This window comes from Phoca vitulina, unplaced genomic scaffold, assembly GCF_004348235.1.
Source record: "Phoca vitulina isolate PV1807 unplaced genomic scaffold, GSC_HSeal_1.0 scaffold28, whole genome shotgun sequence".
NCBI classification, from domain to species: domain Eukaryota; kingdom Metazoa; phylum Chordata; class Mammalia; order Carnivora; family Phocidae; genus Phoca; species Phoca vitulina.
The window spans coordinates 2,843,877-2,984,784 of NW_022589731.1; the positions used below are offsets into that span (position 1 = coordinate 2,843,877).

The 140,908-nt window shown below is 39.0% G+C and overlaps 3 protein-coding genes and 2 pseudogenes across 7 annotated transcripts in view; 2 read left to right on the forward strand and 3 right to left on the reverse strand.

Moving 5' to 3' along the window:
* Positions 1-2,912: 2,912 nt before the first annotated feature.
* On the forward strand, positions 2,913-6,378 carry SFR1 (SWI5 dependent homologous recombination repair protein 1). Of its 5 annotated transcripts, none has more exons than XM_032423277.1 (5): positions 2,926-2,998; positions 3,258-3,357; positions 3,759-3,880; positions 4,490-4,900; positions 5,989-6,378. In XM_032423277.1, exons 3-5 carry the CDS (start codon positions 3,785-3,787, stop codon positions 6,178-6,180), a joined length of 699 nt encoding a protein of 232 aa, XP_032279168.1. In that variant the 5' UTR covers positions 2,926-2,998; positions 3,258-3,357; positions 3,759-3,784; the 3' UTR covers positions 6,181-6,378. The 5 variants fall into 5 exon arrangements, with proteins under 5 accessions (XP_032279166.1, XP_032279168.1, XP_032279167.1 ...); XM_032423276.1 differs by having other exon boundaries at positions 2,964-3,017; XM_032423278.1 differs by lacking the exon at positions 2,926-2,998 and adding an exon at positions 2,999-3,088.
* Positions 6,379-9,759: 3,381 nt separating this feature from the next.
* Positions 9,760-121,330, reverse strand: CFAP43 (cilia and flagella associated protein 43). Its single transcript, XM_032423404.1, has 38 exons — positions 121,157-121,330; positions 119,567-119,820; positions 114,515-114,611; positions 111,371-111,538; positions 100,665-100,815; positions 95,338-95,497; positions 92,642-92,709; positions 89,880-90,011; positions 79,248-79,364; positions 77,517-77,597; positions 74,179-74,327; positions 71,701-71,804; positions 68,539-68,679; positions 67,563-67,735; positions 66,135-66,284; positions 63,930-64,060; positions 61,829-61,976; positions 61,237-61,338; positions 60,408-60,485; positions 46,223-46,348; positions 42,397-42,501; positions 41,260-41,376; positions 40,127-40,351; positions 38,354-38,560; positions 36,414-36,503; positions 36,037-36,117; positions 35,293-35,418; positions 27,642-27,761; positions 25,018-25,125; positions 22,477-22,563; positions 21,142-21,230; positions 18,927-19,140; positions 17,691-17,803; positions 16,533-16,692; positions 13,009-13,173; positions 11,057-11,137; positions 10,241-10,394; positions 9,760-10,051 (listed from the first exon to the last, which is right to left on the reverse strand). Exons 1-38 carry the CDS (start codon positions 121,219-121,221, stop codon positions 9,885-9,887), a joined length of 5,004 nt encoding a protein of 1,667 aa, XP_032279295.1. The 5' UTR covers positions 121,222-121,330; the 3' UTR covers positions 9,760-9,884.
* LOC116644156 lies at positions 32,714-32,817 on the reverse strand (annotated as a pseudogene).
* Positions 116,696-117,673, reverse strand: LOC116644105 (annotated as a pseudogene).
* A 12,086-nt stretch (positions 121,331-133,416) lies between the features above and the next one.
* GSTO1 (glutathione S-transferase omega 1) overlaps positions 133,417-140,908 on the forward strand; it is a 12,123-nt gene continuing 4,631 nt past the window's right edge. The window contains exons 1-4 of the mRNA XM_032423193.1: positions 133,417-133,879; positions 134,104-134,212; positions 137,345-137,567; positions 140,386-140,484. Coding sequence (XP_032279084.1) covers positions 133,846-133,879; positions 134,104-134,212; positions 137,345-137,567; positions 140,386-140,484 — 465 coding nt within the window. The 5' untranslated portion in view covers positions 133,417-133,845. The remainder of the gene's footprint in view (positions 133,880-134,103; positions 134,213-137,344; positions 137,568-140,385; positions 140,485-140,908) is intronic.

The window sequence follows — 140,908 nt, forward strand, 5'->3', positions numbered from 1 at the left end:
GTAGAATAAGGAGTCCTTGCCTTCTGGCTCTCTAGGGCAGTATTTTTCCCACCCTGAAAAGTTTCAAGTAACATACAATGTCCTGTGTCACAAACAACAAACTACTTACAAGCCAATTGATTTCGGGCACCTAAAGTCATGGAAATGTTTGCTAGGCTTTATCTAAAGATACAATGAAAACTGTGCGGGGGCTGTATTCCAGATCCCTTACACCAAGTTGGAGTGAAAGCTATGTTTCCACTTGGGGATGTCACTGGAGTAAGTAAAATACAACCTTAAATGTGGGAAGATCATTCAGTTCTAACAACACATGGAAGTCAGAGATGTAGGTCAACAAATGCACATTTCTAAAATACAGGTTTTTCTGAATACTTATTCTGAAGTTCTTTGAAAATCTGGCCAAAACAATCCCATTTCATATAGCAGTTCACATAATAAGCAAGTCAGAACATTTGCAAGGCAAGATGTTGTTTTCCTTTATGCAGCCAGCAAAAATACAGCTCTATGCTTGGGCTGTCATGATAGAAGGATTTTGGAGCAGCTGATTTTAGAGAATCATAAAAACAACCCAACCTTATGCCCCAAGGTATAAGGAATATGCAGAGTCTGCATTGTGCTTCTGGTGTTAGGACAAATCATTCTGCTCTTTTCAGTGTGAGTAACTGATGCCAGTGGATGAGTAAAGGGAGAAATAAATGTACAGACAGACCTGTGGCTTGGTGAGGTGAATAACACTTGTATCAGAAAATCATGAGTTCTCTCTTTCATTTTGTAAATTCCTTGAGGTTAATTTATATAATTTTTAAAAAATTTAGAAGGGGAATATATATTATTAATTATATATGGAGGCACCAAGTTTTCTGCTACTTACGGCTTAAATTGTGTGGGGTTTTATGGATTACAGCATCTTTAAAAAATCTGGCCTTTTTTGGGAGATAAGTGGAAGGATTAAAGAATTATGACGCATACCTTTATATCAATTAGCAAATGGTGAATATAGTTGCATATATAAAATAACAACTATTGAGTGCTTCCTAAGTATCTCTTGCTGTTTTCCCTGCCTGTCATGAATTCTAATTTAATCCTCCAATCGCCAGGAGGTTGATACTATTATCCCTATTTTACAGATGAGCAAACCCAGACATAGAGACACTACTTTACAAAGCATATAAAATAATGGTGTCAGGATTTGAACCTAGGCAATTTGCCTCCAAGGTTTATGTCCTTAATCACTGCACTGGGTTGTCTTCAGGTTCTCTGTATCTGACTGCTTAGGACTCAGTTAATTCCTCAGGGTCCTGGCACTTCTAAGCTATTAGTTATTTGTAAAGAGACAGTATCAACGTTTACAATGGCCATTCATAAGGCTGAAAACACCAGCTCCTTAAAATTCCCAACTTCCGTGTGACTCAGAAATTACTGAATAATTGTCTTTCCCCAAACCCAGTGCTCCACCCAATTTATTTAACTTTACTGTTGCACAGCAACAGAACATCGCCACCAGGAAGTGAGGATTTTTAAAAATGTTTTATATATTTATTTTTAAAACTAATCTCTACAGGGACGCCTGGGTGGCTCAGTCGGTTAAGCGACTGCCTTCGGCTCAGGTCATGATCCTGGGGTCTTGGGATCGAGCCCCACGTCCAGCTCCCTGCTCAGCGGGGAGCCTGCTTCTCCCTCTCCCTGCCACTCTGTCTACTTGTGCTATCTCTCTGTCAAATAAATACATAAAATCTTAAAAAAACAAAAACAAACCCTAACCTCTACAGCTAAGGTGGGGCTCAAACTCCGGCCCCCCCATCAAGTCTCGGCTCTTCCGACTGAGCCAGCCAGCGCCCCCCCCCCCCCCAGGATTTTATTTTATTTTATTTTTAAAGATTTTATTTACTTGAGAGAGAGAACGGGAGAGAGAGCACATGAGACGGGGGAGGGTCAGAGGGAGAAGCAGACTCCCTGTTGAGCAGGGAGCCCGATGCGGGACTCGATCCTGGGACTCCAGGATCATGACCGGAGCCGAAGGCAGTCGCTTAACCAACTGAGCCACCCAGGCTCCCCCAGGATTATTTTAGACGAAGGCGCTGCCCAGTATTCAGCAAGGGCCCTTTCTGCCTCCAACATCTTAATTCTGGACCAACACAATCTTATTTAGTGATTGATCTGCTTCCTGTGTAGCCCAAAGGGGCTACATTCTCTCAAATTTGACCAGGAGATTTCAAGCCAAGCTACAGAATCTAAATTTGGGGGTAGATACAGTAGAAAACCTGTGAAAGAACCGCCGTTTGCGACATCAAAAACTGGAAATGAGTTCAACTCATCCGCCGGGCCTCTTGGAGAGATTTCTAACATGTTTGATTCCCAAAAGGCCACTTAACCCAGCGCTGCTCTTTTGGGGGCTCTGCCTTAGGAGAGTTTAGGGCCCTAAATTTAACCCACAGCCGGCTCTGCGGCTTCGGGTCCCGCCCGGTGTGGGGACGGACGTTTGCTGTGGTGAGCGACGACAGACACCAACGCGGGGGGGGGGGGGGGGGGGGGGGGCGCCCCCCGGGGACTTCACACACACAAAAACAAGGAAGTTGGAAGGGAAGGCAAGGCCAGGAAAGAGGAGGGGGGGAAGCCGCGAAAAGCAGAACGACTCCCTCAGAATTCGTCCGTCTGGCGTTCCGAAACAGCACAGCGCTCCCCTAACCCTGCAGAGGCTCGCGGCCACGCGCGCGCACAGCCCCCTAGAGCTCTGGCGTTGGGAGGAGCAGAACGGCGAGCGTCAGTCCACCGGACCAATCACGCGTCTCTGCGGACTCCGCGTAGCCCCGCTCAGCCACCGCCTCCTCGCGGGCGCTCGAGGCCGCGCGCGCGCAGTCCCGCCGCTCTAGGGCGCTGAGCCCCGCGGAGCTGCGCGCGTCGGTTAATCCGGCCAATCGCGCCTCTCTTCCGCCTCCCGTGCGGCCCCGCCCCGCCGCGGCCGCGCGCGTTGTCTGCACTCTGGGGATGGCGGAGGGAGGTAGAGTGTGGGGTAGCGAGTGAGTGACTATCCGAGAGTTGGGCTGCTTCGGGTGTCTGTTGTGGAGTCGAGTACAGCTCCCTTTTTGCGGTCAGGGGACCTCTCAAACCTTCCTCTGACCTGGGGTCTCTCGAGGGCTAGTGTGGGTTTTCTGCAGAGGTGGGAGGAAGGAACTGCCCCCCCCCCCCCCCCCCCCCCCCCCCCCTGCAGTTGATGCCTTTGTTTGAGGAAACAAACTTAAGCCAACTTTCCTTTCCAGGGTCTGTTCGCTAATTAAACGACACAGATGCACTTGTGTTCCTTGTTCCTCAGGCCGGAGTGGTCATTGGTTCTAGTCACACAGCTTTTTAGGGTTTAAGGTACTGTGACAGGTCTGATTATGTTTTTCCAGTCAAGATTTCAATTGTATTTCCTTTCATTATAAAGCTGGCGTAACGAAGTTAAAGAATTCCTGGAGAATTACGAAGTTGTTATTCTCCCCACCACCTACATGGCAGATTTGAGGATATTTTGATAGATAAAATGATGAGATGCTAGCTAATTTGTCCTGAAAAAACTAGTCACCATGTGGACCAACCCAGTCTTATTTAGGAAGGTAAATGGAAACTGCAAAAGAGCAAGAATGAACCACAATCAAGTGAAGTTGTTGCTGGCTTATTTGTGGAGATTACATGTACAACAGTAAAAAGTTCTGTTTACAAAAACAATATATAGACGTATGGGTTAATTTTATTTACATTCTGATTTTTTTTTTTTTTAGAGGTAAACCAAGATTTCATTTTCAAGATGGAAAACCCATCCGACTCAGCTGTGATTTTACCTAGCACTCCACGGGCCTGCGCCAATCCACCATCTCCCCGTACAAGTAGCACAAGAAAACAAGTATGAATATCTTAGTTCTTCCACTGGAGCTATTCTGTATTTCTAGGTATTGTGCCAGTAGTGGGTTTAATTCTACTGAAAATTGTCAATTAACATAATGTGTAGATCAATAAGTAGATATTGAACTATTAAATAATTTTAGGTCTTTATCCTAAGACAATGTGTGTGACACCCCCCTCCCCCCATTTTCATCTTGAATCCGTTATTTTCATTTAGTTTCAGATCAGGTTACTACAAAATTCCAAACTGAGGAAGTTTGAATCTGCAGTATTCTGAAGGTCTTTGGTGGCAGGGATCTAGGTCTTTTCCTTAATTTGTAACTGAAGCACTCAGTAGTGTCAGGAATGTGCTAGTTGCTGAACAAATATTTGTGATGATAGGGATAAGCATCTCAACACTGTTTTAGAAGGGTTCTGACTTTGCTGAAATAAAAAGAATAAAATTAATGGGGCTTGCAGGAATTAAAGACATTTTGTGATGGTTACTTTAGATACATGGAGATATAAAGCCGTCTAGTGGTGTCAACTAAAGAAATATAAGGTCTTTAATTCTAGTAGATTTATTTACACAGGAATGTTTTTCTTGATTAATGTTTTGTGCTTTTTTCAGCCTATGAGTGCAACACTTAGAGAACGATTGAGGAAAACTAGATCTTCATTTAATTCCTGTTACAGTGTGGTGAAACGTCTTAAAGTAGAGAATGAAGAAAACGATCAGAATTTTCCTGAGAAACCAGCATCTTCAACAGAAGAAAACTGTTTGGAACTTCAAGAAAGTTTTAAACACATAGATGGTGAATTCAAAGAAAGTACATATTTGAAAAATACCTTCAAGAATATCAGTGCATGTGAATCTAAATCCCTTGATACTGAGTCATGCAGTGATCTCCAAAGTGACTTTGTGAATGAGGATCTTCCCAAACAAGGATTAAGTGAAGAAAGAGCAAAATTGGTGAAGCAGATTGAGGAGAAAGAAGACTTTCTTCGGAGGCTAAAACTGGTCAAAATGTATAGATCAAAGGTGAGAATAATTTCAGAACCACTTAATTTTTTTTATTTTTAGATAAATGATAGGAAAGTAATTTCAAAGAGAAAATAAGTTTATTTAGACATAATAAGCAATAAGCCATTTATCGAGAAACCTGGCTTCCAACAACTGTAACTCAAATGTAAGTCATAGATTTAGAGTAGAAGAGGCCCCTAAACACCAGATACAATTTAGAAAGTCCCAGCTCTCATTTAATATGCAGTTGAAATTTTTCTCTCTAGTTTCCAGCCTGCAGCAATATTAGTATCAAATGATAGATGCCAAGTACAGTGAGAACAAAAGTGACAGCTGCCAGTGACTGATTAAAAAAGCTAAAAATGGGCCACAAAGTACAATAAAAAATATTTTTAGTAAGTCTTGTGTTCTTCCAACTTATTAAAATGTTCCAAGTATTTTGTTTGATAAAGCAACAAATATAAATTAGATTTTTAGATTTCAACCCAGATAGGTTGAATTAAGTAGAGGTTGGGCACTTGGAAGAAGATAACCTTTACTGACCTGGATCATTCATGTATATGTAGTGGCTCCTTCCCCAGAATGTGGTATAAATGGGGGAATAGTAGATCTTATTTGCTGTCTTGAATTTTTAGGACTTTTCTAAATATAACTACTTGGGTCTTAGGAGATAGTGAATGTTGAAAAATATTAAGTTGAATATTTTAATTTATATTTATTATATTTTATTTTTATTAAATTGAATATTTTCAGTTTTTAAAAGTACAGCTATAATAGAAAAAGCGTTTCGTTTTGTTTTGTTTTAACCTATTGTTGCTTCTCTACATAGTTTTGCCCTATTCCATGATGATTTGATTTGTCCCTGAGGATAAGGATGGTCCAGAGGTTGGACCAAACAAAATAGCCATAGAACTCAATTTGAGGGTCATTGTAACCATTCTCCTTAAAACCATCCTCCTTTTTCCTGGGTAGAAGTCCCAATCTTGACCCAAGTGTGTTACCCTTTAAACCTACTCATTTACTAATTTAACAACTTTCATTAAGTAAGTTAAAATAGGATGCCTAGCTAGTTATTGACCTATTTTTTTTTTTTTTTCCTATTTCAGAATGATCTGTCTCAGTTACAGGTGTTAATACAGAAGTGGAGAAGCTGTAGCCAGCTGTTGCTTTATGAGTTGCAGTCAGCTATGTCTGAGGAGAACAACAAACTCAGCCTTACTCAGTTGATAGACCACTGTGGGTTAGATGATAAATTGCTGCACTATAACAGAATTGAAGAAGAATTTATCGGTGTTTAATTCATAATTTTTTCTCCAGAATATTTTTGAGAATGACAACTTAAAAGATAATACATTTTAAAAGGAAGGTAGAAACCATTAGGGCCTAGAGAAAGGTATCTTGATGAACATCAATTTAGGGTACTCTGTTATATAAATATAAAATAAGTTCTAAAATGAAAATTTAGTATTTTGGATAAATTTGCCAAAGAAAACTTGACATTTAAAGAAATGTGAAAAAAAATTAAATCATGTTTAAAAAATAATTTGGTCATTTCTGGAAGTCAAATTTAATACATTGTTTTGTTTACTGTGGTAAAAAAGGTTCTATTTTTTTTTAAAGTTTTATTTTAAATGTTAAAAAATAGTTCAGTCTGGTTAATGTCTAAACCTAAAGTGGTCTAAAAATGCCTGCCTGTCTCCTAAGTTTAGGAACCATGTTTTTATCCATTTACCACATATTTCCTTCTGGATGGTGTAGCAGGTAATTAAAGTTGTTCATATGTCCAAAATTTTATTCTTCCCTGTCTTTTCAAATTTGTTTATTGTATTCTTCATCTCATTTACTGAAATCGCCATCTCCTAAAACAACATATGCTCATCCCCCACTTCAAGGTATACAAGGTCCTTCACATTTGTTTAGCTTTCTAGCTGCATCTGTTCAGTTCCTAGTGACTCCTCAGCCAGAAACCCAGCTTCATAGGGTTGTGTTTCTGGCTGCTATATTGTACAATGCTACCTGTCCTTGGGGCTTTATACAGAGAAATGACCCAAGCTGGCCCAGTCTGAGAGTTGGAATTGTGCTCAGGAAAAGAAAGCCCATTTCTTTTTGTGACTGAAGCTGTTGTAGGTAAATTTGGAAGCAGAAAAGCTGGTGTGCTAAGAAGGATAGTATGTGCCCTTACTAAGAAAGGCAAAGATGTTAGATGGAGAGAGAGCTTTGTGGATCATTGGCTTCCTGGTTCTATAATCCAGTCCTTCCTGAGGGCCTTCTGGATTTCTGCTTTTGGGTCCTTTTAAGGGCTAAAACAGCTTTACTTAGTTAAAAAAAAAAAAATCCTGAAACTACTTCCCTACTAGTAGATAAATAGCCACTACCCTGAGGCCCCTCCCTGTGTGCCCCATTTTTGGCCCAGTTCCGCCCCATGATCTAACAAACCATTAATATTTGGCATAGCAGGAGACCTTAGGACCCTGCTCTTGCATCCATTCTAATTGTTAGTGTCCATGCTGGTACTACCCTTCCCCCTTGCCACACACCCCCATCTTGCCACACACACAAATTCTACCTTCTAGACACTGCCATTGTCATTAGCTGCCATGACCCCAAGAGGACTGACCCAGGCTTCACATGGTCCTCCCTCACTTTGGAGATCACTGAGATTCCTAGATGGGTATCCCTAGGGACCTGTGCTGTTGTGAGCCTATCAGCCTCCATTGCTGCTTGCTACACAGCTAGAAAGCCTAAATGTGGCATGGGAAGTGGTTTCCCTAGTGATGGTGCTGGTATTTGACTGCAGCTACTTACTGTTGATTAGCATATCCCCTGGAGTCACCCTCGAATGTCCACTTGGAGGAACTATAGCATCAGTGGGACTCTAGTTCTGGGAGAGTTGGGGAGAGCAGATGGGGACATAGTAATGGGTATTTCCAAGGCACTAGCTGGGTGCTTAGGGCTCTAGCAGCACAATGGACACTCCTGCAACGGGAGGTGGGTCATGGAACATGGATCAGGCTTATGGGAGAGTTTGATGACCAAGATGCCCATGAGGTGGGACCCTTTTTTATAATTTCTGTTGAATTTCACCTCTATTTAATGGGATACATTTATTTTAAAAATCACTGAATACTATATTTTTATTCATAAAAATGAAAGCTACCACTCAGCATTGCTTTGTGCCAGTTTAAAAAGTATGTTAACTCATTTGAGTATTAAAATTATTGGCATCCCATTTTAAAGATGAGGAAATTTAAGATAAAGTAATTATTTAAAACTAAATAGTTATTTAAAGCTCAAGTGGCAGAGCCAAGATTTGAAACCAGGCAACTCAGCAAGAGAGCCCTACTAAGAACCATGCTATATTTGACTCAGTTAATTATATTACTACTTGATAATATAGATAATTTAAAGAACTATAAAAATATAATTGCTGTTAGTTCAGCAGAAGGTAAGAGGAATCAGTACCATGGACAGTATCTAGAGTGGGTTGGGGTAGATGACCCATGTGCCCTTCCAAAGCCAACCCCCAAAACCAGAAGATGTCTCCTGTTGAAAGGTGCTGCTAGTAGAATATAGCTTGCAGACAGGAGATTTCTGCTAACCTCCACTCTATCTATGTCTCAAAGCAAAAAGCTTGAATTATCAGAGTCACCCAGGGTAGCCACCAAGAAATAGAAATTAAATAGGGTGTTAAGATCTAGGAATCCATGGTGAAATTTGTGGCATTGACTATTAGCAAATGGAGCCTAATAAGGCAACTAACTAATCCTGGTCACCTAGAATTTGTATCACCAGAAAAAATGGAGAGGAAAAAAAGCCTAGTAGAACCATGATTGACTCAAACCAAGAGGACAAAGAACTTTGCCAATCTCATCATAAGTACAAAGTATTTGTACTCTTCACACACTTCACCCTTGGGTCCAGCCTCCCACCCCCACAATCACCTTCTCAGAGATAATTGTGAAGGATCCAAGATGTAGGAAATGTTACCAGTGGGCACTTGTCTGCTGAATCAGCCAAATAAACTACTTGAGGAGTCATTCTGGTACTAAGGAGGGCTATCAAAATTGATGTTGGGCCTATTATTTCTCTTACATTCCCCCCAGCATTGATCAGTATATGGGTGATCAATTATGGTACTACCCTAGCAGTCTGTAGAAGATTTTAAATATCTTAAAGATTTTTTTTTTTAGAAGGTTTTATGATAATAGCTCTCTTGCTTTACCTACACCTATGCACATTGGATATGCTGTTGCAGATTACATTTAACATTTAATTCACAAATTTCAGAAGAATGAGACCATGACATTACTTGGAGATTGTGGTCCAGGATCCCAATGGTATCATCTTGGAATGCAGCAGTCCACAGGCTACGGAAGGGGGAAGCAGTTTCCTGACCATTTAATCTTCTCATTATTTAGTTATCATCATCTATTACAATGAATATGCAATGTAGAAGACTAGGTTATGTTTATGCAGAAAAAAATACGTTGTACTTTTCAAATGACTTAAGGCTTGGTAAAAGGAAACAGTTCACTTTGTTCTCATTGCTAGAACTGGCAATAATCCTAAATGTTCTGAGACATTTTTTTCTGATTATAGAAGAAATGCTTGCTGAAGAAAACTTGGGAAATATAGAAAAATATAAAAATCATCCATTAACTCATAAGTTTTCTGGTAATTTTATAAAATTAGAAATGCCAGGAGTGGCTAAAAATTTTTTGTCTTTATGATAAAAGTTAAGATTAAATGAGTAAATGAGTAAAATACATCTTGAATATTTTCAGTTCATTCTTGAACAAAAACAATTCATGATATTTTACACATTCATGCAAGACAAACATTTTTATAATGATTAAGATAGAAATTAGATAATTTGCTATTAAAAATATATAACTAAGAAGAAGTTCTACTTAAATATCCTGATATGGGAGGAAAAAATCATTTTAATAAAGTGAAATTATTTTTTAAATGATTGATTGCCTTGTGTTTCCCACCAGCATTTTTACATTTGAACAAGAGCAGGAAATGTTTTCATCCTTAATCGTTCAACTTCAGCCTGCAGTATTGAAATCTGTTCAGCTTGTTGTTTTGCAATATTTGTTAACTTTTGTTGTTGCATCATGTTTTCATATCGTTCTTTGGCAATTTTTTCACAAGTCAGTTTAGACCCTACCCCAAAAATGAAGAAGAAAAGAATTAGTTGGATTATCATCTATACTTTCAAATATAGAAACAGCACTCGGAATCAATTAAACATGTAGAAGAAATGCTGGTAGCTTTGTAACTACTGACCAGATTTCAGGAATAGTGATTACTTTTAAAGAAACCTACAGTTGAGTAAAGAAAAAATATTCTTACCCATTGCATTACAGATGTCTTTTCTCTCTGAGACAGCCACCAACTCTTCTCGTAAATTGCAGCTTAGAGTATAATTTGCTACATCTTTTTGATTGCTGTACCTTCCCAGTTTTTTTAGTAGTTTTTTGCAGTTTTCCACATTCTTTTTGTGGGTCTGAAATTTTTGTTCCCATGACACCCCACAAAAATAATTTTGAAAAAAAGTACTTTACAAAGACATTATTTTTTAAATTTAAATTCATTATTATCGAGATATCATCTTATCACCATATCCCTATTGCCTAACATAATGCCTGAACATAGTAGTTAACTAACTGTTTAAAGATAGAATGGTATTTTAATGACATTTTAGAAAAAATCTTGTATATTCTTAAAAATGAGAGATTAAAAAAATACATAGCCTTGAGATTACTTTGTTTCCATCTTATATATGCTAGACAAGCTTAGCTTGTCTAGCATATATACAAAACAAAACAAAATTTGTTAAGCAGTAATGAAAAAACAAAGGCTTTACAAAGCCCAAGAAAGACTATCAACACTTGTTACATAAATCACAACTTAATGTGAAATTGGAAATTAATGTACACTCAGATATCTCCCAGGGGTTAATTCTAATATTAAAAGAAGTACTTCAGTCTACCACACTTGTTATGGTTGCAAAGACACTATTCAGGGGCCTCTAATTAGATCCTGAATGTCAGTAATGGACCACGATTTTATTAGGTTCTGTTTGAATTCATGACTTGGAACACTATGGCTTTGTTCAAATAATTCAAAACTGTTGGGATTATAATGATCAATACCTTTGAGACCTACCTTCTCTAAAACAGCAATGGTTTGCTCCATTATTCCAATTTGAATGGCAATCAGAGTCTCATAGTTTGGTTCATTTAGGTACTTGGAGAAGAAAAAACCCCACAAAATATGTAAGAATATTTTACTCTATTCTTTCAATAGATAACTTTATAAAACATTCTTAATTTTGAAAGTTACCATTTTCATAAAAATTATCTAAGATTGATTTGACTTTCATGCCATGATATTTAATTGTATTTAGCTATTGATACACTCACTTGTATATTAATAATTACAAATGCCTAGAGTTTATTTTCTCATTCATTTATTCAACTCACCAAATATTTATTAAGTGTCTCATTTGAGCCCTGTATTAATAGTGTTCCAGTTAAAGATACTAAGGGAGATACAAAGATAGATAACATGACTTTAGCTTTCAAAAAAAAGAGCATGTAGATATGATTAGTTGCCAGAAAATATGTAAAGTGACATGCAAATTCAAAGGTGGTCTGGGAAAGGATGTGGTTTTTCTGGACTGGGGAAATCCAGAGGCTTTTTGAGCAGGTGGCATTTAAATTAGACCTTGAAAAATAGATTTGGGATGTGAAAAATGTGAGGAAAGATATTTCAGGTTGAAGAACCAGTAATGAGAAAAGGCACAGAAGTAAAATCCTAGAAAATATCAATCAGTTTGTTTTGAGAATACTAATGTATAAGAGGAACAGTGGGAATGAATTTGAAAAGTTAGGTTGAAGGATGCAGATCCTCCACCTAAAGATTTCATAATTCATTTGCCAGGTAAGAAGTTGCAGTTTAAAATGTTTGAGCAGAGTAGTAAGGTTATTAGAGCTGAACAGCAATATTAATCTGACAGCAACATACAGTATAAATTAGATAAGAGAAGGCCCAAGGGTCAAGAGACCAGCTAGGAGATTTTTTAAAAAGTTTATTATTATTATGATTTTTTTAGTAATCTCTACACCCAACATGAGGCTTGAACTTACGACCCTGAGATCAAGAGTTGCATGCTATTCCAACTAAGCCTGCCAGGTGCCCCCAGTTGGATTATCATACAATAGTTTAAATCATGGAAAAGAAAAACTGAGCCAGGCTAACAGCAGTGGGGATAAAGAAGGAGGGAATAAGTAGATAAACTAGGCAAGACTTGGAAGACAGGAGAGGGGAATCAAAGATGACAACAACTAGAAGCCTGAGTAAGTGGTTGAAAAGAACAGAAATAAGCATATTAAGAAGGGTTGCTGTTGGGAGGTGGTAATGTAGAAATAGAGCTTGAGGGAGATCAGGAACTGAGAACTTGGATTGGTCTTTTAGAAGTGATCACTGAAGTTAGAAAAATCAAGATCAGCGAAGGAGAGGGCATGGAAGGAAACAGAGCAAAAGGCAGGATCATAAAGAATAGTTATATATAAGAGTTAGGGGACGCCTGGGTGGCACAGTCGGTTGAACATCTGACTCTTGGTTTCGGCTCAGGTCGTGATCTCTAGGTTGTGAGATTAAGCCCCGAGTGGGGCTCACCACTCAGTGCAGAGTCTGCTTCAGATTCTCTCTCCCTCTGCCCCTCCCACTGTGCTCTTTCTCTCTCTCTCAAATTAATAAATAAATCTTTAAAAAAAAAAAAGGGCTAGAAGCAAAAGAGAATTCAGTAAAAGAGGCAGAGTGGCCTGACATGTTGGAAGAAAAATAGCAGAAAACAGGGTTGAAAAAAGCCAGAGGAATGGGCAATTAAGATGGTCAAATGCTACTAACAGTTGCGTGATGGTGATGACTGGGGGACAGACCACTGGATTTGACAATTAGGAAATCATCAGAAGACAAAGAATTCATAGACACATCATGAAAAACTACTGGCTTAGAATGTGCTTGATATTACAGAGGTGTCTTATTAAATACTGTTTGAATGAATACATTAATGAATGAAATTAAAATTATATAGTGGGGCAGGGAGAACTTACCTTTTGACGATCTCTTGAAAAAAACAGCATCTGAATATCCCAAGCCTTCTGATTTAGATCTTCCATTTCCATCTCCATTTTCTTATGTTCCCACTCAATCTGAAATATTCCTTTGTGGACATCTTTACTTTCCATCATGCTAGCAACTTTCTTTTGTCCTTGAGTCTTGAAAAAAAAAAGTACGTTTTGATATTCATAGGACTCTACATACAGAATACAGAATATCTGAAGCTGAATGCTATTCTTAGAAAACACTTGGATCACAGAGGTAATTCTTTTTTTGGAAATTATTTTAATTAATTATTTTTTTGAGAGAGAAAGAGTGCATGCATGAGTGGTGTGAGGGGGCAGAGGGAGAGGGAGAGAGAGAATCTTAAGCAGGCTTCATGGCCAGTGTGGAGCCCCATGCAAAGCTGGATATCACGACCCTGAGCCGAAATCAAGAGTCAGACACTTAACCGACTGGCCACCCAGATGCCCCTCTATCTTCTTTTTAAAAATATAGCAGATATTAAAAAATTACCGATCACTAAAAAGCTGATAGGTACTAAACAGAAAGGATTAAAAAATATATATAAACAGCATAGCCAATTTACTTTATATGTCAGTAATTAGGCAGGAACACTTTTTGCCATCACCAGTCTATCAGGCTGTATGCATTTGTACCCCTACTCTCTACCCTGCTTCCTGACACTGTAGACAAAGGACTGTAGTTTAATGCAGCCAGGCACAACAGTATCTGATTGGTAGCTAGTGGATAAGCAAAAAAATAAAATAAAATAAAATAAAATTGAGTGGGTTAAATATATTTAAACATCGAGATATTTTGTACTTCACTTCAAATTGCGTAAATGAAGTTCAGGAATAATTTCATGAAGTTGTTCTCCCAGATTGCTAGTAGTGAAACTCTTATGTCTCTAAAATAAATTTATATGAGTTCCATCAGTTAACATTTTACATCTTTCTTCTTAAAAAACTTAGCTTTTTGAAGTCCATGCCATTATATTATACCATACCTTTTTTAAAGGTACTCTTTTTAAAAATTATTTTCCATCATGCTACTCTTTTTAAAAATTATTTTCATCTTCTGATCACTGCTTGGCCTCTCAATTCCTTGAATTTCTCACTTTCAATGATCTCTTCTCCATCTTACTCAGACACTCAAATCCCACAATTATACCCTTGATCTTGTTGTATGTAACAGCTCCAAAATCTTAAGTTCAAGCATTTCTCTAGGTTAGTGTTTCTCAAATGTTGGAGATATTGCCCTCCCATAGGAAATTAAGATTATGTTTGCAGAAATGTTTGGCTGATACACCTGGAGGGAGGTGTTGCTACTGGCATCTAGAGGGTAGATGCCAGGGATGCTACTAAACTTTATGCAATACACAGGACATAATCATCTGGCCCAGAATGTCAGTAGTGCCAAGGTTAAAAAACACTGCTGTAGAGCTACCACATCGCCTTTCTGTTCTCCTTTCGGTCAACTTTTTTTTCTAAGATTTATTTATAGTCACCATCTCTACAACCTCACTTCATATTATTTCTTCAACCACAGCCAATTGACCTTCTGCTCCAACTTCCCACTGAGACTGCTCTTGTCAAGTAACTGACAATAGCGCATGAGTCCCTTGTCCTTGGAGCCATTTCTCCATAATAGATCATATGTTAGGTCGTAAAATGAATCCTAATAAATTTTAGAAGATTGAAATCATACAATCATACATACATGTTCTGACCACTAGGTAATGAAACTAGAAATCAATAACAGAAGGAAAAGTGGAATATTCACAAATATGTAGAAATTAAATGACACATTTTAAAATAATAGGTCAAAGAAGAAATCACAAAGGATACTAGAAAATACTTTGAAATGAATGAAAGTGAAAACATAACATACCAAAACTTATGAGATGCATCTAAACCAGTATTCATAGGGAAACTTATAGCTATAAGCACCTAAAATCAAGGACATTACTACTAACCTTACAGAATTTAATAAGATTATAAGAGAATACTATAACAATTGTACTCCAACAAATTAGATAAACCTAGATGAAATAGAAAAAAATTCTATAAACACACAAACTACAAAAACTAACTCAAAGAGTAACAGAAAATCTGAATAAACCTATACTAACTAAAGATCGAATCAGAATAAAAAAACCTCCCAACAAAATAAAAAGCCCAAGACCAGAAGTCTTCACTGGTGAATTCTACCAAATATTCAAAGAAGAATTAATACCAATCCTTCTCAAACTCCTTAAAAAAATAGAAGAGGAGGGAACACTTCCCAACTCATTCTACAAGACCAGCATTACCCTGATACCAAAGCCAGACAAGGACACCCCAAGAAAAGAAAATTACAGGCCCATATCCCTGATGAAAATAGATGCATAAGTCCTCAATAAAATATTAGCAAACCAAATTAAACAGTGTGTTAAAAGGATTGTATACTCATACACACACTCCTAGCCATATGTTCAAACTTCTGAAAACCAAGATAAAGAGAAAAGCCCAAAGGCAGACATATTACATTAGAAGGAACAAAGATTTAAAAATACATAGTAGACTTCTTGTCAGAAGCTCTGTAAGTCAGAAGAAAATGAACACCTTTAAAGTGAAAAGGATGAGGAAAAGAGAGAAAAAAATCTTCCAATCCAGGGAACCTAGCAAACTATCAACAATGAAGGTGAATCAAAGACAATTTCAGACAAAACTTAGAGAATTCAATACAGGCAAACTTGCAATTCAGTTAAAAGAAGTTCTTTAAGTAGAAGATATATGGTATAAGACAGACACTTTAATCCCTACAAAGATGATTTCTTGAAATAGTGAAAATGAAAGGAAATAGAAAATGCTTTCTTCTTACTTTTCATCACTCTAAAAGATAATTATCTAAAGCAAAAATGATGGCAGTGTTTTGTGGGTTTAGAGTATTTGTAAAAGTAAAATGTATGGCAACATTAGCACATAATTCCCAAATAGTACAAAATCCCCAAATATTTGGAAATTAAATAACACTTCTAAATAGCCCATAAGTCAAAAAGGAAGTTACTTGGGAAATGAGAAAATATTTTAAATGGAAAGAAAATGAAAAGACAAAATATCAAAATTTGCATAATACTGCTAAAATCATGCTTAGAGACAAATTATAACATTAAATGCTTATATTAGAAAATAAGCAAGGTCTGAAATCAGTGATCTAATCTTATCTAAAATTATCATTAGGTGAGTAGACTGAGCTTAACAAAATGAAGGCATATTAGAATGAACATTTAACTTTGTAGTGCTGGACTTCTTATAACTTAGAATCATCTGGGAGGCTTTTAAAAAATACCATGCCTCGGGGTGGGGCCTGGACACATTTGTAAAGTTCTTCAGGTGATTCTAATGTACAGCCAGAGTTAGGAACCACTGATTTAACTGAATGAAAATGATTTATCATGGAAATGGGAGAAAAATGAACAAATTTGGTACAGCAGGTTATTCTGTTGGCTTTCTTCTTAAAAAATGATAATTACCCGAATCACAGAATTCAAGTCTTCAATTATGTTCTTGTTGATGAGAATTGCATCAGGATACTCCAGCAATAACTGAAAATTTTCCAGCTCCACTTGTCCTTGTTTAAGAAGAATTTGGATTGTCAAATTCAACTGGAATCTCACTTTCTCTTCCTGCAATCTATATTGAGAAGACTTCAAAGTAAGTAGTTGTAATATATTTATATTACAAATTTCATCTATTATCCGAGAACATAAAATTCAAACTTAATTTTCAACTTGAATTTCAAACTTAAGCTGAAGGAAAACCTGCTGAGATTAATGCAGAACATGTTTTCCTGATGATGAGCTTCCTTGGAGGTCTCTATGATACCTCCTCTTGTTGATATGGAATTACACTTGGGCTGCTCAAAGAATGGCATGGACAGAAATGCATTCACAAAGTTTTACTTTATGATTAAGAAAGGATTAATATAATTTTGGTTGTAAGTGGAAAAAAACTGAGATGCTACCAAATAACACATCTATTAAAGTTCTGACTTTATGTATTAACTTCTGATATTTTATTAACAATGTTTAATCTATATGCTACTTATATCTATTTCTGGCTAAGTCCCATTCCTCCTTAGAGCCTAGATCTGAGGATGATGTATCATGATGAATTTGGGAACACCAGAGAAGCATTTATCAAAGTGGCTGCAAATATGGAAAAAGTGAATCAAGGACTTAAAACAGTATCCCAACCACTCAGCAAAATACAATCTCTCTTAAAGAAAAAGATATTAGCTGGTTAGTTGTCTACATGTGAATTTCTTGGATATCTGCCTAATTTTCCAGAGTTTGCTTGTGTGGCTTGAGCCCAAAGGTGCTGACTAGCAGAAACAAATTCTTTGTACTGTATTTATGTGGAAGGAGCAGGTTAAAAAATAGAAAGGTTTTCCCAAAACTTGCCTATTTCTAATAAGAGCAATGGAACCTGTAGGTAAGTTCCATTCTGAAGTAAGGTCTTTGGTAACAAAATGCACTTTTTCAAGGAGAATTTATAAAGCCCAGCAAGAGAGACCAGTCTGTGCCGCCTGGAAACCAGCGAGTAAGCTTTCTCCCCCCATGACAACACAATCTAACTTAGCCCTAGCTTAGACTCTGTGTAAATGAACATGGATGAAAAGTTGAAATTACACCATGAGTTCATGGAACACTTTTTCAATTTCCTGTTGCAACTTATCATCATCCTCTGTTCTCCTCCGCAGAAAAGCCATCATTTCCATTAAGCCGGCCGCTTTCTGCTTTACCTGAAGGAACCAAACCACAAAATCTTAGAGCATGTGGGGCTTTAGAAATAAAAGCAAACTAATTTTAAAGAACTTTAGAAAACATAGATGTTTTACTTAGTTACAAAGCCTTATTAACAAGCCCATTTTTCTAGATTAATAAAAATTTAAAGCCCTGCCATGATGTTATGTAAGACACCTAAAACTTACATGTTACATTCCATGAATATTTTGAAAAATATTAAACTTGCTTCTCACTAAAAATCAAATATGCAAGAAACTGTAATTTTCCTTATATATATATCTTATTTTAAAATTTGTTCTCATCATCTCAGATAAAATGATAAAATCATAGATTCCTCAACAAAAATATGCCAGTCTGATGTTTGTGGCGCTGAATTTAGGGAATTTTGGGGAGGGGAGGCAGAGGGTGGTCAAGAAACAGCAAAATGAAGGAATCTTTTCTCAACTAATACATTCTCAAATTGTTACCTTTGCCACATTAAAAAAATAGTCTAGCAAATATAAAGTAGGTTCTAGTGAAATATAATTCTAATCTATGCAGAAAGGGATGAGGACAACTCAAGACCAGGGCAGAGAGAAAGGAAGTTGTGTCTATGACAGTGCTGCCCAAGAGAAATACAATGTGAGCCATAAATGAGAGCCACATATTTAATTTTCAATTTTGCAGGAGCCACATTATAAAATGTGAAATGAAACAGGTGAAATTAATTTCACTAATATATCTTATTTAATACAATATATCCCAAACATCATTTCAACTGTAATGAATATAAAAAAAATTGAGACATTTTCCATTCTTTTTTCATACTACTTACAACATGTCTCAATCAGGACTGGCCACATTATTTCAAGTAAACAATAACCACATGTGGCTAGGGGCCACCATTTTGGACAGCATGGGCTTAGAAGTATAGACCTATACTTAGCCCTCAATGCCATTAAGGTTAATATTATTTCATCATTATTATTACTAATGTTACTAACTACTACCTTAGCAGGAAAACCTAAATAATTAGCATTTCTGGAAGCACTGGTCACTATAAACTATATATTTGATATTAGTACACTAAGTGAAATGAAATGAAATTGAAATGGAATAAAATAAGATGTTATTATATACTTTCTGTTCATTTTCCACTTTCGCTCGTCTGGTCATGCAGAAATGATCCCAGACCGAGGGATCCAAGCCTTCTGGCATGTTACTAATATTGTCCAAGTCATCCATGGCTTTCATTAACTGGACAAAGGCATCCTTATTCAATTTCCCAGATTCTGGTCGCTCTCCAAAAGGCACAATACTGGCGGTATCTGAGTGCATTTTCTGTTTGTGAATCCTGGTATTGCCAATAAAAACCCATCAACCTTTCACATTCTCACACACAAGAAATCAATGTTAAATTATACAACCCTTAGCATCAGTATGACATTGCATGACACTTTCTTTTGGCAAGTGGACACTGGTGGGTGGATTATTCCAAAGAGAAAAGCACCCATTTTGACCTTCTTCCATACTCCCTGGATGCCCAGGCATGACCCTGGCTGGCCTACTGATGTCCCTAACTGTTGTCAGCACTGGCAGCTTTACCTGTACTAAAGAATTCTCCCTTCTGTGTATTTTAAGCAGGCAAGTAAATGCCCAAGAGGAGTATGGATATTCCCTAGTTATGTCCCACATATCCTCTGCCAGTATCCTTTTTACAGATGAGTAGCCTGGAATATTTCTGATATAAACTGAACGGGAGAAGCACCTTTTAAAATCTACATTAATGCATTAGTTTTGTTTCCCTGGGCTGTGGCTGGGAAGGGAAAAAGGTACAAAGATTTATACCAGACACTCACTATCTAGATGCTTTACAATATGCTGTGAAGTTACTATTGTTATCCTCTTTCTCTAGATGAAGAAAGTCTGAGAGAAGCTATTGGTCCAAGACCACAGGTCTGATAGATGGTAGAGTTAGGATTTAAAGCTAATTCTGTTTGGCATGAAGGCTTATGCTCTTTCCACTGCTGCCTCCCAATGTGTGGGAAGCGGTGCTTCTTTCTTCACAAGACTTATTATGACTCACTCCTTTAAAAATAGGGAAACCAAGATATGGTTGAATTTCCTGGGTTGTGTGTAACCTGTTAAAAGTGAGAGAATGAGTTTGTATCTCAAATATGCGCCTATACAGTTGTAACAAATTCCATGATTTCTAGCTTACCTTCGATTGAAAATTATGGAAATCTGAGTATGAAAAATTTAGAAATCTGTGAAATGAATTCTAATGCTACTCTCAGTATAAAACCCTGATTATTTTCGAACCCTTTTTGATAATGGTTATTTTCAATCATTTATACTGGCATTTTCCAAACTTTGTCTTGAACACAATCACATGAGATGCTCTGACTGGCCAAATAAGTTTGGAAAATACCGGTTACTCTATTTTTTTTTTTTTTTTTTTTTTTAGAGAGAGCATGCACATGCATACAAGTGGGGGGAGAGGAGAAGCAGAGGGAGAGGCAGAATCTTTTTTTTTTTTTTTATGATTTTACTTATTTGACAGAGAGAAAGACAGCTAGAGAGGGAACACAAGCAGGGGGAGTGGGAGAGGAAGAAGCAGGCTCCCCCTGAGCAGGGAGCCCGACGTGGGGTTCGATCCCAGGACCCTGGGATCATGACCTGAGCCGAAGGCAGACGCTTAACTACTGAGCCACCCAGGTGCTCCAAGAGAGGGAATCTTAAGCAGGCTCTACGCTCAGTGCTGAGCCTGACTTGGGGCTCAATCACACGACCCTGTGTGATCATGACCTGGGCCTAAATCAAGAGTCAGACGCTTAACCGACGGAGCCATCCAGGCACCCCTCTATTTTTTATACTTGGAGATCCAAGGCCAAAAACAGGTTCTGAGAAGTTCTTTAATAAACTGTTTAACTTTTTCTTTTAACCCAGGATTTTCCCCAAACATATTTTGTTCTGGAAGCCTTTTATGTGTAATTCCAATTCATACAACAAGGGCCTCATATTTGCTAGAACACATCTTGGGAAAAATTATAGATCTGTATACCACCAATATCTTAAGAGGAACTACTTTCATAGGCCTATGCTAGCACAGTGCTTACCTAGATACTTAACTTTTTGAATAATGAAATCATTTTTCTTCATTGCTTACCTTAAGATGTAAGAATAATCTAAAAAAACCCTGAGTTATGATAAAGACACTTGAACATTTTCGCATAAAAGATGTTACACTGAATATTTCTATCTAGTTGGGATTGAAAAAGCTGAACTCTAACAACACTCCTCTTCATTTATGAACTTTTTTTCTCAGAAAAATGATAGCAAAGGAGAAACAAACCTTGGTCGGCGTTTAAAAAGTTTGTAGAGTATATCCACCTGATGACTGGGAATTTCAGAAAATTCTTTTCTAAAGCTGCGATCCAGAACCTAAGGACAGAGATATTACTGCTTAATTGCAACTTTTTTCAGAAGCCCTTTCTTTGTTGACAATATTTTTCAAGATATAGGGTCGAATTACTTTGATTTTAAAAATCCATGAAAATTTGGTTTATAAAGTAGACTTATTGAGGGTGACACTTGCTATGCAAGAATTTCTCAAAGATTTATTTTGAATAGGAAGTACCTCTGTGAATTACAAATATTATTTCATATAAGGTTCTAGAAATCATTCAGAACTAAAATTTTCACAAAATAATATTTACCAGTAAAATATGCAAGGTATTCTATTCTATTCTATTTTATTCTGTTCTTTATGTTTTTTCTATCCTATTCTTTTCCTTTATAAAACTACTGGTCATACATATGATCCAATAATTCCACTACTGGGTATTTATCCAAAGAATATGAAAACACTAATTCAAAAAGATATATGCACCCCTATGTTTACTGCAGCATTATTTACAATAGCCAAATTTTGGAAGCAACACAAGAGCCCATCAATAGATGGATGGATAAATATTATATATATATGATGGAAGAATGAAATCTTGTCATTTGCAACAACATGGATAGACCTAGAGGGTATAATGTTAAGTGAAGGAGGTTAGTCAGAGAAAGACAAATACCACAAGAATTCACTTATAAATGGAATTTAAAAAACAAAACAGATGAACAAAGAGAAAAAGAGATACACAAAAAACCATCCTCTTAACTATAGAGAACAAACTGATGGTTACCACAGGCGAGGTGAGTGGGGGTATTAGGTGAAATAGGTGATAGGGATTAAGAATACACTTATCATGATCTATACATAATATATAGAACTGAGTAAGATATAGAATTGTTGAATCATTATATTGTACATCTGAAACTAATATAATACTATACATTAATTATACTGGAATTAAATTAAAAAAAAATTGTGGTCATAGCCTACTAAATTGATTTCATGACCAACTAGCGGGGACCGCAATTTAAAGTTTGAGAAGCCCTAAGATCTAGGTGATCTCTCTTTTTTTGTACAAGAGAAAATTTAAACCAGAGAAGTTACAAAAATTTATTTTACACAGTGGTTATCAGAAATATACAATGGCTCAGAATGAAGTTCACTGATAACTGAGAATTGTAGCAGGAGAAAATCTATGAGGAAATTAAATTATATCCTTTTTAATCTTCCCCAAATCTAAGCAGCAACTCAATTGCATTGGTGAGTGGGTAAGACAATAGCTCTCACTTTGTCTTCTGCCAACAAGTTGTCATAGTGTTCCTTGTACACGTCAAGGTCTTCTTGGGCTTTCTGGATGGCCTCTGAAGTCTGGTTCTATAATAACATCAAGAATAGGCAATTGAAACTGAGTTTTTTCAGGATAAACAAACATATTGGGGACACTAAAAATAAGAAATCTCCTAGTACAAGATAAATGTATCAGTGAAATATCCATTAGAGATAACATTTATAGCAGAAAGTAAACCAGTTGGAGACTTTGAAAGAAAAAACATCTAATCACCTGTTTCTTTTTTTTTTTTTAAAGATTTTATTTATTTATTTATTTGACAGAAAGAGACACATCGAGAGAGGGAACACAAGCAGGGGGAGTGGGAGAGGGAGAAGCAGGCTTCCCGTGGAGCAGAGAACCGGACACGGGGCTTGATCCCAGGACCCTGGGATCATGACCTGAGCTGAAGGCAGACGCTTAATGACTGAGCTACCCAGGCGCCCCTAATCACTTGTTTCTAAGTACAGCCAGCTGTGTGAGTGTGTAAGTGACTGTGGAACAGGGAAGTATGATGATGATGAAATTGCACAAGCTTGGGATTCACATGGGCTTGGCTTCTGAGAGACTGAATATATAAACAGACAATGCCAGACCATATATACAAATAGAACTCTGACCCACAACCCCTGTAGCAACTAGCCGGGAAACAAAACCATATCCTCGGCAACGATCAGTCCCAGACTGTCATGATTTGATCAGTAACTTTCAGCTTTCCTAATTTTTGCCACCATTTCCAGTTTAGGACCAAACAGAGAAAGCTGAATATGCTCCCCAAATTAATCACATAGGTTGCCTGTCTTCTAATTAACTTGCCCCTGGCTTCCCCATGCCAACAACTTTTTTTTTTTTGAGATTTTATTTATTTATTTCAGAGAGAGAGCAAGTGAGCATGAGCGGAGTGGGGTGGGGGGGGGGGGGGAAAGGCAGGGGAAGCAGAGGGAGGGGAAGAAGCAGACTCCCCGCTGAGCAGGGAGCCCCATGGGGCTTGATTCCAGGATCCGGGGATCACAACCTGAGCCAAAGGCAGACTGAGCCACCCAGGCACCCCCTTCCCCCATGCCAACAACTTCTAATCAGGGTACACCTGAAGCCCTCTCTTCTTTCCATTATAAAGCTTTCCCATCCCCCTGCCTGCCTTTGAGTGTCCACCAAACACAAGTGATGGTGGCTGATCTCTTACTATATCAAGTTCTGAATAAATAGTCTGCTTATTCTCATTTGGATGGTCTCCATTTATTTTCACAGTTCTAATTCCTGCTGTTTTACTTTCTTTTTTTTTCTTTTTTAAAGATTTTATTTATTTATTTGACAGAGAGAGACACAGCGAGAGAAGGAACACAAGCAAGGGGAGTGGGAGAGGGAGAAGCAGGCTTCCCGCGGAGCAGGGAGCCCGATGCGGGGCTCGATCCCAGGACGCTGGGATCACGACCTGAGCCGAAGGCAGACGCTTAACGACTGAGCCACCCAGGCGCCCCCTGCTGTTTTACTTTCTAATGGGTGACTTAGGCATGTTTACTAGTCTCTATGAGATGGTCTCCTCACCTGTGAAAGAAATCCAGTACCTTAAGAAAAAAAAAAAATTAAATGTGCTGATGGAAGAAAAAAAAAAAGAAATCCAGTACCTTGCAGCGTTGTTATGAGTAGGGCTGCATTCAGAAGGTGTGCATATGCTATTTAATGGACTTTTAGCAAAAACTAAGTTCATATGTCATATATATGATATATATATGATATTAAATCATTCATTCATAAATGTTATTAATACTACTAATAAAAACTGACATCTTTTGAAAATTATTCTGTGACAAGCATTTTGCATTCATTGTGTCTTTAATGAAACATATCTATTCACACTATCTATTATTAGAGTTTTCCAGATATGACAGGTTTTCATTCTATAAGCTACCACATTACTTACATGTTTAGTAATACTTAGGGTTCCAAATGATCCAGAGAGAACAATATTCCCAGAGAAGGGCTTGCAACTAGCTTAAAAGGTTATACGTCTTGTCCAAGGTCCCACAGTGTCACAGCCAGTCAGTGGTTAAAAGTGGGTCCTTTCAACCATGAAGCTATATTGTCTCATTTTATAAACTGTATGTCATATGAAAGTCACACGGTTCTTTTGACTAAATGATTGCAGATGCAGAATCCCATAACTTCATTAACAGATAAGAGCGGGTGCTTTCAACCTGACCCTGGAGCCAAGTCCCTGACGGGGAGCCAAGGAACACACACAGCTGAGAGGAATGTGAAAGGAGAGAGTGAGAGCATGAGCAGGGGGAGGGGGAAGGGAGAGGGACAAGCAGACCCTGTGCTGAGCTTGGCCCGATGTGAGGCTTGACACGGGGCTCAATCTCAGGACCCCGGGATCATGACCTGAGGCGAAGGCAGATGCTTAACCGACTGAGCCACCCAGATGCCCCTGAGAGCTTGTTAAACAAGGAGCATGTCTGTCAGAAAATCCTTTTACTCAAGATATCAGATATCATCCTTACTTTCTCCTCCTGCTTCCTTGTAAGGTAGTTGTTTAAGAATGCTTCTCTGGAGCTTATTTCTTCATCCAACAGTAGAGAAAAGACAAGATTATTTATTTTCAATTCCTCCTGTAGAAATATTTAAAAAGGTTGGGGAAATGATCACTACATCTATTTGAGAAAGGGTCATAGACTTGACACTCATCAAGCAGGTTTATGACATACAAATAAGAGAAATTCTTTTTAAGAGAAAGGGAATATAGACTGTGGCACTAACTACTCAGTTATTTTACCTTTTCATCTTTTCACTGTAAGATAAAACATATATAGAGAAAAATACACAAGACCATATATAGTTTAATGAGTTATTATAAAGGTAAAACACACTTGCGATCACCACACGGTTCAGGAAATAGAACTTTCCCATCCCAGAAGCCCCTTCCATGTGTCCCCTTCACAGTCTCAACCCTGGTAATAACTACTTTCCTGACATCCAGAGTAATCACTCTCTTGTGTTTCTTTATGGTTTTATCACCCAGTTATATCTCTCTAGGCACTATAGCATCACCTGTCCATTTAAAAAATTGTCACATTTTAAAAATCTCTTATAATCCACAGTTTCCCTTCCACCCCTTTCCTTTCTTCACATTTTCTTATAGTTTTACCTGGTCTGGGTTTTGCTATCTGCATACTTACAGTGAGTTCATCAGTATCCTTCATGTCATGTACTTCCTGAAAACTGGCAGCTGATCAGAGGCCTTATCAGACACATGTTTGATCCTTCTGGCAATACCGTAGGTGATACTATGTTCTTTGATCAGGACACACATAATATTAGGATATCTGCATTTTTGTGATGTTAGTAATGGTAGACACTCCATGCCCCAACCCGTTAATCTATGGGGAGTTGCAAGATGGTGATAGTCTATTTCTATCGTTCCTTTTTCACTTATTAATTAAAATTCTTTTATAAACAGATGCTTCTCCTTATCTGCAATGTAGTTACCTAGTGGTACAGTTCATATAGGAAGGTGGAATCAATACTCAGTGCTTTCTCTTTATCAGTTTCTACATAATGAATTGGTTGTTATTCTTTGAAGGTGAACAATAGGCATTTTTCTTTTTAAAATATCACAAATTCACAAATTTAAACAACTTTGGTGGGTTTCAGTTAATTGCAATGATTATCATTGTTGAATCTTAAATTATTCCCTTTAGGGGAGCTTTTAAATTTGGCCCCTGAGTCCTTTGGATATTAGCTGGTAGTCTTTGACAGTTTCCTCATTATCTTGTATGAAAAGATGTTCTGAGCTTATCTTTTTAAAATAACAGCTTTATTAAGATATATTTCATACAATTCATTAATTTCATACAAGTCAAGGTTCATCCATGTTGTACCATGTATTAGAACTTTCTATTGCCAAATAATATTCCATTATATGGATAAACCATATTTTATTTATCCATATGTAGTTGTTGGACATCTGGATTGTTTCCACTTTTTGGGCATTATGATTAATGCGGCTCTTATGACTAGTGCTGGGGCATTTATTCCCAGTGTCCCCCCACCCAGCTACCATATACACACTCCCTCCCTGCTGGGCCAGTGGTTATGTCCTGTCTATGGCCAAGACTCCCAAAGAGCAGCCTCTCTCTCAAGGCTACAGGTCTTGCTGGGTCCTGGTAGCAGCTCCCTTCCTTTGCCTCTTTAGCTCTAGTGATGTTACTGCCTTCCTGCTACTTCTAATCTCTTAGTTTTTCACCATTCCTTGCTGTTTCCCCTTAATCCTGACTATACCTCCATAAAGAGTCCTTGCATTAAACCTCTTAAATGTAACTCTTTCAGTGTACCATTCCTGTTGGGACCCTGAGGATAGAGACAACCTCCTAGAGGTTCCCTTATCTTCTCTCATCTTTTTTGGCTGACCCCCCTTGCTTTGGAAGATACATATAAATTTTTGAGATCTTGTATTTCTCAAAATATCATTATTTTCCCTTACACTCAACTGATAGTTTGATCAGGTATAGATTCCCATGCTAGGAATAATTTTCCCTCAGAATTTAAAGGCTTCACTGCTTGGTCTTCTTGTTTCTAGTTACTGTACACGTCATTTATATTCTTACTGCTGAGTAAAATTAAGCCAGATTTTTCATCAGATCTTTTGGGGCAAGTGGATTATTCATTCATTTAACACATAGTATGAGCCCGGCCCTTTGCTAGTTTCTGGAGATACAGGGATGAATCAGACAGACTTATAGTTTTGGGAGCATTAAAAAGTAATCTCATATAAATTAAAATTCAGTTGCAATAAGTTTGAGAAAGTAAAAGAACAGAGCATATACTAGGAGGCTCTAGCCTAGTCTGAGGAACTGGCTTGTAAGCTGGGACCTGACATATGTAGCTGAGTAGATAGGGGCCAGGAGGCAGAGCTGGGAGGAAGGGGCACCGAGGTGAGCTCAAGGCACCAGAGGAGGAAGCATGGCAGTGAGGGGGAGGGTGGCAGAGGTGAGGCTGGAGCAGGAACCAGGCCAGGACAAGCAGGACCATGGTGCCAGAAAGGGTGTTGGTCTTTTTTCCAAGAACAAAGAGAGGCCCCCGAGGCTCCTTAAAAAGAAAAGGCCTTGTAAGTAAAGCTTCTACTTACCTGGTTGACAACCATCTCTGCCTTCACTCTCCTTTCAAAGAGTCTTTTCAAATGTTCATCAAAATTCTGTGTGCTTTCTTGAATGGAGTTTTGAAGTTTCTTCATTTCTGCTTCTAATGACTGGAAGGAAGTCGATAACAAAGTTAACATCTAGGAACATCAAATGCTCCAAGGAAGGGGTGTTCACATTGTGCTGCAAGGGAGGGGTGCAGGGGGAGGACAGGCCTTGTGAAGTGTCCTGGGCCCTCCACCCTCTTCAACCAGAGATGTTCCACCTGGATCTGTTTAATATATTGTGAGTCTGAGATTTTTGCTTTAAAAAGATTACACTGGGGAAAAAAGAGGAAATAACTGATCATGGCTAATGGTGCAGGCAGAGATAGGCCTAGTAAAACAAATCTCAGCAAATCTTTCTGGGAAATTCTGACCCTCTCTCTATAAGACAGAAATTTCCAGGTATACAATCTGGCCCTAAAAAATCTTGATTTTTTTTTTTTAAAGCCATGATATATCTTCATGGAATTTTTTAGATTTTAAGGAAATAAAGACTGAGTATATAGATATAGAGGTAGATACAGAGATAGAAATATAGATAAATATAGACAGATGGAGATATAACATATATAATTATACTCTCTTTTGTTGTCTCTCCAAAACATCTACATCAGGGGGAAAAAGTCCCACCTATCCTCTCTCCCCCTACTTTTTTTAAATTCTACAAGGACTTAGAGCTAAAAACACAGTAGGTAAGTAGAAAGCTATAAATTTATATTTATTTTTTAAAAGATTCATTTGAGAGAGAGGGTGTGCGTGCACACAACCATGCACATGAGTGGGGAAAGGCAGAGGGAGAGAATTTCAAGCAGACCCCTTGCTGTTCAGAGGGCCTGATGTGGGGCTCAATCTCACAACCCATGAGATCATGACCTGAGCTGAAACCAAGAGTCGCATGCTTAACTGACTGAGCCGGAGCCCCTATAAATTTTTATTTTTAAAGAAATATGAGCAGATCAATCCTAGACATACCATTACAAATAATTTTTATCTTTAAAAGTTTTTGTAACTTTAAGATTTTGATTTAACTTTAAATTTACAGAAAAGTTATAAGAATAGTACAAAGAATTCCCATATACTTTTTTTTTTTTAAAGATTTTATTTATTTATTTGACAAAGAGAGACACAGCGAGAGAGGGAACACAGCAGGGAGAGTGGGAGAGGGAGAAGCAGGCTTCCCATGGAACAGGGAGCCCGATGCGGGGCTTGATCCCAGGACCCTGGGATCATGACCTGAGCCGAAGGCAGACGCTTAATGACGGAGCCACCCAGGCACCCCAGAATTCCCATATACTTTTTATCGTATTAATCAATTGCTAATATTCTGCCCCATTTGATTTATCACTTGCTCAATCTCTTCTCTTTCTCTCTCCCTAGCTCTTTTTCTTTTTTTTTTAAAGATTTTGATTTTATTTATTTATTCATGAGAGACAGAGAGAGAGAGAGAGGCAGAGGGAGAAGCAGGCTCCCTGCTGAGCAGGGAGCCCGATGCGGGACTCGATCCCAGGACCCTGGGATCATGACCTGAGCCGAAGGCAGACGTTTAACCATCTGAGCCACCCAGGCGCCCCCTAGCTCTATCTTTTTCTTGATCATTTGAGAACAAGCTGCAGACACTCAAATACAGGTGAGTCATTTTGTAGACTGTCACTGAGTTTAGCTCTGTCTGATGTTTTCTCATGCTTAAACCAGGTGGTACATTACTAACAGGAACACCACATGAATCATGTTGTACCCTTCTCAGTGTACCACATGAGGAGACATGATGTGGGTTTGTTTCATCATTGGTGATGTTAACTGTGATCACTTGGTTAAGTAGTGTCTGCCAGTTTCTCTATTGTACAGTTACTGTTTTTCCATTTGTAATTAATTAATTTGTGGGAAGATACTTAGAAACCATGTAAAAATCTTGTTCCTCATCAAACTTTTATCCACCAGTTTTAGCATCCATTGATAATCCTTACTTGAATAAATTATTATGGTGATGGTAATAATAGAATTATTATTTTAAATTTACTTTAAAAAGCTAAGTTCTGGGGTACCTGGGTGGCTCAGTTGGTTAAGTGTCCAGCTCCTTTTAAAAAAAATTTATTTCTATTTGTTTATTTCTATTGTTTTGTCCAATTAGACAACATTTGTACATCATTAAAGTGTCCAGCTCTTGATTTTGGCTCAGGTCATGATCTCAGGGTCATGAGACAGCCCTGCATCAGGCTCCGTGCTGGCTTTGGAGCCTGCTTAAGATTCTCTCTCTCCTTTTCCCTTTGCCCCTCCCCCACCCCTCTTGCACAGGAGTGCGTGCATGCATGCGTGTGTGCTCTCTCTCTCTCTCTTAAGTTAAAGAAAAAGCCAAGTTCTGTCTATGCTGGTTTAATGAAGAGAGAGACTAATTCTAGGAAGGTGATGGAGAGAGTTTAGCAAAATGTAGAGGCACTTGACACAAGGAGAAACACCACCCAAATAAAGCTAATTAAGCAATGACGAAATACTAAAATAAAACAAATACGGGAAAAGCACACTTCAGGGTCAGTTTGCTTGCCATAGTTTATGACACAATCTCATAGAAATGGAAAAAATCCCATGGACTGTGGGCCCAGCAGTTGTGTATCAAAGCCATGTGTTCCTGGACAGTGGAAACCATCACATGGCAAATGACCAAAGGCTCAGCCTGCTGAGACCAGATTGTCCAAGGGTCTGAAGCCCACCCTTCTCTCCAGTCTGAAAGGAACTCTTTTAGTGTTAGAACGGCCTTTTGCTCTGTGCTTCAAATGTCCCACATTCTTCTCACTGCAGGCCCTTCTCATGTGCTTTTCCATCTGTCTGATCTCCATTCCCTGCTCTTCAACCTGTCATTTTTCTCATTCTTCCAACTTGAGCATAAAAGCCACTTTCTCAAGTAAGCCTACCTTGGGTCCTGTCTTAGGCACTACCTTGAGTCTTAGAAGCAAAGCCTGGAACAGGATTCCAGTGTATGCAATTTTTGGAGGGAGTGCTTTTTCAGAGACACCTGTAAAATGGGGAAGGGAAGCAGGCAGGGAAGGGGCAGGAGCTGAGCAACAATGTGCTCTTAGGTGGCCCAGCCTTCGCCTGATTCCCAGGGGTACAAGGGTAATAGAGAGGCTCTGCTGAGCTGTCCCAATTTGGGCCAACTGGGCGGGACTTTTGTATCCCCATCTCATCAGTCAGTCACAGGCTTTTCTGGATAGGGGCAGTGATATAGCCTTGTATGCTATAACAAGAATGCCCCCTTGATGAGCCAAGGCACCAGAGGTCTCAGGTATGAGCCTTTAGCTGCAACATACACAGACATAAGGGAATGGGCACGCCAGCCTGAAAAGGCGACCTAGTGAATACCAGTGGCCTCAATCTACGTCAGTGCCTCTGTGTTTACTGTCATAGGTGGCACCTGAACTTGTCCATCCTGATTCATCACACTGCAGTTAAATAACTATTCTGTGAATGTTCAGTTAATGTGTAACTGCCCCCCTGCCCAAGGCAGTGAACACCGGGAGGGGCCAGGGCTGTGTCTGTCTATTCAGCAAGTGTCTCTTGGGACCCGACACAGTGACCAGCACATAGTGAGAATCAAAGGAATATTTGTTAAAGAATTGGGTGTCGCTTTTCCTCAAACATTCCTGGGAAAATCTAATTTTAACCAAAACTGTATCAGATGCTGCAAAATGAGAAGCAGGGGAGATGAAAGGTGGGAGACTAAATAGGAGGGTAAGGATGAACAATGCGGAATCCATCAGACCAAGAATTTCTCCCAGCCCTGGACAAACACATGGCCTGCAATTTAAGAAGGTATTGTTGTAGTTGACCAGACTAGGCTCTTAAGGGTGAAGGTGGTAGCCTTTCATCTGCAAATCACCAGGCCCTAGGAGAGTGCCTGGCACATAATAGCTGTCAATAAATTTATCTATTCATTCAGGAAATATTTATTGAGTGCTTATTATGGGTCAAGCACAGTTCTCAAAACTTGGAATATAGTAATGAACAAAGCAGACCAATTCTCTTCCCTCATGTTACATTCTAGTAGAGGATTCAGGTAACGTGTAAACAAGTACGGATGATGTAGGCCAGGTGGGGATGAGCACTCTGGAGAACAACAAAGCCGGGGGGGGGGGGGGGGGGGGGGGGGGGCTGGGCGGGGGGGGAGGGAGTTTGCCCTGTTATGTAGGAAGATGAGATGACAACTGAGTAGAGATCCAAAAGAGGTGAGGCAGCAAGCCGTATGGCTAAATGGGGTAAGAGTACCCCAGGTAACGGCCACAGCATGTCAAGGGCCCATGGCAAGAATGAGCTGTGGGTCCTGGCGTCAAGAGTGTGCTGGGTACCTTTGAGGAACACCAAGGAGTTTCCCGGAGAGTGGTGGGAGGTAAAATGGGAGGGGTACAGATCAGGGGACCAGGAAGGCAGAGAAACTAATGCCATAAATCGGGTAAGAGATGCTGGTGTTTGGAGTAGGGTAGGAGTTGTTGTGGTGCCCAAAGAGAAGCTCCTGGAAAATCATAACGAAGGGACTGGAGGTGCAGTCTCAGGCAGTGCTGCTTCTGGGGAGAGTGAGGCAGCGTGGAAGAGGGAGGGGCCTCTTGGAGACTTGGGTGAAAGGAAAGAAGAAAGGAAGAAGTGAAGATTAAGGGTCCTGCAGAAACAAAAGAAAATCATGAAATCAGAAGACGCACTGGTGGTCTCTTCCCCCTGAAATAAGAACAGCGCTGCATGAAGAACTTTATATCAAGTTGATAATGTTATCCACACAGAAGGGGAAAAAAGGATTAGTCCAAATAAATTCTGAATATAATGTGCAGGTGGTCTGCCCTCCATGAGATATATCCTACGAACAAAAAGAGGAGCAAGGAAATCTTAAAACCTACCAAGAAGTTTTGCTTTTGGTAGAGGCATTATACATATATTGTAGGACTGAGCAAATGAATAAATATACCTATATTTGGGGAACTAGAGCTTGCACTGAGAAAGGAGATCTACATGCTAAATTAGGGAAAGAGAGAAGAACCTTAGGGTATGTTGAATTGGAATTGGATAAATGACGTATCAGATATTAAACTGGTAAGAACAGATACTACACTTGATCTTAGCCAAAATTGGAATTGGAGGTAATAATATGGAGTTTTGATGTCATATATATATGTTATATATATAAAATTCAGGAGAAAAATACAAAATACAAAAAAAATGTGGCAATATGAAAAGCTGGTGGGTTAAGGTATATGGTGTAGGTATACCAGATATACAGAACATGGGTGCACTATTGACATAGGTATATGGTACAGAGATTGTACTTCTCACGCAACATATCTGTACATTTGAATAATTCTAAAATAAAAATTGGCAAAAAAATAATCTAATATTGGGAAAATTGGTAGAGATATACAATGAAATAAGATTTGCCATGACTTGATAATTGTTGAAGCTGGATGAGAGGGTCATTATACTATTCTCTCTACGTTTTTATATGTTTGACATTTTCCATAATATAAAGGTTTTTCCAATAGACTGAGAAAAGAGAAACTGGAGACAGTGAAGACAGATTTTTCTAGGGATTTTCTGAGGAGATACTGGGCAGTGGATTGAGAGGAAAGTTGGGTCCAGGGACTTTTTTTTCCCTTTTAACTTACTTTGAAATAAATTCAGACTAACTCAAAAGTCATAAGGATAGTAGAAAGAATTCCAGAATCCTCTTCAAAGGAGTCTCTTTTTCTTTCTCATTCTCTTTTCTATACAATGAGAGATGTATCCAATGTATAATATTACAACATATGTCTATGCTGGAGGGAAAAATTGATGTAGGAAAAAGGGGCAAATTGCCCGAATGGTAAGATGGGATGGGATCAGGTGCACAAGTGGAGGACCAGGCTTGGGCAGGTGCAAGGTCATTTCATCCCTAAGAAACAGAAAGGGAGAGTCTATGGATTCTGTGCAGGTGGGAGGTAGATGTGCGAGTGGAAGAGTAAGGAAAATCTCTTCTAGTTGCTTCTCCCCTCCCAGTGAAATAGAAAATGAGGTGAGTGAGCCAAGGGGGTCAGGTGTTGGAAGTTTGGAGACAGAGGAGAATGTGGGACGTCTTCCTCTAGGATCTTGCTACTTAAAGCGTTCTCCTCTGACCAGCAGCAAGCCACACCACCAGGCTGCTTGTTAGAAATCTCAGGATCCTTCCATTTCCTCAAAATGACAGAATCAAGTCAAATATTCTTGACAAGATCCCTCAGGTGGTATGGAGTCAGCTAGGGGTGGGGAAATGGAATAGCATCACCAAACAGCTCTGAAGACCCAATAAAGATTAAGGTCATTGGAGGGAAATCAGTTAGTATTTTTTTCTTTACCCACATCGTGGTGCGTGGTGCAGGTGCAGAGAAGGCTGAGTACTGGCTTCAGCCGTGGCTGGCTTTTACCCACTGAATTTGACCAAGGAGCAGGGAGGTGAGAGTGTCGGCAGCAGACTATTTCACAATATGAGATCATGGAATAAATGCTACCACCTTAGGCATCTATACTCCCTAACTGCTTGAAATTTTCACTGCATTCAAGACTGCTCATTTTGGCTTTTTGGGAAATACTATCTTAGGATGAAATGTGAGGGCACTGTTAGAGGACTGCAGTGAATAAAAATGGGAACAGGTTATCAATAGATCTAAAGAAGTTGCTCATGAGATACAGCCACTATAAAGCTGACAAACTGCCCTGCCTCAAATAATGCCATGATTTTACCTTCTTCATAGCGGAATACTTTTTTAAAAGATTTTATTTATTTATTCGACAGACAGGTAGAGAGCACAAGTAGGTAGAGTGGCAGGCAGAGGGAGAGGGAGAAGCAGGCTCTCCCCTGAGCAGGGAGCCGGACGTGGGGCTCGATCCCAGGATCCCAAGATCATGACCTGAGCTGAAGGCAGCCACTTAACCGACTGAGCCACCCAGGCGCCCCTGGAATAGATACTTTTTATTTGGTTGTACACCATCCGTTTTTATATCTCTATTATATTTGTAAGCATTTTTCTTTTTTCTTTTTTTTAAATTAACATATAATGTATTATTTGTTTCGGGGGCACAGGTCTGTGAACTGTAAGCAATTTTAATGTGGGAATGTTTCTTTGAGATGCAAGGAGATATCAGTGGGAGAACTGCTTTGCAAATATCTCAAGTTACAGCTGTAAAGTATGTGCTGCTGACTGTGTCATTCTTCTGTCAGGTCCTTTTCTTGAGATTGAGAGGAAATCAAGCAAGAGTTATGAATGAACTCAAACAGATGTGGAAGGTGCAGAGCAGTGCCTAGAACATACTCTCATAGATGTTCATTAAACATTTGAAGAAAGAATGGAGGACCAAATGAACTGTAACAATCTGGGAAATGTTGAAATCAACAAGAACTTTAAAAAAAAATTGCAATACACTCTTTTTGTTTTAAATTGTGTTAACTCTTCAAACTTATCTCTACCCACTTCCCCAAATTCTCTTGAGAATTTAAGCTGAAACAGTATCCTTAAGCTACTAACAACACTGAGGGAATAAAGAACACTTAATTTGAAAACATACTGGAACAAAACCATGGTAGGGTATATTAATTCTTTGCTCTTCTGACCTTTCTATACTTATCTCTTTCTTCATTTAACTCTTTGACTTTCTTCTCATAGTCTTTGAATTGTTTCCTCTCCTCTTCAGACCATAGAGCATCAGGTTTTACCATGAAAGCAGGTTGAGGAATCACCTGAAGATAAAAAGGAAAGCATATACCGTGGCTCAAACATAAATATAGCAGTACAGTAAAAGGTCAGAGTTATCATTACAGTTAAAAAAAAAAAAGAGCCCTTTCAAGGGATATAGTTCTTCACATTGGCAAGACAATGGCCTGACACTTTGAAGAAAGTACATGAAAAAAGTTACAACTGCTTTTCTGTGAACATAAGCGAGAGTGGGCAATTTGGGACATATAGAGACTCTTAGGTGACAGGGTCAGAGATGTATGTTGATATCTTCATAGTTAGAACTACACCTGGGCTCCAGGGACACCTAAGGCACGTATCAAAGGGAATGTTTCATGTTATATCCAGAGAATTACAGATGCAACATTATCATTGCTTTCTATCCAGACCAAAACCAGTTTGCTTGTTTTGTTCTTTTGTTTGCTTTATGTAAGATAGGGAGGCAAGTCCGCAGTTTCAAATTTCTTATTTGCCTAATATGGTATATTTATGAGGTACTGGGATGTTGTATATTTGTTGCTGTAGAATTTCTAAAATTCGGGTCAATATAGACAAAAACGATCAAATTTGAGTAGCTCTCTCTACCCCATTCCATCTTCCATAAGAATGTCCAGAAATCTCACCATTCTCAAAATATCTTCCTTCTTGACTTCCAGAACTCCTCCCATCATGTCCATCAGGGCTCGGTGCCTTGTGTCGGGGCCCTGGAAAAGAGCCAGGGTCAGGGAGGGTAGCTAAGACAGAGACCTGGCCCTCTGGTAGCACCAGAGGCAGCCTCCCACCCAAGGTTAGAATGACTGCATTTAGAATTGGGGAGGGTGGCGAGTGGCATGAAGGGAAGAGGAGAAGGAGGCCCCTGAGATTCCAGGGACCTCTGACCATGACAAATGCCGTGATGTGTTTCTATAGTGGAGTAAAGTACAAGACAATTCAATCAAATTAGGAACAAATATACCTAAAGGAAAGAGGGTCTTAGGTACGTTTGAGCAAAACTGCATACCCGTGTCAGAAGCCATCGCTCCATTTCACGGGTTGCGGTCAATTCTGCTTTGGCTTTCAGCCATGGATTAAGCATTTTCTGAGCTGTAATCTGAAAGAGAAAATGTAGTTTAATGCTGTTGTTCTTACACAATTTAAACCAAACCTTCCTTTCACACAGCAGGGAGGAGGTTAGAAGGTATCGAGAGGATAAAGGAACCATCCAGATTTCACAATCAATTTCCTATCTTGGGACAAAGATGAGATCTAGAATGAGAGGGTTGGGAAAATTGATTGTTACTTCTCTATTAGCTCTCAAAGCTCTTCTCCATCACTAAAGAGATTATAACAGGGATCTGATTTAGACTAGGGGGACAGGAAAGGGGTTCAAAGGAATGTCATCTAAGCCAAATCCTGTAGGATGGGGGTCCTGCGAGGTCAATAGCTTGGAGCATTCAAGGAATTGTGGGAACGAGAGTGTGGCTGGCCCAGAGCAAGGTAGGCAGTCACAAAGGGGCTTGTTATCTGAGGTGAAATGAGCAGCCACTGCAGGGTTTTAAGCAAGGGAAAGACATAATAAGTTTGGCTTGTAACAAGATCACTCTCCTGATGTAGAAGGGATTAGAGAAGAAGCAAGTGTGGTGAGGTTAATTATGCACATACAAAGACCGCCCCCAGCAGGATCTTGGTGAGAGCCACAGAGAGAGGTCCTTGCTATCACAGTGCTCCAGAGACTTAGGTTACATGGCAGGAGACCGGTTCTGGAAGAAATAATTTCCTTAAACAAGTACAGTAGACTGTAGAGATGAAGATGTACTCTGAAGGATAAGGGTTTGCGTTCAGACCCCAAATCTGTCACTTACTAGCTTTCTAACGGTTGTCAAGCTACTTAACCTCTCTGTGCCTTACTTTCCTTATCTGTAAAATAGAGGTAATATTAGTACCTACCTTGTAAGGTCTTATAATGATAAATTAGTTTCCATCTATCTAGGGCACTTAGAACAGTACCTGGCTTTTAATAGGGACTATATAAGTGTTTGCTGTTATTTCTAAGTAACACTATTACTTTTTATCCCAAAGCAATCAAGCTGGTTTCATATGAGCAAGGATTTTTTTTTTTTTTAGTATTTTAAATTTGGTTATATTTTAATTATTTTCTTTAAGCATTTACTTGTAACCACCTCTGGTCTAACACCTTTTAAGAAGGCTGACCAGTGGGGTGCCTGGGTGGTTCAGTCGGTTAAGCATCCGACTCTTGATTTCTGCTCCGGTCATGATCTCAGGGTGGTGAGATCAAGCCCCATGTTGGTCCCTGGACTGGTCATGGAGCCTGCTTAAGATTCTCTCTCTCCCTCTCCCTCTCCCTCTGCACGGTCCCCCGCCCCCTTGCCTCACACTCTCTCTTAAAAAAAAAAAAAAGCCTGACCACTGAGCCCCCTTTCTCTGGGATTCATCCTGCCTTAGTGACCCAGATAATTACTGGAGCTTCATCAGGCTCTCTTCCACAATGTGATCCAAACTTCTTCGATACAGGCACTGGACCCAAGCTGGGTCAATGAAATTCTTTCTAGTCAAATGTGGAATTAGGACTAAGAGGTTCTAGTTTGGAGCAGCTGTCTGCTTGAGTGAGGAGAAATAAAGTAGAAACTGCTAGAGGAAGGTGAAATGCAGACAGAGGTGAGCTAAGAGATAAAGAAAGTGGACTTCTTGACTCCCCATGAGATTTCAGTCTTTGGTCCCTGCTTCTTTCTAGGCTTGACATCCAAATCTTCCCTAGATTCCACAGGATTCCAAAAGAAATTCTCATTATTGCTGAGGCAATGTCAACTGTTTTTGTTTCTTGTGACCAAGAATACCACCTGACACAGTCACTTCCAGTACTGCACACAAGGAGATGAGTAAGTAAGAATGTGGGGAAATGTCCTGAGAGAAAAGGGAAGGGATAACGCAGCTAGCCAGTACCTCTTTGTTTTCCACAATGAGGGTTCTCTCTGGCTTCTCACAATCATCAAATTCTGGTTGCCAGACCACTTCTTCCAAGTCCAGATCTAAAATAATTTCTTTAATTCTTACATTTCTTTCCTTCACACGTGCAACTTCAAACTCTTTTTGTTTATATGCAGCATCAAACTCATTGTTGAAAGCAGTTTTTACCTTGTAAATGACATCCTGAAATATCAATGTAATACTGAGAACACATCACGTTATAGATCATTACTAGTAACATGGTCTCACGGTTTTACTTTCCTTCCAAAATCACTTTATAAATTATCAGGAAGTTAATCTTTCTAAAATACAGTTTATATTAAGTCATTTCTTGGTTCAGTAATCCACAGTGGCATCCTATCATGGGTAGGATTAAGGCAATAGCCATAACTGTTATATCACAATCTACTTCCTGAAATGGAAACCGTAACTCAGTATGCAGGTATGTTGATAAATGCTGAAGTAGATGATGGATACTTGGAGACTCTTTGGGCTATTCTCTCAATTTTTGTATACGTTCTAAAAAAATCCATTATAAAATACTTTAAAGTGATATGTGATCTTTAAATTGGGAAATGTCTTTCCTTTGAAGCCTTGTTTGGGGGAGATGTGGTAAGGAAAGGATGGCCTATAGAGGTTGTTTGGAGAATTTCCAGAAAAGCACAACCACACACAATATGGTCAGGTCATTCTCAGGTAGGACAGGGACCTAAGTTGGCTAGCTGGATCAGCCAGTTGTCCAGGTGGCCGTGGGTCCGATTGGATTGTTCCCACCTGTGCTGGTGAGTGGAATGATGGTCAACTAAAGTAGCCTTATTTTACCGTCAGAGTTCAGTCTGTATATCTATCCTACTGAAGATGAAACCATTAAAGCAGGTAGAAAGATGATCTTAACAGATGACACCAGAATTTCTCTTGGGCTGAAACTAACCTTGTAGGAAAATGCCTTAATAAGACAGCAGAAAGGTGAGACACTGAGGGCATGGGTCAGCAAAAGCTGAGCAACAAAAGAGATAACTAAACAGTTTTGGATATAAATGCACAGGAATTTCAGGGGTTGGAGGAGGAGAAGAAAAGAAAAAAATAGGAAGAGAGAGCAGAGTATCATGGTAGGAGGCTGGAACTCAAATGGCAGATATGGTTGGAGGACGTTCAGGAAAAGGAATGGCCAACATTAAATTTTGAAGCATCCACATTGGTGCAGTCTGTCACTGAAATTTCAAAAACTTTTGGTAGGCATATACAGATGTGTTCTGAGACTGACTTGTTCAGTGGAGAGTAAGGAGTAGGAGCTTAGAGCTTGTGGGATATTGCACCTTATTCCTGAGTCCCAGAAGAGAAGTTATGGAAGTCTTAGAGAGGAAATTGTATTTCCCCAGGTTAAGGGGATAGATAAGCAATCATATCTTGATCTAACAGACATCTGAGTTACCTAGAAGATGGCATTCAAGGATCTCTTTTATCTTTGAGCTTACTGAAAATCTAAGTAGAAGAAGAGTTTGTTTGTGGTGTCAGCCAGGGTAGGTATTCTTCAGAAAACCTGTTATCATAGAACCCAGTCCAAAGAGATGAAAGCAACTCTTGTACACAAGTTCTGTTTGAAGAACATGGACACACTAGCCATCTGGATATTTCTCTATGTACCTTAAAGACATCATTTGGTTAGCATTAGATTTTAATTTGAGCCTTTGCAAGATGCCTCATGGGGAGTTTTAGAGATTTTAGAGGATAAAGAAAAAATTCACCTACTTTCAGTAATATAATTTGGTTTATTTTCTCCTCTCTGGAATGAAGTTCCAATTGGCTTGACAGCAAAGGGGCTTGTACACCAAAATCAGTACTCAGACTGCCAAGCAGGTAATTGGGCAAGTTGGAATTTTTTACTGCCACTTCTTCTTCTTCTTCATCCTCCTCTTCATGATGCTTCTTAACCAAGGTAATTGTAGACTGAACCTCTACAATTTCCTTCCGTAGCTTAATATAGAAAAAGGTGACACGAAAGTTATGCAAGAATAAGAATTCTCTAAAGGGCAATTTTGCGACAACTTAAATATTTCAGTCATTTTAGATGTTAAATTGTCTTGTCAACAACTGAATTCAAAGTGATGGATAGATCCTGATTCAGAAGAGATTTAAGCTTCGGAAACTGATAAAGTCAAGAGAGTAAAAATTGTCTTTGACAGTATGTAATAATTTATATTTCTGTCAGAATGACAACTGCTTATAAATATCATGAGTCTTTCTTGGTACCTAAACATTAAAAAATATACCTTCTCTTCATGTTTACAAAGAAACTTATTCACATAGGACTGACGAGTGTAGGTTAAGAAGACTTGAAGAATGCCTTCATTTTATGTTTCAGAAAAAGAACGGATGCAAAGTTCTGACCAAAACTACATTGATGGGAAATGTTTTTCTAGTGGTCTGATAGAGATTGCTGTTTTAAAACAAACAAACAAACAAACCAAACAAACAGGTGGAATTGCTCTAGGAAAACCATAATTCCACCAAAATAGATACTACTTCATCTTTGGCCAATTATTTAAAAATATAATCCCTCGAGATAAAAGAAGATAAAAAGAGTAGGGTAGATGAAGACAACTTCTGACCAGAACAAGAACAAACCCCCAAATCTCATTTTTTGAAAGCATGTCCTCCTATTTGAGGGCTAGCTAGTATTGTATAGGATTATAGGCTTCTTGATTTACTGTGTGGATTTAGCTCCTATATTTATTAAAATATATTCTACAAATTAACAAGTAATGAAAATGTAAACAATATCTAAACTTATCTTAAGTTGTATCCTAACTCAAATCTGTATGGAGACCCTAAAATAAAACACATTACTTATATAAATAACACATATATATTTAATATTGTACTTTAAGACATTCTGTTTCAATCTTCTTTTGCTGCAAAACTCTCTTTAATTCTTTCAACTCTTCTTCCGTGCGTTCTTTCATTGGAAAGTTCTCAACCACGTAGGGCATGTGAAAGCACTTGGAAAAAAAAAAAGCAAGATGAAATAAATTCATTTGTAGTACCATTGTGCGTATCAGAGGTGGAGTGAGGGATATTATCCCTGATCAAAATGAATTCATAGGTCATCATGCGTGAGTGGAATTGACAGTGGAAACTTTCTTTAAAATAAAACAATGTACATCATTAGTAATGATGTAAACTTTGGGTAGAAATACTGTGCTTTTGTGAGGGATTTATTTCTAGAGCAGTGGTTCTCAACTAGGAGTGATTTTGCTTGCCCTGTCTCCCTCCTCCCCAGCCCTCCAGGGACATTTGGCAATGTCTGGAGATATATTTGATTTTCACTAATGGGAGTTTTGGATACTAGTGGGGCCTAGTAGATAGAGGCCAAAATATCCTACAATCCACAGAACAACCCCCACAACAAAGAATTATCCAGCCTCAAATGTGCCGCTCTAATGAAACCCTGTTTAAGAGCAATACTCAATTACAAATATGTAGCGTGGCCATATACTTCATTATCCAAATTGGGGGGAGGCATATTTAAAAGTGAGAAGGGTGCTCTTATAGTTACTCTAGGACCACAGGCATAAACTGGGACTTCTGGTCACCCTACACAAAGAGGGAAATTGTGTTGGGAGGAATCTCAATGAAAAAGCATTAAAAAACCCAGATGTTTAGAGGGTACAGGTAGAACTGTGAACAATATTATGTCTAGTTTTCGATCTATGTGGAATGTGAGTGAAGTGGCCTTTTGGAAGAGATAGATATGAAGAGTGGATGCAGGTAGTTCATAGAGGAAAGAAAATCTTAAGAGACGGTGGCTTGGAAGTGCACAGGGACTGAGCAGAGAGGGAAGAATGATAACAAGAGAGTGTCACAACTAGGTGGAATTTGGTACAGGGAGGGCAAGGATGCTCTGAATGTTTTTCCACGTATGCATTATCTTAAAATTATTTAAAAAAATTTTCTGCCATGAGACTTTCAATGAAAGTTCTCATCAGCTAAGGTGTTGTACCTGGAATTATGTCTGTTACCTTAAGAGCTCGACCTTTCACAGCCATCGAATTCCAGCATTCTTCTTTAATAAGTTCAGCCAAATAGGCCTTGGCGAGGTTATGCATCTCTGCATCCTTTCTTATCTTGCAGAACGTAGATGAAGGGAAAAAATAAACATGAATATGTGGCTTCTTAAAAAATAATCTGAATTATAAATTCACTAATCAGTCACGGCTGCACATTTAGTGGCTGTCTTCTTGCCCCACCACACGGAACTGCCCCGTGCTGAGATGCACTTGGGGAGAAACACTTTCCTGTCTCAAGGACCTTTCCTAAAGTTTAGTCTGGAGGCTTGGAATTCCCTTCCTTGAGGACCAGGGTATCAACATAAACACCTCTAAAGGCAGACAGGTCCTAAACATGAGCCAAGTCGGTGTGAGGCCAGCTGCATGGCCATGGTGGGCTAGACAGCTAAAATGCACACTATCACAGATCTGGCGGGTTGGTGCAGGGCTGGGGAGCGAACCCACTATGCCGGGTCTTCCTGTTTTGTTAGAGAAGTTTGAAAATGTGTATTTTTTATGAAACTACCAGATATCTAAATGTTGGCTTAATTCTTGTCAATGCATATTTGAAGTGCCAGTTTGTGACCTCTGTCTTGGGGTCACTTAATTCTTCTATTATTTATATCCACTATAAATAAATGTCCCATGACTCTTGGGGATCATATGATTGACCTTTTCTCATTTAGAAACATATGTTACCTCAATTGGTTTTATCTGCTTAAGTAAGCCAACTGCTTGACCTTTAAGTGATTAAGAATTCTTGTTTTAATGGAGTTTGCTAAAAGACCTAATATGAAAGTGAGGACCAACAATCTTTAGTCCTTAGGATCCTCTTCAGAACTTCTTTTGCATTTCTCTTTGTTGGCAGAATTATCAGCAAACTAGTTAAGAATAATATCCCCTGGATTAGAAAATGTCATATTTGTTCATTCGATCATTCATGTTTATTTTATTCATTGTCTGATCAAAGGCTTTGTTTAATTTGCATTTTATTTCTTTTTGATCCATTGAGTTAATGGTTAATACAGTTTTAAATTATTTTTTCCTTAAATAAACAACTATTTTGGCCTATCAGTTGTCAGAACCTGCCTGATTCCCAGCCTACCCAGCCCTCCCCTCTCCACTGCTGAGGCTATTTGATCAACTCCTCCAGACTCCGTCCCTATTTCTGTGTCCAGGTTGTCATTACTGGGCTTTGGTCTTTTCCCTATGGTTGAAATCCTGACCAGAGCTAACTAATATCCTGGTCCCTTTAGGACTGGGATCCCTGAGAGGTAGGTACCACTAACTCTTCCCAGGGACTAGTAGTCTCTTCCCAAATGTGCCTGGGTTTATGGTGTCATCTGCTAACCCTGTCTGTGCTGGACCATCTGGTTTCACTATCACATCCAATCTGGGGCTAATATTTCTTTAAAGCCCAGAGTTTAAAAAAAAAGTAATAATATTGGGCAAACAAGCATGTGAAGAGACTTTCTCTGTACCAAAGACTGCCTCAGAAGATCAAGAAGGCTTCTGGGGGAATATGCAGGAATTTGATTAAGTGGCAAGGAGCATCTGGAGCGGAGGCATGGGGTGGGGGTAATCAGGGTGGGTTTATCAGTGGTCTGTAGGTTAGTAGGCCAGAGGAGGAGGTTTGTGGGGATGAGTGGTCACACATGAGCTTGGAGGGAGAAGCAACACTAGAGTGAGGATGGGGGTAGGCACCCAACCCAAACTCACTGCAGAGTGGTCAAGCTGAGCAGGCTAGGAAAACCTGGTGCCAGAATGGGAGGAGGCATTCCAGGCTTGGATGAAGCCAGGGTCGAAGGGGAAAAGCCTAAAGCCTGGTAGGCAGACTGGGAGTGCTTCCTGGCTTTTATTCAAGTTGTGAGACATTAGCCAAGTGATTCTAGGTCCAAATCCTTAGTTTCCTCAAGTCAGGACAACAACAACCTACCCTTTTGGATGGTTGTGACCATCAAAATAAGTAACATTGAAAAAGCCCCTAAATTGGTGCCTCTTTGTTATAAATAAGAAAATGGGATCATTTCTAATAGCTTTCTGTTGAGTGTAACAAAAGCCAAATTCTTCACCATGATGTATGAGGTCTTCAGAGCTGGCCTCTGTTCCCACCCCATTCCATGAAGCTCTCTCCTGTCCACTGTGCTACTGCCCTTCTGGCCTTTCTGTTCCTGGAATACTCCATTTCTGCCTCAGGGCCTTCATTCATGGTGCGTCCTTAGTCTGCCATTCTCTTCCCCTAACTCTTTGCATAGCTAACTCCTTCTCTCCTTTTCAATCCCAAATGAAATGTCACCTCTTTCAAGTGGTCTTTGACCACAGAAGTAGATGCCTCACATCCATCACATAATTCAGTTTACATCATACAATATAGAGAGATTTGTTTAGGGTCTGTCTTCTCCACCAGATTAGCTCCATGTGGGCAGGACCTATCTGTCTCAGTCATTGTATTCCCAGCACTGACAATAGTGCCTGGCATGTAATAGGTGTTCAATAAATGTTGCAGAACGAATGAATGGATAGATGAATTTTTCCTCCTTGAGGTGAATTTTACCTCTTTGAGTATTATTAAGGTCCTCTTGGTCCTGATTCTGTTATCCAATATATTTCCTTTCCTTCTCAGCCTCATGTCATTCACTAATTTGACGAATATGCCTCATTTCTATATCTTTACCCCGGTCATTAATTAACATGCTTAACAGGAGAGAGTTCTGGAGCATATGACTGGAAACCTCTCTGCTACAGGCATCAAATTATCAGCCTCGTTTTGATATAGTTGTTGAACCAATTATAATCCACTTAAATGTCCTTGAATCCAACCATATTTCCTTCTCTTGCTTAGAAAAAAACATTTTTATTCTTGCACACTCAAAAAATCAAATGTACTGTGCAGGTTGAGAAAGAGGTAGCTTAAGAACATTCTGTGTAAAACACAATTAGGACTTTGACCTAAAATAAAATCCATACAAGTAAACAATATAATGTGACCACCACAAAGAGATGCAAAGGCTATAGCAATAGAAGTTTAGTATCTAGAGAATTAGAGGTTTCAGTTTGTGTTTTTCTCTAAACTGGACAGATAATAATTGGAATTCTTTTGTGGATGCCATACTCAAATATAATGAAACCAGAGGGAAAATGCATGATGATGATGAAGCTATTGAAACTACATTATATGATGGCCATAGGACCTGGGATCGCTAGCATAGACAAGAGAAGACACAAAGGGAACATGGTAATTGCTAATCTTCTCTATTTTCAGAGTGGCCATTGAGTAGATGATGCTCAAAGGGTAGAATAGTCAGTGAATAAAGGGAGAAAGATTTCAATTGTAATTAAGAAAGGGCTAGTGGCGCCTGGGTGGCTCAGTCAGTTAAGCATCCAACTCTTGATCTCAGCTCAGCTTGATCTCAGGGTCATGAGTTCAAGCCACACGTTGGGCTCCATGCTGGGTGTGGAGCCTACAAGAAAGAAAGAAAAGGAAAGGAAAGAGCTCACTAAACCAGAAGGTCCAAAGTTGGCATAAGGTGGCTGAGAGGATTTCTAAAAATGTTCAAACATATGGTGGAAGATGGTTGGAACAAATGTCATGAAGGAGAGACAAAACATCAGATGTGTGGCTGGCCTAGACACTCTTCTTTCCCCTAACTCCCAAATTTAATAATTCTCGGACTCACTGTATTTATATGCACTAGGTTTTTGTTTTATTTGCATTATCCTAGAAAAGTTCTCCTTCCCATTTTCTTTTTACTTCTTTCATTACATTTCTTTAAGGTGCCTAAATTAGATTTTTCAATACCTTTGCCACTTCTTCCTCATTTTCATCGTGAAGTCTTTCCAGTTCTTCAAGATCCAGGCCAAATTCCTTTTGGTCTAATTTTGCAATATTATCTACTGTTTCATTTTCTTCCATCATAGTCAGAACCTGAATTTTCAAATAAGAAAGAATGATGACAAGTAAAGAATTAAACTTTATAGACATGCTTTTCTGAGTCTCTTTAGACAGCAGTCAGTAAAAAAAGAGATGTTTTATTTATCTAAATGTAACTATCAATTGAGTAAGCATTATGGACTTATTGTGGTCACTTAAGTTTTCAGAATTAACCCTTAAAAACTCATTAATCTAAAAACAACAAGAAAAATGTGTAAATTCATCACTTCAGTCAATGAAATTAAGGAATTATTGATATTTAGGTGCGCTGATGGTATTGTGGTTATGTGTTTTAAGAGTTCTTATTTTGGGGTGCCTGGGTGGCTCAGTTAGTTAAGCATCTGACCCTTGATCTCAGCCCAGGTCTTGATCTCATGGTTGTGAGCTCGAACCCCATGTTGGGCTCCATGCTGGGTGTGGAGCCTACTTAAAAAAAAAAAAAAAAAGAGTCATTATCTTTTATAGGTACATACTTAAATAATTAAGGATGAAATGATATAATATCTGGGATTTACTTCAAAATGATCAGGAGAAGGGATAGTGGGTAAGGGTATAGATGAAACAATATTGGCCATTGGATTTATTATTTTATTATTCTCTTTCCTTTTATACATATTTGAATATTTCTAAAATAAAAATTATCTTTAAAAGTTTATAACTTCAGAAAATTCAGGGCCAAAGAATATACATTGTAACATATATGACAAAGTATTAATATCTTCAATATATAAAGAGCTCTTACAAATCAACAAAATATCAGAAAATATAACAGAAATATTGAGGACTTCGATTTCAAAATGGTTGACTGAGAATGGGGTTTACAATCATCCTTTCCTGCCTCAATCCATAAAATTAAGAGGAAAGAAGTGTATAATAAATAGATAAATCTACTACTATAATTAAGAGGGAAAAAAGGATCCTTCAGTACCATGGAACCTGTAACATCTGAAAAATGAAAATCAGATGGATCTGAATGATACATGATAGCCCCAAGTGCCCACAAGACAATACTTAATAAAATGTAGAAGCTACACCAGATATAGGAGCATGGGGTAACCTAGAAGGAACTGGCAGAGTGATTAGTTGGGGGTACTACATTGGAAACAGGCAGTGGACAGAACCTGCCTGTATGTGTATTGCCACTTGATAAAACTCCCCAGGGGGCCCAACAGTAGTAACATGGGTGTTTGCTGCCAAGTGGAGGGAACGGGAATGAATATTTGGGTGGGAGAGATAGGTCAATGACAAGGAGTGTGCCAGTGGCTAGAAGGAATTAGAGGACATATCCCCCTGCCACAAGATAGGTGGCCAAGCCACTTCCCAACACCACCCACCCCTTCTCATTTTACTGAAAACAGACCAGAATACCTGCTGAAGTCAGATCTCCTACACATCTTCCCAAGAAGGTTCAACTGGTGTGGTGGAATTATAATGGGGCATGTCAATTTTAAAGATGAGCATACAATAATAAAAATAATAAGAGACTACCAATATTTGGGGAACAACAAGACCATTGAAGAGAGACAATAAATTCAATAAACAGAAGACTTGTTACACGAAGAGTTAATTAAACAAGAGTGGAATTTTACAGTAACTAGGGATGCAAAATACTGTATCTCATGAAAAGAATCAAGAGATTATAAACTTAAAAGTTTGATCTTTGAAACAAAAAAAATTCAATAGATGGGTTGAATAGCAAGATGGACACAATTGAAGATAATTAGTGATCTGCAAGAATAAGTTAAGAATTCTGCTGGATATAACAAAATAAATAAATAAATAAATGGATAGATACATAGATAGAGAGAAAGTGTGAAAGAAAACTGAAGGCACTTGTATGACACATCTAGAAGGACCTATAACTAATACACTTCAGAAAGAGAGAATAAAGAGAATGGGGGCCACAGTGTTGAAAGAAATAATAAGAGAGAATTTTCAAAGACATAATACAGCAGGAATACTCAAGACTGAAAGGGCACAACCAGTGTGGATCAGGCCCAGGTCTAGACATAGAAATGTTGTGAAACTTAAGAACCAAATCCGAAACACTTCTGAAGGGGAAAAGAATATTGCCAAGTAGAAGAATCTGTCTAATAGAAGACCCACCTTAGCAACACTGGATGCAAGAATAGACTGGATCAATAGCTTTGGATCAAATATTTCAGGGGAAGAGAAACCTTAAATCTGTAATTCTATAGTCATTAAACCATCACACAAGTGCAAGGTTGATATAATTTATAGACAGTCAGGGGCTCAGAAAGTTCACCAATACCCACATCTCTGAAAGGATTATTAAGGATGTACTACTGCCAGAGGAAGTTGGGTAGAAAGACTTAAGTCTAAATAAGATTTACATGTTTTTAAGAGTCTTAAAAACTAGCAATTTAGAGCTATAATTCCAAATGATATCATTGAGAGAAGGTGAGGGAAACAGAGGAAGCTGAAAAAGTAAAAAGTAATAATAACACACTGAAGATCTTATCTGGAGGGTGAATACAGTATGATACACACTAAATCACAGCTTCTCCAACTTTAATGTGCCAACGAATCACCTGGGGGGTGTTGTTAAAGAACAGATTCTGATTCAGGACATTCAGGATGGGATTAAGATTCCAGGTGATATCAGTGCTGCTGTGCTCTTCCATTGACTAGGAAGGTACCAGATGATGTAGAAGAATGGAAAGTGAAGCATGTGAGTTAGAATTTTTAATATAGAAATAGAATTATGATTCCCAAAATAGTAAAGAAAAAAATAGAACAATAATAAAAAAATGTATGAGCAATCCAGGAAGATAGGAAAGAGGGAAAAAGAAATAAGTTGAAAATATGTTAAATAGAAAACCAAAAATAAAATGGCAGGAATAATTTTAAACATATCAATAATCATAATAAATGTGTCTAAACTCACCTATTAAAAAGTTCAGACAGGATTTACAAAAAATAATCCAGCTATATATTGATTAGCAGACAAAAGAAAGTTAGAAATAAAGGAATGGAGAAAGGTATATAAGTAAGTGAAATATATAGCAAAAAAATTAATATAGCAAAAAGAAATAGAGCAAAAATTAATATAAAAACCAAAATGTAGATTAAGAACATTAAAAGAGAAAAAGATAGATATCTCATAAGGATAAAAGGAATAATTTATTGAGGAGATCTCTTGTGCACATTTTGGCATCTGACATAAATATTGATAGAAATACAAGGATAAATTGACAAATTGCTAATCATATCCTAGAAAATAACAGTTCAAATAGCAAAAACATAAATATGGATATAAAAACTTGACACAATTAGATTGATCTAATAGGAAATTAAAGAACACTATACCTCCCCTGCCCTAAAAAAAAACCAGAGAATAAAATATTCTTTACAAACACACATGGAACAGTTACAAAAAGCGACTGGATACAAGGCTACAAAGATAATCTCAACAAGCTTTATTTACTGACCACAGTGAAATAAATTTCAAAGTTAGCAAAAGAAAGATATACAAAACAATCTATAATAACATACAAAGCAATATGAAAAATGAAAACAGACAGATGCATACATTCTTCTAAGAAACCCTTTAGTTGATGTGTTCAAAATGGAATTACAAATGTTTACAACTAAGGAAAGATGAGAAAGTTACTTATCAAAATCAATGCAATATAGTCAAAGTGGTACTCAGAGGTATATTTAGAGGCTTTCACACATTGGAAAACAAAAGGAAATAAACCAAGTTTTCAACTCAAAAAAGTAACAAAATGAGGACAAATAAACCTGATGGAAGTAGGGAAGAACAAATAAAATTCTCAATTGATAAAACCCTAAAATAGTCAAATATATAGGTATAAAATCACATATAACGTTCTCTTATCATAATAAAGTCAATAAAAACTGTGCCATATTAATAAAATAGAAATGCTATTATAAAGTGTGATCAAGAAAAAAGATAAAAGGCATAAATATACAATTAGGAATAGAGAGCTATAACTGAAAAATCAGGAAAGACGTGAAATTAGAATATTATATACATTTATATATTTTAAAATCTAGATGAGACAGACAATTTTCTAAGAAAATATAATTTATCAAATCTATACTTGAAAAGAAATAGAAAACCTGACAAGACTAATGACTGTAGAAAAACTTGAAACAAAGAAAAGAATCAACTCCTCTAACATAAATCAGGCACAGATGGTTTTATATGTGTGTGTGGGTTTTTTGTTTGTTTTTTAACCAAATATTAAAAAAAAAAAAGAGAGACTTTGTACTTTATACAAACTGTTCCAAAGCACAGGGAAAAAAAATAGAAAACTACTCAAATCACTTGTTAAGACTAGTATAACCCTGATATCATAATTAGACAAAGAAAGTACAAGAAAACAATATTACTTATGGATAGCGATACAAAGTTTCTAAATAAAATACTAGCAAATAGAATCTGGTGTAAAATGACCAATGTCTATTGGAGGAATACAGGGTATTTGATAAACTTCACAATAAAATTCACAATAAAAACTCTTAGGTAACAAGAGATAGAAAGGAATTTTACTAATGAAAGGATATCTAACAGATACTGAGGCAAGTATCACACTTAAAAGTTAGAAACTTTCCCATTAAGGTCAGGAAGAAGACAATCATGTCCACTCTCATGACCACTATTATATTAGAAGCCCTTGGTATAAGACAAGAAAGAAATGAAGTATAAAAATTGATAAGAGACATGATTTTCAGAAGATATGATAGTTTACCTAGACAATCCAAGAGAAACAATTGACAAAAGATCAGAACTAAAAAGAGAATTCAGCAAGGTGATCATATATAAAAGATAAAATCAGTAACATTCATATATACTAGTAGTAACCAATTAGAAAATGTAATAGAGGGGTGCCTGGGTGGCTCAGTCGGTTAAGTGTCTGCCTTCAGCTCAGGTCATGATCCCAGGGTCCTGGAATTGAGCCCCACATCAGGCTCCCTGCTCAGCGGGGAGTCTGCTTCTCCCTCTGCCTGCCGCTCCCCCTGCTTGTTTTCTCTCTTTCTCTTTCTCTTTCTCTGTCAAGTAAGTAAATAAAATCTTTAAAAAAAAAAAAAGAACATAAAAAGAAAATGTAATCAAAAAATATCCCATTCACAAAAGCAAAAAAAAAAAAAAACTATAAAATATCTAAAATAAGCCTTATAACAAAATTATGCCAAGTCACTTCTAGACTGTAAAACGTCACTGAAGAATTTTTAATTGAATAGACATACATTTATTTACATATAAATATTACATGTATATAACACATATTATATATAAGATTTATATTATAGGGGGAGTGGTAAGATGATGAAGTAGTAGGGTGACCTTAAGCATGCTTCCTCACTGGAACACAGATAGATAAAGATTGGATCATTCTGAACACCCATGAAATCGATCAGAAGTCTTGGAGAAGGAAGCTGCACATCTACAAACCAGAAAAATGAACTGTGGAAGATGGAGGAATTCACCCCAAAAGAAAGAATAGGAAGAAATGATGGCCAGAGATTTAATCAATGCAGATATAATTAAAATGTCTGAACTAGAATTTAAAACAATTGTAAGCATACTGGGCTTGAAAAAAGCATAGAAGACACTAGAGAATCCCTTACTGCAGAGATAAAAGAACTAAAATCTAGTCAGGCTGAAATTAAAAATGCTATAACTGAATGCAGTCCCAAGTGGAAGCCAGAAAAATGAGGATGAACGAATTAGAAGAGCAAATCAGTCGTACGGAAGATAAAATTATGGTTAATAATGAAGCTGAAAAGAAAAGGGAAAGAAAACTATTAGATCACGAAGGTAGACTTAGGGAACTCAGCAACTCCATAAAGTGAAATAATATCCATATTACAGGAGTCTGAGAAGATGAGGAGCAGGGAAAAGGGGCAGAAGGGTTTTTTTTGTTCTTTTTAAAATTTTATTTTATTATGTTATGTTAATCACCATACATTACATCATTAGTTTTTGATGTAGTGTTCCATGATTCATTGTTTGCGTATAACACCCAGTGCTCCATTTAATACGTGCCCTCCTTAATACCCATCACCAGGCTAAACCATCCCCCCACCCCCTCCCCTCTAGAACTCTCAGTTTGTTTCTCAGAGTCCATAGTCTCTCATGGTTCATCTTCCCCTCCGATTTCTCCCCCCCTTCATTTTTCCCTTCTTACATTTTTTTTTTTTTAACATATAATGGATTATTTGTTTCAGAGGTACAGGTCTGTGATTCATCAGTCTTACACAATTCACAGCATTCACCATAGCACATACCCTCCCCAATGTCTATCACACAGCTGCCCCATCCCTCCCACCCCCCACCACTCTAGCAACCCTCAGTTTGTTTCCTGAGATTAAGAATTCCTCACATCAGTGAGATCATATGATACTTGTCTTTCTCTGATTGACTTATTTTGCTTAGCATAATACCCTCTAGTTCTATCCACGTCATTGCAAATGGCAAGATTTCATTTTTTTGATGGCTGCATAATATTCCATTGTGTGTCTGTATGTATATGTGTGTGTGTGTATATGTATATATCTATATCTATATATCTATATATCTATATCTATGTATCTATCTATCATCTATCTATATCTCACATCTTCTTTATCCATTCATCTGTTGATGGACATCTTGGCTCTTTCCATAGTTTGGCTATTGTGGACATAGGGACAGAAGGTTTATTTGAAAAAATTATAGCTGAGAACTTCCCTAATCTGGAGAAGGAAACAGGCATTCAAGTCCTAGAAGCACAGAGAACTCCCCTCAAAATCAACCAAAAAAAAAAATAGGTCAATACCTCAACATATTATAGTGAAGTTTGCAATTTACAAAGATAAAGAGAAAATCCTGAAAACAGCTCTGGACAAGAGGTCCTTAACCTATAACGGTAGACACATATGGCTGGCAGAAGACCAGTCCACAGAGACCTGGCAGGCCAGAAAGGGCTGGTATGATATATTCAACTTGCTAAATGGGGAAAATATGCAGCCAAGAATACTTTATCCAGCAAGGGTGTCATTTAGAATAGGAGAGATAAAGAGTTTACAAGACAAACAAAAACTAAAGGAATCTGTGAACACTAAACCAGTCCTGCAAGAAATATTAAAGGGGACCGCTTGAGCAGAGAGAGAGCCCAAAAGTAACAAAGACCAGAAAGGAACAGAGACAATTTACAGGAGTAGCAGCTTTACAGGTAATACAATGGCACTAAAATCATATCTTTCAATAATTACTCTGAATGTAAATGGACTAAATGTTCCAATCAAAAGGCATAGGGTATTAGAATGGATAAAAAAAAAAAAAAGACCCATCAATATGTGCTTATAAGGGACTCATTTTAGACCCAAAGACACCTCCAGATTGAAAGTGAGGGGGTAGAGAGCCATTTATCATGTTAATGGACATCAAAAGAAAGCTGGAGTAGCCATTCTTACCTCAGACAAACTAGATTTTAAACCAAAGACTGTGATAAGAGTTGAAGAAGGACACTATAACCTAATAAATAAAGGGGTCTATCCAAGAAGAATATCTAACAATTGCAAATATTTATTCCCCTAACTTGGGAGCAGCCAAATATAAAACCAATTAATAACAAAATTAAAGAAACTCATTGATAATAATACATTAATAGTAAAGGACTTTCACCCCACTCACAGCAATGGACAGATCATTTAAGCAGAAGGTCAACAAGGAAACCAGGGCTCTGAATGACACACTGAACCAGACAGACTTAACAGGTATCTTCAGAGCATTTCATCCTAAAGCAGCAGAATACACATTCTTCTTGACTGCACATGGAACATTCTTCAGAATAGATCACATCAGGTCACAAATCAGGTTTTATTTTCTTTTTTTTAAAGATTTTATTTATTTATTTGACAGAGAGAGACACAGTGAGAGAGGGAACACAAGTAGGGGGAGTGGGAGAGGGAAAAGCCGCTTCCCGTGGAGCAAGGAGCCCGATGTGGGGCTCGATCCCAGGACCCCGGGATCATGACCTGAGCCGAAGGCAGATGCTTAACGACTGAGCCACCCAGGCACCCCACAAATCAGGTTTTAACTGGTACAAAAAGACTGAGATCATACAATGCATATTTTCAGACCATAATGCTATGAAACTTGAAGTCAACCGCAAGAAGAAATTTGAAAGGACCACAAATACATGGAGGTTACAGAAAATCCTACTAAAGAATGACTGGGCCAACCAGGAAATTAAAGAAGAATTTAAAAAATACATGGAAGCAAATGAAAATGAAAACATGACAGTTCAAAACCTTTCAGATGCAGCAAAGGCAGACCTAAGAGGGAAGTATATAGCAATACAAGCCTTTCTCAAGAAGCAGGAAAAGTTTCAAATACACAACCTAACCTTATACCAAAAGGAGCTGGAAAAAGAACAGCAAATAAAGTCTAAATCCAGCAGGAGAAGAGAAATAATAAAGATTAGAGCAGAAATCAATGATGTAGAAATCCAAAAGACCGTAGAACAGATCAATGAAACTAGGAGCTGGTTCTTGGAAAGAATTAATAAGATTGATAAACCCCAAGCCAGACTTATCAAAAAGAAAGGAGAAAGGACCCAAATAAATAAAATAATGAATGAAAGAGGAGAAATCACAACCAACACGGAAGATATGTAAATAATTATAAGAGAATATTATGAGCAACTATATGCCAACAAATTAGGCAATCTGGAAGAAATAGATACATTCCTAAAAACATATAAACTACCAAAACTGAAACAGGAAGAAAGAGAAAACTTGAACAGACCCATAACCAGCAAGGAAATTGAAGCAGTAATTAAAAATCTCCCAATAAACAAGAGTCCAGGGCCAGATGGCTTCCCATGCTCATGGATTGGAAGAATAAATCTTGTTAAAATGTCTATGCTTCCCAAAGCAATCTACACATTCAACTCAATCCCTATCAAAATACCACCAGTATTTTTCATAGAGCTGGAACAAACAATCCTAAAATTTGTATGGAACCAGAAAAGACCCTGAATAGCCAAAGTAATGTTGAAAAAGAAAACCAAAGCTGGAGGCATCCCACTTCCAGACTTCAAGCTGTATGACAAAGCTGTCATTATCAAGACAGTATGGTACTGGCACAAAAACAGACACATAGATCAATGGAACAGAATAGAAAACCCATAAATGGACCCTCAGCTCTATGGTCAACTAATCTTGGACAAGGCAGGAAAGACTCCAGTGGAAAAAAGACAGTCTCTTCAACAAATGGTGTTGGGAAAATTGGACAGCCACATGCAGAAGAATGAAACTGGACCACTTTATTACACCATATATAAAAATAAACTCAAAATGGATGAAAGACCTAAATATGAGATAGGAATCCACCAAAATCCCAGAGGAGAACATAGGCAGCAAGCTCTTTGACCTTGGCCGCAGCAACTTTTTCCTAGACCTGTCTCCAAAGGCAAGGGAAACAAAAGCAAAAATGAACTATTGGGACTTCATCAATATAAAAAGCTTCTGCACAGCAAAGGAAACAACAAAACTAAAAGGCAACCTAAGGAATGGGAGAAGATATTTGCAAATGTCTTATCAGATAAAGGACTAGTATCCAGAATCTATAAAGAACTTATCAAACTCAACACCCAAAGAACAAATAATCCAATCAAGAAATGGGCAGAAGACGTGAACAGACATTTCTTCAAAGAAAACATACAAATGGCCAATAAACACATGAAAAAAAAATGCTCAACATCATTCAGCATCAGGGAGATACAAATCAAAACCTCAATGAGATACCACCTCATACCAGTCAGAATGGCTAAAATTAACAACTCAGGAAACAACAGGTGTTGGTGAGGATGTGGTGAAAGGGGAACCCTCTTACATTGTTGGTGAGAATACAATCTGGTGCAGACACTCTGGAAAATAGTATGGAGCTTCCTTAGGAAGTTAAAAATAGAACTACCCTACAACGCAGCAATTGCACTTCTACATATTTATCCAAAGGATACAAAAATTGTGATTTGAAGGGGCACATGCACCCCAATGTTTATCGCAGAATGTCCACAATAGCCAAACTATGGAAAGAGCCCAGATGTCTATCAACAGATGAATGGATAAAGAAGATGTGGTACATATATATTCAATGGAATACTATTCAGCCATCTAAAGAATGAAATCTTGCCATTTGCAATGACATGGATGGAACTAGAGGGTATTATGCTAAGCGAAATTAGTCAGTCAGAGAAAGACAATCATCATATGATTTCACTCATCTGTGGGAATTAAGAAACAAAACAGTTGAACATAGGGGAAGGGAAAGAAAAATAAAATAAGATAAAAACAGAGAGGGAGGCAAACTCTTAACTCTTAACTATAGGAAACTATAGGAAACCGACTGAGGGTTGCTGGAGGGGAGGTGGGTAGGGGGATGGGGTAATTGGGTGATGGGTATTAAGGAGGGCACTTGATGTAATGAGCACTGGGTGTTAGATGCAACTGATGAATCACTAAATTCTACCCTGAAACTAATAATATACTATGTGTTAACTAAATTGAATTTAAATAAAAAATTTTAAAAAGATTTATATAATACATTTTAATATATATTATATATATATAAACTTTCAGAGATAGCAAATAAATTCTTACTCAAATCAAAGATAAGCAATGTATTCTCAAAGTCAAATCAGAGTTTACATTAAGCTTGACAAGCCAATCTTAAAATTCAAATAGAAAAATAAATGTGAATAAAAGGGCCAACATTTTTCTTTTTTTGAAAAAGAAGAGTAAAGGGAGAATTACCTTCAAGGTATAAAATTATTTTATAAAGGGGGTGCCTGGGTGGCTCAGTCATTAAGCGTCTGCCTTCGGTTCAGGTCTATCCAAGGGTCCTGGGATGGAGCCCCACATCGGGCTCCCTGCTCGGTGGGAAGCCTGCTTCTCCCTCTCCCACTCCCCCTGCTTGTGTTCCCTCTCTCGCTGTGTCTCTCTCTGTCAAATAAATAAATAAAATCTTTTAAAAAATTTTATAAAGAGATAACTATCAAAATAGTTTGGAATTAGCCTAGGAAATGATCAATACTCAATTTCAGAATAGAGAGTCCAGAAACAATACTGCATACATGGGAATCCAGGGATTGACAGAGGAAGCACTGCAAATCACTGGAGAAAGGGTGGTATATTCAATAAAAAGCACTGGTGAAATGGGCTATTCATTTGAAAAAATAATTTAGATCCATACCTCATACCATTCATGAAAATAAATTACAGGTGAAATAAAGGAGTATTAGAAAAAAAAAGTATGTGAGACTTTGGAAGACCTTTTAAAATCAGATATACAGGACAAAAGTTCTAAATAAAATATCAATACATTCCGATCATAACATAAATTCTGCATTTTAAAAGGCATATTATAAAAGTTAAGACACAAGACAAAAATATTTGTCGTATATTAGGCTGGACCATGTAAAACTGTGATTTCATGTGATTCAGCCTAATAATAAAGCCAGCTCTAGATTTTACCCTTGCACACCTCTGTGCTCTTTCCCCGTCCCAGCTGACTGTGGCGAGCTCAAGCAAGGCAATGTCAGAAGCCAGGTGCTAAAGACAGCAGAATCTCTGCCTCCTGCATCTCTGAATAACTGCATGGAACAGAGCAGCTAATGACCTGAAATAAACTCCCAATCCCTATGCCACTATATTTTTGGAGTTTAGTTATTATCACAGCTTAGCTAGCCCTAATTATCACAAATATAAATTAAAAATAAAAACAAAGAACTCTACAATCAAAAGGAAAAAGACCAACAACCTGATAGAAAAATAGGCAAAGGATATGAACAATGAATTCACAGAAGAGGAAGGTCTTTTAGAGTTATGAAAAGATATTCAACCTAATTAGCAATAAGGAAAGTCAAACAAAGGGGAGGAAATTCCCAAAGAAAAACGTGAGGACATTTCCCAGAACTGAAAGACAAAGGTTTTTTATTGAAAGTGCACACCAATGTCTAGCACATGAGAAAGACAAAAACTAGCAAACGAACTAGGGTCCTGGTACAAAATAGATGACACACTCAAATGGGATAACTGGGGAGAGGGACTTTTACAAAAGGATTGTCAGGGTAAAGCAAACCAGCAAGGCATGATAAAGCATCTCAGAGTAGCAACCACAGAAAGCTATCACCACTCCTACGTGTGAAGGGCAAGGGTGGGGATTGGTTACTGGAACCTGGAGAGATCAGTAGCTGTAGGAAAGGGCTGGCTGTGACTGCAAAATCATAATACCACAAAGAGGCCACTGGAGGAGTAAAGACACTTCCCAACTCCTGCTGACGCCACTCATTGACTATGCCCAACCAGAAGCCAGTGGCAAGATAGCACATTGATAATATCCACAAAGGCCCGCCTCTTGGGGCTGAGAACAGAGAGGAGAAGGGTGCGGAATATATCCGCACCAGCAAACCAAGAATATCCATCAAATCTATCAAGGTGCATAACTGTGAAATTTCCTAACAGCTGGGATAAATGATCCTATAAGTTCTCAGAGACAAAATCTGGTTACCTAGAAAGAATTGGGAATCAGAAAGGAATTGGATTCTCTAAAGCAAACACTGAGAGCTAGAAGATGATGGAGCAAGCCTTCAAAATTCTGAGGGGAAATCAAGGAACACCGAGGCAAGCTATCAAATGAGTGTAATGGTAGGATAAAGACATTTTAAGAAAAACCAAGTTTCAAAAATATCCCTCCCACATGCCCTTTCCCAAGAACAGAGCCAGAGCATTGTACAACTCTAAGAGGGCAGGCACCATCCACACTGCATTACATTTAAATGGCATGCCAGAAGCACGTCTATCTGATAAATGATGTCCTCAAGCATGCAACACCACAGCGGTCCTGCTTAGGAAGCTACTGGAAGATGTACATCAAGAAAACAAAGAAAAATGCATGGGGCCCTGGAAAGAGGGACTCCAACTCAGATGGCAGGTGATGACAGACCATGTACCTGGTCTAGGAAGCAGGGTGCTTAGACTAGAGCTGGAAGATGAAAAAGGAGGTCATGAAAACAAACAAACCAACAAACCACTGACAGCTTGACTACCTCAGGTATTTGACTGTATTGAGAAGAGTTTTTAGCATTTTGAGAGAGTCTGAGTCGGTAACAGGTACATAGAAAGGCTTAATCTAAAACATAGGCAATTATTAACTCCAGGAAAAATATGATTATAAAAATGGAAATTAATCATAATATACCATGTGACCTGGCTTTGAAGAATATTTACGTAACTATAATAGTGTGCACACTGAGTAGGGATTTATGTGTATGTTGTAGTGATGGGCTGTAAAAGAGCCTAAATACTCATCTTCCAAACCAGGAAGCCCACAGTTGGTGTCAAAATAGAAATGTCAAGAAAAAACAGTATTAAAAAGACCATTTGGAGGGGCGCCTGGGTGGCTCAGTTGGTTTAGTGACTGCCTTCAGCTCAGGTCATGATCCTGGAGTCCTGGGATCGAGTCCCGCATCAGGCTCCCTGCTCAGCGGGGAGTCTGCTTCTCCCTCTCACCCTCCCCCCTCTTATGCTCTCTCTCTCTCTCTCTCTCATTCTCTCTCTCAAATAAATAAATAAAATCTTTAAAAAAAAAAAAGACCATTTGGAAAGACAGAGGTAAAATATCCAAACAAAAAAGCTGAAAGAATTGAAAACATTTACCTCGGGAGTACAGGAATCACAGTGAAGAAAAGTAGGGCAGGTGTTGCTTTAAAAACATTATTTTTAATTATATAACTCATTATTTAAATTGTAAAACTGTAAACATATAACTTTGATAAAAATAAATATTAAAAAAAAGGTAAGACCCAGTGTTTCAGGAAGACTGAGAAGAAAACCAGTGTTTATATATAGTGTGATATGGTAAAAATTCCACCATGTTACAGCACCTCAGAAAACCGACCTTACTGGCAGAGGGAAAAATGGGTACAGCTCCTCATGCTGTATTGGATAAAATAAAGTTCAAAAAGGAATTTTAGACTGAGGCCAGTGTATTCATTTATGAAGTCACAACACTTACGGTTTTAGCAAGTGCTTTGATTCCTGTTTTTATCTCTTTCCTTTTCTTGGAAAACAGTTTAACCTCATTTTTGATGGCCTGAAATGGAACAAGTATATCACTTAAACAGGCAAGAGAAATGATAGTTATATGATAGATAGGTAGATCCATGCATACAGGGGTACAGAGATACATAGGTAGCACTTCTCTGGAAACAATTTTTGTAAAGACTAATAATACAAAGTGTACATGAAATACCACCACTGCAGTGCCTTGCTTAAGTCCCCTGCTGCTATGTAAGTGACCCTCGAAGCAACTTGCAACTGATGTCATTTAGAAGGCCAACGGAAAGAAGATAAATAGTAAAAAAATTAAATAGAGAATAGCTGGCAAAGGAACTAGTCTGCTATTTTACTGGGAACTTGAGTGAGACTAACAAGCTAAATCCAGACACAAGCTGCTAGCTGTCACCTTCCTGCACATCTGAAGCCATCATGTCCTTTTCTCCTGTTCCTGGCTCACCCGTTTTCTTTAAATCAACTTTGCAGCATCCTCCAACATTCACCCCAACATGAAGTATCTGATTATTCTTCACTTTGGCTTCCCCTAGACATGTTTGTTCTGTTTCATATTAGCTTAAGTACTGTTCCTAAAGCTAATACCTTCATCTAAAAGGTTGGGCTAGGTTAGGGTGTTTGCTTTCAGGGAAGTTACACTTGTATGATGTAATCCTCTGCCAAGTAGTATCTCATTCTACTTTCTAACTTTCCAATGGGTTTTCATAGGAAACTAATCTATTTGGCACACTTACAGAGCGTTATTTCAAACCTCTTCCATGTTTTATAAATACCTCTTGGTTTTTTTGTTGTATCCAGGGAATTTCCTTTAAATTGTCAACTTGGACTAATTCCTCTTGTGATGAATCAATGCTTGGCTTCATATTCTCATTTATCTTAGAAGAAGACAAATAGTTCTTAAAATTAAAATTCTTTTCCTCCCACTCAACTTCATATAATTGCTTTGGATCTCTTTGCACTTGTTGCATTTTTAAAATAATACCAAAAATTTTGCCTGCCCAAGATGTAATATTTTATTAATTTAATTCCTACCAGTCTGTCCTTATATCAGCCACACTTTTCACTGGGAAAGCAAAAATGATCAGACAGGTCACACATTCACCAAATCACTCTTTGCCTCCTTCCTGTCATTGTGGACCACATGCTCCTGCCTATCAAGCCCAGCCCAAAGTAAATTTGTACTTAGAATCTCAATCTTTTCCTCCTTTTGGGGTCTTTACACTTAAAAAAAATCCCATTGCCTTTCTACACCATCCATTCCTCCTTCCTACTGAAAATGGTTATCTGATTTAGAAAAGAAGAGAGAGTGGGTGGGGGAAGAGGGGAAGGAAGGAAGGAAGGACAAACGATATATTGGAACTCAACTGTGTGTTCAGATTTTGATTCCAAATTCAAGGACTCTCCTTGTTGTATACTTAAATAATCATTCTCCTCATCCATGGTGTTGCTCAGAGAAATTAAAAGTTTCTGGCAATAATGGATAATTTCACTGGCTAGGTTTCCTCCAAGCCGCCTATATTAATAAAAAGGAAAAGAAACGGACTACAAAATCACAATTTAAAAATGTCACATTTTAACAGCATTATTTCCAGATACCTAACCATTTCTACACAAAGAAATATGGGGTTAATTCTCCACAGTGCCCTGTAGTTATTAGTACTCTACTTCTTAGAGTGAGCCCTTTCATAGGCTCCTGGACATGACAGTCCTCTTGACCTCTCCGAGGTGACCTCTTCTCACACTGTCCCTGGACCCTTACCCGACACGTCCTCTGACCAACCTTGGCCACTGCAAAGAAGAGCCACTGTTCCAGTGGAGCCTTAGAATGTACTAGGCATTGCACTGCTTCACATACATAATCACACTGTCATGTTTGGTCCTCATCACCCCCACCCACCATTGAGGGAAGCATTACTTCCATGCAATATACCAGGGCATCTCAAACTTTAGGCACATCAGCATTGCATGGATGAGGGTTTGTTAAAAACAGATTCCTGGGCCCCACCCACAGAGATTCTGATTCAGAAACTTTGGGTAAGGACCAAAAATAAGCATTTCTAACAAGCTTATGGTTGCTGCAGAGCCCACCTTGAGTAACACTGTTATAGATGATTTAGAGAGGGTATTGTTATGTGCCTAAGGTCACAAATTAGTAAGTCCTGGACCATGGTTTTAAACTCAACTTTGTTTTGAGTCAGAAGTCCACGTGATTAACTACCCATGGATGGAAATGTCCTTACTTCTACACAGAGGGCTCCACCACTCGTTCACTGTTGCCGGAGATGCTGTTTGTTCATTTACTGTACAGGATGTCTCAGGACTTATATATGAGATACAAGTTAGTATTTTACTTAGATTCCCTGCATAAAATGGGCATGATGATGCAGTGTTCAAATGAGTCTCTAATATAAATGACTACCAGAACTGTTATGACATAAAACCTCCATTTACATTTATTTAATATTTACAAATATTTAACATTTTCACAGTGTCACTGGGAAAGTCCATGTTTTGTTACTGTTTTAATCACAGAAAGTGCCACAAGATATTTTTTTGCAGAAATAAATTGCACACTAACTAATGATATCCATTGACAGGCCAAACAAGGCAACATATAAAGTCGAGGCTATCACCTTCAGGCTCTCTATGCTTTGGTCATCATTTACATGCTTGAGTAGTATTTTATTTAGAACTTTAATTTAATCTAAGCAAAGTCTAAATAATTTAATATTGTCTAAGCAAAGTCTAACTAGGGAAGTATATCTACATGTTTGTGCACATGCATACAAATCTATGTCAGGTTTTTAAGGGATGAATAGGAGTTTAAAAAATTATCTACTCTTCAGGATTGTCCTCATTCCTTGTACTCCTCCAACAGGTGTTATGAAAGGGAGGACTGATCATTTCATATGTACTAACTATGTCTTGTTATTTTTTGTATTTTGGTGCTTTGACATCTGGGGTCTTGCTGACGCTGGAGGGACTGCCCCTTCCAAGACCCGTCAATTGCTACAGATAGGAAACCACTCACCCTGGAGCCACCTCTTAAATGCAAACCAATCAATCCAGAGCCCACACCTCCAACTCAGGGCTACTATTTCCCTGCTTTAATCACCCCTGGGCCAAGTGCCAGACAACCAAGGCCGGCATCTATGCCCCAGAACCTGCTGAAATGATCCAAACTAGCCAATGTTAAACCTGCCTGCTCCTTCCCATGGAAACCAAAACAAGGCTTTTGCCCACGTTTCCTGTGTTCCCTCTGCCTCCTTCCCCACCTAGGTGCTTTCCCATGTGGCCCTGGCACAGAGCTTGGCAAACCTCCTTCTCTTGGGATCTGTGAGTATAATAATTTTTTCAATGGCAGTTGTCTCCTGTTACGGTGGCCTTGCTATGTGTAAATAGTAACAAAATCTTTATTTTAAAAATACTATACCACATGAAGTTGCTTACTGTACACTGTACATACCTCCATCTTAGGTAAACAAGGGTGCCATCATCTCTCCCATTCACCAGAATGTTTTGTCCATCCATTGAAATTCTCACTGATTGAATCCCACGCCCCTGGTGAGAATGACTCCGACTTCGAACAAACGTTTCCTCAACAGTTTTAGGAACAAAGCGCAGAAATTACAAATGCAATTCTACCACATGGTTTTTTTAAGAGGGTCACATGCACTTTTGCTTGTTGATAAATCATTTTGTATTTGTTAACAGCATTTTATTTGGCATGGAAGTAGCGTTTTAGTAATACATAGTAGTGAAAATCCCTAGTTCAAAACACACTCACCAATACTGGTTTATTTTCTCATTTGTGAAGAATGGAAGGAGAGGGACTGTTATCACCAATCTGTAATAGGAAAGCCAGACACACAGAAGCAACTTGCTAAAGGCTACAGAGTTAGGGGACGGGCCTTGAGCAAGCAGAAATGGCAGATTCAGATGCCTTCAAGAGTCAGGTAGGTTTCATCTATGTGTGATGAGTGGTTGAGAGAAGGTAGTAGGCACTGTGAAGAATGGAGGGTAACATGTCCCAGATGAAGCATGCTAAACCATTTCAAGTAGAACCCAAACAAAACACATCCCTGATTTGTTACACAGGGCAACAGTTTAAGTTCCTTGACTAAAAACTGGGATTTCTGTGTCACACTGGTTCTCAACCATGATTTTTTTTTAATTTAACTTTCTGAATAGGCAATACATTCAAATGGTTCAAGATTCAAAAACTATAAGAGTATGCAGTGAAATCTCCTTCCTGTCTCCATTCCCCGGCTACCTCCCAAAGCCAGTCAATGTAATTAATACTTTTAACAACCTGTCAGAGGCTTTTAAATGTATATGAACAAATTTTTATGCAGACATAATTTTAAACATAAATTGTAGCATAATATATTATGCACCTTGCTTTTCCTTCTTAAAAGTAGATCTTGAGGTTCTTTCCATATTGTGGCATAAATATTTTCTCATTCTGCATAATATTCCATTTTTTCTTTATGTCTTGTTCATATAGCGTTATCTATTTATCCAGTCCTCCATTGATGATCATTAGGTTGCTTTTACAAAGACTGCTGCATGAATAACCTCATATATGAGGTGCTTTGCATAGAATCACCCAGAAGAACTTTGATGCCTTGCCACGTCATGCCACCATCAGCAGTGGCATCTATTATAAATCATTTGAATAAGAGACAATGTAGCAAACTTTGCAAATTGTCAACTTCAAAATAATCTCTAAAGGATTCAAAATTTTTCCTGTATAATAATAGTATCAGTTTTGTTCAGTTGTAGTCCAAATATGGTTTCTTACACAGATGAACAAGGAGAGCCAGATGTACACACCAGGGCCCAGTTTATCTGTGGACCTGCAGGAGTATGTCATGTAGGTGGTTGCAAGGCTTCAGGTGTGTGGGGTAGAACCCTGGGTAAGAATCACTGGCCTCATTAAAGTATACTGATAACCAGTTCAACTTGGTCTCAAAACCTAGAAAAGGATCCTCCACAGTTGGGGGAGAAGAAACTATTTTCACTTTCTCAATGGAAATCAGAAATGGTAGCAGTATTGGTGATGTTGAGGTCCACAAGTGATGCGGGAGGACTCAGTAAGGGCCATACCCTCTCCCTTATGCTCTTCCGGCATCACTTGAAGAACTGGGTGGGGGAGAAGGGGAAGCAGCAACCAGCTCAGAGTCGCTCCAGGCCAGGGAGACGGGAGTAATAATCCCTAGGTTTACACAGCAATTCACTATTTCCAAAGCAGTTTTGCATATACCCTCTCCCTGGCTCTCATCAGAATCCCACAGGTTGAGAGCATGAAAGGTTCCCCCAACATTACAGATGAGCAGCTGAAGCTCAGTGAAGCTCAGTGAGTCTCCAAGACACGCAACTAAGTGGTGATGGAGCTGGGCTGCAGCTCACCTGCAGTATCCCTGTCCCACGCTCTTTACTGGCAGATCTCTGTCTACTGGTTGGTGTTTCCTCCCTTGGAAACTCAAACCTCAGTATATAAAAACGCCTATAAAATGTTTAAGTCAATACTACCACCAGTGGTAAATAAGTTATGAATTAATTTACCTAGAAAGAAGCCCAATTACTTCCCTAGGGCTTTTTTTCCTTATATGAGATCAAGATATACATCCCAAGATTAAAAAAAAAAAAAAAAAAAAGAGTAGCTTACCAAAGTATGAACATCTCGGATACACAGAATTCCACCTTTAGCTATTGTTATGAGCCACAACCCATGTGGAGACAGAGAGAGCATTCCGGGTCCATAGTGTTTGCTTTGCACTTTTTGGTATGGCTTAAGAATGCAAATACCACTGTGTTCCTGCCAATCAAAGAACATGACCCCATTATAGAAAAGATCAGGGGAGCAGCACCTTAGAGCTTGCACTTGTGCATATATGGTCAGATTCAAATCTGCAAACACTGTCGATGTAAATAAACCGATACACCACATTTTCATCTCTGTTTGCAAATTAAAGTTTGTTCTAACCAACCAAGAGAAGTCTTTATACATTAGCTACCATTAAAGATCCCAGCCTGCACCAAAAATCTTTATTTTTAAAAAAAGATTTTTTGTATTTATTTGAAAGACAGCACACACATGCATGAGCAGGGGGGAGGGGCAGAGTATTGAGAGGGAGAAGTAGACTCCCCACTGAGCAGGGAGCCCGACATGGGGCTTGATCCCAGGACCACTCCCCCCCCCTCCGATTATGACCTGAGCCGAAGGCAGATGCTTAACTGACTGAGCCACCCAGGCATCCCTGACAGCCTTTATTTTTTACTAATTCTTTTCACATACCCCCATGCTCAAGTCCAGTTGAATGAGTCAGTATTCCCTCATGTACTTCCACCTCCAAGCCCCTACACATGCCGTGAATTTTGTCTGGAATGCCCTTCCCCACTCCATTCCCACCAACCTGTCCCCTCTCTACCTCAGCAACTCCCACCACCTGCCAAGATTGTACACAATATTTCTCCATGTCTAAGTCTGACCTAGTCTTCAAAAGCCAGTTACATCCTCCGTGAAGCTTTCCTTGAATTCTCCTTGCCACAAACATTTCTCTTTCTTGGAATTTCTATGTCTCATACCTTGCTGACATTGGCTGCCCTGGAAGAGGTAGGTTTAGAAGGGAGGGTGGTAGATAATCTGGGCCAGTGTGTGTAGCAGGAGTGGTATTATATGAGAGATGCTTGAAATGAGTGTAATGCAAGGATGGCAGAAACATAGTTTATCTATTTTGTGCAATTTTGCATGTGGCTCAGGTGCAAAGTTCCATGGAAAACCATTGACACCTGATACCTGTGGAATAGATGTTCCATGGCTATGTTGTTTTTAAGGGCACTAAAATAATTGTGTTATCTGCATGTTTATCTGACAAGCAGGATGTATGTAGCACAAGTATGACAGTGCTCAAAGGTATGTATGATAGATTAACAAATAATGCTAATAATGTATCTAATTCAAGAATATTATGTTACTATACTAAAGCCATTGTTAACTGGACTATAATGTTAAAGCATGGATTGTGTCTAATTAATACAAGGTATCAATCTTGACTTCTAAGATAAATAATAGCATGCTTAAGTTTTGGCATACTTGTTCAGGAAGAAGGTAGCTGCAGATATATGGCACTTGGTTACAGAAGCCATATATTTGGTGACTTTGAAAGTCCAGCACGGCAGAAGACAGGCTGTGTTCTATCTCATACCGGAACCTGTGAATGAGTGCATCTTTCAGCCTCCCTCTTTCATCAATAAAGCTCGCAGAAACTATAAGATTTGGGGAAGAAGAGAGATCATTTTCACTGTATGTTGATTTTATTTTTTAATCATAATGAATAACTATGAAAATTTAAATAAAAATTTAAATGCTCAATTAATAATGCAGAGGCTATTGAGAGGATAAAAATGATTCAAAACAACTTCATTAGAAGTTCATTAGAACTACTTGAGTATTAAATGACTGATAGTGCATAAAATATCCTTTATAAGGTCTTGGCTAATTTAATCAATTAAGTAGAGGCATATTAAAAGATACTCATGATGGTCTAGAGATTCTTAAGACACAAGAGTACTTTGAGGTTTTTCAGCTCTCTTATGCTCCATAATTATGTATTTGCAAACTAGCTACCCAAATATATTTGTTATCTAAAACAAAGAGTGTCTATTTTATCAGACCTCTTTATCCAAAAAGCTTTCTTTACAATTCTATCAGTGAAAGTAACTACACAGTAACCTGTCTGAAGTTAACCATGTATATTCGAAGCTACAAAACAAGAGATATCACAAAATGACAAATCAATCTGACAAAAGTGCCAGTTGACCCTGTTTCTCTTCTCTTGTAATAAGATAGGTTCATATGAATGACAAGGCCCAGAGGAAAGTCCACATATCACATTGGTTAGCAGCTACATCAGTTTTACTTTGTAAGATGCACAAAAGATGGCCATTTTACCTCTTCACAGGCTAAGAGGAAAAAAAATGCAATCACTAGGGGGGAAAAAAAAAGAAAGCAAGCTAAGCAGCTACTCATCTGGGCCCAGCACAGAATTGGTTGCTTGATTTTTCTTTACCTTGTGGTAGTATTTTAGGCAGAGTAAATATTTCCAATCTGCTTCTTCCTGTTTCTGGAAGTGGGGAAAGCACCATCACTTCTACTATGTCTGTTTCCAAAAGAGACACTGTGGATATTTGTAAAATGTCTTTGCCCACCTCTGAAAGCAAAGGGAAATCATCATAAGTGGTCATTCATAAGTTTAAAGAATCTTTTATCTTCCCAAGTAAGATACCATGTTATAGAATTGCCTTCACTAAATCTTTAGATTTCAATTTATTTACTGCATATTTAAAGTAATCTTTAGATATAAGTGATGGGGACATTTTTGATGAATGATGAGGAACTGTCGTGATTAGATATCTGGGTTGGCAGATTCAAGCCCGCTCAGTGGGGCTCAGCTCCTTTCCCTGTCAGGGAAGCCTCTGGAGTATGCCATCTTCACCTCAACAGCACCTCCATGCATCTATAGCCAAGGTATTGCAGGGGTGGTGGAAATGCCCATGACGTGATGAGTTTGCTCCTCTGGAAATCGGGCCTCTGGAAGGTGCCATGCCTGGGGCACATCTTCAGTTCTTTCCAAAGTCACTACTCCCCCTTTCCACAGGAGCTGTTCTATATGTGTCCACTTTATCAGCCTCTCCCCTCAGATATTCAGCTGATGATCTTTCCTCTGACATAACAAAGAAGACCAAAGACATCTGATACAAAGTGGATCTCAATGCTCTTATCCAGAAGGCATTTTTGTATGAACAAAATGCAATCCTTCACATTTCTGATATTGAACTCATGCCACTAATCTCCTATTAGACCATGTGCTCTCAAGGACCTCATTTTATCTTCTTGTGTCTTTTATGATTTCTTCTATTCAGCTCTCAAGACTCCCCGGTCTTCAAATTGAGCCCTTGCTACAACCCTGCTTCCCCACCATGGTTGCCATCTATGCCAATTCTCTTTTCTCTGCTGCAAACTCCTTAAAACAGGAGTTGCTACTTACTGACTTCACTTTCTGACTGCCTAGCCCTCATTGCACTCGAGTTCGTGCCAGTCCACACCCTCAGCCAGCTTCCTCCCTCAAGGTCTTTCTGGAGCGGGTGACTCCCAGTGCTCTCATTACTCTGGCCTGTCCTGTTTGCTTCACTGCGCCATCTTCCTTGGTCCATAACTTAACTGGAAGTTGCTTTTCCCATCCCACACTCTGACTGACCAGATATATTAAAAAATGGAATATTTAGGCAGGATATACATCTACTCTGAGGTAAGCCATAGGTCCTACCATGCTCCATGCGTTCACATTTACATATTTAGCTTACCTGTTTGGTCTCATTAAGCAATTGGATTTGCTTTTACTCTGTTTTCTTAAGCCATCTCATCAGCTTCCATAATTTCAAGATCAGAATTCTACCATTGAGACTTGAACTACAAATCTCCATTTCCAAACATTAGCTAAATATCCCCCACTAAAGAGCTTATTAGCTTCAACTCTACAGAGCTCGTCAGCTCACATTATCCCTCAACCTTTTGTCTTAAGTTTTTACTTCATTTGATGAAATCACAGGCTAGAAATTTTGGAGTCATTGCTGATCCTCCCCTTTCACATTTAATGGAATACCAAGTCCTATCAACTCCATCACTCAGAGCTGTCCCCTCCTTTCTCTTTCTATGACTGCTGCACAGTGTTTGCACTGTGGATAAGAGCAAAAGCCTGAGGATAGACTTCCTGAGTTCGAGTCCTGGCTCCACTGTTACCACACTATATGACTCTGAATGAGTACTTAACTGTGCCTCAGTTGCCTCATCTGTAAATTGGGATAGTAATAGTCTCTACCTCATAAAAGTTGTCTGTAAGGGTTAAATGAATTAACACATGCCAAGTTCTTAGAACACTGACTATCACATGGCAAGGAATCCCTCAATAAATGTTGGCTGTTGTTATAATTATATCACTCTTGCCTGGGCTACTATAATTATTCCCTAACTCATCTTTTTTATTCCATTCTCTTGCCTTTCAGCTCTATCCTTCACACTTGTGGCAGAGTCATCCTCTAAAATCCAAGTCAAATCATACCTGTATCATCTTGGAAACTTCTGATGGTGTCTCATTACCCACAGAAAAAAGTCCAGACTCCTTGGAATGATATTCAAGACACTCGTCTTCTTTCAGACTTCATTGCCATGATCATCATCTAATAAACTCTTCTGTTTACCTATTATACCAGACTTCCTACCATTCCAAGTGCCTTTGCTCAGTCTTTTGTCTTGAGCGGGAATACTAATATGCCCCATCCTCCATGACTTACACCCTCAGAGAACTCTCCCCCAATCCTCTACACCTCCTTATCTGTGTCCCCCTTGACCCCCACTCCTTTCCTCATACCTGGCAGAATTAATTGCTTCTTCCTCTGAGACCACACAGCACTCTGCTTATTCCTCCACCACTAAATTGTCTCCTTGACCTTGCCATACCCCCACTGGCCTAGGTTCAGCATTTTACACGTAGTAGTCACTCACTAATTTTAAAAAGTCAATGAATAAATTTAAAAATATGTTTTGGGGAAAATATACATATATATTTGGTCCTTAAGCCAGAAAGAAAAGTATTAGTTCTTACTATTTATCATATAAGTGTTATTTCACCTGCCAGGTCTGTAGTTTACTTGGGCATGCGGATGGCATTACTGAAAAAGCTGGATATCATTTTGTTTAAAGAGGAAATATTAAAGATGCATGTAATAAAACTTTCTTTAGCTATCTTTATTAAATAGAAATAAAATATTTTAAAATATATTTCAAGGATAAACCAACCAAACTCCTTTTGTAATAACATTAGAAATATCTAGCATTATATATATGTGTATAATATACACATATTATTATATAATGTATATAATATGCATATATACACTATATATAATGTCTAACATTAGAGATACCTAAATTAATTCATTAATTTATTTCAGAAGGTTTATTTAACATCAACTATGTACCAAGCAGATGTACCAAAAACCCTTTAAATATGATGTAGGAATTCTCCTATGTAACTTACACCAGTTATTTAAATGTCTCTTTTTTAGAAAATATACTGCAAATAATTGTTTCACTAGAGCCCCATTTCCACAATCTTAAATTCTTTGGAATGAAGTGACCAATATTTTAAATTAATAAGCATTCCATGTAGTACCTACGAATCCAAGGATCTGAAACAAGCTTGATGGATTGGCATTGATAATAAAGACACAGCCTTCTGATGTTCCAACTAATAGATATATCCCTCGCTGGTCATAACTAGAAAAGAAAGAAAACAAGAAATCTGAGGATCCAATTTTACTTGTTTCACTAATAAGATGGTAAACAAATTTATTGAATGACAGCATGGAGATACACTCAAAACCAGTCATTCTTATGGTTTTTGACTTTTAATATTATCCCATCTTATAAAAAAAGCCAAGTGATGACATACAAATGCAATCATGACATTCTAGGTTAATGCTGTTTCCAAATTGCAGCTTATAAGTGCACAGTCAAGAAGATGCAGTAGCATCCTCATCATAACTGAATGAAGTATGATAGCAGAGCCTTCTTGGTATTTCTGGGGGAAATAAACAGTCCTCACACCAGTGATCAGTGCAACATTGCAGCCCTCTGCAGTACTAATGCCTCATGGGGGGAGGAAGAATGTAGTGAAATGTTTCTGCACCTTCATCAAATTAGAAAAATGGGAAGATACAAATTAAAATAAGAGAAGAGGATCTGAGAAAGAGGAGGTGGCAAACGTGTAGATAGAGGGAGGTGAGGGGTCTTCTGCCAGAGCGGGAGGGGGCCACTTGCAGGAAACAATGCGGTGGGTGGAAATCCGGCTCCTCTAGGCGCTAGCTGGGCAATCCTCGAAAGGCTTCTCTCTTCACCTCTCTGAACCTGAATTCTCTCATTTGTGGAACAGGGACAAGCATAATACCCTTCTGACCAGTGTAGTGAGGATCACATTCAATAAGCTACAGTGTATGACAGCACCTCAAACTGTAAAGCAGGGCACAAATGTCAGTTCTGATAATACTATTATGACAAATTAACAAAAGAAAGAATAATAGCAACAGATGAGTCTAAATCCAATGTATTTGTGCTGTCTTCTAAAAAGTATTACTTCAAAAAAAAAAAAAAAAAAAGTATTACTTCAAAAGATGTGAAGTCATCTAAATGCCCATCAATACAATCTTTTAAAAATGATGAGATATTGGGTATTTACCCCCAAAATACAAAAACACTAATTTAAAGGGATACAGGCACCCCTACGTTTACTGCAGCATTATCTATAACAGCTAAATTATGGAAGCAGCCCAAGTGCCATCAATAGATGAGTGGATAAAGATGATGTGGTGTATGTCCATGCAATGGAATATTACTCAGTCATAAAAAGAATGAAATCTTGCCATTTGCAACAACATGGATGGAGCTAGATAGTATAATGTTAAACAAAATAAGTCAGTCAGAGAAAGACAATTATCCTATGATTTCACTCATATGTGGAATTTAAGAAACAAAACAAATGAGCAAAGGAAAAAGAGAGAGAGAGAGAGGCAAACCAAAAAACAGACTCTTAACTATAGAGAACAAACTGATGGTGACCAGAGGGGAGATGTGTGGGGGAAGGGTGAAACAGGTGATGGGGATTAAAGAGTACACTTAGCATGGTGAGCACTGAGTAATGTATAATAGAATTGTTGATCACTATAGTGTACACCTGAAACTAATATAATACTGTATGTTAACAATACTGGAATTAAAATAAAAAACTATAGTATATCTATATAATGGAGTACTATGTAGCCATAAAACAGAATAAGGAAGGTCTTTATGTGTGGATAGAAATCATGGTCCAAGAGATACCATGAAGTGAAAAAAAAAAGAGGCATAGAACATTGTATATGGTTTGCTATCTAAAAGCAAAGACATTTAAATAAAAACTTGAAAAAAAAAAAAAAAAGCAAAGGCAGTGACTCTGGAGCCCAACTGCCTGGGTTCTGCTCCTGACGTTTGCCATTTCCTACCTGTGTAACATGAAGCAAGTCACTTAAACACTTTGTGTCTCATCTCCCTGAGGAGACAAGAGCATCCATCTCATGAAGTTAATAGAACCAAGCACATAGCACATTTTAAGTGCTTGATAATTATTTGTGTAATTAAAATAATTATTTGTGTAATTTGCTTATTTATGGATAGACTATCTCTGGAAAGAATACATGAGAAATTGGGAACAGGCTGTCTCCAGGGAGGAGAACTGGGTGTTTGGGGACAAGAGTGGGAGACTTTTCCCCATGCACCCCTCTGTCCTTTTGGAACGCTGAACTGAGGCAATGTATTCATTTTCAAAACAAAACATGTAAAACTTAAAATTGAAAGGAATTATGGCTTGGGGCATCTGGGTGGCACCGACGGTTAAGCGTCCCACTCTTGGTTTTGGCTCAGGGTTGTGCGATTGAGCCCCACATCGGGCTCTGTGCTCAGCACAGAATCTGCTTAAGATTCTCTCTCCTTCGCCCTCTACCCCTCCCCCCACTCAAGTGAATAAATAAATCTTTAAAAAAAAATAAATTATGGCTTTACTGGAATTCTCAACAGACAGGCCTTGGCAACGTTGCTGCCAGAAGCAGGAAGTACTTACAGGAGGTGCTGTACAGACCGTTCCGAGGGGAAGGCCCTGTGAATTGCCTGAGGGGCCTCCGCATCCCTGACATCGAGGAAGTGGATGAAGCCCCCCATGGTGCCCACAGCCACAGAGAGGGAGGAAGGAGAGCAAGCCAGCACTGTTGCCTGTTTAAAATAACCCCAGATGCTTAACTTCACCGTGCCAGAACACGAAGCCTGCTTTACCATGCATAAGAATCTACAGTTTATTTGGAAAGCCATCCGAACGAGGAGTGGCAAGTATAATGTGGTATTACAAATTAGACACGCAGCATTCCTGAGCTAATCGACAGCATAAGTCACAGGAGTCGCTACATGTTATTCTTTTATCCTAACGTTAGAATCATAAAAATATAAAGAGATTTCTTGAGCTTTAAACCATGGCTTCATTTTTATCCCTAAATGATGACATGATTATACCAATAATAATGAAAAAATAAAACAAACTTAAAATACATTCCTAGCATCTTCTGGACATCTTTACCGAATGTTAGTGATTTTTAAAAATCAGCATTCATCTGTTGGATAATGGTAGATCCTGGGATGCTGGTATGATGGGGGAAGACAAGAAAATAACCATATCACACCCCATGTATTCTGTAACCAAAGACATGCATCACAAATTCCTGCTCCTCTCACAATCACTTACGGAATATGATGTCTAGGAGAATAAATTTGCTTTCATGACACTTAAGCAATCAGCTTCATTCCTCTATAATTATACTTTGTAGTTTGTTTTGAATAAAATCACAGAACATTAGAAATAGAAAAGAGCTTAAGAGATAATCATTTTGTAGAATAGAAAATGGAGGTGAAGAAAAGAATAGCAATTTGCCTCAGGATCCCATAGCTGATGATGAAGCTGAGAACTCAGGTGTCCTGCCTCATTAGAATGCACAGTTGCTCAGCCGAGGAGGTCTTTATTTTATTTTTTAAGGTGAATTTTAAGGGTTGAGTCTTCAGTGGTAGCTCAGTGTGAAACTGGAAACAAAATGGTGAGGGTCTTTCTTTTTTTCTTTTTTTTAAAAGAAAGTCTTTATGGGATGTCTCAGTGTGTGTGTGTGTGTGTGTGTGTGTGTGTGTTCTCAAAATAATCTGTTGAAATTATCCTCCAGGGGCACCTGGGTGGCTCAGTCGTTGAGCATCTGCCTTTGGCTTGGGTCATGATCCCAGGGTCCTGGGATCAAGCCCTACATCGGGCTCCCTGCTCCACAGGAAGCCTGCTTCTCCCTCTCCCACACCCCCTGCTTGTGTTCCCTCTCTCACTGTCTCTCTCTCTGTCAAATAAATAAGTAAAATCTTTAAAAAAAAGAAAGAAAGAAAGAAATTATCCTTCATTCTAGGGCAATAGTAGGCTAGGCTAAACATGGACAGCAATATCTGGAGGGGTCTTATGCACCTTAGCAAGTACCATCAAGGGAAGCTTCTAGTGTCCAGATATCCTCCTATCATAGTGCTGGGCCAGGTTCTCTGAGGACCATTGCCTAAAATGTTCATGCGGAACACAGTCCCAGGCATAGACAGGGAGATCTGGCCTCAGCATTGCTGGGTCAGTGCATTTATCAATTCCCCACAATGCAGCAGTATTCTCCAGTGAGGAAAAACCACCAGTTATCCCCAACTCAGGCTGATCCACATGAGTATACTGTGCCTGGTTTGGAGCTCAATGATGGTTTGTCAAATTAACAGTGAACACTGTCTGAATCTCTCCCCTCTGCTCAGGTGAAGGGAAGATCTCTGGTGCAGAAAGCAGACCTTCTCATGGTGCCTATCTCTCTCCTTAGCCAAGAAGAGCAAGATTAAGTCCTGATTATAGAGACGCTTGGGTGGGTTGTTAACCATTTGTATGTCTCTCGTCTGTGAAAAGAGATGTGATCAGATGAGCTTTAAGATCTCTTCTAGCTCTAGTAGTTCTAATAGAAATGAACACATATGAGCTCTTGTCACCAGAGTGCAGTCTATTCATATTTCAGTGTTTTAGGTAAGAATTTTTATGTTTACTTGTCAGGGTGAGTTTTATATATCCCATTGAATTGTGCATCTTTTGTGTCTTATAATTTTCTTATGTGAGGTATAACGCTTCCTCTTGTTTTATAATTGAGATTTTAATTTTATAAAGGGGAAGGATTGTAACTTCCCTACCTACTACCAAAATCCAAGATCCATATCTCATCTAGAACTGTGTAATATATCAAATGATGATAATATAAGGGGAAAATAGCATTGCCATTGTTTATTGGTCTTTTTATGGTTTTAAAATATTATTTTATGTAAAATGTACTATGAACGTGGCAGAAATAATGGTATCACTTTGTGGCGAGTGTTGTGAGCAATTGTGGTTTGTCACCCAATAGCCAAACACCTTCCTTCTGGAAAATTCCTTGAATATCCATTGAGAAACCATCTCTCTCATTTTTGGGGGTTCAATGAAACAGATCTGACTCTCATTTTCAAGGCTGAGCTTAAGCCAATTGGCATTTCTCATTCCCTTGTGCATAGTGATTAGTTCAGAGATGTTATTAAGACATCAGAAGACATCTAGCTTCGTGGAAAGGAAAAACTTCTTTTCTCTTCCTCCTCCCATTGAGGAGGCTTTCTTCCTGATGGTCTGACACCTCTGAGGTTGACACCTGTGGCATTTGGGTACCACTAAAAGAAGCCTAAGATGAAACTATAGACATAGAGAGAAAAACAAGGTCCTTGGTAATATCATTTGAGTTGCTGGACTGAGCTACATCTGAGGCCAGACAAGTCCTATACTTTATAGTTGATTAAGCCAATAACCCCCACTTTTTTATTTTTGGCTCAAGTTGGTTAGAGTGGGAATTTTCTTTCATTTCTAACCTTGAGGTTAGATGGGGCCATTTAACTAGTTATGGCCAAGGGGGTGATTCATTTCTGAGTAAAAGCAACTAATTGCTAGACTCTCTGGCACTCCCTTCCCATACTATGGCACTGAGGAGCTATTAGTTGGTGAACCCTCCCTCAGTCTGGCTTCCTGAGAGAGGGCCTCTGTGGAGCAGAGACCCTGCCGATCCACAAGGAACTTATAGTACGAGTGAGATATAAACCACTAGGACTTTGGAAATAACTGCCACCTCAGAAAAACTTTCCTATACACCAATTTAGTACCTTATGTTCCACCCTCTGGGCTGTAGAATATATTTTATACAGAAGAATTATTCTAGATATATAGGGTAAGAAATGCAATAAGGCATCTGCAACAAGTATTTCCACAGACTATTGACATGTAATTATGAAAACATAGATTGGATTAGAATTCAATATTTTAATCCATTTATAAGGCACACTTACTGGGGTATTCAGATAAATCCTGCTGGCACAAGTACCATCTTCTATATACCAAACACAAACTTCCCCTGAATGTGTGAGTGTCTATAAAAAAAAAAAGAAAAAGAAAAAGAAAACTCTAAATGGAAAATAAGACTGTTATGGAAGCATGTTCTAAATCCCTTTATAGTATGTCAATAATTCGGATGATTTCGTATAAAATTTCATTTTACTCATATGGATTATAATGACAATCAAAACATCAGTACTTCTGATTTGAACAAAAATTAACTATAATCTTTTCTTAACTATTATCTTTAATACAATTTAAGTAACATATAATAACTAAGATTAGAAAAGTGAAATAAATGTTTTTCCATGTAACATAATTGAGTTACGTGGACATTCAACAGGATTATTGCTTAAAGAATAAAGCTAGAAATAGGAAATTATGTTTTGTTTTTTTTTTAACTAACAGACTTTGCTTTAAAAAAAAAAAAAAGGCACGGGGCTTGAATTCAAGACCCTGATATCAAGACCTGAGCTGAGCACACTTTCCAGAATGTCATATAGAGGAAAATCATACATCTTTCTCAAATTGGCTTCTTTTGTTTAATGTTATGCATTTAAGGCTATTCTATGTCTTTTCATAGCTTAATAGCTCATTTATTCTTAGTGCTGAATAATATTCCATTGTATTGATATGCCACAGTTTGTTTATCCATTTACCTATTGAAAGACATCTTGGTTACTTCCAAGTTTTGGCAATTATGAATAAAGGTGCTATAAACATTAATGTGAAGGTTTTTGTGTGGGCATAGGTTTTCAATTAATTTAAGTAAATAACAAGAAGCTCAACTGCTGAATCATAAGGTAAGAGTATGTTTAGTTTTGTGAGAAACTGCCAAACTTCCAAAGTGGCTGTACCATTTTGATTCTTATAGGCAATGAATGTTTCTGTTGCTTCATATCCTTGCTAGCACTTGATATTGCCAGTGTTTTAGATTTTAGACATTCTAATACATGTGTGGTGTCATCTCATTGTTTTCATTTGCAATTCTCTAATGGTGAATAATATTGAATATCTTTTAATATACTTATTTGCCATCTGTATATTTTTTGTGGCAAAGTACATGCAATATTTATTTATCTAGATCTTGATTTCTTTCATCAGTTTTGAAACTTTTCTCATATAGCTCTTGTACATATTTTGCTAGGACTCCCAAAATCTTAGTGGATTTATTGATGAATCATATAAAAAATGAAATGTTTCTTGAGACCAATAAAGGTAAGCAGTTAAACACCAGGAAAAAAGTTTCTTTTTTGAACGTAGCAGGTGGATTATTTTTCCTAAGTAGATTGAATTCATGTTTCGAGCATGGCCAGTATTTCATTTTCATCCTCAGCGGGTCTGTACCACTCTGAAAGAGGGTTAACACTAATTGTTTAATAAGTTTTGATAACTCTTTAGCAATGAATGTGTTGAAAGATCTGGCTTGGAAAACTTGGATGGTGAGTATAAACAGGATGGCTCCTAAGATTTCAATTGCTTTGACTGTTTTCAGACACTTAATATTATGAAGTCACAATACAATGATGTCATTCTAACTGGGGAGTAGATCTGATGATGGAAGTGGTTGGCATTTCTTCCACATCCTCAAGAATACCCTCTCCCTCCTATTTGTGTAAGGTTGCACATGATCTTCCAAAATCTTTTCTTTAAATCCTACTGTGAGATAATAAAGTATTCCTTACCATGCAGTATTCATTTCCGGGTGGGATAAAGTCAATTGCTTGAAATTTCCCATCACAAGCCTCTAGGACTTTATCAAAGGTTGGCTTCTCACGATGAGTGTAGATATAAACAGATCCCTGTTAAATATACAAAAGAAAGAAAGAAAGAGAAAGAAATGACACAATTGTTGTGTATACAGTTCAACAAATATTTATTAAATGTCCACTGTGAGCAAGGCACTGTGTGGGAAATTAGAGATTAACTTAAGTAAGGCCCTGACCTTGAGGAGCTTAAAATCTAGATGCTTAATTTGTTTATTGATTCATTCATTCATTCGTCATTTAAAATAATCAGTGGGACTTTCTTCTTTTCTCCAAAAGTTATAAAATACAATAAAACATTTTTTCTGACTTCAAAAATAATGTCTATTTATACAAAAAAACTTGGAAAATGTGGAAAACCAGAAAAGTTGTGAAGGTGAACTAAGTCTTACCACATACTAGACCATGGTGGGCACTGATACAAACTTTTAAATAAGCCTTTGTGGAAATTGTGGAGGTGTGGCTGAAGCTGTTACTTTATGACTTCTTTATCATTCTCAGCTGCCAATTCACCTTTCAAAAAAATCTGTCCTATAAGTTGTGGCCCTCTGCCAAGTAACTGTAATATGGTGTGGGCACTTAAGTAGCAATAAGAAGTCTGCTTTCAACTAACAGCAAGTTCTTCAAGTTTACTTGAGTTAAACATGAATATTTCTGTTCTTGTTCATCTAAAAAATACAACTCTATAGAATCTAAATTTGATAGATATTTACTGATTTTACCTTTCATTCATTCCTTCAACAACTATTGAGTGGATATACTGTGCCAGGCACTGCTCTGGATCCTGGGTCTACATCAGAGGACAAAACAGACAAAAATTCCCTGCCCTCATGGAGCTTACATCCTGCTGGGGGATTCAGACAATGGACAAGATATCTAAACAGCAGTGATTGTGAGAATCAAAAAATAAAGCAGGGTAAGAGGATATGACATGGTAGAATAAGAATGTGAGGGGCGCCTGGGTGGCTCAGTCGTTAAGCGTCTGCCTTCGGCTCAGGTCATGATCCCAGGGTCCTGGGATCGAGCCCCGCATCGGGCTCCCTGCTCAGTGGAAAGCCTGCTTCTCCCTCTCCCACTCCCCCTGCTTGTGTTCTCTCTCTCGCTGTGTATCTCTCTCTGTCAGATAAATAAATAAAATCTTTAAAAAAAAAAAAAAAGAATAAAAATGTGATATTCTAAACTGAGTATCCAAGAAAGGCTTTACAGAGGTGACTTTAGAGAAAAGACTTGAAGGAAGTGAGGAAAGAAAGAAAGGATTCATGTGGGTTCTGTTTGAAGCACATTCCAGACAGAAAGAGCAGCCAGTGCAAACACTGAGGGTGGAACACGCTGGGTAAGTTAAAGAATACAGCATGATGGCCAGCATGACTGGAGCAGGGCCAACAGGAAGCAGGGTCGGGGGAGATAAGGCCCGGTGGTGAGTAGAATCCACATCATGAAGGGATTGTAAAGCCTGGTGAGGATTCTGGCTCTTAGTCAGAATAACATGGGGAATCACTGGAGGGTTCTGAAGAGAAAATGGAAAAGTTTTTCTCACTTTGGCTGCTGTGTTGGGGATACAGTTTATTCTATCATGTACTGAGAAAAGTATATTAAAGTGTCCCATTGAGATTATGACTTTGTTTCTCCTTGTCACATTTTGCTTTATATATTTTGGGACTATTTTATTTAGTGCCTATATATTTTAAATGTTTATATATTCCTAATGAATTTAACCTTTTACTATTCTTGAAATAAGCCCATTTATCTTTAGTAATGTTTTTTGCCAGAAAGTCTATTTTGCCTAATATTCATATAGCACCACTGGCTTTCTTTTTGTTAATGTTTACATGTTAGATTCTTTTCTGTCTTTTTACCTACTTTCAATTTTTATTTATTTATTTATTTAATTTTATTTTTTAAAACAATTTTTAAGATTTTTTTTTTTTAATTAGACAGAGACACAGTGAGAGAGGGAACAAACACAAGCAGGGGGAGTGGGAGAGGAAGAGGCAGGCTTCCCACTGAGCAGGGACCCCGATGCGGGGCTCGATCCCAGAGCCCTGGGATCATGACCTGAGCCGAAGGCAGATGCCTAATGATTGAGCCACCCAGGCACCTCCCTACTTTCAATTTTTAAATTTACTTTCAATGTTACTGTATTTTTTATTTACTTTTCATCTTACTGTACCCTTATGCTTTAGCTGTATCACTTATAAACAGTACATAACTGGGTTTTGCTTTTTTTTTTAAATCCAGTATTGCAACCTTTGCCTTTTAACTACATCTATTATCTGTTTTACCTTTATTGTAAGTACTAATATATTTGAGTTTAAATATTACAATTTTGCTTCTACTTTCTTACTTGTTTTGTTTCTTTTTCTCTCTTTTCTTACCTTATTTTGGGTTGCTTTTTAAAAAATATTTCACTTTCCCCATCTATAATGTAGAAATTCCATCTACTGTTTCAGTTCTTTTAGTGGTTACCTTAGAAGTTACAACATGCATACTTAATTTATAAACACCACAATGTTACTTAAAACCTTTACTTTCTGCCTGGGAAAGTAAATAATGAACTTGAAACACTTTATTCCATTTACTCCTTCCCCTCCAGTTTACATTATTGTTGTCTGGGATTTTAATTCAATGTTATTTTTAAACCCAACCTCACATTATTTTTGCTGTTTTATACAGGCAGTGTTCATTTACATTTCTCCACACATTTACTACTATTCATTCTTGCAACACAATCTTCCAACTGGGATCATTTTCCTTCTGCCTGAAGTACATTCTTTTTTTTTTTTTTTAATTGAGAACAATTTTTTTTTAATTTTATTATGTTATGTTAGTCACCATACAATACATCATTAGTTTTTGGTGTGGTGATCCACGATCCATTGTTTTCGTGTAACACCCAGTGCGCCATGCAGTATGTGCCCTCCTTAATACCCATCACCGGGCTAACCAATCCCCCTCCCCTCTCCCCTCTAAAACCCTGTTTGTTTCTCAGAGTCCATAGTCTCTCATGGTTCATCTCTCCCTCCAAATCCCCCCCCCCCATTTTTCCCTTCCTTCTCCTAATGTCCTCTATGCTATTCCTTATGTTCCACAAATAAGTGAAACCATATGATAATTGACTTTCTCTGCTTGACTTATTTCACTTAGCATAATCTCCAGTCCCATCCATGTTGATGTAAAAGTTGGGTATTCATCCTTTCTGGTGGCTGAGTAATATTCCATTGTATATATGGACCACATCTTCTTTATCCATTCATCTGTTGAAGGGCATCTCGGCTCTTTCCACAGTTTGGCTATTGCGGACATTGCTGCTATGAACATTGGGGTGCATATGGCCCTTCTTTTCACTACATCTGTGTCTTTGGGGTAAATACCCAGGAGTACAATTGCTGGGTCATAGGGTAGCTCTATTTTTAAATTTTTTTTTTCTCTATTTTTAAATTTTTGAGGAACCTCCACACTGTTTTCCAAAGTGGCTGTACCAACTTGCATTCCCACCAACAGTGTAAGAGGGTTCCCCTTTCTCCACAACCTCTCCAACATTTGTTGTTTCTTTCCCTGTCCATTTTTGCCATTCTAACTGGTGTAAGGTGGTATCTCAATGTGGTTTTGATTTGAATTTCCCTGATGGCTAATGATGATGAACATTTTTTCATGTGTCTGTTAGCCATTTGTATGTCTTCTTCAGAGAAGTGTCTGTTCATCTCTTCTGCCCACTTTTTGACTTGATTATTTGTTTTTTGGGTGTTGAGTTTGAGAAGTTCTTTATAGATCTTGGATACCAGCCCTTTATCTGTAGTGTCATTTGCAAATATCTTCTCCCATTCTGTGGGTTGCCTCTTTGATTTGTTGACTGTTTCCTTTGCTGTGCAGAAGCTTTTTATCTTGATGAAGTCCCAAAAGTTCATTTTTGCTTTTGTTTCACTAGCTTTTGGAGATGTATCTTGAAAGAAGTTGCTGTGGGCGATGTCAAAGAGGTTACTGCGTATGTTCTCCTCTAGGATTTTGATGGATTCCTGTCTCACATTGAGGTCTTTCATCCACTTTGAGTTTATCTTTGTGAATGGTGTTAGAGAATGGTCGAGTTTCATTCTTCTGCATGTGGCTGTCCAATTTTCCCAACACCATTTATTGAAGAGACTGTTTTTTTTCCATTGCATGTTTTTTCCTGCTTTGTCAAAGATTATTTGACCATAGAGTTGAGGGTCCATATCTGGGTTCTCTATTCTGTTCCGTTGGTCTATATGTCTGTTTTTGTGCCAGTACCATGCTGTCTTGGTGATCACAGCTTTGTAATATAGCTTGAAATCGGGCAATGTGATGCCCCCAGCTTTGTTTTTCTTTTTCAACATTTCCTTGGTGATTCAGGGTCTTTTCTGATTCCATACAAATTTTAGGATTGTTTGTTCCAGCACTTTGAAAAATGTCATTGGAATTTTGATCAGGATGGCATTGAAGTTATAGATTGCTCTGGGTAGCATAGACATTTTAACAATGTTTATTCTTCTGATCCATAAGCATGGAATATTTTTCCATCTTTTTGTGTCTTCTTCAATTTCTTTCATGAGTGTTCTGTAGTTCCTAGAGTATAGATCTTTTACCTCTTTGGTTAGGTTTATTCCAAGGTATCTTACGGTTTTTGGTGCTATTGTAAATGGAATCGTTTCTCTAATTTCTCTTTCTACAGTTGCATTGTTAGTGTATAAGAAAGCAACTGATTTCTGTGCATTGATTTTTGTATCCTGCCACATTACTGAATTGTTGTATGAATTCTAGTAATTTGGGGGTGGAGTCTTTTGGGTTTTCCACATAAAGTATCATGTCGTCTGTGAAAAGAGAGAGTTTGACTTCTTCTTTGCCAATTTGAATACCTTTTATTTCTTTTTGTTGTCTGATTGCTGTTGCTAGGACTTCTAGTACTATGTTGAACAATAGTGGCAAGAGTGGGCATCCTTGATGTGTTCCTGATCTTAAGGGAAAGGCTCTCAGCTTTTCCCCATTGAGGATGATATTCGCTGTGGGTTTTTCATAGATGGATTTTATGAACTTGAGGAATGTTCCCTCTATCCCTATACTCTGAAGAGTTTTAATCAGGAAAGGATGTTGTATTTTGTTGAATGCTTTTTCTGCATCAATTGAGAGGACCGTATGGTTCTTCTGCCTCCTCTTATTAATGTGTTCTACCACATTGATTGATTTGCGAATGTTGAACCACCCTTGCATCCCGGGGATAAATCCCACTTGGTCGTGGTGGATGATCCTTTTAATGTATTGTTGGATCCTATTAGCCAGGATTTTGTTGAGGATTTTGGAATCCATATTCATCAGGGATATTGGTCTGAAATTCTCCTTTTTGATGGGGTCTTTGCCTGGTTTGGGGATTAAGGTAATGCTGGCCTCATAGAATGAGTTTGGAAGTTTTCCTTCTGTTTCTATTTTTTGAAACAGCTTCAGTAGAATAGGTATTATTTCTTCTTTGAATGTTTGGTAGAATTCCCCAGGGAATCCATCAGGCCCTGGACTCTTGTTTTTTGGGAGGTTTTCGATCACTGCTTCAATCCTGTTACTGGTTATTGGCCTATTCAGGTTGTCAGTTTCTTCCTGTTTCAGTCTTGGCAGCTTATAGGTTTCCAGGAAGGCCTCCATTTCATCCAGATTGCTCAGTTTATTGGCATATAGTTGTTGATAATAATTTCTAATAATTGTTTCTATTTCCTTGGTGTTACTCGTGATCTCTCCCCTTTCATTCATAATTTTATTAATTTGGGTCCTTTCTCTCTTCTTTTGGATAAGTCTGGCCAGTGGTTTATCGATCTTATTAATTCTTTCAAAGAACCAACTTCTAGTTTTGTTGATCTGATCTACTGTGTTTCTGGTTTCTAATTTCATTGATTTCTGCTCTAATTTTAATTATTTCTCTTCTAATGCGTGGCTTAGGCATCATTTGTTGCTTTTTCTCTAGTTCTTTAAGGTTTAGAGTTAGTTGGTGAATTGGGGATTTTTCTGTTTTTTTGAGTGAGACTTGGATGGCTATGTATTTCCCCCTTAGGACCACCTTTGCAGTATCCCATAGGTTTTGGACCAATGTGTTTTCGTTCTCATTGATTGCCATGAATTGTTTAAGTTCTTCTTTGATTTCCTGGTTGACCCAAACATTCTTGAGCAGAGTGGTCTTTAGCTTCCAAGTGTTTGAATTTCTGCCAAATTTTTTCTTGTGATTGAGTTCCAGTTTTAAAGCATTGTGGTCTGAGAATATGCAGGGAATAATCTCAATCTTTTGGTATTGGTTGAGACCTGATTTGTGACCCAGTATGTGGTCTATTCTGGAGAAAGTTCCATGCACGCTCGAGAAGAATGAGTATTCTGTTGTTTTAGGGTGGAATGTTCTGTAAATATCTATGAGGTCCATCTGGTCCAATGTATCATTCAAAGCTCTTGTTTCCTTGTTGATTTTCTGCTTAGATGATCTGTCCATTGCTGAGAGTGGAGTATTGAGGTCTCCTACAATTAACATATTCTTATCAATATGACTCTTTATTTTGGTTAACAGTTGGCTTATGTAGATGGCTGCTCCCATGTTGGGGGCATAGATATTATATTTACAATTGTTAGATCTTCTTGTTGGATAGACCCTTTAAGAATGATATAGTGTCCTTCTGTGTCTCTAATTACAGACTTTAGTTTAAAATCTAATTTGTCTGATACAAGAATTGCTACCCCAGCTTTCTTTTGAGGTCCGCTGGCATGGAAGATGGATCTCCATCCCTTCACTTTCAGTCTGGATGTATCTTTAGGTTCAAAATGAGTCTCTTGTAGGCAGCATATGGATGGGTCCTGTCTTTTTATCCAATCTGCAACCCTGTGCCATTTTATGAGAGTATTTAGGCCATTCACGTTGAGATATGAATTAATTGTCATCATGTTGCCTGTGAAGACGTTGTTTTTATAGATTGTCCCTGTAAATTACTGTTGTAGATCACTCTTGGGGTCTTTGTCCTTTTATAGAACCCCCCTTAATATTTCTTGCAGGGCTGGCTTAGTGGTCACATATTCTTTCAGTTTCTGCCGGTCGTGGAAGCTCTGCATCTCTCCATCCATTCTAAATGACAGCCTTGCCAGATAAAGTATTCTTGGCTGCATGTTCTTCTCATTTAGTACCCTGAATATGTCTTGCCAGGCCTTTCTGGCTTGCCAGGTCTCTGTGGATAGGTCTGACGTTATTCTGATGTTCCTCCCTCTGTACGTAAGGAATCTCTTCCCCCTAACTGCCCTTAGGATGGTTTCCTTGGTTCTAAGATTTGCAAGTTTTACTATTACATGCCGGTGTTGGCCTGTGTTCCTTGATCTTAGGAGGGGTCCTCTCTGCCTCTAGGACACGAATGTTTGTTTCATTCCCCAGATTAGGGAAGTTCTCAGCTACGATTTGCTCAAATACATCTTCTAGTCCTCTCTCTCTCTCCACTCCCTCCAGGATTCCAATTATTCTGACATTGGAATGCCTCATGGTGTCACTTATTTCTCTGATTCTATTTTCATGGATTCTGAGTTGTTTTTCCCTGGCCTCCTCTTTTCTCTTTTTATCTATTATATTGTCTTCCAGGTTGCTTATTCGTTCTTCTGCCTCACTTACCCTAGCTGTTAGATTATCTAGATTGGGTTGGATCTCATTGATAGCATTTTTAAGTTCTGCCAATTCATCTTTCATTTCTGCCCTTAGACACTCTATGTTGCCATTAATTGATTTCTCCATTCTAGCCATTGTCTTCATAATTGCTAGCCTGAATTCCATCTCCGACATCTTGGTTATATCTGCATCCATTTGTAAATCTGCATTAAAGTCTTAATCTCTGAGTCTTTTCTATTTTGGGGGTTCCTCCTCCTAGTCATTCTGTTGATGGGTGTTTGAGGGAATGTATAGAATCCAAATTATTGACCAGAACCGAAGCAAGATGCACCTGTTTTCTTGGGACCTTAGGGTTGCTGGCCTCTTGTTTTCCCAGCCTGTCTTCTGAGGGAGGGGCCTGCCATGCTGTTACTCAGGCAACCCTGTTTGGGCGGAGTTGCCCTGCCCCACTGTGGCGGGGGATGGGCTCAGCAGGAATCAGTTTTGGGGGCTTTTGTTCTCTGGCGGCTTTCCCTGGTGGCTTTCCACATCTCTTCCGCGAGTCAGAACAGAAGAGACCGTTTCCAACCCTCTGCCTCAGAGCAGAGAGACCGCAGTCTGTTCTTCAGTGAGTTCTCCAGGCCACACGGTCTCTATTTCTGTCCGTGCTGCTATAAACTGCAGCGTCCTGGGTTGTGCGCCCCTCCGCAGCGCCCCCAGTCCTGCCTCCAGGTTGGGGCACGTCTCTGCCCTTTGTGCTTCTAAAACCGCCAGCCGCTCCCAGTTCGCCCACGTGACCCTGCCGCTCCGAGTTTCCGCCCCGGAGGTGCCCTAAAGTCCTTTCCCGCCGCTACTGGTCTGCGAGTCTGTGCCCCGTCCCCAGCGTGCGAGGCTGTCGCTCCCTGGCGCCCACAGCCAGGCACCCTCCCGCTGCTGTTTATCCTCCGATATCTGCCCGTGGAATCAGGGCTCCCCAATTCGTACCTCAAAACCAACCGCCTGCAATATTCTGCTTGTAGAGATCCAGATCTTCTTACATCTCAGGCTGGTTTCATGGGTGCTCAGAGTGGTCTGGTAGATATCCAGCTCAATTCCGGGGACCAGTTGAAACAGGGTCCCCTACTCCTCCGCCATCTTTCCTTCTCCCTGAAGTACATTCTTTAGAATTTTCTGTAGTAATGGTTTGTTGCTGACAAACTCAGTTTTGGAGCATCTAAAAATTTCTTTTTTCACCCCTATACTGAAAAGTATACTCACTGGGTATAGAATTCCAGGTGGTAGTTAGCTTATTTCATTACATCAGCATACTTTTTCTATAAGTGGACAGATAGTAAATATGTTAGGCTTTGCTGGCCATGTGATCTCTCACAACTACTTAATTCTACCATTGTAGTGTGAAAGCAGCCATAGACAATACATAAATTAATGGGTGTGACTGTGTTCCAATAAAACTTGATTTGTAAAAACAAGCAGCAGGCTGGTTTTGGCCTACAGGGCCATAGTTTTCTGATCCCTCCTGCTCTACATGGAAGGTAGCATTCCACTATTTCTTACTTATATTATTGCCACAGACAAGTCAGCTGTTAGTCTAGTTGAAATTCCTTTGAAATAATCTGTTTTTCTTTCTGATTGCTTTTAGGATTTTCTGTCTTTGGTTTTCAACAGTTTCACTTTGTTAAGTCTAAGTGTGGTTATCTTTTTAGGTATTCTGCTTGAGATTCAGTGGGCCTCTTGAATCTGTAAATTCATGTCTTCATCAGTTCTGGAAAATATCTCTTTAAATATTGTCTTACCCCACTCTCTCTCCTCTCTGGGGTTCCAGTCCAACATACACTGTATCATTCATGTCTCTTAAGCTCCCTTCTGTATATCCGGGCTACATTCTAGATAACTTCTTTTGATCTATCTCCAGTTCACTAATTCTCTCTTCGGCTGTGTCCAATCTTCTGTCAGACATATTTATTTTTTACTTTTTAAATATATTTTCTCTTTTGAAGAAGTTCTATTTCAGTCTTTCTCCCTTCTGTTATGTTATATTTTTTTGTTGTTTCCTGTTCTCCATAGATATTTTAGGATTGTCATTTATTTGTTATTTATTAAAACATAGCACAGTTGTTTTAACTTCAGGTATTTACCAGCAAATGAAATCTTTCCATATTTAAATTTAAGTTTCCTTTAGGCAGAAAATCATTGATCTTTTCTTAAAATCCATCTAAAGTCATTGCCTAACAATATAAACTACTGCTAACCCTGACTTTTGAGAGTCATTCCATTAATTAGGAGTCTTTCTAACAGTGTAATTGAGATGGACATTTCATTTTATCCTGCATTTATTCCCCTTCTCTTCTTCTTTTACAGAACCCATATTTTCCTTAGAGAAGTATCTATGACCCCAATCTCAGTCCATGTTTGGTTGGGTTGACTCTACAAGTGTAGGCATGTGACTTAGGCCTGGCCAATGACAGCTTAGAATCCTCCTGGACATAGTAATTGCCACAGGGGTAGAGAGGTGACCCAAGTAAGTACAATGAATCTAAATTCCAGGACATTTTTTCATGGTGTCTTTCCACTAGGGTCACCATGAGGGTAGAAATATAAACTAGAGTTGCAGGAGGCTCTCTGGACACCTCACAGGAGAATCTGCATGGGAAGGGCGACAGCAGAGAGGGAACAGAGCCAAGAGATGGTCACAAAACAAGGTCAGCAGCATCATGGGAGTCCCTGGATTCAGATTAACTCATTGCCCTTTTAGTTACATGCACAAAAATAAACAAATGAATAAATAAACACTTTTTGTTATTTAGATCTTTTAAGTTAGGTATTTTTTCATTTGTAACCAAAGGAGTCCTGACTAGTACAGTATCACTATGTAGCACTATGCCCTTCATTCCTGCAGTGCAATGATAATAATATTTGAAAACTGTATATCAAGAAATCACCATCTAGCATACCTTGTCTGTTTGAATCAGCAACATGTGGTAATTTGGAGAAAACATCATATGTGCCACAGGCTCTTCAATCTCAAGAAAATCCTCTACTTTGTAAGTTGAATCTTTAATAGTAAAAGAATACACAAAGCCATCCTAGTGACCAAAACAATGAGATAAACAAAGAAAATCAGTCTCAGTCAATGCAGAGTATACTTTCCATGTCAAACAAGCTAAGACTTATTGACTACCATCCACAGTTTATTTTTGGAAACATCATCAATGCTTACATTATCTAGAATGCCCTGTCTTATCTTTATTTAGGCAACTTTTAACCACCCTTCGTGGTCATTTCAATTTTATCTCTTGTGACACAAAATTCTGTGACCTAAAATTTTATGGATCTCTCCTTTCTTTGAATTTCTCTAGCATCTATCTTTTTTTTTCCCAAGTAATGTCTTCTTTAATGAAGGTAGAAATTTTTTTTTATTAGTTTCAGGGGTAGAATTTAGTGATTCATCAGTTGCATATAACACCTGGTGCTCATTACATCAATTGCCTTCTTAATGCCCATCACCCAATTATCCCTTTCCCCCTTCCACCTCCCCTCCAGCAACCCTGTTTGTTTCCTTCAGTGTCTCTTATGGTTTGCCTCCTTCTCAATTTTCATCTTATTTTATTTTTCCTTCCCTTCCCCTATGTTCATCTGTTTTGTTTCTTAAATTCCACATATGAGTGAAATCATATGGTATTTGTCTTTCTCTGACTGACTAATTTCGCTTAGCATAACACCCTCTAGTTCCATCCATCTAGCATCTATCTTTTTACCACTTTCTTCATTATACAGGAGGGTAGGGCAAATGAAGCAGTTCATTATGTGGCTTGTATATATATATAGCAGTCTCCTTACTTCAAGGAACACTAGCCTTAATATATATTATTTAATCATTATTATATACATTTCTTTTGTCCCTAAATGACCCAAAGGTAGGGAGTGTGCTGTTTATTTCCTTTATATCCTCCTTTTGTGTTTCTTTCACAGTGCTAGAAAGAGGGCAAGTATCCCGTAAAAATCAGTTGGTTGGTTGGCCGTAAACAGATTTAGGTTCATTTAACTATTCTCAAGAGGAATTTGAGCTGTTTTCACAGTAGTGAAGAGGCTTTGGGCAAATTAATCCATCATTTCTAGATTGGATCTCACTATAACTAGAGTATATGCATTAGTGAGATGGCTGGGTTCACATACTTGGGAACTAGGGGATAAAACATGCAAGGTGCTTTCTCCAAACTCAACATCATTCTCCATTTCTCATGGAGTACATGCTCCAACCACTCCTTTAAACTAGTTGTTTTGTTTTTTTTTAATTTTATTTTTTAAGTAATCTCTACCCTCAATGTGGGGCTTGAACTCACAACCCCAATATCAAGAGTCACATGCTCTTCTGACTGAGTCAGCCAGGTGCCCCTAAACTAGGTTTTAAAAAATGTCAAGGGTGAGGGTTGCCTGGGTGGCTCAGCTTGTTTAGCACCTGACTCTTGATTTCAGCTCAGGTTATGGTCTCAGGGTCATGAGATGGAGCCCTGTGCTGGGTTCTGCGCTGAGTGTAGGGACTGCTTAAGATTCTCTCTCTCTTTCTCCCTCTGCCCCTCCCTTCTCATGCTCTCTCTCTCTCTGAAAAAAATAAAAATAAATGAAAATAAAAGTAAAAAATGCCAAGGGTGGCCTTGAGAAGGACAAAAGTCATAAAAGGCCATAAATGCAGACTAAATGTAGGAGGTGGGGTGGCGGGGGTGGAGGGTGCCGGGGGAGAGGATAGTCTGTTGCAAGGTTGCAGGGGAGGGGGATGGATTACCACCTGAGTGTAGGTTTATGAGCTCCAGATTGCTTCTCATTGGTGGAGCTACATCTCTCACCCTGACATCATGGCCTAACTGCCCTCAGGGTCCTGGAAATGTGATCTGTAGCAATGGAAGAGAAAAAGCTAACAGTCCCACTAACAGATGTCTTGGGACATCTACCAGTCGACCTGAGATTTTAGTGTAGGTAGGCTCCATACCTTAGCACTGATACAACACCATGGAAAAGCAATGTAGTCTGGCCCCTTTTCATACTTAACTGAGGCTGCATGCTCTAATAAATGAGAGCAAAGACTTTGGAGTTTGACACATCTGGGTTCAAGCCTCAGCAACTCCATTTACTGGCTGGTGAACTCTGTAAGGCTTGGCTCCTTCCTCTGTATAAGGACAATGTCAATATTCCTACTTGATAGTGTCATTATGAGAACTGATAAGATAATACAAGCAAAGCACTTAGCATGATGCCTGGTACAAAGTAAGCACCAAGTAAATGAAGGCCATTAATGCTAATTCTAATATGAACAATAACAGTGTAATACATGTAAGCTAAATGAGTATACACAAGGGGCTAAGCTGAAGCTTAGACAAAAGGTTCTATTTGTGTCTGACAACCCAATGTATTAAGTGTACAAACAGGCATGAAGTTGGGTGACAGATATTAGGTGTTCTGAGTTTTTAATTCTATTTTTGATTATTTGCAATAGTCTAGATATATGGCAGTCCATTATAGTGTTCTCTCTCTACTTTTATATATATTTGAAAAATTATCCATATAGAGTTTTATAATTGTATCAAAAAAGAAAACAATTTTAATTAATAATCTGACAGAACCTGACATCCCAAATTATGACTCATAATAGTAAGTAGCAGCAAATGGAAATTGTATATATTCTTGAAAGCAATTAATTTTGAAGAAAAAAATACATTACAATTCCAGAAATAAGCACTCCTCCCTTCTGATATACCATGGTGACTGGACTGATAAGATTTCTTCCCTCTTTTGGAAAAGAAAAACAAGGTAAAACAGGTGACATATAATTAAAAGTGCAATACAAAGTAATTAATCTCTTGCTTTCCTAGGACTATTCATTTCTCTGTAATCCTTTCCAAAAATCAACTTCCTATCAGAATATGTGCTATTATGCCTTCCAAACGATGAATAATAAAAGCTGCTCAGCATTGATTACTAATGTAAATCACATGAGTTTTTTAAGGTTCTGTATCATCAGATCTGTGTAACTAACATTATAGAATTATATAGCTAATATATTTTCTTATTTTAGGAAAGCATTGTCAGAGATTTTAAGATGTCAGGAAAAAATAAATAAAACCAAACCTAACTTATTATCAAGCTGCATACTTAAGATTTGTACATTTTATGGTATGTAAATTCAAACCTCAGTAAATAAATAAAAGTGGATAAAAAGAAAGTAAAAAGAAAAAATGTTCTATAAGAATAATTGTTATTAATAAAATATTGTCCTTGGGGGAAAAGAACAAAAGAGTATTACCTTTTATGTAGATAAACCATGAGAACTATAAGATCAAAAGCTCAGAGAGCATCCATCAAATTATTTATTTACTGTATACTACACCTTGGCATTTTGCCAGATGCTAAGAAGCATACTGTCTTTTCCTTCAGACTATTTACTTCCCAGCAGTTCCTTCTTTTCCAATCCAAGTACCACTAGAGTCCAGGTTCTTATGACTCAAGGCGTAGTCTAGGTGCTGGATGCTTATAGCCACCTGCTTCTAGGATCGTCCTTTCTTGAATGATGGCTAAAATAATCTGCCCATGCACAATTCTATTTGGGGTACATCCCCATTCAGGAGTTTTTGAGGTCTGTCCACTATCAGCTGAATTGAGTATAAACAACTTAGCTGGACATTCAAGGTCAGACATGGCATATATGTCCCTTTGTTCCCCACTAGCCCTGTGTAACACTCCATGCTCCAGACAGACTGGACCACTTCTTGTGTCTCAACCTTCCCCAGTTTTTCTTGTCTCTGCAGATGCCATTGACCGAAACTCAACCTACCCTCATGTGCCTGTGAACCCATCCTGCAAGGGCGATTTCAAATCCACCTTCAAAATGACTTAACTTGGCCTGTTTCCCTCATTTGAATTCCCATAACACTTTGTTAAGTTTCGCTTTAATAAAATTATCTTAATCTACCTGGCTATAATTATCTACTTGTTTAATTCTCTTTAATAAAATATAAATCCCTTGAGGGTGAAAATTATAAGATCATATATTTGCCATTTATGTCACCTCTGAGGCACCTTGCTTAGTGTCTTCCACATTGTAGAGGTTAGACAAATATTTATACTAAAGCATTTATAAAGTACCATGAAAATTATTAGGAATAGTATAGAAGAAGGAAATAGTAAACAATATAAGACTATACATGATTAAGTCCTAAATTGTGTATAACATATTACAGATGTGACAACAGTTTGGAAATGAGAAACATTGCTTTTGAATCACTTTACAAACACATATAGGCAGTAATTTACTCTGTAGCAATCTCTGGGATTAAATTTTGGAGTCAAAGGATAAGTAAAACATAGTTCCTGACTTTAAAGAATTGATACCTGGTGGGAAGACAGACATGCACAAAGGAAATTGTGAAAGCACAGGATGAGGCTCTAACAAGGGAGTGAGTCTGATGGATCCCACAGAGGGGCACCGAACTTTTGCCCTAAGGTTGGGATGGCAGTGTGGATGCAAGATTAGAGAGAACATAGCCTGGAGGGTACAAGTGACAGTAAAGGGAAGCCACGGCGGGGGCAGGAAAGTCAAACCTAATGGCCCCAGTGAAGTCTGAGTCAGGGAATGGGAGCAGGACTAGATGAGGGGTACTGTCCTGGGGGAAACTTGCTGTAGGAGGTGGTATTGAGCTAGAAGCTCAAGGATTCAGAGAGTCAATTGGCAAGGGAGTGAGCTAGGAGGCAGGTCTGTGAAATGACAGGAAGAAATGACTAGCTAGATCAGAAAACTCATCCTGGGGAGTCGAAGGAAAGAGTGTGAATGGAGAAGGAGGATCAAATTAAAGAGGGCTTGGAATCAAGGCAGAGCAGCCCTTGAATTGCATGCTGAAACGGTCTTTAAGGACAGTTTGGCAGGGATGAGATGCCTGCTTTGGGTTAGCTGTAGATTAAGGCCAATGAAGTCAGTCCTAAGGTTGCTGCAGAAATCAAAATGTGAAAGGATACAGCATAGGAGCTAAGAACTTGGACTCTAAAGTCTTAGTGCCTGGGTTTAGGTGTCAGCTCCACAGTTTACTAGTTATGTGAATTTGGGCATTTTTCTTAATCTCTCAATGCTTCCATTTTCTCATCTGTCTCATGGAGATGAAAATATGTCTCTTTATAACGTATTTTGAGAATTACATGAAATATACATACAGAGTATAGCAGAATGCCTACAGCCTAGTACAGTCAATAAGCACTAGCTATGAGGAACACCCACAGGACTTGGTAACTAACTATGGGATAAAGGAAAGAAAGAATCAAAGATGGCTCTAAGAAGGAGAAAAATAGGGAACAAACATCCATCTTCACGTGTAAAACCATCACCAATGGCTACACTTCTAGGAATAATGAAGTAAAGCAGTTTCTCACCCGTTGGTATTTTGTCTTCTATCTTATTAAGTAGAGTCACCTTCAAGGTTTCTCCATTAACCATTAAAAGATGACCCTCTTCACAGCCAACATATAGGTCACTTGTTGGAGTCCAGCAGTGCATAGATGGGTGAAGCAAAGGATATAGATCATCTTTAGGCTTCAGGGAAAGATCAGAAACCTTGTGTTAAGACCGCATGCATGGTTTAAGAGCCATGTTAAGACCTATGTATATTCATTGATCCTGCCATTTGTCAAGAGCTAAGTGTACTTATCCTTCCTTGCTCCATTTATCTCTCTATATTTTAATTCAGTAAGACTATATAAGCTGGTTTTGCCAGCACATTTAGAGTTCTAGTGTCACAGATTTTCATGAAAATTTTGAGTAGTAACTTCTACACTGTTTCTTGGTAGAGTTTTTTGGCGTCTTGAATCTACGAAAGTCAGTGTCTAGCTAAGATCACCCTTTTTGAGGAAGACTTTTGTCATCGTTTCACCCTCCTGATTCTGCAGTGGGGTGTGGATATGATTTTCCTTGAGTGGCTATGGAGAGTTTGGCCTAGGTCCTTTGCTTAGTTAGCTTTTATGGGAAATGAGAAGAGGACACTTGCCTGATTCTGGTGGCCTCTCTAATGTGGTTCATGAAACATCCTATGTGATTTTGATACCATGGAAAACTCAAAGAGAAACGCACAAAATCTATGGAATGTGCCTAAAAGAAAAGTTGGCTTTGGGGAGTAAAAATAATATGGACAAGGATCTAAGACAAACTTTTCCTGTAAAGGAAAAGGCAGTGAATATTTTAGGCTTTGTGGACCACATAGGTCTCTGACATATATCCCCATTATATTTTTAAACACCTCTGTAAAAAAGTATAAAAGAACATTCTTAGCTTGGGGCCAAACAAAAGCCTGTCATGGTTTGTTGATCTCTGCTTTAGATTGTAATACGTCAGTGGTATGTCCCCTGCAGCTTTAAATACTCATGTCCGGCAGGAGAGAGCCCCCTTTGTCAGCATGGAGCAAGTCTCCTTTTAATATAGGCCTACTTGTTCTCCTTCCTGGAGGTCAAGGCAGCTGTGGTAGCTTTTCAGGGCATATGCTCCTCACAGCACTGATTAAAATTCTGAATTCAGGATATCATAATAATAGCACTCCTTCCTTTCTATTTAAACAAGTCAAACATACTAGTTTACTTATTTATTTATATTGAGAACATAACATTTAGTACTATCTGAGCTTTTTGTTATGCTATAGCATTATTTAGAATTACATTAGCTATAACATAATGCTTTGCTTTCTTTAGGATCCTTACACCCATTGGAACAGAAAACATTTTTACTAAGCTATTGGCCAAATTAACAGAATTTTTTAAGTTCCTTGAGAGCTCCATGTTTATTGCATTCTTTTGTTCATGTTTTCGTTCATCTAACAAATATTTATTGGACACTTAACTACATTCCAGGTACTGTTCTAGGCACAGGGATGTAGCGGTGAACAAAACAGACAAAAAATTCCCTGCCCTCATGGGGCTTACATCCTGGTGAGGGGAAACAGAATAAAAATAAGTTAAGAAGTTAAATATATAGAAGATTATTTGTTGAAAAGCACTATGGAGAAAAATAAAGCAGAAGTTGGGGAATACTGCAAATCTATATAAACAGTCGTTTTTCCATTAAAAACTCCTCAATATATGCAAGCCACCTTTCTAATAAATACTCAATTTGAATAATGTATTATATACTATTCTTTTAATTTAGGACTGGTTTGTAGATTCAAGGTAAAGCAGGTGTGGTGCTGTCAAAGTAACTATCTAGTAGTAGTAACTATCTATGGAGCAACTATGTCAAAGTAACTATCTAGTAGACTAGATTCTCAACAGATATAAATTTGTTATGTAATTGATATTTAAACAAACATTTATTGGATGTTGGTTATATACCAGGCATTGTGCCAAGTCCTAAGGGATCCCTCTTCTCAATAGGATGATCACTTGTTGAGGGAAGAAGAAGTATCAACAAATATCAGAATCAGAAAACATGGTAGGTTATAGCAGAGGGTGTTAAATATTATGGGAGCATTGATGAGAAAGCACGTGGTTCTTCCTGGTGGAGTGAAGGAAGTGTGGAGAGAGACTTAATCATTTGGAATGGAACCTGAAATATGCCTAAGGCAAAAACCATACATAGCAGCAGTCACCATGATAATTCTTTAAAAGGATATATTGACTTTGATCAATGATTGATCTATTTCATGCCCTCATAGCCTTGGATTGTTAAAAATAAATACTTGATTAATAATGTGGCCACCCTATGGGCCAAAAGGAGGGGGGAGCAAAACCACCCAAAAGGATTAAACTGCTGCTGATTAATGACATTTTTGTGGTATCTAATTGAGATTTGACTCATAGGGAAGAGTTACTCACTGAATGCCATTATTTAAGTACCATTATTTAAAAGTTTCTTAGGTTGTCTTGATGACATCTAACCTTAGGCTATATATCACAAAGGTACAGACTCTTCCATTATGGCAATGGGTTCAAAAATCTTTTAAAAAACACACATATCTGGTTCTCACACCAGTGGATCTATGTGTATGCAACAGAAGGTGAAGATTTAAAACTTGGACTTTTCTGCCTTATTATGTTAAACTAGTATTGTGTTTGACTTTTCTTACTTTAAGATAAACCTGGGCTTATCTTTCTATTACTCTCTTTCATCAATAAATATGTTCTGTGCCACTTAAAAATGAATGTGATACAATATGAATTATGCGAACAGAAACAATAGTTTTTAATTCCAAAAATTCTAAAAATTTTAAAAGAAAAATGTGCCAATAGTATAAAAATATTTGTTGATAATATCACCTCATTGTTTAGCTTTCTGGAATCATAAATCAAACATTTTGATCACTTGAAGACCGAACATGAAAAATTAGAATCCAACTTAATACTATGGCTTTAAAAAATGTAAGTATCCAAATATGTTTCAGAATACTTGTTTATAAAAGGAATTCCTATATAGTGACTTCTGTTTAAAAAAAAAAGGTAGATGGAAAAAGAAAACTGGACACTTGAGATTAAATTCATTATCTTGGATCCAGTTTCTGCCCAGATAATATCTGCCTTTGATTGCCCCCATGCTACTGCTAGATACTGTTTCTCATGCCTTAAATAAGTTGTGTAATGTGATGCAGGCCTATTTAAAGACGTATAATGTGCCTTTATAGTGTTAGCTACAAGAGACATAATGGGAGTATTTAATATTTGTGATTTTGTAAAAGTCCATAGCCTGTCAATTTTTAAGACTCTTATTTATATAGATCAGTTCATTACTCATTTCTTTGCCATTGGTTGGTAGCCACATCATAAGAAATGTCATTCAAAGGAAGGAGTAGAATAAAGACATTTGAGATCTATTTTTGGTTATGCTTTCACTCACTGTATAGACATTAATCAATGTTTTAGCCATTTTTTTCACCTTACTTATCTATAAGATGAAAAAATAAATATTGGAAAAATGAATTTGTAAGTAAATGTAAAGTATATGGCTTTATTAACATTCCTTGTGTGATTTTAAAATGTAGAACTTTAGCATTAAATTTCTGTTTTCAGAAAAAGGTTAAAATGCACTGAGTAAAAAAATCCTAGGAAACAAATATGTCTGTTTATTATGAGCATTTTAAAAAATGGTGGCTCCACATTTAAGTATTTAAAGAAGGCATTTTGTAGCATTTTTCAAATGACAAAGACAGATGCCTGAATTTTACATATTTTAGGTAGGGTTCATCCTGTTGTGCAAAATGTGAAAGACAAGGGCTCTTACAGAAATTTATGGCAGAAGAAAAGATTCTAGATGGCTGAAAATGTGGGTTCCTAGGCATCAAATACTAACCACAGAAGCATTTTTTTCAAGTTGTAAACCTTGATGGCTGATCTATTTGTATTTACTTTGCTGCCCCATTGTGGCTGAGTGTGGTTGTATTCCTAAGGCTAGGATTTGTGCTATTAAAAAGAATTGGTCATTTTCTGTATTTAAAAAGTGAACAATGATCATCCTTTAGAGGAAATACTAAGAGCATACACAACCTTTTCTCTTGCTTGCCAGAAATTTTTAATAAACTAATTACCACTGAGTTATTTTTAACATCTATAGCTTAATTCTCTGCAGTGGTCAAAATATTTGGGAGCTTCTACTTCCTTTATCCTTGGCTTGGAGTTTTAACACAAATATTAGCATAACCTAAGTTCGAGAGGCTAAGCAGAATCAAGCTCTTGTTTCCCAAAGGACCTGCCTGTGCTATCTCTGCTCCCTGCCTACCCCCTGACCTGCACCTGCACCCCACTCCCCCCTCATTTTCTGTGCTGCAGCCACTACAGGTAGCTTCTCAAACACACGGATTTAGTTTCTTTCCCCCAGGGCCTTTGCACATACTGCACCCTCTGCCTGAACACTCTTGACCCTGTTTGTAGCACTGAGCCTCCTTTTCCTTCGAATCTTAGGGTAAGTGTTGTCTCCCCAGCGGCCTTCCTTGACCAGCATATGTTAATCTCTTCCTCACGTCAACCCCCTCCCATTTATCCCATTATAATAATTACCACATTTTGCAATGATTTAATGTATGTCTTTACTTTTGGTGTTGTTGTTACTATCTCCCTGATAGAATGTAAGCTCCAAGGGTAGAGATTATGCCTGGTTGGTCATCATGAGATCCCACTGCCTAAAACAGTGCCTGCTACATAGGAGGAGCTTGATAAATATGTTGAATGAATGAGTGTGTAGCTGTTAACAAACTCCTGTTTGAAACTTTCTTCCACTATTTTCCATGGCCTTCTTCTTCTCTCCTGGATTTGTTCCACTTCTGTGTTCCTTGTCAGAGTCATCTTCTAACTCCCGATTCTTGGCAAATCAGTTTCCTCTCTGGCTCTCTCCCCGACACCCTTACTCTCCTTTCTATCATCCCTCCCCCACTCCAGTGCTCCACTAACCCTTCTATGGTAATGACTCTGGCAACAGTGTCTCTAGCCCTACCTTCTCCACCCCAGCAATAGGTCCGCTTGCCCAACTTCCACCCGGCATCTATACCTGGACGCCTTCCCAGCACCCCAAATTCAATATGTCCAAAACTGAAATCAGGTCTGGGCTCCCTCTTTCTGTTATCAGTGCCATCCTTCCAGTTCACCAAACTCAAAACTCCAGAGCCTTCATTTCTTGTCATCTCCAGGGCTACTCTGTATTGAAAACCAGGGTGATCCTCTCTATCCTGCATGTCTTATGGGATGGTTATGAGAATCAAATAAGCAAACAGGAAGAGGTGCCAGGTAATTACCCTGAAAGTTTCTGCCTCTTCTCCTACTAGCCCAGCAATGGCTGACAGTGGGAGCACAGGTCCATAGATAAGATCCTTGGGCAACGAGGTGGGGAAAATTACATCTGTTTCATCAAAAAATGATCCGTCTTCCATAGGTAGTTTTATTGATCTTTAGAAAAAAGAGAAATCAGAATAATCAAATGAACAAAAACTAGTCACTGATACAGCTATTACATATTGGTGATACAAAAGGTGGGGAAGTATTATAACTTGTAAAAAACAAACAAGCAAACAAACCAGATAAACACCAAAGAGTAGATTTAAAAATATATATCACAAAAGGACAATAATGCAGTTATAAATTAAGTACATAGGAATTTTCTAAAACTTTCAAAGTTAATATCTAAAGCAGGAATTATACATTTGAACACTGGCAGGACCAGGCAAATGAGCTGTGGCCAGGTGGGGGACTATGGCAAATGGGAAAGTGTGTTCCCTCCTCTAGGTGGTATAGGTGACAGTTCCAGCCAAGAGAGTTTGTTGAGAATTCTGGCTCCAAAATTTCAAGAGACTATCATAATCTGGATATTTATGAGAAATCTCTCAAATATTAAAATTTGGCAATTAATTCAAATAAAAATCAATGGGGGCCAAAATAAACATATAAATCTTCCTCTATTTATGATGGGGTTATGTCCCAAAAAACAAATATCCTAAGTCAAAATGCATTTAATACCCCTAATCTACTGAACATCATAGCTTAGCCTAACCTACCATAAATGTGCTCAGAACACATACATTATTTGGGCAAACTGCATTAGTTGCCAACTCACAGTTGGGCAAAATCATCTAATACAAGGCCTATTTTATAATAAAGTGGTGAATATCTCAAGTAATTTGTTGAATACTAAAATGAAGGTAAAAAGCAGACTGGTTGGAAGGTACAGAATGGTTGTCAGTGTATAGGTTGTTTACACTCATGACCATGTGGCTGACTGGAAGCTGCAGCTACCACTGCTTAGCATCACAAAAGAGTATTGTAACACATATCTTTAGCCTGGGAAAAGGTCAAAATTCAAAATTTGAAATACAGTTTCTACTGAATGTGTATCACTTTGGCATCACCCTGAAGTTGAAAAATCTTAAGTGGAACCATCCTAAGTCAAGGACCATCTGTGTATGTAAGTTGTATTCAGCTACCTTTGCAACCTCTGATATCAAGAATTCATTTTCAGGGCACCTGGGTGGCGCAGGCAGTTAAGCATCTGACTCTTGGTTTCGGCTCAGGTCCTGGTCTCAGGGTTGAGAGATCAAGCCCCAAGTCTGGCTCTGTGCTCAATGTGGAGTCTGCTTACGACTCTTTCTTCCTCTGCCCCTCCCCTGTCTCTCTCTCTCTCTCTCAAATAAATAAATCTTTTTTTAAAAAAAGAATTCATTTTCAAATCTACCATATGTCTTTTAACCCATAATGTGGTTATAAAGGGGTGTTTGAAAAATTCATGGCTTTATGCATTAAATTCAAAATTTCGTTGGTTATGTTTTATGTATGATAAATAATTTTGAAAAATTATCATGTAAAAATAGTATCTACTATTCAAATTAAGGCTTGAGTGTTTTCTAATCCTGCTTGCTTTCTGAACCAGGACAATCCACTCACTTTGCCTCTCACTTCAGTTGCTTATAGAAAAATCACAATTCAACATTCAGAACTAGATGAGAATATTCAAGGCAAGCAAAAGGAGAGAACGCTGAGATAAATTATTTGCCCACCTGGCAAGGATATGATAGAGACATTACCCATTTTATGAATGTCTCTGCCTAGAGACAGATTTGACTATTCATTGGGTTCTTATAAAAAAGAAATTGAGACACAAAGAGAACTGAACAAAAAGAGGTTCAGTACTCTTTGTTTAAGGGCTAGGTTTTACCCTAGGTTTTACTCTAGGTTTTCAGGCTCTCCGGTTAGACAACTTTACATTTTTCTTAAGAAGGCAACTTTTCGGGGGAATCTGGGTGGCTCAGTTGGTTGGGCGACTGCCCTCAGCTCAGGTCATGATCCTGGAGTCACGGGATTGAGTCCCACATTGGGCTCCCTGCTCAGCAGGGAGTCTGCTTCTCCCTCTGACCCTCCCCCCTCTCATGTACTCTCTCTCTCTCTCATTCTCGCTCTCTCAAATAAATAAATAAATAAATCTTTAAAAAAAAAAAGAAGGCAACTTTTTGGAGGGTGGGGGCAAGATGGCGGAGGAATAGGAGACCTAAATTTCGTCTGGTCCCAGGAATTCAGCTAGATAGGTATCAAACCATTCTGAACACCTACAAACTCAACAGGAGATCAAAGAAAAGAATAGCAGCAACTCTCTGAACAGAAAAGTGACCACATTCTGGAAGGTAGGACGTGCGGAGAAGTGAGTCCGAGGTGATATTCGGGAGGATAGACGGCGGGGGAGGGGGCCTCTGTCGGCTGCTACTGGCAAGTGATAGAGCAGCGGAGCACAAAATCGGAACTTTTAGAAGTCGGCTCTGCTGAGGGACATCACTCCAGTGGCTAAGCGGGGGATGGAACACTCGCTGGGACAGTGTGGTCTTGGGACCCTCGGGGTCACAGAAGGACCCGGGGTGTCTGAGTGTGGCAGAGCTCCCAGGTATCGGAGCGGGGAAGCCGGCTGCAGAGACGGAGCCGAGGAGCGGGCTCTCAGCTCGGGGTTGCCATAAACTGTGATCCATGGTACAGTCGGGCCACTGCTCCTCCAGCAGGGACCCAACAAGTGGCAGATCCGGGGAGACGCCCCTTCCTGCCCCGGGAGGAGCAGTGCGGGAGCGCACCGCAGGGATCTGCTGGGTTTGGAGACTCCACACAGGGTCAGGTGCCAGAGGTAGAAACGCTCGGTCACAGGCCGGGTGAGCACAGACTGCGGCCGGAGACCGGGAGACGGGAGTGACTGACTGCTTTTCTCTGGGGGCTCACTGAGGAGCGGGACCCCGAGTTCTCGGCTCCTCTGGGGTGGAGATTGGGAGGCTGCCATTTTCACTCTCGTCCTCCAAAGCTGTACGGAAAGCTTGCAGGGAAGAAAAGCGCCGGAGAGCAAACCCGAGCAGATTACTTAGCCCTGCCCCTGACAAGGGCGGGGCAATTCCGCCTCCAGCAAAGACATTTGGAAACCACGGCAACAGGCCCCTCCCCCAGAAGATCAGTGAGAACAGCCAGCCAAGACCAAGTTTATCGATCAATGAGAATGGCAGAACTCCAGCGCTAGGGGAATACTGCACATAGAATCCATGGCTTTTTTACCATGATTCTTTAGTCTTTCAAAGTTAATTTTTTTATTTTCTTTATTTCTTTATTTCTTTCTTTTTCTTTTGAATTTTTCTTTTTCCCTTTTTCAACCAACATCTTACAATCCCTTTTTAAAAAATCTTTTTTATTTTTCATTTTTACAGTCATATTCTATCCCTTCATAGTAGTTAACCTTATTTTTGGTATATATATAAGTTGTGCTCTCTTTAAAATTTTGGGATACAGTTGCTTTTTTTTTTTTTTTTTAAGATTTTATTTATTTATTTGGCAGAGAGACACAGCGAGAGAGGGAACACAAGCAGGGGGAGTGGGAGAGGGAGAAGCAGGCTTCCCGCTGAGCAGGAAGTCCGATGCGGGGCTCGATCCCAGGACCCTGGGATCATGACCTGAGCCGAAGGCAGACGCTTAATGACTGAGCCACCCAGGCGCCCCAGGATACAGTTGCTTCTAACAGACCAAAATACACCCTTATTCTCTACTGTATGGCTTTGTTCTAGTCTGCTGCCTGATCACATTCTCTCCCTTTGTTTTTTTTGTTTTTGTTTTTTTTTTAATTTCTCTTCTTTCTTTTTTCAACCAACTTCTTATCAATTCCTTTTATAAAGTCTTTTATAATTTTCATCTTTATAGTCATTTCATCCCTTCATTGTATTTACCCTTATTTTTGTACATATATAAGTTTTTCTTTCTTTAAAATTTTGGGAGGCAGTTTCTTCTAATAGACCAAAATACACCCAAAATCTAGTGTGTGGCACTAATCTATGCACCAGCCTGATCATATTTGATCATATTCTTTTTTTTTCTTTTTTCTTTCTTTCCCTTTATTTCCCCCCAGTTTCATGTCTCTTCTGATTTGTTTAGTGTATATTTTTCTGGGGTCATTGTTACCCTGTTGGCATTTTGTTCTCTCAGTCATCTATTCTCTTCTAGACAAAATGTCAAGACGGAAAAAATCACCTCAAAAAAAAAGAACAAGAGGCAGTACCGACTGCCAGGGACCTAATCAATATGGACATTAGTAAGATGTTGGAACTAGAGTTCAGAATGACGATTATAAAGATACTAGCTGGGCTTGAAAAAAGCATGGAAGATACTAGAGAAACCCTTTCTGGAGAAATAAAAGAACTAAAATCTAACCAAGTTGAAATCAAAAAGGCTATTAATGAGGTGCAATCAAAAATGGAGGCTCTCATTTGCAACGACGTGGATGGAACTGGAGAGTATTATGCTGAGCGAAATAAGTCAAACAGAGAAAGACATGTATCATATGACATCACTGATATGAGGAATTCTTAATCTCAGGAAACAAACTGAGGGTTGCTGGAGTGGGGGGTGGGGTGGGAGGGATGGGGTGACTGGGTAATGGACACTGGGGAGGGTATGTGCTCTGCTAAGTGCTGTGAATTGTGCAAGACTGTTAAATCTCAGATCTGTACCTCTGAAACAAATAATGCAATATATGTTAAGAAAGAAAAAAAGAAGAAGAAGAATGTAGCAGGAGGGGAAGAATGAAGGGGGGGAAATCGGAGGGGGAGAAGAACCATGAGAGACGATGGACTCTGAAAAACAAACTGAGGGTTCTAGAGGGGAGGGAGGTGGGAGGATGGGTTAGCCTGGTGATGGGTATTGAGGAGGGCACATTCTGCATGGAGCACTGGGTGTTATGCACAAACAATGAATCGTGGAACACTATATCTAAAACTAATGATGTAATGTATGGGGATTAACATAACAATAAAAAAATTTAAAAAAAAAGAAGAGAAAAAAAATGGAGGCTCTAACTGCCAGGATAAATGAGGCAGAAGAGAGAATTAGCGATATAGAAGACCAAATGATGGAAAATAAAGAAGCTGAGAAAAAGAGAGATAAACAACTACTGGATCACGAGGGCAGAATTCGAGAGATAAGTGATACCATAAGACGAAACAACATTAGAATAATTGGGATCCCAGAAGAAAAAGAAAGAGAGAGAGGGGCAGAAGGTATATTGGAGCAAATTATAGCAGAGAACTGCCCTAATTTGGGGAAGGAAACAGGCATCAAAATCCAGGAGGCACAGAGAGCCCCCCCCTCAATATCAATAAAAATAGGTCAACACCCCGACAACTAATAGTAAAACTTATGAGTCTCAGAGACAAAGAGAAAATCCTGAAAGCAGCTTGGGACAAGAGGTCTGTAACCTACAATGGTAGAAACATTAGATTGGCAACAGATCTATCCACAGAGACCTGGCAGGCCAGAAAGGACTGGCATGATATATTCAGAGTACTAAATGAGAAAAATATGCAGTCAAGAATACTATATCCAGCTAGGCTGTCATTGAAAATAGGAGAGATAAAAAGCTTCCAGAACAAACAAAAACTAAAGGAATTTGCAAACATGAAACCAGCCCTACAAGAAATATTGAAAGGGGTCCTCTAAGCAAAGAGAGATTGTAAAAGTAACATAGACCAGAAAGGAACAGAGACAATATACAGTAACAGTCACCTTACAGGCAATACAATGGCACTAAATTCATATCTTTCAATAGTTACCCTAAATGTAAATGGGCTAAATGCCCCAATCAAAAGATACAGGGTATCAGATTGGATAAAAAAACAAGACCCATCAATATGCTGCCTGCAAGAGACTCATTTTAGACTCAAAGAGACCTCCAGATTGAAAGTGGGGGGACGGGGTGGAAAACTATTTACCATGCTAATGGACACCAAAAAAAAGCTGGGGTGGCAATCCTTATATCAGACAAATTAGATTTAAACCAAAGACTATAATAAGAGATGAGGAAGGACACTATATCCTACTTAAAGGGTCTATCCAACAAGAAGATCTAACAATTGTAAATATCTATGCCCCTAACATGGGAGCAGCCAATTATATAAGCCAATTAATAACAAAAGCAAAGAAACACATCGACAACAATACAGTAATAGTAGGGGACTTTAACAGCCCCCTCACTGAAATGGACAGATCATCTAAGCAAAAGATCAGCAAGGAAATAAAGACTTTAAATGACACACTGGACCAAATGGACTTCACAGATGTATTCAGAACATTCCATCCCAAAGCAATGGAATACACATTCTTCTCTAGTGCCCATGGAACATTCTCCAGAATAAATCACATCCCAGGGCACAAATCAGGTCTCAACCAAAAGATTGGGATCATTCCCTGCATATTTTCAGACCACAATGCTTTGAAACTAGAACTCAATCACAAGAGGAAAGTTGGAAAGAACTCAAATACATGGAGGCTAAAGAGCATCCTACTAAAGAATTAATGGGTCAACCAGGAAATTAAAGAAGAATTTAAAAAACTCATGGAAACAAATGAAAATGAAAACATGACAGTTCAAAACCTTTCGGATGCAGCAAAGGTGGTCCTGAGAGGAAAGTATATAGCAATACAAGCCTTTCTCAAGAAACAAGAAAGGTCTCAAATACACAACCTAACCCTACACCTAAAGGAGCTGGAGAAAGAACAGCAAATAAAGCCTAAACCCAGCAGGAGGAGAGAAATAATAAAGATCAGAGCAGAAATCAATGAAATAGAAACCAAAAGAACAGTAGAACAGATCAATGAAACTAGGAGCTGGTTCTTTGAAAGAATTAATAAGATTGATAAACCCCTGGCCAGACTTATCAAAAAGAAAAGAGAAATGACCCAAATAAATAAAATCACGAATGAAAGAGGAGAGATCACAACCAACACCAAAGAAATACAAACAATTATAAGAACATATTACAAGCAACTATATGCCAGCAAATGAGATAATCTGGAAGAAATGGATGCATTCCTAGAGATGTATCAACTACCAAAACTGAACCAGGAAGAAACAGAAAACCTGAACAGACCTATAACCACCAAGGAAATTGAAGCAGTCATCAAAAATCTCCCAACAAACAAGAGCCCAGGCCCAGATGGCTTCTCAGGGGAATTCTACCAAACATTTAAAGAAGAATTAATACCTATTCTTCTGAAGCTGTTTCAAAGAATAGAAATGGAAGGAAAACTTCCAAACTCGTTTTATGAGGCCACCATTACCTTGATCCCAAAACCAGACAAAGACTCCATCAAAAAGGAGAATTACAGACCAATATCCCTGATGAACATGGATGCAAAAATTCTCGCCAAAATACTAGCCAATAGGATCCAAAAGTACATTAAAAGGATTATTCACCACGACCAAGTGGGATTTATCCCCGGGCCGCAAGGTTGGTTCAACATCCGCAAATCAATCAATGTGATACAATACATTAATAAAAGAAATAACAAGAACCATATGATCCTCTCAATAGATGCAGAAAAAGCCTTTGACAAACTACAGCATCCTTTCTTATCAAAACTCTTCACAGTGTAGGGATAGAGGGTACATACTTCAATATCATAAAAGCCATCTATGAAAAACCCACAGCGAATATCATTCTCAATGGAGAAAAACTGAGAGCTTTCCCCCTAAGGTCAGGAACATGCCAGGGATGGCCACTCACCACTGCTATTCAACATAGTACTAGAAGTCCTAGCCACAGCAATCAGACAACAAAAAGAAATAAAAGGCATCCGAATCGGCAAAGAAGAAGTCAAACTCTCACTCTTTGCAGATGATATGATACTTTATGTGGAAAACCCAAAAGACTCCACTCCAAAACTGCTAGAACTCATACAGGAATTCAGTAAAGTGGCAGGATATAAAATCAATGCACAGAAATCAGTTGCGTTTCTATACACCAGCAACAAGACAGAAGAAAGAGAAATTAAGGAGTCGATCCCATTTACAATTGCACCCAAAACCATAAGATACCTAGGAATAAATCTAACCAAAGAGGCAAAGGATCTGTACTCAGAAAATTATAAAATACTCATGAAAGAAATGGAGGAAGACACAAAGAAATGGAAAAACGTTCCATGCTCATGGATTGGAAGAACAAATATTGTGAAGATGTCAATGCTACCTAGAGCAATCTACACATTCAATGCAATCCCTATCAAAATACTATCAACTTTTTTCAAAGAAATGGAACAGATAATCCTAAAATTTGTATGGAACCAGAAAAGACCCCAAATAGCCAGAGGAATGTTGGAAAAGAAGAGCAAAGCTGGTGGCATCACAATTCCGGACTTCAAGCTCTATTACAAAGCTGTCATCATCAAGACAGTATGGTACTGGCACAAAAACAGACACATAGATCAATGGAACAGAATAGAGAGCCCAGAAATGGACCCTCAACTCTATGGTCAACTAATCTTCGACAAAGCAGGAAAGAATGTCCAGTGGAAAAAAGACGGTCTCTTCAACAAATGATGTTGGAAAAATTGGACAGCCACATGCAGAAGAATGAAACTGGACCATTTCCTTACACCACACACAAAAATAGACTCAAAATGGTTGAAAGACCTAAATGTGAGACAGGAGTCCATCAAAATCCTAGAGGAGAACACAGGCAGCAACCTCTTCGACCTCAGCCACAGCAACTTCCTCCTAGAAACATCACCAAAGGCAAGGGAAGCAAGGGCAAAAATGAACTATTGGGACTTCATCAAGATAAAAAGTTTTTGCACAGCAAAGGAAACAGTCAACAAAACCAAAAGACAACCGACAGAATAGGAGAAGATATTTGCAAATGACATACCAGACAAAGGGCTAGTATCCAAAATCTATAAAGAACTTATCAAACTTAACACCGAAAGAACAAATAATCAAGAAATGGGCAGAAGACATGAACAGACATTTTTCCAAAGAAGACATCCAAATGGCCAACAGACACATGAAAAAGTGCTCAACATCGCTCAGCATCAGGGAAATCCAAATCAAAACCTCAATGAGATACCACCTCACACCAGTCAGAATGGCTAAAATTAACAAGTCAGGAAATGACAGATGTTGGCGAGGACACGGAGAAAGGGGAACCCTCCTACACTGTTGGTGGGAATGCAAGCTGGTGCAGCCACTCAGGAAAACAGTTTGGAGGTTCCTAAAAAGGTTAAAAATAGAGCTACCGTATGACCCAGCAATTGCACTAGTGGGTATTTACCCCAAAGATACAAATGTAGTGATCTGAAGGGGTACGTGCACCCCAATGTTTACAGCAGCAATGTCCACAATAGCCAAACTATGGAAAGAGCCAGGGTGTCCATCGACAGATGAATGGATAAAGAAGAAGTAGTATATATATACAATGGAATATTATGCAGCCATCAAAAAACCCGAAATCTTGCCATTTGCAGCAACATGGATGGAACTGGAGGGTTTTATGCTAAGCGAAATAAGTCAATCAGAGAAAGACATGTATCATATGATTTCACTGATATGAGGAATTCTTAATCTCAGGAAACAAACTGAGGGTTGCTGGAGTGGTGGGGGGTGGGAGGGATGGGGTGGCTGGGTGATAGACATTGGGGAGGGTATGTGCTATGGTGAATGCTGTGAATTGTTGAATCACAAGACCTGTACCTCTGAAACAAATAATACATTATATGTTAAAAAAAAAAAAAGAAGAAGAAGAAGAAGAAGAAGATAGCAGGAAGGGAAAAATGAAGGGGGGGAAATCGGAGGGGGAGGTGAACCATGAGAGACTATGGACTCGGAGAAACAGACTGAGGGTTCTGGAGGGGAGGAGCATGGGGGGATGGGTTAGCTTGGTGATGGGTATTAAAGAGGGCACGTATTGAATGGAGCACTGGGTGTTATATGCAAACAATGAATCATGGAACACTACATCAAAAATTAATGATGTAATGTATGGTGATTAATATAACGTAATAAAATAAAATTTAAAAAAGGCAACTTTTCAAAAATTGTAATTTCAAGGATATGCATGTCCAATATCAACTTAGTCTTTAGCTTTGTGGAATACACTAAGAATAGTCAGTTTAGAGGCACCTTGAGTCTTTGAACTCTCCTTAACAAACACACCATTATCATCAATTATCAGGACACTGGTCATAAAATTTCTTTCTGACCCAGTTCTATTTAAATACGTAACCCCCATGACTCCACTATATGCAACTACCCTTCTGTTTATAGATTATGTGGCTGAAGGAATAATCTGTATGCTTTCCATATCTCTTATTTTTGAGATTCCAACTGGGCATCAAAGTAATAGGATCAAAATTCATAACTATCCTTTTTATAAATAGGCATGTTTTGAAATACTAAGAGCAAATCAAATTCTGATAAATTAAAACATGTTGGGAAAAGCTTGAGGATTACTTGATATTCAAAAGAACCTCATTGAGAAATCAAGTCATAAAGAATCCTTTCAAAATGCAAGCAACCACTCCAAGGTAATTATATATGTAGAAAGATATTATAACTTAAGATGTTTAATATGTACATATAAAGCCAGTTAATTCATCAAATTGATGCAATCACATTACATGAAAGCGAACTAAGATCACCATTTTGCTGTGTAGTAACTAAGTCTCTTACTTTGCTTTGAGATGATGCTCCTGGTTACTTCTTTCAATAGTCCACACGGTCACTGCACTTGGACTTGATAAGCACAGCTGGCGCCAGTTCATAGGGTTAAAAGTCATCTGGCTTACATCCGTACCAGGTTGTGTCTTCTTGCACAAAATGACACCTGATTCCCAGTTCCTTAGAGGGAAATTGTGTTTTGTAAAAAAATAATTCATTTGAATTCCACATCTTGAGAACATTTATCTAATTATTTGAAAACAATTTACATAAATTAAGCCTTAATTCACAATACAATTTATTTAGTCCATGATGTTAAATATAAAATTTATTAATAATTATGCTTATCATTATACTGTACCCTTCTAAGAAAGCAAAATAACTATGCGCTTTTAAAATATTACTCTCTCTCAACTAACTTTGACAAAGCAGGAAAGAATATCCAATGGAAAAAAAAACAGTCTCTTCAACAAATGGTGTTGGGAAAATTGGACAGCCACATGCAAAAGAATGAAACTGGACCATTTCCTTACACCATACACAAAAACACACTCAAAATGGTTGAAAGACCTCAATGTGAGACAGGAATCCATCAAAATCCCAGAGGAGAACACAGGCAGCAATCTCTTTGACCTCAGCCGCAGCAACTTCTTGCTAGATACGCCTCCAAAGGCAAGGGGAACAAAGGCAACAATGAACTATTGGGACTTCATCAAGATAAAAAGTTTTTGCACAGCAAAGGAAACAGTCAACAAAACCAAAAGACAACTGACAGAATGGGAGAAGATACTTGCAAATGTCTTATCAGATAAAGGACTAGTATCCAGAATCTATAAAGAACTCATCAAATTCAACACCCAATCAAGAAATGGGCAGAAGACATGAACAGACATATCGTCAAAGAAAACATACAAATGGTCAACAAACACATGAAAAAATGCTCAACATCATTCAGCATCAGGGAAATACAAATCAAAACCTCAATGAGATACCACCTCATACTGGTCAGAATGGCTAAAATTAACAACTCAGGAAACAACAGGAGTTGGTGAGGATGTGGAGAAAGGGGAACCCTCTTACACTGTTGGTGGGAATGCAAACTGGCGCAGATACTGTGGAAAACAGTATGGAGCTTCCTTAGGAAGTTAAAAATAGAACTACCCTACAACCCAGCAATTGCACTACTAGGTATTTGCCTCTCATGGCTAATCTCTGGTTGCCATCATTATGCTCTCTTAATTAAATCTTCAAATCTGCCCCATATTTTCTCTGACCTCATGGCATTTGCCCATGTCTTTCCTCTGCTTAGAATCCTCTTCCTTATATTCTTCACAGGTTGGTTCCTACTCATCCTTTAAGTACTGTTATAGGTTGAATTGTGTCCCCCCAGATTTATACGTTGATGTCCTAATCCTCAGTACCTCAGAATGTCACTGTATTTGGAAATAGGGTCTTTACTAAGTTAAATGAGGTCATTTAGTGTGGTCCTACTCCAGTAGGATGAGCATCCTTATAAAAAGGAAAGGGGAAATTTAGAGACTGATCCATATACAAGGAGAACATCATGTGAACATGAATCCAGTTATTCACAAGCCAAGGAGAAAGGCCTAGAACAGATTCTCCCTCATAGCCCTTGAAAGAAACCAACCCTGCTTACACCTGGATCTTAGACTTCTAGCCTCCAGAACTGTGAGACAATAAATTTCTGTTGTTTCAGCCATTCAGTTTGCGGTACTTTGTTAATGGCAGCCCCAGCAAACTAATCTATCCATCAGTAGGTGAGTGGATAAACAAACTGTGGTATATTCATTCCATGGAATAGAAAGGAATGAACTATTGATACATACAGCAGCATAAGAGAATTTCAAAATAACTATGCTGCATGAAAAAAGTAATTATGCAGCATAAAAGACAGACAAAAAAAAAAAAGAGTCTATAATGGATGACTCTCTCTATATAAAATTCTAGAAAATGCAAACAAATCCAGAGTGATAGAAAACACAACAATGACTGCCTGGGGGCAGGGGCTGAGGGATGGGGCAAGGGTGGTGTAAGGGTGTGTGTGGAAGAGCCAATAAGGAAGGATCAGAAAGGGGCACAAGGAAACTTTGGAGTGACAGATATATTTATTATCTTGATTATGGTGATGGTTTCATGGATGTGTACATAAGTCAAAACTTATCAAATTATATTCTTTATATATGGGCAGTTTTTTTGTCAATTATACCTTGATAAAGCTGTTTTTTAAAAAAAGAAACTGCATAAACTAAATGTGGTTCTCTGAACCTAGATTATTATATTTTTGGGTAAGAAATGCTGGTGTGTAAGGTGTATCTTCAATCATTCCTGAAACAGTTTGTACTTCCCCTTAAAAGAAAAACTCCCCCCATGGAGTTTATATTATAGATGGAAGAGTGAGTACAGCTTTGAGGCTGGCCCTATGAAATGACCCAGCAAAGACCACAGATGTGTCTTATCCACAGGTATTTCCTTTTTTTTTTTTTTTTTTTTTTAAAGATTTTATTTATTTATTTGAGAGAGAGAGAATGAGAGAGACAGCACATGAGAGGGGGGAGGGTCAGAGGGAGAAGCAGACTCCCTGCCGAGCAGGGAGCCCGATGTGGGACTCGATCCAGGGACTCCAGGATCATGACCTGAGCCGAAGGCAGTCGCTGAACCAACTGAGCCACCCAGGCGCCCATACAGGTATTTCCTATACAGCTGGCAAATGAGGTGTAATGTTCCACTCTCTGAACATATAACTGTTCTAATGTCTCTAAAAACAATTACTTCCAACTTAGCTCTAATAGAGAGTACATCTTAATTTCATCATTAGTGGAAAACAGGCAAACCACTCAAAGCTACCATTTATTTGAAGGAAAGATGAAACTTTATACATTTATTTTCTTTACCCAACAAGGTAATATTATAACACATCAACAAAACGATGATAATTTTGCTCTCATATAGCTTTTGCCCTGCCAAATTGTATGCCTAGAAGTAGCAACTATATTCAACCTTCTGATCAGGACTTCTATTCCTTCCATTTTTAACTTGTTCCAGTTTTTTCACATCTATGTCTTTTAATACAATCCAGAAGGACAAGTTTAAAATGTAATCCAATGAAAGGAATTCTGCAGCATACTGTTAACTTACCAAAGGGCCAGTTCAAATTCTGGGAGAGAGGAGTAACTAGCCAGGTAGGTGCCACAGTAACTGAATGAAAGTAAAGTGTAGTCCAGAAGAACATTGCCTAAAATATAGAATCCATTACAAAGATTTAATTATCGTGTTCAGATTAACTAGTCTTACAGTTTATTTCCCTTATCTAATGATTTTCACATAATTCAAAAGCATTTAGCTCTTGGAATAACACATCTCCTAGCTGATTTCTAAGACTATGAACAGAAAGCTAAAAGCAAAGTTAAGATTCTTTTTTAAAAGACATTAGAGTTGGGGGGCGCCTGGGTGGGTCAAATGGTTAAGCGTCTGCCTTCGGCTCAGGTCATGATCCCAGGGTCCTGGGGTCGAGTCCCGCATCAGGCTCCCTGCTCCGCGGGAAGCCTGTTTCTCCCTCTCCCACTCGCCCTGCTTGTGTTCCCTCTCTCGCTGTGTCTCACTCTGTCAAATAAATAAATAAAATCTTTAAAAAAATAAAAATAAAAAAAATAAAAGACATTAGAGTTGGGGCGCCTGGCTGGCTCAGTCGGTAGAGCATGTGACTCTTGATCTCGGGGTTGTGAGTTCAAGCCCCATGTTGGGCATAGAAATTACTTTTTTAAGAAAAGAAAAAATTTAAAGATATTAAAGTGAATTAAGACCATTAGGTCACTGTCTCTAGACTTCAATCAAAACTGAGTGTACTGTATCATGTATGTCCCAGCGTGATTTGAAATGACCCAAGAAGGATTACGTATTCCATAAATATATGAAACATTGTAATTAGAAAAGTTATTCAAACAACTTTAAATACTTTGGGGTGTTGTAATCATCCTAGGTTACTTCCAGATCTCTATACCTTGGGTCACAGCTGGCCCTTTGTTTAATATCTTCCAGTCCTTGGAACAATTATAAAAAGTTCTTTCTCATTTGTCCCTATAGTTGAAGACATGAAACAGAACTTTAAAAGTCTTAGTAACAACGTGTTTAAAATGTGCATCGTGAGGATGCTTCTGCCCTCCTGCATATGAAGATCTGATTTCCCCTCTATCTGCTGTTCTTCAGTGTGGTTCCATAGGTACCAGATCTTCCTTCTCGCCATGTCTGTCTTTTGACATGAATAAAAAAAAAACGCTTTACAAGAAAATATATCCTCTGTAATCTCACTACCAAATCTGGTAAATTTCTGGTATTTTCTTCTGTGCTTACTTGTAAATATACATTTTTTTTCTTTAAATATAACTTTGAAAAAAATATGTTGCTCTTTATAGCTATAACAATCATAGATTAACAATTCATTTAAAGGACAGGTCATACAGTCTTACTCCTATTGTTTACATTACACTGAGCATTTTATCATTAATAATTCTTCAAAAATGTGATTTTTAATGTTTATATAATACTCCTTTGTGAGATGTTTTAATTTATTTAACCATATTCATATTACTAGAGACGTAGGAAGTTTCCAATCTTTTGCTATTATGAGAGTGCTTTTAACTCCTGTGCATACAAATCTTTGACTATATTTCTGATTTCCTTAAAATTGAATTCTAGGTCCTCAGCTGAGTTAAACTGGGTCAAATATGGTAATATTTACTTCCCAGAAAGATTGTATCAATTATTCCTACTGTGGGGGATGGGCTAAATGGGTGATGGGCATTAAGGAGGGCACTTGTGATGAGCACTGGGTGTTATATGTTAAGTGATGAATCACTAAACTCTACTCCTGAAACCAAAACTACACTATATGTTAACTAACTGGAATTTAAATAAAAACTTGGAAGAAAAAAATTATTCCCACCTTCAGCAAAAAAGTATGCTACCAGTTTCACTGCACTCTGCCTAGCAGTTATCAGCTTTAAAAAATCGTGATCTTGATAAGCAGAAAAACCTCATCTTGGTTCAAACATCAAGTTTTTAAAAGGATATTGAGATAGAATGTTTTTGATGATTGTGGTCATCTGTAGTTTTGTGGTTTGGGCAGTTACTTTTTCTGTTGTTCTAATGTGATGTTTGGTTTTTTTCTTGTTTCATAAACATTCTGAAAATACTTGGTCATATTTGTTCCAAATATCTTCCTCAGTTTATTTTTTGCCTATTAATTTTTCATGGTATTTTTGATGTTCTTAAGTTTTAAATTTGTATGAAATCAAATATATGTCAATTTTTCTATTTTTAATTTTTTCCTTTGTGTGAAAAGTTCTTCCCCATCCTGAAATCATTTCAATATTCTACCATACTTTCTACTTTTCCAATAGGTTTGCTGTTTATAATGAACTCTTATTTTTGTCTGACATATGTTTTGACGTAGAGTATAACATGAATATCCAACTTGATACTTTTGTTCAAATTGTTTTTTTTCTTTTTGATGTCTGATCTTATCTATTTGTCACTCTTAGAAAATCTCATTTTTGACTGGACTCAGACTTAGAGGTAGAAGCTCTCAGAGAGGACAGCCTCCGTCTCTTGGCAGTTGGTTCCTGGCGTTTTTCTTAGGCCTCCTTCATTCTCTTGGCCAAAAGTTTAGCATATTTTGCAGCCTCCTCCTTATTTTTCTTAGTGCGCTGTTTCTTCAAAGCAATACACCAACGTTTGTGCTGGAGGACATGTGGAGTAACAAGACGCTGAATCTTAGGCGCTTTGGTTCTAGGTTTCTTACCTTCTTTGTTTAGGGGTTTTCTCACAACATACTGGCAGACATCATCTTCTTTAGAGAGATTGAAAAGTCTGTGGATTCTGTTGGCTCTTTTGGGCCCCAGGTGACGAGGCACAGTAGTATCAGTGAGTCCAGGAATATCCTTCTCCCCCTTTTTTTTACAATGACCAAGTTGAGAACACTGAGATTGGCATCCACAGTGCAACCCCAACAGATTTGCGCTCTCTCTCTCTAGTCCTCCTTGGTCTATAGCAGGAATGCCCCTTACTCAGCAGCAGGCGGACACGGCCATGGGTCAAGACACCCTGCTTCATGGGGAAGCCTTGTTTGTCATTGCCACCACTGATTCGGACCACATAACCCTTCCATTCTTCACCCAGAGCATCAGCAGCAATTTCTGTGGCCATACGCTTCTCATAAAAGGTACAAAGTTTGCATTCATTGTCCACTTCAATGAGTTTCTGGCAGCGAGTAGCTGGGAAAGAGATGTTCAGCTTCATCCTGTAGCAGCCTACCACCTCCAAGGTACCACGAAAAAGAGCACAAATTGTTTTTTTTTTTAAGGTTTATTTTATTTCTCTAAGTAATCTCTATACCCAATGTGGGACTTGAACTCATGACCCTGAGATTAAGAGTCGGACGTTCCATCGACTGAGCCAGACAGGCACCCCTCAAATAATTTTCTTAACATCATTGTTTAATTGTTAAATAATCTATATTATCTATTTTGGGGAGGAGGAGAGAGTATACTTAGCTTTTACATATTCAAGCCTATCCCCAAACTTCAACTCTTCCACTGATGTGATGAACTGTGCACCAATACCACACTCTTAATCACTATAGAATAATATTAAAAGGACCTCCTGTCTTACCATCATTCTCTTTCCAATTATTCCTATTCTCTACTTTTCATTCTTCTAGATGAACTTTAGTATCATTTATGTCCTCCTTGCTCTCTAAAACATGATAGGAGTTATTTTCTGTGAAGAACTATATAATAATTAGGCTTTCCATCCAGGAATATGTCTGTATATATTTAAATATTTTAAATCAATGATATTCTTGTAGTTTTCTTCACTGAGGTCACTCACATTTCTTCCTGAATCATTTCTAAGTATTTAAATCTTCTAATTGTGTGGGTATTTTGAAACCAGCATCTTACAACATTCTTTTATTAGTCCTAGTAGACTATTGCATTTCCATAATCTTCTTTTCCATAGCTATACTTTTTCTGTTTTTATTGCATTGGCTAGAAATTCCAGGTTGATACTAAATAACTGTGGTAACAATAGGTATCCTTGATGACTTAATCATCATTTTATTGTGAATGCCTTTAGAGTTTCATTATTTAATATAAATGTGGCTACTGATTTGAATTAACTTTTAATTGCTTGGACAGGGCTATAGTCGAATAAGCAAACTGGGGAAATTTTAAAGATGAAGAGTAATTACAGTCCATATAGACAGTTACCAATGTATGAACAGGTTACACCTTAAAAGTTGTTTTAATATGTTGAGAATACAAATTTCCCCACAAATAAAATGTTACAAATTATAGATAAACTCCCTGGCTTAACCCAGAGACTTATTTGACCCATAAGCCTAAATAACTAAGACTAGCCTCAAGCTCTCCTGAGCTTTCTAACCATGATGTGTTAAATAAGGGAACCATTAGATGGAACGCCAGTAGATGTGCAGCAGCCCATTGTGGGTCAGCTGTATCTATGAATAAGTCAATAATAATAAATGGTGGGTACCAGAGATTGACATATTATATATGTGTGTGTGTCACACTGACATACCAATTATATATGTGTCAACATGACATATATAATTGATATATCAAATATATATACATATATATAATTTCATTTATTATCACTACAGCCTTAACAGTAGATCCTACCATTATTCCCACACCTAAGGAAATTGAGACTCAGAGACTTTAGAACTTGTATGTTATCAATTTACTTGGATTTTCAATAAATCATCAGAAAAGAAAAAAAAAATGTTCTGAAAAAACACTAAACTGCATTTAGTGCTGTAATAGTCTTCTAGCCCAGCGCTTCCCAAGTTTAATGTACATATGAATCACCCAGGGAATCTTGTTAAAATGCAGATTCTGATTCACTAGGTCTGGGATGGGAGCCATTTCTGCATTTATAACAGGCATCCTAGGTGACGCCAATGCTGAAGGTAAACAACCACACACTTTGAGTGGCAAGGCTGTAGCCCACTTAATTAAATTCTCTGTGATCAGCCTGATTCCCTCTTTAAAAATGTGTATTATGAAAAACAAAAATAAACAAAAAACACCCTTCATTTATAAGAACTAGATTTGGTCACATAACAAAATCCTTCAGTTATGGCAGATGAAGAGTCTTGCAGGTTACCTTTCAATTTGTTCCTTCTGGTCAATCCAGGAAAGTTGTATATGTAGATGAGAGGTCTTAGCCTCCGGTCAGAAAAAGCCACAACTTCATAAGGAACATTAGTTGCCACGACACCCACAACTCCATTCATACACTGGAGTACAGTCTTTTTCTTGGTTTCAATATTAATAAATATTACAAAATTCCCACAAGGGTAGCAGATGGTGCTGTCATTGATAAACTGAACATTCTGCTTAGGGAATCCTTGGACCCATCTTTGGGAAAAAAAATATGTCACCATCAATATAAAACATTCCAAATACTTTTTTTTTTTTAAACAAAGCAAACAAAAAGCCATCAAAATATTTGAAACACATCTATTCTTTTTTCACCCCCTTACTGCCCAAAACAATCTCTAAGATAAAAGAATACATATGCTGGCTGTGAGACCAGTTTGAGTCCAGGCACTATAGAAATTTAGTCTTAGGTCTTAACAGCCTTCTTCAGAGAACTTTTTCAGTGAAGCAAATCCTCTGATCAAACCTGAGAAAGTCTCAGAAGGATTTCTGGGGTTTGAATACTTGGAAAAGAAAAAGTAAAAACAACAGAGAGAGAAAAGAGCCTGATCTAGGACAAAACAGGGTGTATCCTGGGCCGTTCTATTATCTTTGTTTTGATTTTAAAAAATAAGCTTTAAAAAAACAACTTTGAATCGGGCAGCCTGCTTTGTGGTTGTGAGCCAAGTAGGAAAACTGTTTCTTTACCAAGATGAAGGGTGTATAGCTGTTATTTTAGATCTAAAAATACAGATAAATGCAGAAAATAAATGGAATTAAGTCAACATGAATAAAAAGGTTAGAACACAAAGGAACGTATTTTTAAGTAAGGAATGTGTGGTGGGTGTATGCTTCGGAAGGAGAGTCTGATTCGACTTTTATTTAAATACTAAATTTATGCTTAAAGATGGTGGGGAAGGATAGAGAAGGACACTAGTTTGGTGAGAGACTTCCACGGCCTGGAGAGTAGAGCCGGGGCCGGCGGAAGATGCTGTATGAAACTCTAAAATGTGGAAGCAAAGAAATACCCCTTTTATCTGTGCAGCTCTTTATACTTTTCAAAGACCACTAAAAGTGCAAATAAATCCAAAGTTAGTGGATAGTAGTTAGAAGGAAGGGCCTGACTGCCCTAGCTTGGGGGGGAAAATCACCAAAGATGACAAGGACAGGAAGGCAGGATGGGTGTGGGGGGCGGGGGGCGGGCGGGGGAGGTTATGTACGAAAGGTCAGGGGGAAACGGGAGTACTGAGCCAGAAAGACGAGGCAGCAATGAGAGGAGGAGAGCAACTGTGGATGAGTGAGAGGGGTCGGGTCACAGAAAAGTGGGGGGAGGGGTGCAAACAGCTGGAGATGTGGTCACTAAATAGGGGGACGGGGGATGGAGACAAGAGGTCACACGGGGAGTCTGCAGGAAAGCTTTGGGGGATAAAGAAGAGGTCCAGGTTTCCGGGAGAGCGGGTCTAAAGAATAGGAGGAAGAAGAGGGTAGGGAGGGGATTAGGTCAGAGGAAGTTTCCCGCAGACCCAAGTCAGTCGCCGGGCGGTGGACGCCGCACCTCACGGACAGGGACGCGCCGGCGGTGGCGTAGACGTTCTCCTCTCGCTCCCGGCCTTGCGCCATGAGCCGTGTTTCTCTCAGCCGGGTCCCGGATAGGAAATGCCCGAGGCCGCCTGGGGTCTGCAGCCGTTACTCCAAGATCCAGCCGCGCCAACCGCAAAGCGTCCGCTGTTACCACCGTATCCAGGAGACTGTAACCCCTGCTCCCATTGGCTCTGTCCTGTAGACCTGCTCCGTCTCGAGCCTAGCGGATTGGTGGAAGCGCTGCCGCGCCTCAGCCAATGAGAGAGCGGTGAGCGAAGCGAGGGGCGGGCCCCTCGGAGTGGCTGCTGGAGGGCCTACCCTGCGGCAAATAATTACAATATTAATAATATCAATAGCTGAGGTTAATATTGTGTGCTGACCACTCCAGACGTTGTTGCAAGCGCCACGCAAGCATTATTTCATTTAAGCTTCAAATCACTCATCAGCCTCATTTTACAGATAAGCAAAGTGAAGTGGAGAGAAGCAACTTGCCTCAGGCTGCAAAGTCGAGTGGGACTTAAAGCCAGGCGTCATCTAAATCTAGAGCTCCAAGCCTTTAATTACTATATTACTCTCAAATGGCCCACGGCTACTTCAAGGAGGCAGACAGCTTCAGGAAGTAACCCGACCGAAAGGCCAACATCTTGTCCTTGCTTCCTTTTCCCTCTTAGACCCTCTTTTCCCTCTCTCCCTTTCCTTCTCCTCTCCTCCCTTCCGTTCCTCTTCTCTTCCCTGCCCTCCCCTTCTCTTCTTTAGGTCTCTCTTCCCTGTCTTGCCACCTTTTCTCCTTCTTTTCGTTCACAAATTTTACTGAGTATCTCCCAAGCATTGAGCTAGTCACTTGAAACAAAATAATGAGCCAAACAGATAAAATCTCTTCCTTCTTGGAACTTAGAGACTGGTGGAGTCCAGAAAGGGGAGGATGGATGTCCATTTCACTACACAAATACAGAATTATAGATTGAACTAAAAAGAAAAGGAGCATGATACTGTGAATAAACATTTATGTTAAGGTCCTTGATGTGGGAAACAAAGGCAACAGAAAAATTAAATTTCCTTACTACTTACAGCCCATTGACAAGTCCTTGGAACAGGCAGAGTGACATTCCTCTAGGGACTCAGCTGCCTCAATGTTAATACTTTGCTAAGGCAATCTTAGCCTGACCCCCTGATCCTATAAGTCTGCTTTAACATATAAAAATTCTTTTGGAAACTTCCTTTATCTTTACCCCCCAAGATATGTGTTGGCAATCCCCCAAGCATATGACCCACTGATATAAACCTGAAGGGTATCATAACTAAGGTCTTATTGGACAATAATAAATGACCTTTTCCTAATAATAGCTAGCCCCCCTCAAGGTCCTGGAAACCTTGCTTCCAAATTCCTTAGAGACTTTTGCTATCCCTAATCCCCTCCAAACTTGAAAGTATATAATCAGCCACACCTCATGACCCCGGTACAGCTCTTTCTGCCCACAGGTCCGTCCCTGTGCTCTAATAAAACCACCTTTTGCACCAAAGATGTCTCAAGAATTCTTTCTTGGCCATCAGCTCCAAACCCCAACATCTTTCCTATATCAGTCCTCACCTAGTTGGAAGGGCAGTCAGATGATTTCTGTGTGCATGTGCCATTTTCACTGAAAGCAGAAGGATGAAGAGTGATTGCTGGGGCTGGCAGGGGTCAGGGAAGTAGGATGGGCAGAGGAAAGTTTTTGTAAAGGTGTTAAGACCGGACAACAGATTGGATGAACTGGGAAGGGTAGTGTGATTGGAGCAGAGGGAGATGAGAAGAAAATACTGAAGACCAGGCTAGAGAAAGAGCCACGGGTCAGGTAAAGGCCAAGTTGAGAACTCTGGTTTTTCTCCCAAGAGCCAATGCAAACACATTAAATAACTAAGTAGGAAAATGACATGATCAAATTTATGTCTATAAAAGATTCTGGCTGCAGGAAGATTACCAACTGGCCAGGAGAGTAGGGAAAATAAAAATAGGAAGTTCTGTTAGGAGCCCATTTCATGGTCCTAACAAGGGGAGCATGGCAGGGTGTTCAAGCACACCACTATTGGCATTTGAGTCTGGATTGGAGGATTCGTGGGGAGCCCCATGCAGGATATTTAGCAGCATCCCTGACAGTAGCACCTCCACAGTTGGGACAATCAAAAATGTCCATGGAGGGCGCCTGGGTGGCTCAGTTGGTTAAGCGACTGCCTTCGGCTCAGGTCATGATCCTGGAGTCCCGGGATCGACTCCCACATCAGGCTCCCTGCTCAGCAGGGAGTCTGCTTCTCCCTCTGACCCTCCTCCCTCTCATGCTCTCTGTCTCTCATTCTCTCTCTCTCTCAAATAAATAAAATCTTAAAAAAAAAAATTAAAAAAACAAAATGTCCACGGACATTGCCAAACATCCATTGTGGTCAAAATCACCCTTAGTTGAAAACAACTGATCAGTTAATGTATTAAAAATTATGTCAGAAGGTGAAAATCTATAGGATTTGGTGGTGGACTGATAAAGAGGGATAAACAAAAAGGAAGAATCAAGGATGGTTTTGGATTTCTGATTATCACAGTCAGAGATAGTGGTGCCCTTCACTGAAACGGGGTGAAGAAGGAGAGGAGACATGTGTTTCTCTCTAAAGAGTTTTTTTTTTTCTGAAATATAAGTGCCCAACACATGCAGTGCTTAGTGTTAAAGAACTGCACAGAATTGTTTGACAAAATCCCACATTTCTGAGTCACAGAGAGAAGTGGCATGAAGAAAAGTCAAGCTTTCCCCTCTGGTACTTCCTAAACCCTGGGCAGTTTCCTGTTGCCACTCCCTCACTAGTTGATTCGTTTGTGTTTTGACCAAGCCCTCCCTCCAAATATACCTTTAACCACAACCTGAGCATCTTAAAGCCAACAGCAGAGAAGAATGTGATGAGGTAAATCCTGCCACTGCTCCCAGGGTAAGTGGTAGAAAGAGAATATAAGGTAGGCAGGAAATGTGTACTCTGGAAAAGAGATACTGACCAGCCTGACATCAGGCATGATCCTGGAAATCTGAACTTGCTCAGTGCTAGAGCAAAAGAAGAACTGAATGGAATCAAATTGGAAAAAGCCATCTTATGGCTATCTTACTTCGTGAAACCTGACTGGGGTTTAGATGAAAAGGTCTCCAGCGGGGTTTCTGGGATATCTGTTGTTGATATTCAGGAGGAGATGCCCTGATCTCTGCACCATGTGAGTTACAGGAAGATGAGTGGCCTTTCTTAGTCTGGAGGGGGAAATATTGATCATATCAGAGGATGGACTGGTAGGGATAATTCAGGAAAATCTGTTCCAGTGCTCACTCTGAAAGATTTACAGATAGTAGAAACAAAAGCTTCCTCTAGAAACAAGTTCTTTCTCTAATCAGTGACCTGTAGGAGCAGCCCTAAGCATCCTAAGGTGATAACCAGTATGCTCTACCATTTTTGGGAAGCACCCAACCCCCCTAAACACAATCTACCCCTCTCAACTCCCTTTCTCCTTGCAAATCTGCCCCCTACCACCGTTAGACCAGTCCTGGACAGCATAAGCCTAATTCTCAGCATTAGGTTTTAATCTTTGTAGGAGAACTCAGCTCAATGCCCCCAAAACACAGTAGTCAATTCAAGTTCATTGAACCCTAAAGCCAAAACCTGTCCACAACCAGCCACAGAACAAAAAAATGCTTATGTCCCACTAAGAGATTATTTCACTCCTGGCTTCTCTTAGGTCCCAATCAAACTCCATGATATCTGAAAGATGAATTTTCAATAAGTTTTTCACCCATTAACTAGGTTTTCTAGGACCATTTAAACGTGGAAAAAGATTACACAGCATACTGGAAAGCATTTCAGTAAGTAGATGAATAAATGACCTCTACTGTATTAGCTAATTATTTGCTTTTTGTGAAAGGTAGCAATGTTTATAAAAAAAGTGAGCATTGTTTCTCTGGGTAAAAAGAAATGTAAATAATGAGTGTTTTTAAGGTAAAGGAATAACCATTTGCAATAGGCGGTACCTTCTTATTCTTTGGTAGTTGGCCCATTTTATAATAGTGGATGATAATAAACCACAATTTATTGAGCTCCTATTATGTGTTGAGAACTTAATAAAATCTGGATCCTCCCAATAACCACGGTGCAGAGGAAACTGGGGCTCAGAGAGTTGAAGTATGTAACTCAAGTTGGCATATTTAGTTCTGCATAGATTTCCTCTCTGCTCAGCTATAATAACAGCTAACTCTTAGGCCGCTACTCTGTGTCTGCTACCATTTATGAAACATGTATTATTTTATCCCTACTGCATAGACAGGGAAATCGACTCTCAGAAAAGTTAAGAATTTTGTACAGGCTATCACAATCTCAAATGGATTTGAACCCAGGTATTTTTAATTGTCTTAAAGAGTCCTTCTTTCCAGAGATGTGCAGACTTGAAATTTTAAATCAAACTGGGCATTTAATTTGAATTGAGCACTTTTCCTAGAAGAAGAGGAAAAATAGGGAATCCTTCATAATTCCCAGAAGTTCTAGAATAAAGAATATGGGATGAGGTTACATTTTTATGGAAATTCTGGGACAATTAGTAAAAATGGCTGAATGTTATTATTATGTGCATTTAATCTAATGTTTTGGGGCTTTACTTTCACATTTTAAATATTTTTACAGTGTATGTAGAACATACCTTTATGATGACATTTCTTGTCCCAAGTTGCTTCCTTGATCTTGATACTGAAATAACTACACTTGGTTAGAACATGGAAAGGATTTGTAACCCACATCCTGGTACACAATACACTGGATATACAATGTTAGACAATGCTTTAAAGAAGATGACTGAGAAATTATTTAGTTTAAAGGGGAGAGGGGAGATTATCACATCAGACCCACCCTGAATTCCGAGGCAAGAATATAAATAGACACCTGTAAGCCATTTATCCAAATATTTTAAATGATTTATGAACCTTTAAAAGTCAAAACACAAATTACAAGAATGAAAATTAAAAATTCAAATCAGAATTTTAAAATAAAGCCAAAATTGTTATTTCACTTTTTATTTTAATTAAATCTTTTAAAATATTTTATATCAAAAATTGTCATTCTAATGTTCAATATCCGTCTAGTCAAAGTAAAGAATTGGTGTCAGGCTCCAACATGTTTCATCTAGACCCACGTACATCAATAAATGTAGGCATAATAAGATTTATATTGTATTGTAACACATTCCTCAGTCTTACGTGTTACTATTGCCAATGCTACACTAATTCATGAGAGCCCTGGAACCACAAATTGGAACCCAAAGAGAAGTAAGAAAATAGTTACTTGGGACACCTGGGTGGCTCAGTGGATTAAGTGTCTGCCTTTGGCTCAGGTCATGATCCCAGGGTCCTGCAATTGAGCCCCATGTCGGGCTCCCTGCTCAGCAGTGAGCCTGCTTCTTCCTCTGCCTGCCGCTCCCCTGCTTGTGCTCTCTGTCTTATTCTCTCTCTCTCACTGACAAATAAATAAATAAATAAATAAATCTTAAAAAAAAAAAAAAAGAAAATAGTTACTTGATTCTACTGGGAAAAGGTACTTAGTTATGAGAGCAGTGATGTATTCATACTCTCAGAAAGGAAGAACTAGACAAATTTATTCATCTGTCTTTTCTCTTATCCAAGCATTTCTGCCACTCAGATCTCCCCTACAGTCCCTAAATAGTTTCCGCCTCTGGTGTTAGCAGAAGTAACACAAACCTCACAGTGGTCAAACACAGTAAGTAGTCTGGTTTCCAGGACCTGGGACAACAGTGGAGAAATCCAGGGCAGGAAGAGGGTTCGTCACCAAGGTGGATCTTTAGGGTCGCCAAGGCTCTGGGGGAATGTTGAGCACTGTACCCTGCACCACAGAGGCATGGGCCCTCTGAAGCATGGGGTCCCTGGCAGGGGCACTCCTTGCGGTGTGTGTCGATGGTACTATGTTACATATGTTTGACAAACTATGTAATGAAAGATAAAATAATGTGGGAGAAAAACTTTATAGGAGATGATGAAAAAGGAAAACAGTGAAATTTGTAAGGAATATGATAAAAAACATTACAGTGTAACAAAAAGTCGGGAAGTTACCCCTGCTGAAGGTACCTGGTTGTGGAGAGCATTGAGATGGGTGGGGCAAGGCTTCTGAGGTCCCTGGGGTCTTAGATTCCCCCAGCAATTTTGCAGAACACAGGTTATCTCTGGATTCTAGCATGGACTTCATTTAAAGAAATCCAAGGGCCATTACTAAATAGACAAAAACGGATCAATTTGCATTGTGCCATAAATATCACTTAAAATAGCACTTTAGGAGAGCATTAAGTACCAAGTTTTTGAAGACCATGGTTCAGCATCATTACATATTCAAAATTTGAGTTTGGATGTCCTTTTATAAAGCTTCAAAGTTCTGGGGCGCCTGGGTGACTCAGTTGGTTAAGCGTCTGCCTTTGGCTCAGGTCGTGTTCCCGGGGTCCTGGGATCGAGTCCCACATCGGGATCCCTGCTCGGTGGGAAGCCTGCTTCTCCCTCTTCCACTCCCCCTGCCTGTGTTCCTGCTCTCGCTCTCTTTCTCTGTCAAATAAATAAATAAAATCTTAAAAAAAAAAAGCTTCAAGTTTCATCCACATTAAATTCTCCATTGAACTGTCCTACAAAAGTAAAAGCTTATAAGCACTAAAATGCATCAAAACTTTCCATTTTATATCCTTTCATCTAACTTCCCTTCCATTTTCTTTGCCCAAAGGTCTTTCATACTCATGCTCCCTTAAACTAGAAGCAAGGAAACAGTGCTTTCCTAAAAATATACATTCAGCAGCCATATGTTTTTACTGGTAGAAACCTGGCATGACAAGTCTAGGATTGGATGCTTCATTGTATTCTATAACAAATCTTGAGTCCACAATAAGAAAGTGAGGATGAAGTGGTGAAAATACACATTTGAGTTCAGATTATACTCTCACAGGCCATGTGATTTAGAGAAAAGAGCCCCCGGCCTAAATGTTCATGTTCTTATTCTTACTTCTTAATGGGTATGTGATAACTGGAAAAGCTGAAACTTTCTGAAATTTAACTTGATCAGCTATAAAGTGAATCTGATATTTTCCCTGCTTACCTTCACAGGACTATTTATGAAGATTAAATGAAATAATATATCTAAAGATGACTTTATATAAAATGTACAATATAGGCATATGGTTCTGTTACATGGTTGCAAGTCATTTCCCTCAGCTATTGAGCCTGGGAAGGAAGGTGATTTATATGCACACTGAAAGCCTGCAATGCATAGTGGGCTAATTCTAAGAAGGAAGATTATCAAGTTCCCTTAAATTGTTCATTAGCATTGGTAGCACATGTTTGTGTTCTAGCAATTTGTATGATCTGTTTACTAAGTTGTGACCAACAATTTTTTTAAATGAAAGAACATAGAACATAAAATTTCACAAAGCATCCCACATGGAAGGGTAAATAATGTTTCAGGTGTGTGTGTGTGTATTTTTATATTTGATCACTTTAAAAATGCATTTTTTCCTTAAAAAAGTCAGTAAGTACTTTAGAGGTAACTGTGAGCAAGACATACTAGATTTCATCAAATCTCAGATAAAATAATAAGGGGGAAATCTACCAAAAAATTACAAAACAATCCTTTCTCATCACTCAGAATTTTTATTTTATTCTTATTGAAAGTGTTCTTTAAAACTTAGATAGATTTTTATCATAAAAAAACTGAAATTTATTGGGCCCCCTGAGTGGCTCAGTCAGTTAAGCGTCCAACTCTTGATTTTGGCTCAGGTCGTGATCTGAGGGTTGTGAGATCAAGCCCCACATCGGGCTCCATGCTCAGCGGGGAGTCTGCTTCTCTCTCTCTCCCCCTCTGCCCCTCCCCCAACTCGTGCTCTCGCTCTCTCTCTAAATAAATCTTTAAAAAAATAAATAAAAGAACTGAAACTTATTTAGAAATAGATTATTATCTTATATTACTCTTGTGGAAGTGTAAAAAAGAAAATATAAGTGACATGAGTTAGGGTTTTCCTACAACTTGTTCACTTTTACAATCCAGCTCTTTTGAATAATTTCTCAAGTCAGAGTCATAGGTGTTCCTTTACCCCTACCTTACTTGCCACCCCCCACCCCCTGCATTGTCCTCTGTGCCAACAAGAGCATTTCATTTAATAATGGAACAAAGGCACTCTCTTATTTTCTCTGGGATTCTCTTTCAAGCCATTGACATCCATCCTGCAAGCTCAAGCACAAACAATAACATCCATGTCAGGACTACACCCAGCCTATAGTGATTTTAAGATATAGCCCAATTTTCAGAAGTGTTCAAAAGTGGAGAAATGTACAGCTTAGAATTGATGGAATATGGTAGTAGTTAAGAGATCAGACTCTGATGTCAGTTCAGAATTGAAAAACCAGCTCCACCATTCAGAAGTATGTTGCTATTGGAAAGTCACTTAATTTCTTTTTTTTTTTAAGATTTTATTTATTTATTTGACAGAGAGAGACACAGCGAGAGAGGGAACACAAGCAGGGGGAGTGGGAGAGGGAGAAGCAGGCTTCCCGCAGAGCAGGGAGCCTGATGCAGGGCTCAATCCCAGGACCCTGGGATCATGACCTGAGCCGAAGGCAGATGCTTAACCGACTGAGCCACCCAGGCGCCCCAAGTGATTCATCATTTACCTATAACACCTGGTGCTCATCACAACAAGTGCCCTCCTTAATACCCATCACCCATTTAGCCCATCCTCCGCCCACCTCCCTCTGTGAACCCTCAGTTTGTTCACTATAGTTAAGAGTCTCTTAAGGTTTGCTTCCCTCTCTTTTCTTTTCCCTTTCCCCTACATTCACCTGTTTTGTTTCTTAAATTCCACATATGAGTGAAATCATACGGTATTTGTTTTTCTCTATTTCACTTAGTATAATACACTCTAGCTCTATCCACGTCATTGCAAATGGCAAGTTTTCATTCTTTTTGATGGCTAAGTAATATTCTTTATCCATTCATCAGTTGATGGACATTTGGGCTCTTTCCATAATTTGGCTACTGTCCATAATGCTGCTATAAACATCAGGACTGTAATTTGAATAATTTTATACTTTTTAGTATATGATCAATTAAAATTAGTAAGGTATTTTTATAGAATGAGTTAGGAATATTGAAAGTCACATGAAGGGTTTCATTCTTGTTATTATTTTAATTAGTTATATTTAAATTTTCTTTAAAAATTAGGAGCCTCTGTCTTCTTACAAAATTAACATTCTATGACAGTCCATAGCAGCCTTCATCAAAGAGATTCCATGGAAAAATACAGGCTGAATGACTGAGTGAAAGATTTAGTAGAACTCAGAATGAGGTCAAGTGAAAAAAAAAAATCATTATAATCCTCACAATAAGAAGCCGTATAGGAATAAATGGTTCATAAGGACAGGAGCTTCAATGGCAAAAAAGAAAAAAGAAAAGAAAAGAAAAAAGAAAAAAGGAAGAGGGGATAGTAAAAGTACACTGAGACTACAATGAATAAATAATTTGTGGTGTATTCATCTATTCATATAATGGCCAGCTATCCAGCAATGAAAACTAATAAACTATAGCTGTAGCTATTAATATAAATGCATCTCAAAAACATAAGATTGAGTCATAAAAGCAAGTCACAAAATGATACATATGGCATGACTACATATATTAACTTTAAAAAACATGCAAAATGAGGGGTGCCTGCTTCTCCCTCTCGTCCCCACTTATGCTTTCTCTCATCTCTGTCTCTCTCTCTTTCAAATAAATAAATAATATCTTTTTAAAAAAAGTGATGAATCACTTAATTCTACTCCTGAAACCAATATTACACTATACGCTTACTAACTACCTAGAATTTAAATAAAAACTTGAAACCAATCAAAAGACAAACAAAAAAACCAAGTTACATTCCTAAAAAGTCCTAAAAGAATTTTGTATCAAGTGGGTGTATATAGTCAGTAAAGACAGGTGGTACTTAGAAGGTAGAAAACTGTTTCTTGGACCCCTGGGTAGCTCAGTCGGTTAAGTGTCTGTCTTTGGCTCAGGTCATGATCTTGGGGTCCTGGGGTTGAGTCCCGCATCTGGCTCCCTGCTCAGCCGGAAGTCTGCTTCTCTCTCTGCCCCTCCCCCACCTTTCATGCTCAAGATCTCTCTCTCTCTAAAAAAAGAAAGAAAAGAAAATTGTTTCTTATGACTGGGACCTCCAACTCTTGATCTTTAACCAACAGGATCAGTTCAAGTTAGCCCCCCTCAGGTTAATTATTGACAATTACAGTTGTAAAATGTGAAATACTGTGCCCTTTCACCTATGGTTAACAGCAGTGTGTATTCAGTTGGTCACATTATGTACAAAAACACAAGGGCTTGGAGATGATCCTCTATAATCCACAGCAGTACTACAGGACAGTAGTTTCCTGGAACAATATAGTTTCTTTTCAATTTCTTCCTTTGAGCAGTTAACCTTTACTTTATTGTCGAATTGGATCTTTTAAATTATTACAACGAAATGTTACACTAGTCAGACTTATTAGGGGACAGGCCATTACCAGTAAAAGCGTTCAAATAATGCCTCGACCTCAGATTTTTAGGTTGGCCAACCAGATTTAAATTTGCAGGGTTAATTTGCATGATATCATGAATGTGTTAAAAGGTCTTCTAAAAAGTTAGTGTTCTAAAAAAGAGTTAAGCAAGACCCATGTTTTAGCAAGAAATGGACCTTGATTTTTTTCATTTAGTATCTGTAATAATAAGCATTTCTTTAACATTTATTTTGTGCCAAGAACTGTTCTAAGTGCTTTCTATATATTGACTAATTTAATACTTCTTCAAATTCTATAAGGGAGGCAGGAAGTCTTTACCCACTGCATTTTACAGATGAGAGAACTAAAATATAAAGGGAATTTATCCACATTCACACAGTTAATAAGGGATTATTATAATTCATATGGTTTCAAAATAAATTCATATGTTGAATTATTAATTCATAAATCCATACGTTGAAACCCCAACCTCCGGTACCTCAGAATGTGAGTTTATTTGGAAATAGGTTCATTATAGCTGTAATTAGTTAAGTTAAGATGAGGTCGTATTAGAGTAGGGTGGGCCTCTAATCCAACACGACTAGCGTCCTTAGAAAGAGGGGAGATTTGGGCATAGACATGCATACAGGGAGGATGCCATGTGAAGGTGAAGGCAGAGATGGGGTAATGCTTCTACAAGCCAAGGATGCCACCGATTACCAGTGTAACCAGCAGAAGCAAGGGGAGAGGCATGGGATAGATTCTCCCTCACAGTCTTGATCTCAGACTTCCAGCCCCCAGAACTGTGATTGTAAATTTCTGTTGTCTAAGCCACTGGGTTTGTTGTACTTTGTTAACCTAACCCTTGCAAACTGATACAGGGGTAGAGTCAGGATCAAACCCAGGCAGGAATGCTGCAAGATTGGTGCGCTTATCACTTCATTCTGTGCCTCTCCCATAACAGAGCTAATCAAAATAAAACAGACACCAATGCCCTGAGCAAATAAATGGCACAAGAGTTACCGACCAGCTTTCAAATCTAGGCAGAGGAGCAAAACACTGACTACCCTTTACCTGTGTCTGTACCATGTGCCCTGGAGCCTCTTCTCTACCCCCTTAAGTTAAGGGACTGTTTCAGCTCTACCCAGACGTTTTTCATAATCTACTGTCTAAATGTACTCAGCCAGCTTGCGGGACTCTGAGCCTGTGTCCCTACTCAGCTTCAAAATCCAAACCTTTAATAGATTTTTGAAAGCAGCACCATCATTCTGTTAGTAATAGCCACATTTATGCTGTTTCCTTTGGGTTAAAATTAAAAGGATGTGTCCTACAGGTGACAGGAGGGACAAGGGCCCTCCCAGTAGTCATATTTACTGACAAGGAAAGGAAAAACCCGTGCAGATGGCTGGGCGACCTGGCACCGGGCCATGGACAGGTAGATATCTTTGCAGAATAAGTTCTGAACTGTGAGCGAGCTCTGGGCCTGGGGTTCCAAGCCTTGAAGTAGGGGAGCTTTGGAGCAGAAGGAAAACTGCAACCAGACCGTTGCCACCTTAGAGCAGCTGTGTGCGGGGTGTGGGAGGTCAGAGTCAGGGTCGGGGTCAGGGTGAGGCTTGCACCCGCGTGCAGGCCGGACTGGAGACCACTATCCTTCTGGGAGGCGGGTGTCGAGCTTCTTCTGCGCCTCTGGACGTGGGTGCCTCTCTTGGCCAGCACAGTACACTTTGGCACAACCACCAGCCGCAGTGTTTGATGGGTAGCCTGGCAAAACCGGGAAGGCCAGCTCGAAGTGGGCGCGTGGGCTGGGCGTCTCCGCTGCGATTTCCCTGCAGGCCCTCGGCCACAGGGGCAGCGCGTCCCTCCTTGCAGAGAGTGGGAAACGGAGCCTGGGGGGCGGCGGCCAGGACCGCGCACTGGGGTCGCCGGGCACCGGTTTTATTTAAGCGCCCGGGACAACGCGGGCGGGAGAACACAGCCCCCGCCGAACTGACGGCCGACCTCCGTAGGCACTTCGGAGAGGAGGAGGGAAGAAGGAAAGGACGCAGGGAGGGGCGAACCACTTCCTGAATCGCCTGCAAACCCGGGGCGCCAGCTCGGTCTGCGCTGCGCCGCGATGTCTGGAGCGTCGGCCAGGAGCCTAGCCAAGGGTGAGGCAGGCGGGCGGGCTGCGAGAGGCGGGGGAGGCTCGGCCACTCCCAGCCGCGCGTCCTGGTGTGGCTGCTCCGGAGCCACCTGGGGGGTCCCCCACTTGCGGGGATCGGGCCGGGGCCACAGCGCGCGGGCCCTCTCCGCGGCCTGGCCCTGGGATGGCGGGAGGATGGGGGTCCCCGCCGCTCTCCGGGCGGTGACCGCCTCCGCGCCTCCCCCGCAGGAAGCGCGCCCCCAGGACCGGTCCCCGAGGGCCTGATCCGCGTCTACAGCATGAGGTTCTGCCCATTCGCCCAGAGAACACTCTTGGTCCTGAAGGCCAAGGGAATCAGGTAAGGGCCCAGGCAGCTGCTTTGGGGGCGGCCGGGTGGGAATTTCCGATGGGGCCCCAGGGGCTTCCTTTCCTGCAAAACAAACTATTCTCAGACTTTTGGGGGGGTCAAAGCAAATTATGAACCCACTTCCTGGGGTGAGGGGTGGGCGGAATGCCATAGATTACACCAGTTTAGGACACCCCATTTCAATCCACCTAACCATTTTATGGATTTGAAAAGCTGAGGCTCTCGTAAGGTTGGTGGTAAGTGGAGATCGCAGGTAATGACCAGCAGCAGCTCTTTCAGCTCTGGTAGATCACTGATTCCTGGTCCACTGCCCTTTTGCTTTCACCCCACTTCTACATTCATGTCTGTTTTCTGTGATCCTATTTGCTGTTATTCTGATTATATAGTTCCTTTCCTAATAGTTGGTAATTTACTCCAGTACAGAGACCAGGCCTTGACCCTCCTGGCAGAGTCCTGAGTCAACTGTACTGTACTGTACATAATTCCTATAGGCTGGGTCGTTGAGTCAAAGTGTGTATGCCTAAAAATTCAGCCTTCTGTGAAGCCTCTTTGAAATTAAAAACCAAATGGTTTTTGACCTACTGGTTATCCATGGGGAATATGCAATAGTCACTTGGCTCCTGACACCAAATATCCATTGCCTCCCTTCCAATGATCTTTGGAAACTGTTGAGCAGACATTAGATAACCTGTGGTGCAGAAATTTAAAACATACCCCCATTCTTAAGAAATTTTCCATCCATGTGCTTAGGGTTTATAAACTAATTTTAGTTTTATAGGGGGAGAATTAAGCAGACAATAATTTTCCCTAAAAGATTTTAAGATGCATTCTAAAGAAAAAAAATATTTTCGGGTTAGCCATCACTTCACTAGGATTTGCATCTTATTTGGATGAAATTGATTCTGAACACATAGCAAAATACTCAACATTTAGTAACATTTATCCAAAACATTATATTTTATTCAAATACTGCAGTATTTGCTGTATTAGAATTCTTTTATTGCAAGTCAGAGTAATCTTATTCAAATTGGATTGAAAAAAGATGTACCTTATGCTTGTGTCACTGAAAAGTACAGGAGCAAGGCACAGCTGGATTGGGGGACGTGAAGTCCTGGTTTCTGGGCCCCTCGAAAACAACCCTACCTTATTTACTGGGACTGTTTTCCAAAGGAAAATTGAACTGATTTTACCAAATAGTGTGTGTGTGGCGGTGAAGAATGGTAACAGCCACCAGATAGTGCACACAACAGAGGTCTTCTACATTCATGGATCAGGTTTTAGTTCGCTGCCCAGATGACTTTCATTAGAGAGGTGCTAGATTTTTGCTGCATGGTATCACCTAACAAAGCATAGTTTTCTCTAAAAAATACATCTTCCAACTTGTGGCAGGCATGTTGACTTATTGGCTCAGAATGTCAGATTACCAAATGCATGTGTGTTCTAAGAACCTTCTTTATCACAAAAGCCCAGGATCTACCTTTTGTTTTCATGGTATAAAATTTCAGAAATGTTGGTAATTCCCTGGCAGGGAGCTGGCCTTGTATTTCTTTTGATGGCTGGTATCTGAGTGTCTAGTAATCTGTCAGCACATGACCCTCTTAATACAGAACTGTATTCTAGTTTTCAATGCAGCCCTTCCTGTTTTCATCGGGGATTACATATTTAAATCCTCAAACTAAACGCTATTCTAACTACTGAGATGGATGGGGAAACAGGTGTTGGCGTATGTTATTTTTGAGTAACTAACCTGTTCTATTGAACAATGAACCAGCTTTGACAATTATATGGACCTGGCTTTAACAATTACATGAAACTTTCCTGTCTCTTATTTCTTCTACAACCTCTCAGGCAAGAAACAAATTAGATCTAATTACAGTCTGAATATAGCTTGGACTTCATCTGTTTTCTTCCTTTTGGGTTTGCTTAGTGTGATTTACCCACGTAACATTTTAAAAAATATCAGTGCGTGGACGTTTAATCTGAAACTTTTATTTTATGGGTGGATTTTTTGGATTCCTTAATATTCTTGTAAAAGTGAGGAACTTTCCTTTCAATTTAGCAAAAGGAATTGAATTTTATGTTGATTCTCATATAGTAAGTAGTGAATACAGTTCAATTAGTTACCTCAGATAATTTACAATTAGAATACCTCTTAGCTCAAAATGGAGTATCTTATTGACAGTCTTGAAGCAGTTCCACTTATTTATTCATTCATTCAACAAATACTTACTGAGTACCCCTGTCTGAAACCATTTTTATTGTCTTCATAGCATTTAAATCTATTTTAAAAATTTTGCTCATTTACATGTTTGTTTATTAATATGAACAAGGCACATAGAATCCCTGCCTTCATGGAGCTTATACTCTAGGGAGGTGACATAATAAGGATGTAAATAAACGAGCAATGTAATTTCAGATACACATCATCAGTTCAATGAAGAAAGTAAAACAAGATGGTCATGTAGTGGAGGCTCTCAGCAGCTTCAGACCGGGTAGTCAGGGCCTCTTGGAGGATCTGGTGTTTGACCTGAGAAGACAGGCAGAGATGGCAGAGGAACAATACATGTAAATGCCCTAAGGTGAGAACGTGTTTGGCAAATTCAAGAAATATAAAAAAGGCCAGTGTGGCCAGCTTGTAATGACCAGAGGGCAAGTCCTAGGAACAGGTGTGACAGGTAAGAAAGGGCCAGATCACATGCTACAGAGGGTTTAGGTTTTATCCTCATTGCAATGAGGAGCAATCACAGGGTTGCAAGCAGGAGGATGGCCTGATCCAATTTACTTCTGTTGTGGAAAATGAACTAGAGGGAGGGCACAGTGGAAGCTGAGAGGCCAGTGGGAGGCTACTGTAGAGGTCTAGCTGGCAGCTGATGTTTTGACAAGGAGGCAGGAATAAAGCTGAGAAGTGGCTATGATTTGGAGGTCTAGCTGACAGGTCTTGGTGATCCACTGGACTTGAGGAAGAGGGAGCAAGGGAAAAGGAATCAAGACTGAGTTGAATCCTAAATCCTAAATTTGGGGTCTGATCAAATCTGAGTGGATGGTAGGGCCAGTGAGGATTTACTCAGAAGTACAAAAAAAAAAAAAAAGTTCCACTCTCTTCATTGTCTTTGTCTCTTTCAGGCATGAAATCATCAACATCAACCTGAAAAATAAGCCTGAGTGGTTCTTTAAGAAGAATCCCTTTGGCCTGGTGCCAGTTCTGGAAAACAGTCAGGGTCAACTGATCTACGAATCTGCCATCACTTGTGAGTACCTGGATGAAGCATATCCAGGAAAGAAGCTGTTGCCAGACGACCCCTATGAGAAAGCTTGCCAAAAGATGGTGTTTGAGTTATTTTCTAAGGTGTGTGTATAAGAAATCTCCGCTCCTATTTGAAAAAAAACTTTGTTTTTTAAGCTAAATCAGTGCTGTCATTTATGATTCAGTGACGTGGGAAAGGAAAACGCAACAGTGTTCTTATCTGCAAGCCCTGTCACCATCTGGTTCCTGCTTCTCCTTGCCTCTCCAAAGTCAGCCTTCTTCACTCTTCAGACACTGTGTTCCTGCCACACTGAATGTTTTGTTTTCCCACACTCACCACCTCCTTCTAAACTCTTGCTGGAAGGCTCTTCCCCCTTCTCACTTTGCCTGGTTATCTCCAAGTCCTCTTTCATGTGTCTGCTCAGCTTCTGCTGCCTTCCAGAAGCTTGTCCGGGCTGGGTTCATGCCCAGCTCTGTGGTCCCACAGGTGCAAACCTCTCCCTGTCAGTGACTGCCCGCTTTCTTGCCTGTGTGTTGTACCAGGACTCTGAGCTCCTTTCAGGTGAGGCTGTGTTCCCATCACTGTTGGCTCACTGCCTAGGTCTGTGACCAGCTCTGCCAGTTCCTAGTGGTGTGACTCCAAGGAAGTTACTCATTTACCTCTGTGCCTCAGCTTATCACTTGTCAAAGGAGTATAATAATTGCTCCCTTCTTGTAGATAAAAATCAGTTTATATAAAACACCTAGAGCAGAGTCTGACATGGTAAATGCTGTGTTGGCCCTTGTGGTTCTGGCCACAGTGTCTAGCAGCAGGTACCTACTCTGTGTTGGCGATAGCTGTCAGCTGACTGAGTAAACGGCATTCCTGTAGAAGACCTGTTCGTATCTTAATCAGCGTCAAGGTTGTAGATAGTTCAAACAATTGATATTCACAAAGAACTGCCCAACAGTGGACAACAAGAATAGCGGTGTCAGGTTATCTCTATAGCCCTGTTATTTGTCAGGATATGTGTCAGCATATCTTGTCTTCTCTAAATGGTTAAAGAAATACCTAGAAGGTGAAATTTCTAGAGAGAACATATTGTGTAAGGAGACACTGCAAAGGGAAACCAATGGGGAAGAGAGAGGGAGTTAGCTAGCCTGGCAGAACGAGAGGGAAAGAATAGCACAGATGCCACGGTCGAAGGTGATGGATAGGGAATATGACAATTACAAGAAAGATGTTGGAGGACTAAAAAAATAGTAACAAGAGATTCATTATAGGGACATCTGGCTGGCTCAGTCAGTAGAGCATGTGACTCTGGACCTCGGGGTTGTAAGTTCAAGCCCCACATTGGGTGTAGAGATTACTTTCAAAAAAAGAGAGAGAGAGATTCATTGTATTGTTTCAAAAGAAAATAAGCTAAAAACTGGAGATGCCCACCATTACTTCCCAGCTCACATTCAGGGAAGAGGGGGCTTTAGGGACCATATGACCCCACCCTCCTGGCCATAGCTCAGCAAACCAGAAATGCCCTCACCTGCATCCCCAGCCCAATCATCTTCTCTCCTGAGAACTTGAAACTGAGACACGGAGACTAACAGTAAAGGTGTTGAAGCTTTGGAGGAGTGTGTATGTGTGTCTGTGTGTGTGTGTAAATATATATGTGTGTGTACGTATATATAAAATTGGAGACTTGACAAACCAAAGCCATACAAAAAATAAATTTATTTATTTATTTATTTGAGACAGAGAGAACATGCACAAGCAGGGGGGAGGGGCGGAGGGAGAGGGAGATGCACGGCGTGGGGCTCGATCCCAGGACCCTGAGATCATGACCTGAGCCGAAGGCAGATGCTTAACTGACTGAGCCACCCAGGTGCCCCCCAAAAATTAACTTAAGGAAGCAGAAATTAAGAGCATTGCCAAGGGACATGATATATAGGAACAATATGAGGCAGACATTTAAGGAAAAGCAGGGATAAAAAACCAGGCAGGCCCAGATGGAGCCGTGGACAGAAGTGCTGCCTGCAAACCTTCACTTCCAATGAGGGCAAGCTGTGTGGACATGGATGGCATTTCAGGACACTCTCCTGTATTTTTACAAGCACCCGTTGACTTAAACCGGGATGAGTGGACTTCTGTCTCTTGCAATGAGACCATACCAAAAACTGAAGTATTAAAACACACAAACCCCTCCAGCATGACCCCCGAAGCATCTGACACTACGCCTTTTGAACAACCTTCTCAGGTCCTCCCCAAGGGAGAAAGCCGAAAGATGCTCTTCCCCAGCTCCCTTTGCTGCTGGGGCAGAAGCGTGCGACCCTGGCTCTTCCTGTCAGAAGCGCCCACCATAGAGCTGGATTCAGAAATGAGCAGTGTGGGGAGACAGGCTTGGTGTGTGGGGCACGGGGCCTGCTGGTGAGAGTGGCCAGTTTCAGAGCTCCAGGCTTTGGGGAGCAGTGGCGGTTGCAGGATCAAATTCCAGACCCAGGACGGCTTCAGGGCTCGAGGCGTTAGTCACCTCGGGGTCTAACTTCTGGCAGGAGCGCAAACGGCAGCACCCAGTGCTCAGCTCACGGACACCATCATGCCGATTCTGAGCATGATTTCCGAACGTTCCAGCTTAGTCCCCAGCCTATTTTGTCAGCCTCTCAATAATTCTATGAGTCACTCAGTGTCTTTTTAAGACATATTTGGCTCAAACTCACCAAAGTGGGTTCTATTATTCGCAGCTTATAAAATCCTGACCAAATATCTCTTTACGCCCCAAAACTATTTCTAAGATCAGTACCCGACCTCTGTGAATACAGGAATTGTGCACTTTCAGGTTTCTCGAACACCCTGATCTGGGACTCTGAGCGTTCTGTCATGCTTTTCTGTGAGGGGGCCGGTACAGTTTGCCTCACACTGGTGACTGAGAAATTATTCTCTGTCTAGGTTCCATCTTTGGCAACAAGCTTTCTGAGAAGACAGAATGAGGAAGACTGCTCTGGCCTAAAAGAGGAATTGCGGAAAGAACTCAGCAAGCTAGAGGAGGTAATCTCTTCTCCAAGCTTTTGTCAGAGTAAATGATACACCGTATCCACCCTCTTCTTCCTTCCACTATTCTTCATACTCCCCTTTCCCAAATCACTTTGTGGCAATTAGTAATAACACCAAATAAGGAATTTTAGGTTAGGACAGATTGCTGTAAGATGTTGTGTTTAAGATACAAACCGAAACACCTAAAAATATTTTGTCATGGCTTGCTTTTAAAACATTGTCACACTGACAATAAAATAACAAGGAAAAAAAATGCACTAACATTTCCACAATTTGTCACCTGTTTTCATTTTTCCATGCCTGTGTCTAGTCCTTGTCCATATATCAAAACAAAACAAAAAGAAAGAAGGAAGGAAGGGAGGGAGAGAGGGAGGAAGGAAGGAAGGAAGGAAGGAAGGAAGGAAGGAAGGAAGGAAGG

Excerpts from the sequence above, each read along its gene's own strand:
- CFAP43 (XM_032423404.1), bottom strand. The coding sequence starts at position 121,221 with ATGGCGCAAGGCCGGGAGCGAGAGGAGAACGTCTACGCCACCGCCGGC. Across the intron at positions 100,816-111,370 it reads GAGCATCATCTCAAAGCAAA|ATCAATAAAACTACCTATGG; the intron begins GTAAGAGACTTA and ends TTTTTTCTAAAG. Across the intron at positions 40,352-41,259 it reads TTGAAACAGAATGTCTTAAA|CTACGGAAGGAAATTGTAGA; the intron begins GTACAATATTAA and ends TTCTATATTAAG.
- SFR1 (XM_032423275.1), top strand. Across the intron at positions 3,881-4,489 it reads CAAGTAGCACAAGAAAACAA|CCTATGAGTGCAACACTTAG; the intron begins GTATGAATATCT and ends TGCTTTTTTCAG. Across the intron at positions 4,901-5,988 it reads TCAAAATGTATAGATCAAAG|AATGATCTGTCTCAGTTACA; the intron begins GTGAGAATAATT and ends TTCCTATTTCAG.